Consider the following 108,003-nt stretch of genomic DNA (forward strand, 5'->3'; position numbering starts at 1 on the left):
TGTTAATGGATGTGATGGCTCTTGGCAGTAAAAGTACACTTGGTGTTAGAAATGAGGAGAATTTATGTTTGGGTAATGTCCCATTAATCTCCATCCACTCGATGGAGACGTTTGAGGGGTTTCTTGTCTGATCTTTCAAACAACTATGAACATGTTGATAAGTCACCACATCCATAGTTGGATTAACGCTGTGATTCATGTCCATGACTCCAAAAAGCTGCTCTTTGCCTGTATGTTCACTGCTCTGATGTACTTGTGAATGGATGGATCCTTTCAAACAAAAACATTTTAAAGGAATCCCAGTGAAACGTTTCCAAAGACAGGACAGGACTGAGAAAAGTACTGTGACCTGTTCCCTGTTCACCAGCTAAGACTGTTCAGTTTTCAGAAACCCAAGCGTGGAGTGGCATGTTAAAGTTCATTAACAGTGCAGTTACATGAGGACTGAACGTGCATAGCTCCAGCCCAGTCTCCTGTTCGTCAGTGCCATCATCTTCAGAGTCTCTACTGTATTGTAAAGCTTCCCTTTCACTACTGCTTTTCCTCCGTCGCCCCTGTTGCTCATCTTCACCTGCTCCACCATGCATCGTCACCTCTTTTGCACACTGCCTGTTGCTTTGGATGGTTGACCTCAGGTCTTTGAACTCATCTACTTCCACCGTCTCTGCTCCTTGTGTGTACACCTTCCTACCAGTCTTTGATTTCTTCTTTCTCCAGTGCATACCTCCACCTCTCCAGAGTTTCTTCTACCTGCTCCCTACTCTTACTTCAGATCACAATGTCGTCTGCAAACATCAGAGTCCATGGACACTCCTGCCTGACCTCATCTAACAGACCATGTGTGTATCCATAGCAAACAAGAAGGCGCTGGGAGCAGATCCTTGATACGATCCCACCTCTGCCTTGAGCTCATCTGTCACTCCTGCTGCACACCTCACCACTGGCTCACTGTCCTATATATAGTTCCTGCACCAGCCTCATGTACCTTGCAGTCGTGCAGGACCACAGTTCCCCTCCTGTCACCATCACATCCTTTCTCCACAAAGAGACAGCGTAACTCCTTCAGACCTTCTCCACAGCTCTCTGTTGGTACGCTTGCTTTTCTCTCAGCATGAAGCCATACTGCTGCTCACTGTCACGTTGCTTCTTAAGCAAGTCTTTCCCGTTGTCGTCAACTTCATCCCCCTGTATTTACAACTGCTCTGTGCATCACCCTCGTTCTTGATACCTGTACCACTGCACTTCACCACAGCCATTTCAATCCTTTTTGCAAAATCCACCATAACCTGTCATTAAGCATTCCTCTCCTTAACACTGGTGTACAGGGATGTAGGATCCCCACACACCAGTATTGTCTCCCACCTTTCTCTCACTTTTGAGCTGTAGCAGAGCTGGTTGTAAATTTGCTGGTCTTCATTACTGAAAGTGGGGGAAAGTTCGGTAACATCAGAATACATATTAAATGCCAGCCCGTGTGATAGCTGCTTGATCCACTGTACAAAAAGAGTCTCCTGCTCTCTTGTGCTGGTCTCAGAGCATGAAGAACCCATTTACAGCTATGATGGGGTCTGTTCCGGGATCACCGAGTGTCCAAACAAATGCACTGTGTTTCTTGTCTCTGAACACCCCAAGTACCTAAAGCATGAAGGACAAGTGCTTACCAACGTCTACAGTGCTGCTACAGACGAGCCCCTGCTCAAAAGGAACGGTTACTTATGAACAGACCTGTTGAAATGATTGAACTGCAGGCTTTAATCACTTTCATTTCAAGGGTTTAAACAAAAATATATCTTCATCTGTTTAGGAATTTTATTTTGACACATTTCTTTTCAGAACATAATTTTAAATAAGAGTATTGTTTTTGACATTTGGATCTATCCTTTGCCTAAAGTCCATAACCGATGAACATCCCTTGAATTAAAGCTGAAAGTTTCCACTTCAGTCACATCCACAGAGGCTACACAACAAAATGTGTCATTGTCCAATAACTTACCAGATAATTGTTCGATATATCTGCTGTGAACATGCTGCACGGTGAATGATGGGAACTCAGCGTGACACCACGACCACGCTGTTTCACAAAAACTCAAATGCTTGACAATAGAAGGTCCTACCAAGGATTCCCCTCACCGAACAGCTTGTTGATCTGATGAAATCCCTGGGAGGAGTTCATTCAGGTACGAGGCCTGAAAATGGTGAAAAATGTTGCCAAAATTACAGTCTAAACTCCAAATGGCTGACTTCCTGTTAGGTTTAGGTTATGACTCCAAGAGACCTTAAGATAATACATTAGGCTACCAAATTTCAGTCACAGATGAAACAGTGCAGGAGCTGCTTGTTTGAAATGTTGTATTCTGTAAATGTTGTACTTTGTGCTGTGGAGCCAGTTTGCAATATTCCATGACCAACTGCACCACCTGCTCCCACTGGGTGGTGCTCTATTGCTGATAATGGGTACATCAATCTGTTCAGGGCGGGACTTTCATCGTGCCTGTGAAGTTTGGTAGATACTGGACTAGATTTGAGTTATAGCAGTTTTACTTCATTGCAAAACATCAACACTCACCATGCTGCTGGGGTCGCGCCGTTTGTGAAACGCTCACAGTTTTCAATCGAACCTAAGACCAAATCCTCAAAGCTTTCCTGGATAAATCTGAGGTTGCTGGGGTGAAGTGGCTTGAAACTGTACTCCAAAGTGTAAAACATGACATTTCCTGTTCCCACTAGGTGGCGCTGTAACCACTGTTAATTTTAACAACTGAAACGTGTTCAGGGCAGAGCCTTGTCACCTGTAAGAAGGTTGGTCCAGAATGAAGATTCTGGACCTTCAATGAATTTAATGCTTTTGTTTTTCTCTTGCAGCTCAGAACACAGAGGCTGAAAGGATGTATAAACCCACAACATTGTCAACAAGCTTGCTCAAAACATGTAACAGTTTTCCAATACAGATTTCACAAAAAAGGTCTTTCCAGAGCCACTGGGCCCGACAACCATACAAGAAAATGGCACATGAAGTCTGGGATCAAACTGGATTAAAGCAGGCTGAAACATTTTAAAAACAAACAAAAATAATCAATAACCAAAGGGTAAAGTCAGACCTCCTGGCAGCAATCTACGCTTGTCATAAACAAATCGGAATTTTTTGGGGAATGATGACTTTTGTAGTGAAAAGGCTGCTTTATTACGGACGATACTGTGCTGAGGGGCCTCAAGTGTAGACCCTCCTCCACAGTTATCAGTGTAATTGTCAACAAGAATCTTTACAGATTCAAAGTTGACCCTTTCGCAGACATCATGTGTGTGTGATGCCTTTTGCTTTCAAAACAACTTTACCTTTTCTGGTCATGTAGCCATAACTCTTAGGTCCAGCTGCAACAAACTCTAATGAAATCATCCTGATCCAACTCGTTTGTTAGATCGCCTAAATATCGACCTAATTCTAGTTCAGATTGATTTTGCTTTGTGAGATAAACAACACTGTCAGTATCGTAGTAAATAGCCCTTTCCTGCAGCTGATCCAAGTAACTGTAGAGTTTCATACGCCCATATCAAGCAGTGAAGTCGCAATGAAGATGTTATCTGTGGAGTTTGGGAGTGGAGTGCAGAGGTCACATAACACCATTGAATAAGAGCCACATCATCGCTGACAAAAGAGAAATAGCTCACTTTGTATTTTGGAGAGAACATGAGGTTAAAGAATTCCTCGGGGTCACTCACCAGTTTGCTCTGCGTGAGATTATTTCTCTGACCGAATTCTCCCCAAAAGGAGTTTAAACACAGTTTGGCCAGTTGTCTTTTAGCAGGGTTTAGTTTTATGTTTTCAGGGTCTAAAGTGATGCCTTGCTTAGCCTGGTAGGCTTTAATGTGAAGCTGTTAGCCTCCTCAGTTACAGCATCTGATGGGTAGCCTGAAGCCTCTTGTTTTTTTACGCAGGAAATGATGTACATAGTCTGTGAATATTGTGTTACTCTGTTTCTCAAAGTGCCATACCTCGGTGATTCGACTTATTTGATAGCCCTTTTCTAATGCCAGGTTAAATTTAGGGGTGGTCCACACCCCTCTGAGAGCTCTCTCCTCGTTGCTATGGTTACACGCCCCCTGTTGGTTGTTCATTTCAGCACAAGTGAGACAGAGAGTAAAGAGACTCTTACCTGATTTTGTTTTATATGGTAAAACGGGAAAATAGAGCCCTCTGGGTGGGTAAACAACCGCTTTGATAAACCCAAAGCAGTTTTTAGGGTCCTGAAAATCTCAAAAGATTATTTGAGGATGACCTAAGGGGTAACGACAGGTGCTATTTACAAATGGATACAGCGAGGTGACATCCACATACCTGACTTTCTCACCAGGCCCAGCACTACAACGCAGCTGTGCTGGGCTTGTACGGCCTCCAAAGGCGAGGGTTCAAAGGCTCTGGTGGATCGTAACGTCTGAGAAAGCTGATTACACTCTCATCACTACGTTTTAACTCTGTCCACTCGTGCTCCCAGATTATAACAAGACACACATTATGCTCAGCTCTCAATCTAGCGAGCCTGTCTTGAGTGGCGCTGTTTATGTGTGCAAGAGACGCACCTAACAGGGGATTAACATCGGCCTGATTCGAAAAACACTTAACACAGCCGTGGAAGTAGCAGCCCAAAAATCCCCCACACGTATGTTTTACCCTTAATGTGACCATACCCATCCACATAATAACAACAGAGCTGTTTTTCTCCTTGATTGAGTCCATGTCTGATAAAAACACCTTGTGTGTACCAGAGATATTCGAGCCATTGAATTGAGGATGAGGAAAATGATTTGACCTGATTACGGTAACTTACAGGGCATGGTAATGATAAGATTTCGCTGGCATGAAGTTTGTTAAATAAGTTTTCAGGCACGCGCTTGCAAGCGTGCTGCGGCTGAAAGGATCTACTCCTGTCTCTTCAATAAACCCGTTTCTGAACAATGTGCAACCCCGAGCTAGAATTTCAGAATTTCAACATCGTTTTGAAACAGCCAAAACAGCCACCCTTCGGAGGAAGCTCATTTCTCCGAAATCTCATTTCTGCCACTTGTATCTGCGATCTCGTTCTTTCGGTCACTACCCACAGCTCGTGGCCATAGGTGAGGGTAGGGACGTAGATCGACCGGTAAATTGAGAGCTTCGCTTTTACACTCAGCTCCCTCTTCACCACGACGGACCGGTGCAGCGTCCGCATTACTGCAGCTGCAGCCCAAATCCGTCTGTTGATCTCTGGCTCCCTTCTCCCATCACTCGCGAACAAGACCCCGAGATACTTGAACTCCTCCACTTGGGGCAGGAACTCATCCCCGACCCGGAGTGGGCACTCCACCCTTTTCCGGCTGAGAACCATGGCCTCAGATTTGGAGGTGCTGATCCTCATTCCCGCTGCTTCACACTCGGCCGCGAACCGTTCCAGTGCGAGCTGGAGGCCCTCACCCGATGAAGCCAACAGAACCACATCATCTGCAAAAATCAGAGATGAGATTCTGAGGCCACCAAAGCGAAAGCCCTCCGCCACTTGGCTGCACCTAGAAATCCTGTCCATAAAAATTATGAACAGAACCGGAGACAAAGGGCAGCCCTGGCGAAGCCCATCACCCACCGGGAACGAGTCCGACTTATTGCCGGGAATGCGAACCAAGCTCTTGCAACGGTTGTATAGGGATCGAATGGCCCGTAGCAATGGGCCAGACACCCCGTACTCCCGCAACACCTCCCACAGGACACCCCGAGGGACACGGTCGAATGCCTACAAAAGCACAAGTTTAACTAAGCACTTTTACTCTGGTTTAACACATTTTCACACACACAAGCACGGACCCCGAGACGCAAGCGCACGAGCGCACACAGACACACAGGTGCAGGCGCACTGACCCACCACCAGATGGCGTTTTTTAAGCATGAAAAGTACAAACTTTTTTTAATGGCTTAAAAATAAAATAATGCTATTAGATATAAAACCTTTTTAAATTAATCAAGTAGTTCTTTTTTTGGGGGGGGGGGGAGCAATGAGCTATGAACTAGCATATTTTGGATGAATATCATATTTTTGTTACTTACGTCCTAGGGTCACAAATCATTTTATTGGGGCCACAAATCACTCTGTTTGACATAAGGGGCCTAATATCCCTCCTTTGGTCGGTAGTTGGATGGGACCGGTCCCTCCTTGGGGTCCTTGGGGATCAGGACCGTCCGACCTTCGGTTAGCCATTCCGGGTGTCTCTCGTCAACTAGCAGCTGGTTCATTTGTGCTGCCAGACGCTCGTGGAGTGCAGTCAGCTTCTTCAGCTAGTAGGTGCGAACCATGTCGGGGCCTGGTGCTGTCCAACGCTTCATACTAGAGACACAAACAAGATGGTGCAGTGGACACATGTGTGACTGCTGTGATTAAAGCATCTTTCTTTCAGCTTAACGAGTGAACCGTCAGCTCGTTCAAACACACGTTAAAGTCCGTTTGGCTCGACACCACCGAACAGAGGCAGCAATATAACATAGCTCACATTAACAGTGCAGTGAATCCTGCTGGTGCCGTCATATTCAGGACTGCAAACCGAGCAGCATCACTGACTTTCAGCTTGTTGTGTTTGTGGATATATGACTGACTTTAATTATCCATAAATCATTACATTCTCTGTAAGATTAAGCTCAGCTATTGAACAGCGTATATTTTAAAGTAAAGGCTTTAAAACCAAGTTAGTACAAACGTCACTAATGTCACATAACTTTCCCGACATGTGGCCAACAGTAATGTTTTAATGTTCCTCATTATTAAACATTTACACATAAATAAGTGACATCATATTTAGTACTTACTTTTCACAGTTTAGTCTTCGGCCGCTCCGCTTCTGCCGTCTGCGGAAAAATTATCCACACCGACTGCCGTGCTATGAATTGTGGGATATGTTGGGCCACGAAGTCTACACCGCCACAGCCTTAAAATTCAGGGAAATGAAGGACGCATTTGAGGGCCGTATTTCGAGCAGCCTTTGAATTGGGACAGCCTTCGGCGCGCAACTGTGACGTAATCGGCCTTAAAATGCAGCCTTTAAGGCTGGAGACCCTGAATTGGGATACAGCCCACGTTTTATATATTTCGGGAAATCGACGGCGCATTTGCAGTACGCATTTTGTTTGAAGTACACTTTGAATTGGCACAGCCGTCGTCGCGTGGCGGTGACGTAATCGCACTCAAAATGCGTACTTGAAGCGTGCGGTCTCTCAATTGGGACACAGCCTCCGTCTGAGGGCTCAGTTTGTGAGGAGATACAATTCCTACTGCGGCCCTGAGAGAGAGAAAAAACCTGTTCATCACAGAGTTATTAGTAACTGAGCACAGCTTTAAGGTAAAACAATATATCTTTGTGGTTGACGGTGGATTAGCTCAATGAAATACTTTTAATCAAATTTCAATTGAATTTATTTAAAATTACATTTTGCTTGGAAACAGATCAGAGCATTTTTCATTTAATTATTATTAACAGTGTCTTAAAAACATTTGCAAAGTCAGAGCGATTTTAATTCTTCACATTGTAATTATGTAACTATATATTCTATAATAAAACACTTGAGAATGAGAGAATTTGATTGGACGTTAGTGGTAAATCTTTTTTTTTTTCCTCCTCGAACTTTATTTGAAATTATAAAGTGAACAGCCAGTCATTCCAGTTCAGTTTGTACAGTAAACATAGAGGGCAAATAAGAGTAACAATATAGAGTACAAAGAAATAAGAAGGATAAATAAATAAAGGAGAGGGAAAAACATAACAACTTTGTACTTGAAAGTTGTATCCGTGACAGCTCATTCGTTAAACATTTCTGAATGAAGTTAATTTAAGAGAGTTTAAGTAATATTCAATTTCAATCAAAAACAAATTAAATGAAGGGGTTGAGTTTATTGGCACATATTTTTTTTCCTTTAGTTTCAAAATAAGTGGTAATGTTCTTCCCCTCAATTTTGATTTCGTATGTTGTTTTGCACATAATTTTCAAGCTCTCTCGTTAGTGGTAAATCTGGACAGCTTTGACAAAACGTCACATCCTGAGCTGCACCAGCAGGTTAACAAGCAAAATGATGAAATCATGGAAAACAGAATAATGAAAATGAGCCACAAAATAATTTTTTTCAAATTACTCAACGTAACTTAAACAATGACACTATTAACGAGCATTAAGGTATATTAATTATTTCTTTCAGAAATGATGTAATTATTTGATTGTCTGCCAACACTCTGTTTTCCACGTTGTCTTTCTTATTTGAATCCTTTTCCCCTCTCTGTATCTTTCCATCTCTTTGCGGTAATATTGTGTCTCTGCGCTCACGTTCGTCCCTCTGTCCCATCACAGACGTTATCAACGTCCGCATAAACTCCCTGACTTATATGAGTCTGACCCATGTCCCACATTCAGCCTCCGCATAACCCTCCGCGTCTGCTTTGTGCGCTGATTGGACGCCAGGACTCGCTCGGGAACGCGCTTGCGTGAACTCGCCGTGCTAGTGTTTCCAGGAGACTCTCCTATGTGCACGCGCACGTTTCCCACACGCATCCCCGCTGCCCAAACTGCATTTAAGGCGAATCCCATGAAGCGCGCATCCGTTAGAAATTTGCATGGGGCGTACCCGCCAGTGGAATGCGCGCACCCGCTGTCCATCTCGTAACTGCTGTCCAGCCTAATTGGCGGACACTGCTGAGTAAATGGGAATACCGGGAGCGCGTCTTTGAGCTGCAGTTGGAAAGTGGAGCAGAGTGCGCACTCCTTTTCCTCAGGAGCAAAACTGCGTTGCTTTCTCACTCATAACAAGTTGATGTTTAGGCGGAGCTGAATGTTCTCGTTTATGGCAGGTCGGATTCTTTATCACATATTTTAATTTGACGATCCTGCTTTTCCAGTTGATGCGGAGGATAAAAGCAGAGTTTCTGCACATGTAGCGCAGAAAGACGGATTCTCCAGAGGCTTCCGTAAGAGTAACAGCCATGTATGCAGGACGCAAGAGGAGAAAACCCGTTCAGCGAGTGTAAGTTTCTCTCGTTTCATCTTTGAAGGTTTCCCTCCGTCTATTCTAACATCCACGTGACATTTATTGTGTTTCGTAATTAAGATTTGTTTCTTTGTCGTCCTAAATTCATGGAAACAAATCGGTGTTTGCTGACGATGCTGAATCAGGTCGGTGGATGTTCAGTGCGGATTATCGCAGGCCTGCAGCTGTGGCCTCATTCTTTAACATGATTTCTGTCTGTTAATGATAACGCCACACTTGTGTGAATTATTGTACATGAATTATTTTATTGTCCCAACGTTTTCCAGGCCTCGAGGCTTACGGGACGACTGCTCGGCTATTTTCTGTCAAACGCCCTTCAAACAACCAGCTGGGCCGTTTTCCCCCTTTCGTTTCCTTTTGCAGGGATATTGAAGATATCTTCGGTTTTTATGTTGTTGCTTCAGTAAAACTCGGCTTCATTTCATTTCAAATCTTTTTATAAAAAGGCCTTTGGTAAGAGGCCCTAATCTGTTTTTAATCGCATTAACGCGACTCAAACACTCACGAACCTTTCAGTACAAAAAAATAAAAATAATAAAAAATATATAATAATAATAATAATAATAATAATCTTTTAAAATAGATTCCAAGCGGTCAGTGGCGTCACGGTCACACTCCAGCTTTAAACGCTCAGTCTCTAAACTGTGGGAAACGGCACCGAGATGATCTGCATCCTCCGCAGGCCTTTGTTCTGCTCGGATGTGATCCGACTCTGGGAAAGCTGCGGGAGAATTATTTAAAAATTAGTCATCATATCTAAAATCGTTACATCTGCATTCAGTTCTCCGCTAATGCGCTGCTATAAAACCATTTCCCCCCTTCCGCATTTCTCAGCTTTTAGCGTGTTTATCGAATAAATGTTAATATCAGACAAACCGGACTTGTTGTCAGGGTTAAACAGGCTGAATGTTTATCTGACTGCAGAATCCAGTTAATACAAAATGCAATTGTTAGGTGATGATTTCATGAATTAAAGGAAAGTAGCGAACCAAACCAACCGGCCCTGTGTGGAAAATGTAATCGTTCCCTGAACCAAGTGTTTGTGATAAGTGGCAATGACCGTTTCACTTTGCTGTGGAGGAACTGTGGCCCAGTCCTCTTTGCAGAAGCAAATGAGAACACTGAGCACTTCTAGGTTACTGTGGTTTCGCTGGTCAGGCCTAAGAACTGAAATGACTTTGACTCCCATGAATGTGAGAGAACTCAAGCTCAGAAACGGATCAGTGGTGCAGCATAATTCTTGAAAACGGCCTCAGTGTCAGTAAAGTTCCTAAACACAGCCTATAATTCTCCTCTTGCTGACACGTACTGTCACTGAGATGAGCATTCGGTTACATTTGTGTTGAAACAGGGACAGACTTCCTGACTCCCCGAGCTTGTTTAACTCTGAGAACATGACGCGTGATGATTCCACGCAAACACATTTCCCGACTGAGCAACGCTGAATGTTTATCTGACTCAAGTGACTCAGAAAATATCAAATCAGAGAATGAATTTGAGTGAAAATAACAACGTGGTGCAGCACTGAACGGAGACGGGGAGAGGAAAAAGACAAGCCTGCATATCAAGCTACTATCGCTGATGTGCAGGATAAACAGATCTCCATCCATCCATGTGTTGTGACGTTAGGAGAGGTCGTTGTAGTCGTATTATACTCGCATCGTTGCCATGCTAGTGTGGAAAAAACCAAAAACATGTGAAACTTCAGCTTTGATTTGGAATTGAAGTAAAGAAACGTTCAGTGTTTTAAATGTAGGCCGACAGGGAGGCCCACCCAGCACTGAAGTTCAGAGCATGTGATTGGCTGCTCTTTTTAAAAAAAAAAAAAAAAAAAAAACCACACACACACACACACACACACACACACAAGACCATCCACATTATCAGTTACTGGATTTTTTAACATTAGAACAATAAAGTCACGTATTACCATGTTCCTTTATGACAGTACAGTATAGAAAGAAGGCATGTAGGATAAAGTACTCTTTACTTTGAGCTCTGTGATGTCTCACATTAGGATCTGTCAGCTTTCTTTCTTTGCATCTGGTTAATCATCCAGTTTGTACTGAAGTCTGAAAGCACCAGTTACAGCCGCAAATAAACACGTCTGTAACGCAAAGTTATTGAAGGGCTCGTTTTATTGCAATGGATGAGTTTACTGACTGACGCGCAGAAGAAAGAGTTCTTTATGGAGCCTAGATGGTGTGAATGATGAGACCAAAGACTGCAATGTCTTGTACCAAAAATATATTAAATAGGGGAAAGGGGAAATGGAAGAAAAATAAAACACACAACAAATGCCCACAATTAAGTAATAAATCAAAGCTGTGATTTCTGTGCAAGAGTCCTTTTCATTTCATTTATTTCACACTTGGTACAACAGATCAAACAAACCAACACACTTTCTATCAATAAAGCACTACAACCATGTGTGAAAAGGAGCAGGAAGAAGAAAATATTCTTATTAAACCCCGCCCCCTATCTACAATCCAACTTCTATCCGGTTGTTCAGTGATGACGCGACGAATCCTACTTCCGGGTCTAAAGTAGTCTGCGTTTAATATGGCTTTTGTGTTGTTAACATGTTTAATGTTTTGTATTTTCTTCTATTTGATCTCAAAAAGCTCCTAAAACAGTCAGTGATCACTGTTGATCTCCCTCGGCTTTTATTACCGCCAATCATTTATTTAAGCTCAGTTTTTAAAACCTTAGGATGTAACTACAGCCCAGCCCATGCAGCAGTATATGAATGACTAACCTCGTATTGTGGATGGATTATCTCAGTTGTTCTCCTGGCTGAAGTTTGGTCCTTTTACAGCATCCTGCCATGCGATTACATTTGTTCCTGACCACCGAGAACACTCACGTTAACTTTTATCGAGTGGAAAAAAGTTAGCTTGTTTATGTTATGCTAACATAGCTGTGTCGCTAGCGGTCACGTAGCACATCATTATATACCAGCTAGCCCAACTTCAGTAACCCTACAAACATCACTGCTGTTTAGTTTTCTGTCTTCATTTATGCTGGAAGTGATAGCAGAGCTGTATGTTTGAATTTGTTTCCAAAACCCGGCAGTCAGGACATGCTATATTGTATTTAGATAGCAGGGAGTTAGCTCGCTAGCTTCTAACTTCTAACTCCGTTTAATGTAATAAATTCCGTTTTCATGGATGCCTGGATGTTAAACTCAATTGTTACACCTGGTAGAGCAGAACGCTGATCATTTTATTAAAGATGAAAGACTTTAGACAGTTTTTCAACTCTCAGTAATGCCATAGTGATCGTTTGATATATGGACCTGCAGCGGAGTTTAGGCTCAGACACGGCTAGTGACGTCAGACTGAACAACCGGATTACAAGTGGACACCAAAAATCAGGGAACAAAGTAATATTAACATTTCTCTCCGGTCCTAACACAAACCAAACTACAAATTTACAATGAGAATATACACCACTCCACATAGTAACAAGGAGAAAAATAAAATAAAAATTATAAAAGGATCCTTTTTCAATGAACTCCAATTTCATTCGCATTCTTCATATTGAGTTATCGTTTTAAGCATGTAACACTTTTTAAAACAATGTAAACTTATACAATTCTTTAAATTATAATGGAGTTCCACAGTCGTATACCCCTAACCGTTGCACTCATTAATCTTTGTGTTGTCCTAGCTAACTGATGCTTAAAATAAAATTTCCTTCTACTATCTTCTCCCCCTGAACACATTAAAAATACTCTTTGTAACTTAAAGGGCAAAATATTATTTTTAAAGTTCACTTTTAAGGTATTCCTCCTTAGGGTCCATCTTCATACAATGGGGAAATATGTCCGTAATCCAAAGACGGCAAAGTGGGGGGAAAAACAAAACAAAAACAAAACAAAGAATGGTCCTACCGGCTCGCCACTTCAATATGAAGAAGATCAATTCAAAGGGGGACAAAAAACCTGACCTGTATGTAACACTGATGAAGCGCTAATGAATTAATACAGGCTAGGGATTGAGTGAAATATTATGGTTATCATTAATCAGAAGATTTAGGAATGCTACTGGAGCTGATGGGCAGTAATTAATAAACACACACAACACAAAAATGTTTTTGCAGGTACCATGTATTTAACCAAACCCCAAAGAAAAATAACAAAAGAAAAACTTAAATAATCACTCCTGCTGCAGCTATCCAATTAATCAAAACCCAGTGAGGGTGCACAAAGACAACTAAGCAGATTCTTCTGGCTTATACCAAGCAATACACATTTTCAAAAAACGGTTCCCCCATAAACACCACATGTTAATATCAAATCCACTGATCCACACTGAAGTCCATGAGTTTTATCTGAATGTCCATGAGAGATGTCCAAGCGCTATTGTCCAGAAATGAGGGGAATGGTGTGTATGATTGCAGAAATCAGTGCATTTGGAAAATGGGGACAGAGCGTTGTCTTTGATAGCTTCCTACCCAACCAGTGGAAGCTTCAATTGCAGAATGAGTCCTGCTCCTAGCCCTTCATTGGCTCGCCATCCTCTTTCATACCCCAAAGGTTCACCTGGCCTGCATTAAATAAACAAGGCCAATAAGAAGTCACAGCCAATTAAGCTAAATACATTAAGTTATTCTTGTTCCTGTGCACACAATTTATAAATAAATAATTGGTTAAATATAATATAACCAATAAGGATTTAACTGAAACATTTCAACTGCTACATACATACTATATAGCTCCACAACATTCGTTATTCAACAACTATCGGTCAAATCAAAATCAAATTGTTTGGACCGGCAGCAGCCAATTAGCGTCAGCTGGTAGCAATACAAACAGTCAATTAAAAGTTCAAACTCACCAATTCCGTTCTGTTCAGTGCACAACAACATTATGGCTCTGGCTCACAGTAATCAGCATCTAAGTTGCATAAGTTAGTTTGTGTTAAAAAAAAAAAATGCATTAAAACGGGAAAAGCAAATGTTTGCCAATACACACCTGCAACAGCTCTGTCACCTGGCTTGCCTCCACGCATCTGACGGGAGGAAGCCGGGACAGGCTTACTATGACCTACATGCCATCCGATTGGCTGAGCAAAGTCATGTGGTTGGAGTTATTTATTTGTGATGCGTTCAATGGCAGGAAATTAGTGCAGGAAATTACTCTGGGTTACACGTAGGTCAGAAAAATGTCCATTAGCACATCAAGTTCGATTCAGTTTACCGGTAAACAAATATATTTTTCTGCAAGTCTATGTAACGATGCAAATCATGAATCATCATCATCCACCAATGTACAACAGTTAAATTATTAATCATCTTGGCTACGTAGCTTAATCTATACATTCCAGTAGCGTTCGCTACAAAAATACAAAAACAATAAAGAAACTGTCTGACAGCATAGCCGAATTCAAGGCAACACAACAATAATCATTCAATCACACTTTGTTTTAAAGTAAGCCAATTAAAATGCTTAAGTAAATAAAAGTGTTCAAAAACAGCGGTTTTTGAACCGGAGTTCTGCTCGCGATGGGAACGCCGCCGAACAAAGTCATTTTTTAATCGCGAAAACGATCGACTGGTTACTGACAACCAAAAGGTTGTTTTTGGTAGATATTAAGGACACTTACCGCTGAGGTGAAATGAGTTTATAGATGAATTGAGAGGAGAAAACGCTTTGTTTTCCAACGCCGTTCTAAACGCCACGAGCTTACAGCCACAGCAGGAGTCGAACCCGGAAGTATCCCTCCACAGCCGGTTTTCAGAGTTGCCGCGACGTGGAAGGAGCCAATCAGGAGAGGGACCTCAAATCAGCTGACGTGGGTCATGTGACAGGGAGTAGATGATATGGGTTACACGTCGCTTGGAAGAAACGATTCAAATCTGATTGAACTGAAAGCTTGTTGGTTTCAGTCACAGCCAGATAGATTAAGATGGGTGTTGTTAAAGGATTACTTCACACAACAAATCCCAGTGTTTGCTTACTGTGCAGGCTGGAAAACCATAGACCGTTCATAAAAGAACAACCTGCGCAGGCTAGGAGTGCATTAGGCCACCATCTTGGCTTTTTGAAATGTGACAGGAGACTGAGAAGCCAAGGTACACAATTCACTTATATAGTAATGATTGAAGGTAGACCTACCTTCAATCACACCCTACTTTATCTTTCCGCTGTACAATATTATTTGCACGCTGTCGTCAGTAAAGCTCCAACACACCAAAAACACATCACTTGTCGTGCATCATTTTGAAGGTGACGGCTTCAAGGTCACGTCTGTCACTCGTTTGGAAGCAGAGAAAAGTGGGTCTCAGGCTGCCTGCTTCGCACCACAGGCACTTATTTCACCCATCGTCACTTGAAGTCACAGAATGTGATTCACTTTGCTTAGTTTAGAGTTTAACCAAGTGATTGAGACAATAAACTGTCTTACTGCACTGTAAACATATGCAGGGTTTTTATGTCTTTATTATCTGTATTAAGCACATTTTACATCTGCTGTCAGAAAGAGTTTCCCGAGGTCTTGTTGGAGTGGTCGCTCTCTGCTGATTATTGGAATGAAAGTCGATTTTTAAGGGACTTCTTTACTTGACCACACTTTTGAGACCCAGAGCAATGTCTGTCTTTGATACACAGCGAGTCTACACGTAAAAATAATACAGAAGACAGGCTGCATACACGAAGAACCAGATCTAATCTACCTACAGCAATACCAATGGTTCTTGTTTGCTTTCTAATCAGGGTGAAGCAACCACCAACTGCGGGATCCAAGTCCAATCCATCTAAACGACATAGAGACAGGCTAAACGGGGAGCTGGAGCGGCTGGCCAGTCTGCTGCCGTTTCCTGAAGAGGTCACTGCCAGTCTGGATAAACTGTCCATCCTCCGCCTAAGTGTCAGCTACCTACGAGCCAAGAGTTTCTTCTCTGGTAAAGTTACCTTCTGATCGCAGCAATGGCATTAAGCAGTAGACATTCATTTTGTAAGTCACAAACTCTTCTCCCAGAAAGTGAAAGGTTTTTGGTATTTCTCTATAAAACATATGATTCCTAAATGGTTAGCGTAGCTCAGCGCAGTGATTGAAAGCAGGACAAATGCCAAAGCCAACACTTGCCTTATATTTGGACCTTTGGATATCGACTTCCAGTGTAAAAAGAGGTTCCCTGATGCTATTACCAGAAACTGTCTGGGCCCTAAAACCACTGAAGCTGGTGGCTGTGGGAGAGACTACTGCAAGAAACTGATGGGTAGAATTTCACATTCTCTCCTCTGTGGATTTCTTCCCATGAAAATGAGTCCAGCTGCTGCTGTGTAAAGCTATGCAACATTCATGGACTAGTTCTCATAAGGCATTAAGGTAAAACTGGCTCCACACCTGGTGGATGACAGGTGCTGTGTAAAAACAGCCGTGAAAAGACACATACACTAAATAACAACAATGTACAGCTCTGCACAGATGGGCCGTGAGATGTTCATCCATTCACAGATGGATATAGTATTAATCCTGTGCTGGAATAAAGACAGAACCATAGTATGCACTGCACAATGACAATAATGCGTATAATAGTCTGCACATTTGTAAACAGGTGAATATTTTGCAAAGTGCAGAATGAGCTGATGGAAATCTGTATGCATGGTAAAATCCTCTGATAAAAAAGTAACAGATGAACTGGACTGATCAAAAATACAGTTGTTGTTTCACAGCTATAAAAAAAGTTAGAAAAATGTGAAATGTCACTGGTGGATTTCTTGTAGTTAGACCTTTACTCAGCAACTGATGGTGAAAGGTTTGCAGAACAGCTTTGCACTTTGTTTGTTTGTTTGTTTGTTTTGGTGAAAATCCCTGGAGCTGGTTCTGATTAGGTCCTTGGACCTTGTTCCACTTCACTACATCACCACAACACCAAGGAAATAAGGCCAACTTCTGTGGAAACGGATAGTGTAGAATATTATTGAAATTGTAAAGAGGAGGGGGAATAAATATTAATATTTAAAAAAATCAAAAATAGCATCTATTTAAGTTAGAACAGTAATATCCTCTTTGAAGGGTCTTTCACTCAGAACCAGTAGAGTTGAGAGAAGACTGCTGTTTCTATCTGTACTCATGTCTTTTTGGTACTACAAACTGCGACTGGAGTTTGAACCAGGACCCTCTTGCTGTCTTAACCACTGCTTCCCTGTGAACCAATCCGGTTGTTGATGACATATGAACTCTGCTTCTGGGTCCAAACTACTCTGTGTTTATTAATTACCACTGTTCATTTTAAAGCTCAGTTTTTAAACCCCTCCGATGTAACTACAGCCCATGCAGCAGTATATGAATGACTAACCTCGTATTGTGGATGGATTATCTCAGTTGTTCTCCTGACTGGAGTTTGGTCCGTTTACAGCATCCTGCCATGCGATTACATTTGTCTCTAACCACCAGAATCCCTCACGTTAACTTTTATCGAGTGGAAAAAGGTTAGCGTTCATCCTCTAGCTTCACTGTGTTTATGCTATGCTAACGTAGCTGTGTTGCTAGCACATCGTTATATAGCAGCTAGCCCAACTTCAGTAACCCTACAAATGTCACTGCTGTTTAGTTTTCTGTCTTCATTTATGCTGGAAGTGATAGCAGAGCTGTACGTTTGAGTATTTACAGAAATCTCTCAGTCAGAACATGCTATATCATGTTTAGGTGGAAGCTAGCGAGCTAACTTCCTGCTAACTTCATCTCTGTTAAATGTAATAAATCCTGTTTTCATGGATGTCTGGATGTTAAACTTCATTGTTACACCTGGTAAAGCAGCAATGCTGATGATTTTATTACAGATGAAAGAATTGACAGTTTGTGACTCTCAGTGATGTTGCCGTGCTCGTTTGACTTTGGGACCTGAAGCGGAGTTTGGACCTGAAAACGGCTAATGACTTCAGACTTAAAGACCAGATAGAAACAAACTGGAATTTGTTTTTATGTGTCGTTATTGTGAACAGAAAGCAGCAGCTGTTTTTAAATGTCCTCAGTTATTTTCAGCCATGATGATTGTGTCACAACAGTCAAGCTACTCTTTTGGTGTTGCCCAACAGCTCGCAGATCATCTCAGAGCACCACAAGAACAAGAACCCACTGCCTTCTTCTGATGACTTCATCACAGCGACAGGTTCTCATTATTTCATTAAGACCTGTGTCTGTGTGACTTCACATATATGGGGATTAAGAACTGTGTTTGGTATGTGTTGCATAAAAAACATTGTTATTTTAGGTGGCGATCTTTCGAGGCGAATGCTGCAATGCAGTGGCTCCCAAAACATGAATAATTGAGAGAAACCCTGGAGTTTAAAGAATTTATGAAATGGAGGCAGAGCAGTGTTTGTTTAAGGCAGCATCGTTCTGAAATGGCTGTTTGGTAGAGACACACAGGTTACAGCTGTGGTGATTAGAGCATGTTTAAAGTGTTTGCACAAATGCTTTGCTTAGTTTTGCCACGTGGCTGTACGCTAAGAAAAGAAAGCAAAGTGCTTTTCTTACGTATTTCCTTAATTATGTTCAGGAGCTACATTTAGCAACATACAGAAGCATTTGGTATCTCCTCAAGCTGTCACAGTGAATTATTGATCGTGGATTGCCGTAGCATTAGGTCAAAGTGTAGCCTATAGACAAAACCTCTTGTCTAACTGCATTAGCCTACTTCCTGGACAGTCTCTAAGTAATTAACAAGCTCAGGGCTCTTACATAAAGGAAGCAGCTCCAGTGCTCCAGGCTGCCTCTGCAGTCAGCTGTAATTTGCTGTATGTAAACAGCACAAATTCACTTGTCAGAAGCTTCCGAGGCTGGATGACCTGGACAGCATGGAGCTAGCAGCACTCTGGGAATGCTGCCACTTCTTCAGCACTCTGCCCCGCTTGGATGTTAAGAGGAACTCTTAAACACTAAGAGAGCTATGACTTCATTAAGTATTGTTTTTTTCAACATCAATAAGGTGTCTTTAAAAATCTCCTGAGAGCGGGCATTGAATGCATCACAGGAGCTGAACAAAGCTCTGACAGAGCCCATTTAATCTGGCTGACAGCATTATCCGAGCCAGCTGCCATCTTTGTTATTGTCAGCAGCTACAATGGGCTCATTCAGTCTGAGGAGAGGTGAGTTAACGCTGCAAACACGTGGATCCCCCCGCCCCCCGTATCCTCAGCTATAAAATACACATTCACAGCTGCTGTCTGGCATTTGGATCCAAGCACTGTTAGAGATGCTGAATCAGCAGATGACCTGCTCGACCACCTGAGCTGCAGGTTCAGCCGTTAGTCTGAGCTAACGTTTGAAAAAGTTCAGATCACATGTTTCTAGCAGTCCTGTCACAGATGACGTGCAGTGTAGACGCAGTGATAAGATGAGATAAGACTTTAGTGATCCCAAACGGGGAATTTTTTGCGTCACCTCAGCTCAGGTACAGAAGGAAATCCAAAAATCCAAAAAGGACAACCAATGAAAAAAGTAAGATAACACACTATATACAACAGTAGCATACACAGTATGTGATTATGGATATGGTTGGAAATATGCAAGACACAAACTATATAGCTTAACATAACTATTGTACCACTACTATTCCTATGTATAGACATGTACACACACACACATGTACACACTAAATATACATATGTATTCATATACAGACATATTACCTGCACATGTCCGTACACATGGAAGCATTATGCATGAAGTGGTGACCGTGGATGTTCACAGTGTCCAGTGAGTCATGACATCGTGATTGAGGAGTTATGGAGTCTAACTGCTGTTGGGATGAATGATCTGCCAAAGCGCTCCTTCCTGCAGCGAGGGTGTTTCAGTCTCTGACTAAAGGAGCTGCTCAGCCCACTCACAGACTCATGCAGTGGGTGATGTGGGTTGTTCATGATGGATGTCAGCTTTACTAACATCCAACAACAGCTTTACTAAAATGCATGATATGCCTTTTAGTATTACAGTCATAAACGTGACTGGAAGTTTGGGCAGTGGAGCAAATTCACTTTGCCACTTTTTATTTCGATTTTCTAGGTTTCTGTGATATAGAAAAGAACAAGCATAAACGTTTCACAAGTTTCAAAGACTGTCAAATAAATCCCATGTATGCCAGGAGTCACTGTTAGTCGATCCTTCTACTTTAAAACTCCTGCAGTTGACTGGATGTGAGCTTCTGGGACAAATCCTGATTGATGGGGATCCATTTCTGCCTTATCAGAGCTCCAAGCTAATCCCAGAATGTGGAAAATGATGTCAATTCTATAACTATTGTCCTTAAATGGCTAGAGCACACATTTAGCCATGCTCTACATATAGTACAGCACAGTAGGTGTGACCATAGCAGCTGTTTTATTCATTTATCCATTTGTTTTTTTGGATAAATTGTTAGATCAGCTGTGCTACCATAGTGAAGATATCCCCTTGGAGGCAACTGCTACTGTGTTTACAACAAACAAAGGGTTGATAAGATTGTAGATGACAGAACTGAGCCAATAAAGACGCCTCTGGGTTTCTTAGAAACGTCTGTGCCTACAGCCGGACGCTCTGTCCTTTTTCCTCTTCCTGTCCCCTTTAACTGACCCAGTGTCCTGGAAAGCTTCCCGCAGTTTTTTTAAAGACAGGAAGCCAACCTGATTTCACTCCAGTGTTGCTGAGTCGTCCCATCCATGTTTGGACCTGTAGGTAACCACAGACATGGTTATTGTTGTCATCATTAACATTAATAATCCTATTGTTGTATCCATAGCTGGGTATTTGTTGTTCAGATAAGCTGCGGCTCTTGGAACACGCTATTGTCATTTTAATTTTAGTGGATTATATGTGTAAATGAACAAATACGAATAATGTTCATAAAGAGAGCAAAACATTATTAAAGAGCTGTTTCTGGCAGATGCAGTAAAGGGAAGCAGGAATGAAAATTGTCATGATGATAAGGCCACAGAAGTTCAGGGTCTTCCTGTGGATTCCTCTGATATTGTATTAAAAATGAACCATGAGGAGAAAAACACATAAACCTGGCACACAGCTGCAAATATCTGCAGTTTGTCCCACTTTTGTAGCCCAGAACTGCTGCTCTGGGATTTGTTATGTAAGCTGTGTGACCATTCCCAAAGTCTTGTGACAGGTCATGATGCCTGTTTCACTGTGCACTGCTTCCCCCTCCTTCCTGTAGGTCATCTCTCTGACCACAAATGAAAGGTAGAGCTGTGGGGTCAGCACCCTCTGCCAGCCTCATCCTCTGTCCTTCTCCTACTTGGCTTAACCCCATCCCCCAGCCCTGCTAATGCCAGGAAGGCGGCACAGCGTGCGTGTTTTCTCTAATATGTGTGCTGGTGTGTACAGCATGTGTTAGTAGATGTGGGAGTGGGGCAGCTGCATTGACTGTTCATTTTTGCATTGACTCTTTCTGTGCTGTGTTAATGCTGTCAATGCAAAGCAAAGGATCGTTTGGTTGTTTGCACAGAGAGGAAGGCTGTGAGGTTGTGGTTGTATTGTAATTACTGCATGCCCATTTATACAAGGAGAAGGTTCACTGACATTACACATTAATATCAGAGCAGAAAATTGTGCATTATTTAAAATGTCAAACTCATGTGAACTTTATTGTTATGATAACTTGTAACCTTATTTGTGTAGCACTTTATAAAGTGCATGTTATTGTAAATTATAGCCAAAAATGTGATAAAATATTAATATGTATGCGTACTAATCAAAATGAACGACAGCTTCAGGGATGTCGTTTCAAAGGTTTGGTGCTGCAAACTCAGAAACGTGGATTTGAAGTAAAGCAGTGGAGTAGTCAGTAGTCTCTAATGGGATAACTAGAGAAGCTGGAAGCTCAGAACATGAGCTATGTAAGAAGGATTTGGGCTCTGTAGGGCTTTATGTGTGATTCATGAAAATATTTAAATCAGTTAAAAATTTCACGAGAAGCAAGAATAGAGAAGATGTGAGTTTTTACTGGTTTTCGTTAGCAGCCAAACTCCTGAGCTGTGGCAGGTTAGTGGGGCTGTGTCATGTACAGTGGGGCAAAAAAGTATTTAGTCAGCCACCGATTGTGCAAGTTCCCCCACTTAAAATGATGACAGAGGTCAGTAATTTGCACCAGAGGTACACTTCAACTGTGAGAGACAGAATGTGAAAAAAAAATCCATGAATCCACATGGTAGGATTTGTAAAGAATTTATTCGTAAATCAGGGTGGAAAATAAGTATTTGGTCACCTCAAACAAGGAAAATCTCTGGCTCTCACAGACCTGTAACGTCTTCTGTAAGAAGCTTTTCTGTCCCCCACTCGTTACCTGTATGAATGGCACCTGTTTGAACTCATCATCTGTATAAAAGACACCTGTCCACAGCCTCAAACAGTCAGACTCCAAACTCCGCCATGGCCAAGACCAAAGAGCTTTCGAAGGACACCAGGAAAAGTATTGTAGACCTGCACCAGACTGGGAAGAGTGAATCTACAATAGGCAAGCAGCTTGGTGTGAAAAAATCAACTGTGGGAGCAATCATCAGAAAATGGAAGACATACAAGACCACTGATAATCTCCCTCCATCTGGGGCTCCACGCAAGATCTCATCCCGTGGGGTCAAAATGATCATGAGAACGGTGAGCAAAGATCCCAGAACCACACGGGGGGACCTGGTGAATGACCTGCAGAGAGCTGGGACCAAAGTAACAAAGGTCACCATCAGTAACACACTACAACGGCAGGGAATCAAATCCCGCAGTGCCAGACGTGTTCCGCTGCTGAAGCCAGTGCATGTCCAGGCCCGTCTGAAGTTTGCCAGAGAGCACATGGATGATACAGCAGAGGATTGGGAGAATGTCATGTGGTCAGATGAAACCAAAGTAGAACTTTTTGGTATAAACTCAACTCGTCGTGTTTGGAGGAAGAAGAATACTGAGTTGCATCCCAAGAACACCATACCTACTGTGAAGCATGGGGGTGGAAACATCATGCTATGGGGCTGTTTTTCTGCCAAGGGGACAGGACGACTGATCCGTGTTAAGGACAGAATGAATGGGGCCATGTATCGTGAGATTTTGAGCCAAAACCTCCTTCCATCAGTGAGAACTTTGAAGATGAAACGAGGCTGGGTCTTCCAACATGACAATGATCCAAAACACACCGCCCGGGCAACAAAGGAGTGGCTCCGTAAGAAGCATTTGAAAGTCCTGGAGTGGCCTAGCCAGTCTCCAGACCTCAACCCCATAGAAAATCTGTGGCGGGAGTTGAAAGTCCGTGTTGCTCGGCGACAGCCCCAAAACATCACTGCTCTCGAGAAGATCTGCATGGAGGAATGGGCCAAAATACCAGCTACTGTGTGTGCAAACCTGGTAAAGACCTATAGTAAACGTTTGACCTCTGTTATTGCCAACAAAGGTTATGTTACAAAGTATTGAGTTGTATTTTTGTTATTGACCAAATACTTATTTTCCACCCTGATTTACCAATAAATTCTTTACAAATCCTACCATGTGGATTCATGGATTTTTTTTCACATTCTGTCTCTCACAGTTGAAGTGTACCTCTGGTGCAAATTACTGACCTCTGTCATCATTTTAGGAGGGGGAACTTGCACAATCGGTGGCTGACTAAATACTTTTTTGCCCCACTGTAAACAGTGAAGTCCAGTGGAAACCTGTTTGATGTTTATGGATTAGCCTGTGTAAAAGTTGTGACAGGGCTTTTCAGCAGGCGTCATGTAGTGAAGGCAGGGAATTCATTCAATCAATTTCAACTCTGTAGATTTTTATTTATTATATATAAAAAAAATTCCCCCTCGCCCCTGCGGGCGGTTTATCCTTCAAGCTCGGGTCCTCTACCAGAGGCCTGGGAGCTTGAGGGTCCTGCAGTATCTTAGCTGTTCCCAGGACTGCGCTCTTCTGGACAGAGATCTCCGATGTTATTCCCGGGATCTGCTGGAGCCACTCGCCTAGCTTGGGAGTCACCGCACCTAGTGCTCCGATTACCACGGGGACCACCGTCACCTTCACCCTCCACATCCTCTCGAGCTCTTCTCTGAGCCCTTGGTATTTCTCCAGCTTCTCGTGTTCCATCAGTTTATCAGCTAATGCTAGCATGCACACCAGCTGGGTGAGGGGTCAGCGTTGTTAAAAGGGGTCAGCTATACTGACCTCTTGAAATTCTTCATAAAGGGCCATCTACTGTTCATGTGTTCAGCTGCGAGCTTGTCTGCTGTCACTGAAACTGTTACAAATGTGTCCAACTTAAGAGTCATTTTTATATCCGTTTCTTACAGCAGTAAGTCATCAAGACGTTTCACATTAGTTTTCCTCAGATCTTCCACAACCAAGTTAGGGTGCGCACACAGTAGAATGTACAACCCCAGCACATCCACACTTACCATGACAGCGGCTGTATGTAGAGTTAGTCGTCAGTAGTTGCTCCTCCTGTATGTAATGTGCACTTCAGCTAATTTTAATAATTGGATTAGAAAATGATTGAACTCAAATGTGTTTTCTTTGTCTTGGGTAGACTCTGACATACTCGTTCCTTGTTTCTCAGTTGTGCGTCTAAGTCTCCTATTTCTATTTTTATTTTGGTTTGAGTCTTTTTTTTATTAATTAAAAAAGAAAATGTTTAAGAAGAGTGAGACCAACCCTTTCAGCAGTCTGTACATAAGCTGAAGGCGCTGTCATATGTGCAGACATTTGAAGGAACGCTCATGAACCTTTAGTTTGCAGCTTCTCGTCTGCGTTTTGTACACAAACACATTACAATAAAAACTGCCTGCAGAGCCGGCAGAGAGAGCGCCAAGTATGAGGGAGTGCCTGATTTTCAGGGTCAGTGCTTGTTTGTCAGGTTTAATCTATCAGTTACTGGGCCAGATACATTTGGCCAGTGCTGACATGGGGCCCACTGATGGGATCAAGCACGCTGCTTCCACCACAGTAGTTTAGCAGCAGCAGTGTTCATACAGAGCTCCTTTCTATCATCCAAAACACTCCCAAATTAACAAATAATTTCTTCGTGAAATAAAGTACATCAAAGTTTAACGCTCCAAAGTCATTTCATATGAACTTCAAGCAGCAAGTCCTGGTGATGTTCCCACAGCTTCCCACGTTCAAGTAGCCAAATTGAAGCGTCAGGTAAGATAACCAGGTGTGCTTTGAAGAAGGGCTTCTGTGAAAAGAGTCGAGTGTAGCTGCATCTGTAGGGTGAAAACTGTGGTCACAGTGGCAGGTTAATCGGAGTCAATGGGAGTAAAACGTTGTAGATAAATTGCTCATTTGAAAACAGGTGAGGTTAATAAAGTGGTGGACATGATCAAATGTGTGTGTTTCTAATAAATATGTTGTAAGTTCATAAGAAAAGAGAGAAAGGGGGCGTGGTGAAAAGCTGTAGTTGACCTGACAACCTTCAACTTCCCACTAAGCCAGTGGTTCCCAAATTGGGGGGCACGCCATTGCAGGGGGTGTGGTATAAATTTTTTTTAAAAAATGCTTAGACGCTGCTGGCATAATGGACAAACGCAAAAAACACAGAGCAGGGGATGAAGCATCGGCAAATATTCTTCCACACCAACTTCTTTCTAAGCCAAAGACTAGAAAAGATGATGAAGTTTAGCATTCTCATTCCCAACGTGTAATACTGATGATTTGTCATGTGTGTCTCATATTAACACGAAAGGTACCCTTCAGTGTCCTGATGATATGCTTTGGATTCTCAGTTGAATCCAATAGAATTCAGCTAGTGGCGGTAACACGCTCCAGCATGTACTCCAGCCCTCACCTTAACCGTGTTTCATGATCAGAACATAAAACACATTTACATGTATAGATTCATTCCAAATGGCTCTCGTGTCTCCGAGTGCCTGACGGACGATTTGTCACGGCGTCGGGATGTGACGTGTTGCCTTTGGCTTCACCTGCACAACGATGAGGAGGAATTTGTCGTCTTTCTTCTCTGTTTTAAAGTAAAAACAGTATATTTTAGTTCAAAAGCTCTGAACCTGAGGAAACTGCTTATTGCATAGAAACTGCATACAATGCTTTGTTAGTGTGTTTCCTGCTTTTAATGTGGAGAAAATAACAGCAGTGCTGTGCAAGCATCACAAGACTGAAGCATGTGTGTTTCTCTCTGCAGTTGCCCTCAACAATCGAAATGGAGGGAAGGATGGTCACAATAAAACAGGAGGAACAAATACCAAGATGCCCGAGGGTGAGCTTCTGCTGCAGGTCAGTTATAAGATAAGATAAGATAAGATAAGATAAGATAAGATAACCTTTATTAGTCCCACACGTGGGAAATTTGTTTTGTCACAGCAGGAAGTGGACAGTGCAAAAGTTATGACGCAAAAATTAGAATACAATAAGAATAAATACAGTACACAGCTGTACAGAATAGAATAAAATAATATACTATATACAGTAGAATAAAATAGAATAAAAATATACAATAAGATAAAAATAGAATACGAATGCTATATACAACTGAGTAAAAATACAACGATGCCAGAAAGGATTATTGCACTTAGTATTATTGCATATGTATGGATGTGTGTGCTTGATCAGTTAAAGTCTTTATTATGGAGTCTGACAGCAGTGGGGAGGAAAGACCTGCGAAATCTCTCCGTCCCACACCGTGGGTGCCGCAGTCTCCCACTGAAGGAGCTGCTCAGTGCTGTCACAGTCTGCTGCATGGGGTCGGAGACGTTGTCCAACAGGGAACCACCAAAAGCACCATGACTACAACAGAGCAGCCCTTTATCATCACTGACCGTGTGCAACAAAACTGTGACGCCTTTGTCTATATTATTATTTATTAATTAGTCAAACATGTTGTCTTTAGTATTAGTTTGCTGTTAGGATTCAGTTCCAGGGATTCCCAGCTGGGAGCATCATGCAGGCTCTGGGACTCAGCTCTCGATGAGACTGTCTTTGACATTTTACTCTGTTCACGTGACTCATTGTTTCATTTTTGTACATTTGAGAACTGCATTAAAACGGCTGTGTTGCTCGTCTCAGTGTTGTTCAAATATGTTTGACTCCATCTGTGCAGGAATAATACGATTTAGCTTCTTTATACTTAAAAATACCTGAAGTTTTAAAACCACACTTGTATAAATGTTTGTGTGGCAGACATGTGTAAAAAAATGACAGTGACCTCTTTATGACAAAATCACAAAGTGTGTGAGGGATGATTCACTGCCATCCTCACATCGGTTCACACTGGTGCAACTAAACATCGCCTGAGCTGCTCAGCTGCAGCCAGCGAGCTGATGAGTAAAGGAGCAGTAATTTGCACTTTTGTGTCTTTGGGTCATGAGTGAAAACAGCGCTACTGTCATTCTCATAGCCACGAACAGCAGGAGGCTCAGTGTCTGTTGGAGCTACTTCAACGACGTTACTGCTCAAGTCTTCATCAAGTCAGTGTTTATATTTGGATTTCATCCATAAGCCAGCGCGTAGCATAAGAACTCGTTCCTCAGGAACGCATTGGGACTTGACAAATCGTCGGGATGTTACGCCTCAGGAGTGAGAACGGGCTGTAAATGCCTGGAGTGTTCCCAGGACTCACATCCACCAGGTTACTGGTTTGGTTAATCCACGGCCTCTTTATGGACCAGTTTGTGCAAATGTACTGTAAATATCACAGACTTCAGCTCTAATCAAATACAAATTAGGTGACCTGGAGAGTGTGACAGGATAATCTGATAGAAATGCTGTTATGGGATATTTTCTGGAATTTCAGGTAGAAATTATTGATCAAAAATCCAGTTTGACTTCTAACAGAAAGATAAGAGCTCTGTGCCGTCTGTGCTGCGTGTGTGAAGAAAGCTTGCTGGCTGCCGGAGCTTTTCGGGATCGGCTGCAGTCTTTGATTTTCCAGCCCACTTCCTTCCAATGTGCATCACACTGGCATTCCAGGAGAGCTGAGGAAACGGGCTCCTTTCTCCAACATTCAGACTTCTTTCACATGATAACTGTACGTTTCCCCAAACTGTTCGAAGTGAGAAATGAAAGGTCATTTGTAGATGAGTCAGGAGGCGGTGCTCCACAGAGAACTTGCTCCTCATGCTCCTGATCCTCAGAATAAGCGAGGAGATGAACAATGATGGTTTGTCTCCAAAGAATAGGCTTCTCATCTCCTCCACACATCACTCACTCACTTGGACACTAGAAGGGGGAATTATGTTAAAATGCTCTTCATAGACTACAGCTCTGCATTTAACACCATAATTCCCTCCACACTCACCACCAAGCTGGAGCATCTGGGACTCAGCTCATCTATGTGTCAGTGGATCTCCAACTTCCTAACTGGCAGACCACAGGCAGTAAGGATGGGCGGACATGTCTCAGCCTCCACCACTCTCAGCACTGGAGCCCCCCAGGGGTGTTTTCTGAGCCCCCTGCTGTACTCTTTGTACACATATGACTGTGTGGCCACTACCAGCTCCACCACCATCAAGTTTGCTGACGACACCGTCGTGGTGGGCCTGATCTCTGATAACAACGAGACGGCCTACCTGAAGGAGATTAGGAATCTGGAGAACTGGTGCCAGAGGAACAACCTCCTTCTAAACGTCAGTAAGACAAAGGAGCTGATAGTGGACTTCAGCACTAAGCAGGAGAGGAACTACCAGACCCCCGTCATCAACGAGTGCCCAGTGGAGAGAGTGGACAGCTTCAAATACCTCGGAGTTCACATCACGCAGGACCTGTCATGGTCCTGTCACATCAACACCGTGGTGAAAAAGGCCCGACAGCGTCTCTACCACCTCAGACGCTTGAGAGACTTCCAACTGCCCTCCAAGGTGCTCAGGAACTTTTACTCCTGCACCATAGAGAGCATCCTGGCGGGAAACATCTTAACCTGGTTCGCGAACAGCACCATGCAGGACAGACGAGCTCTACAGAGGGTTGTGCGGTCAGCTGAGCGCACCATCCGCTCCGAGCTCCCTGACCTGCACTCAATCTACAGCAGGCGGTGCTGGACCAAGGCCAGGAAGATGGTGAAGGACCTCAGCCATCCCAACAACAGACTGTTCTCTCTGTTGAGGTCAGGAAAGCGATTCCGCTCCCTGAAGACCAACACAGAGAGACTGAGGAGGAGCTTCTTCCCGCAGGCGATACGGTCTCTCAATCACACCACCACACAGTACTGACCCACACATATGGTTCTTACACACACACTGGACTTTCTGGACTTTGGTTTTGCACAACACTGGTCACTATATTCTTCATTTCCGGTTAATACTTGTACAGCTGCTGTTATTGTGTATATATTTATTTATATTTAGATTTCTTCATACATTCTTATATAGTTCTATATTGTGTATTGTGTATTTTGTTGTACAGTTATTTTATTTTCAACTTTAATTTATATATTTTATTCCTTCCTAGTTAAATTTACCCTTTTTAATTTTTCATATTTATTTCCTATCTTATTCATAGCCTTTTCCTTTTTTTGTTTTCTTTAGGTCACGAGCAGTTGTCCAAGCATTTCACTACATATCGTACTGTGTATGACTGTGTACGTGACAAATAAAATTTGAATTTGAATTTGAATTTGATTTCATAAAAGGAGTTCTTGTATGAAGCCTCTTCCTTTGCTGTTCTTCACATCAGATGGTAGTGAATTATAGAGGAGCCAGTCAATTATTCAAACAGAGAATGCAGGAAATATGGCAGAATTTAGTAATTGTGCTACTTTTCCCTTTTAGGCAATGTTAATAATGAACACAGTGAAGGTTCACACAACAGCTACGACATCACAGGACACAGGCTGCCTGCTTTTAGTCTGGAAACCAAGACGTACACAGATGATGCCTGAAGTAAACCCTGACAGCTCGGAGGTTAATGATACCATGAGGTGCTAACTGGTTTGATTCTGGATGATTCAGGAAGAGTTCAGACATGTTTGTGTCGCCCAGTTTCAGTGGCTGTTCATGCTCCCTGAAGGAAACAGGTCATGGGAGGGCATCAGCGCTGTGCTATCAGAGAGGAGTGTGTGCGTGTGTGTGTGCGTGTGTGTGTATCTTTGTGGGGACCAAAAAAATCCTGGTTTCCTGATGTGGTCTAAGAAGTCACCAACATAAAGTAAGAAATGTTGCGGTACGTTGGACCGAACCATCACAGTCCTGATGCAGAGAGGCGAATATGAACTGTAGAAAAAGTTCTTGTGTGAGTGGGAGACTGAGGCATGTTGTATAAAGTACTTTGACTGCTCGAGTAGAAAAGCACTATCTAGCATTTTACAGGCAGTCTTGTGTTGGCTATTCTTGTTGTTTCAAGAAATAACAACTAGAATAACGATACTGATCTTTTCATTTAAACTTTTAGCAGAAATCGAAGTGATATTCAAAAAGGAATTTAAAATGCAATTTTATGCAGGTTTCACAAACTCTTTGGTTCTGAAAGAAAGAAGTGCAATATCAGCAGAAAATAATATTTATATTCAACAACGTTAGAAAAAATGGACCCTTTTATTCTTAAAGCTGAACATAAACCGACTTCTTATAACGACGAACTCCTCCTGAAACGTTGGAGGTTTTAGCTCTTTATACAGCAAAGTCACAGGAGGATAAATATAATCATCAGGCGTTTGTTAAAACAACCCCGTCCCTCACCACGTGTGAACCCTCAAACTGAATGGTAAGATAACGACACTCATTTTCACTTTTTCACAAAACTCAAACATCACTACTTCCACGTCTAATTGTCTGTAATGGAGGCGGAGTGAACTGGATCCCACTCTGTGTCCAGCGGGTGCTCGCAGCGGGGGCGGGGCAGGTTTTCTCGGGAATCCCTACCTTGGTACAACACCTGGTTTGGCAGGACGTAGCGCGGCTCCAAATGCTTTCAGTGTGAACTCCAGACTGCTGACAGGTCTCGCACACAACAGCCGCTCTGTCACGTGACGCATACTGCTCCGACGTGCTGAGGTCACTACCTGGGTTACGCCATGTTGCAAGTTTTCTGAGGCTCTTTTGTGATATTTAATGGATCGGATTATATATTTTTTCTCCCCGATATCCGATCCAGTAATTTAGGTCAGGATCGGACCGATGCTGTATATTGGATTCTGTCTATCCCTAGAAAAAAGTCATGACCTCAACCCAGAACACCTTTGGGATACCGCGAGCCAAAAACTGGAGCTCTCACTGTTGTAGCTGCAAACATCATATTAAAAACGATCAATTAACAAAAGCATATCTTAGGTTTGAATGTTTGTGAATGCAGACAAGCTAATACTGTACTTTTTTCAATACAGCGTACATTCACTGTAATCGTCAAGACTGTTGTCACGCTCAGTCATTGCTCCTCATGCAGGACAGTTTCTTTGGAGGTCTGCACAGCCAGAGAGCCAGCACCAGTCCTCACAGAGGGCCCCCCCAAACCACAACCTCAGATCCACGTTTATTCCACCTCCCACTGTCTGACTAAAATGTTGTTAGATGGAAATGAACGAAAAGGGAAAAATAGAACATATTGTTGTACCTGTTGTTCGTCAATGTATATCCTCTAGTTAAAGTCACATCATTATGATCATGTTGGCTGATGACAGTCAGATGCTGCAGCACACGGATGAAAGCACAGTAATGAACCGTGTCACTGTCTGTGCATCTGCTTTAACAGGCTCTCAATGGATTCATCCTGGTTATCACTGCCAGTGGGACCATCTTCTACTCCTCTCACACCATTCAGGACTATCTGGGCTTCCATCAGGTATCAGTCTGTTTTTCACTCTAATTACATCCATTGATTGTCATTCCTCACTACTGAGAACCAGAAGCCAGAGTAGCTTAGCATTTAGGGAGGTGACAGGTTCTAAATGGGTGTCATTGTGACATGGTGGCATTAAGTAGGTCCTGGGTTCTAACGATTTATTCAATATTTTATATTGTATTGAAATACAAAAGTAGTAATTTTACAGGTGTTAGAGGCTCTGCTTCATCAGCTGATAAATGCGTTGCTTGCGTGCAACAACTGGCGGCAGCAACACGGGGGTCTGCGTCGATCCATTAGTATAGTCCCTGCATGCTAGGGTCACAGGCAGCTGCAGAAAGACCTATTTATAGCTTGGCCTTTTGTAGAAACCAGCGGCCACAACAGCATCCTGCAGTACACAGCACGTCTCTGCACCACTGCTCGCACAGTGTTACGTCCAGCTTTTAAGCACTATGTACAGGTGGAGCTTGCACCATTATTATATCTAATAGTAGAACTTCTGTGACAACAAAAATGTAATAAAAATGCATCTGTGGCATATAATCAGGGTTCTATATTATAGAAAACAAGGAACTCTGTTTAAAAGAAGTGCTGTGGGACTTCTGGTTGAGCTTTGATGGAGTGGGACGCGAGTCTGGGAGCTCCCGCCGATTTCGATTAAGTTGTTATTCATTCGCGCTTTTCGGCCATATTTCCAGTCCTGTTTTGGTTTGTGGATTGTTTTGTTGAGAAGTTTTACTCGGGCCTGCATAAAATGGCAGCAAAAAATGTTAAAACCCGCAGTACTATTCAAACACAACTGAGGCCTAGTTTGCAAACCGCAACCACACCCTCGAGTGAGCCGTCGTCTCCTGCAAAGCCCCCCTCGTGCCAAGCTAATCCTGGTATTGAAGCTCTCAAGGTCGAGTTGCTGGCTGAGGAAAGATATCGCCGACATCTTTAAAAAGGAACTTCAGGACACTCTGGGTGATGCTTTGTCTACCATTAAGTTCGACCTGCAGGCTGTGAAGACGCAGCTGGCGATCGATAAAGCTGCCAATGACGCTACCATGTCTGAGCTAAAAGGTACGGTGAAGGAGATGGAGCACGCACTTACTGTCTGCTCTGATGATATAGCTGAGATGAGAAACACTATCAAGGGCCTCACAGCTCATGTAGCCAAGCTGGAAAATACGTGTGAAGACTTGGAGTCCAGGTCGCGGCGCAACAGTGTTAGGATAGTGGGAGTACCGCAGGGCCCTGACACATGCACCACTGCTGCCGTAGCCTCCCTGCTAAAAGAAGCATTTGATCTGGGAAAGGAGCCGCTTTTGGATCGTTCGCACAGGACTCTCCAGCCCGCACCTAAGCCCGCCGTCCACGAGCCATTGTATGCAGGTTTCATTACCACACTGACTGTGTTGACATTTTACGACGTGCTAGAGAACGCCGACAGATTAAAGTTGGAGACCATCTCAGTCTTCCCCGACTACACCGCCAGGGTGGCACGGGCTCGGTCAGGCAGCAACTCCGTGGCATTGAAGGTGTTCGGTATGGCCTGCTTCATCCAGCGCAACTACGCATCACATATAAGGGTGTCGAGAAGGACTTTGTTTCAGCAGAGGAGGCCAGTGATTATGTCAAAACTTTGATCTCTGGGTGAGCCTCGATAGCCCCTCAGTTTGATGCTGTAATGCTGCTAAGGGTTCACGCTCTCCTTAGGTTTAACGCCACCTGTGCATTGTTTTCTTAGGCCGTTGTGCTAGTTATTGTACTGTTGGTGTGCTGGTTCCTTTTATTTTCTTTGTTAATTAATGAAACTGAATCGTGTAATATATACTTGAACTTCGGACCAGTCCGGCACAATCTTTTCCAAGCTGTGTATTTGTGTTCAGGGTTGGGTTGGGGGGGGGGGGGGGGGGGGGGGGGGGGGTTGGGGGGGGGGTGGCTGTCCCATTTCGGCTCTTCATGGCCACTGGCATTTTGGTTTGGTCTTTTTCTTCTTCCTTTTTATGAATGGTTAATGGCAATATAGACCCCAGCATTGCTGGGTCAGGCATGCCTCTTAGGTTCATTAGTTGGAATATCAGAGGTATGGGTAGCCCTGTTAAGAGATTTAAGGTTTTTACTCACTTGATACGTCTAAATTCTGACATAGCATTTTTACAGGAGACTCATCTTCGCATTAAGGATGATTATAGGTTATATTGCCCTTGGGTAGGTCAGGTCTTTCACCCAATTTTTAATTCGAAGGCTAGAGGAGTGGCCATTCTCATTAATCATCATCATCATCATCATTTATTTATTTATATAGCACTTTAAAAACACACCTGGTAGACCAAAGTGCTGTACAATACTAATATGCACATAGTAATAGACATAGCAATAAAGTTAAAAAACAATAAAAAAAATGAAAAAAAAATAAAAAAATAAAAAAATATATATTGTGTGCCGGGTGGCGGCCAGGAGCGGAGGCCCTGGCGGACTGACCCCCAGCTGCCAAGACTGGCAATAGGGACATGGAATGTCACCTCTCTGGTGGAGAAGGAGCCTGAGTTAGTGCGTGAGGTTGAGAGGTACCGGCTAGATATAGTCGGGCTCACCTCTACACATGGCTTGGGCTCTGGAACCAGTCTCCTGGAGAGGGGCTGGACTCTGTCTCAGTCTGGAGTTGTCCCTGGTGAGAGGCGGCGGGCTGGGGTGGGTATCCTAATATCCCCTCGGCTTGCTGCCGGTACGTTGGGGTTTTTCCCGGTGGACGAGAGGGTTTGTTCCCTGCGCCTTAGGGTCGGGGAACGGGTCCTGACTGTTATCTGCGCTTATGCGCCGAGTGGCAGTTCAGAGTACCCAGCCTTCTTAGAGTCCCTGGGGGGGTGCTGGAGGGTGCTCCACCTGGAGACTCTGTTGTCCTGCTGGGAGACTTCAATGCTCACGTGGGTAACGACAGCGAGACCTGGAGGGGCGTGATTGGGAGGAACGGCCTCCCTGATCTGAACCCGAGCGGTGTCTTGTTATTGGACTTCTGTGCATATCACAGTTTGGCCATAACGAACACCCTGTTCGAACATAAGAGTGTCCATAAGTGCACGTGGCACCAGGACGCTCTAGGCCGTAGGTCGATGATCGATTTTGTAATCGTATCAGCAGACCTGCGACCATATGTTCTGGACACTCAGGTAAAGAGAGGGGCTGAGCTGTCAACTGATCACCACCTGGTGGTGAGTTGGATCAGGTGGCGGGGGAGGACGCTGGACAGACCTGGTGCACCTAAACGCTAGGGGTGCAACGATATTCGTATCGATATTGAACCGTTCGATACAGTGCTTTCGGTTCGGTACGCATATGTATCGAACAATACAACATTTGGAATTTATTTTATCAATTTTCCTTCTGACGATGCTGTCTGTGTTGAGCGCTCAGTGAATCTGTGTTCGACTACTCCGCCTAGGCTGCACTGTCGAGCGCAGATCCACTGAGCGCTCCACACAGACAGCATAGTCAGGAGGAAGAGCACAGGGCAAGCTAGCGAGACAGAAGTTAACCTCTCAGCAACATGGACCTCCCCCACTCTCATTCAGATCTGGCGTTTGGAATTATTTTGGTTTTCATGTGACGTATGACCCTGAAGGTAAGCGAGTCATGGACTAAAGTAAAACAGTATGTTGGATGTGCCATGCAATGCTCGATTACATTGGTGTGAACTAGTGTGTTAGCGCAGTTAGCTCGTTAACGTGTTGGCCGTCTAGCCCCATGCACGGAGCGATCGGCGGTAGCTCGTTAACGGAGATTTGCCGTGTTGTGGCGTTAAGGTCATTTCAACGAGATTAACCTGAAAGCACTAGTGGGAACACAACGAATATGACTGCACATTTACGCCGACATCATCCTAGTGCAAAGACAAAAACAACAAGCATGCTACTAACTTTAGCCGAGTCATTTAGACAGCTGTTAGCACATGATTCTCCTTATGCTGCTGAGAATATAGCCCAGAAGAAGCGGATAGTATAGCTTTTATTTTGGAAAGAGACATTTCTCTGTAATAAACTCTCTTTTCCAAAGATGAGTGATTCCTCAATCAGATACAGGGCTTGCAATATCGCTAGCCCGACGTCCCGGAGCTAGCGATTTTTTCAGTCGGGCTACCAAAATCTATCTCTTCCCTGCCCGTCGGGCTATTGTAGGAAAAATATATGTCAATGCTTTTGCATTCTTTCAGAAATGTAGCTGGGTAATTATGTCATTGGCATCGGTGAGCCACTGTCAATATGTGACATATTGAAGTCGCGTTTGAATTTGCGCTTGTTTTTTTGCTTTCACTTTGCAATCGTGCGAACTGTGTATAGAGAGCAACAGCACTGATCTGTGAGTGATGATAATTTGTGCACCAATTCCTCTGACATCGTCTTATTAATCGTTAGCTTACTATGCAAACATGACAAGTGAAATCTCCCGCAACAAGCTTAAACATGTGAGAGGTTGATCGCGCAGAGAATCGCTGAGCTTATGTGAGTGAGTGTGTAAAAGCAGCAGGAGAAGTTATGACAAATCAGACTATAAGGCAAAAAGAAAGTGCAGCTTTATGGTTTCATGGACAAAATAATTTCTGTGGCTGCAATATGACGAGCTAAATAACCAGGGCTGCACATAAGTGGTCCGCAGGTGCGCATTCGCTGTCAAAATAAAAAACACGCACAAGAGTTAGGGTTAAATTTAAAAACTGTACTTTTGAGTTAAAATATATGTTTATAATTTTAATAAATGACAAATTAAAAAGGCATTTTTTTGTATCGAAAAAATATCGAACCGTGACACCAAAGTATCGAACCGAACCGAACCGTGAATTTTGTGTATCGTTGCACCCCTACTAAACGCGTAGTGAGGGTGTGCTGGGAACGTCTAGCAGAGGCCCCAGTCCGCGAGATCTTCAACGCACACCTCCGGCAGAGCTTCAACAGCATTCCGAGGGAGACTGGGGACATTGAGTCCGAATGGACCATGTTCAGAGTCTCCATTGCCGAAGCTGCTGCATTGAGCTGCGGCCGCAAGGTGGTGGGTGCCTGCCGTGGTGGACACCAGAGGTGAAGGGAGCCACCAGGCTGAAGAAGGAGTCCTATCGGGCTTGGTTAGCCTGTGGGACTCCGGAGGCAGCCGACAGGTATCGACAGGCCAAGCGGAATGCGGCTCGGGCAGTGGCTGAAGCAAAAACTCGGGTGTGGGAGGAGTTCGGAGAGGCCATGGAAAAAGACTTTCGGACTGCCTCGAAGAGATTCTGGCAAACCGTCAGACGTCTCAGGAGGGGAAAGCGGTGCTCTACCTGCACTGTGTATAGTGCTGGCGGAGCGCTGCTGACGTCGACTGAGAAAATTGTCAGGCGGTGGAAGGAATACTTCGAGGACCTCCTTAATCCCACTGACACGTCTTCCGAGGAGGAAGCAGAGTCTGGGGATGAGGGGAATGACCCGCCAATTTCCGGGGGCGAGGTCACTGAGGCAGTTAAACAACTCCTTGGTGGCAGAGCCCCTGGTGTTGATGAGGTCCGCCCCGAGTTCCTGAAGGCTCTGGACGTTGTAGGGCTGTCCTGGTTGACACGCCTCTGCAATGTTGCGTGGAGATCAGGGGCAGTACCTGTGGACTGGCAGACCGGGGTGGTGGTCCCCATCTTTAAGAAAGGGGACCGGAGGGTGTGTTCCAACTACAGGGGGATCACACTCCTCAGCCTCCCTGGAAAAGTCTATGCCAGGGTGCTGGAAAGGAGAGTTCGTCCGTTAGTCGAACCTCGGATACAGGAGGAACAATGCGGTTTTCGTCCTGGTCGCGGAACACTGGACCAGCTCTTTATCCTCTCCAGGATACTTGAGGGTGCATGGGAGTTTGCCCAACCAGTCTACATGTGTTTTGTGGACTTGGAGAAGGCATTCGACCGTGTCCCTCGGGGTGTCCTGTGGGAGGTGTTGCGGGAATATGGGGTGTCTGGCCCATTGCTACGGGCCATTCGATCCCTATACAACCGTTGCAAGAGCTTGGTTCGCATTGCCGGCAATAAGTCGGACTCGTTCCCGGTGGGTAATGGGCTTCGCCAGGGCTGCCCTTTGTCTCCGGTTCTGTTCATAATTTTTATGTACAGGATTTCTAGGCGCAGCCAAGTGGCGGAGGGCTTTCGCTTTGGTGGCCTCAGAATCTCATCTCTGATTTTTGCAGATGATGTGGTTCTGTTGGCTTCATCGGGTGAAGGCCTCCAGCTCGCACTGGAACGGTTCGCAGCCGAGTGTGAAGCAGCGGGAATGAGGATCAGCACCTCCAAATCTGAGGCCATGGTTCTCAGCCGGAAAAGGGTGGAGTGCCCACTCCGGGTCGGGGATGAGTTCCTGCCCCAAGTGGAGGAGTTCACTTGGGGAGAAGTGATGGGAGAAGGGAGCCGGAGATCGACAGACGGATTGGGGCTGCAGCTGCAGTAATGCGGACGCTGCACCGGTCCGTCGTGGTGAAGAGGGAGCTGAGTATAAAAGCGAAGCTCTCAATTTACCGGTCGATCTACGTCCCTACCCTCACCTATGGCCACGAGCTGTGGGTAGTGACCGAAAGAACGAGATCGCGGATACAAGCGGCAGAAATGAGCTTCCTCCGAAGGGTGGCTGGCCTCTCCCTTAGAGATAGGGTGAGAAGTTCGGCCATCCGGGAGGGGCTCAGAGTAGAGCAGCTGCTGCTCCACATCGAAAGGAGCCAGCTGAGGTGGTTCGGGCATCTGACAAGGATGCCCCCTGGGCGCCTCCTGGGTGAGGTGTTCCAGGCATGTCCCACCGGGAGGAGGCCCCGGGGCAGACCCAGGACACGCTGGAGAGATTATATCTCTCGGCTGGCCTGGGAACGCCTTGGTATTCCCCCGGACAAGCTGGAGGAGGTGGCTGGGGAGAGGGAGGTCTGGGCCTCTTTGCTTAGGCTGCTGCCCCCGCGACCCGGCCCCGGACAAAGCGGATGAAGATGGATGGATGGATGGATGGAAAATAAAATAAAAATGTCAGTTACCCACAGAGTTAAAAGCCAGGGAATAAAAATAGGTTTTTAATAAAGACTTAAAAACTGGCACTGATGCAGCCTGTCTAATATGGAGAGGAAGGTTATTCCAAAGCATCGGCGCGGCAACAGAGAACGCTCGGTCTCCTCTAAGTTTCAGCCGTGACTTTGGGACCGAAAGCAGCAACTGCTCAGCTGACCGAAGGGAACGAGTGGGGACGTGGGGCTTCAACAAATCAGACAAATAAACAGGTGCCAGACCATTTAGAGATTTAAAAGCCAATAAAAGGACTTTAAAACGGATCCTGAATTCAATTTGGAAGCCAGTGTAAAGAGGCCAAAATCAGAGTGATGTGATCAAATTTTCTTCTACCAGTTAAAAATCGTGCCGCAGCATTTTGCACTAATTGCAGGCGTGACAAAGTGCCCTGCCCAACCCTTGTTAAAAGAGAATTACAATAATCTAAACGTGAGGTAATAAAGGCATGAATAACGCTTTCCAAGTCACGCTTGGAAAGAAAGGGCTTAACCTTTGATAAACGTCTGAGGTGATAAAATGCTGATTTTACCACCCCGTTTACATGGTCATCAAAGGTGAGTGCAGAATCAATTTTAACTCCGAGATTTGTGATCGAACTCTTTAGTTGGGAAGTCAAAGCTGCAAGATCAACATCCAGAGTATGAGAAGAACGATTTGGGCCAAATAAAATTGCTTCTGTCTTCCGATCATTAAAATTTAAAAAGTTGTTTGCCATCCATGCTTTGACATCAGTAAGGCAGTCAAGCAGAGGTCCAGTTGGGAGACTATCAGAATGACTAAGAGGTAAGTAGAGCTGGCAGTCATCTGCGTATAGATGGAATGGCACTTTATGCTTTCGGAAAATCGCGCCAAGGGGCAAGAGGTACAATGAAAACAATAACGGCCCAAGAATAGATCCCTGTGGAACACCCCAAAGCAGAGGGGCCACAGAGGATGAAGCCGACCCCAACTTAACACAAAATGTCCTATTTAAAAGATAGGACTTTAACCACAAAAGTGCCGAACCAGTAATTCCCACACCGTGCTGTAAGCGGGAGATCAGCAAATCGTGATCCACAGTGTCAAATGCAGCTGTCATGTCCAACAAGACCAGCACTGCATATTTACCACGGTCTGTCGCTATCAGGATGTCATTCATAACTTTTACGAGGGCTGTCTCCGTGCTGTGGAATGGCTTAAAGCCGGACTGAAAGATTTCTGACAATTTAGAGTCATTCAAGTAGTCCATCAACTGAGTATAAACAATCCTTTCCAGAATCTTACTAAGAAAGGGAAGCTTAGAGATCGGTCTAAAATTTGATATGACTGAACTATCTAAGCCTGGTTTCTTAAGTAAAGGATGTATGACTGCTTAAATTCCCTAGGTACTTGACCAGACAAAAGACTAGTATTAATAATGTTCAGAATGTGTGGTCCGATGATAGGAAATACCTTTTTAAGAAAACAGGGAGGAACAACGTCATTTGGAGAGCCACACGGTTTAGCATTCAACACAAGTTTCTCTAAATCAGATAAAACAATTGGTAGAAAAGCAGAGAACAGACTTGAGCAAGAACCATGCATGGCTGGGTCAGCAATAGGTAGAGTCGGAGGTCTCAAACTAGCAACCTTTTCCACAAAATAATTAAGAAACTTATTGCACATAACCGCAGAAGAGTGCAAAAGAATATAGCCTTCCGGATTAAGTACAGAATTTATAGTGTTATATAGAACACGAGGGTTATGCGAGCTGGCAGCAATAAGTTGAGAAAAATAGGAGTGCTTGGCAGCCTTTACTGCTCTCTGATAGACTTTCCAGCTAGTCTTAAGAGCTTCCATAGAGACGCACAGCCTATCTTTTTTCCACCGTCTTTCACATCTTCTACATTCTTTTCTAGCGGCTCTGGTAAAATCAGTTAGCCAAGGACTAGCCTTTGGCTTGCATTGTCTGAATATAAAAGGAGCGACAGCGTCGAGGACAGATTTACAAGCAGAATCCAAACAAGAAACTAATCCATCTGAGATGGACAACTCAGGAGGATAAGAAATAAATTGGTCAAACAATATGGAAAACCGCTCGGCAGTATCTGAGCCAAAAGCACGATAACATCGAGCAGGTACAGCACGCTTAAGAACAGGATTAAAAAGAACAATATCACATAAAATAGGCATATGGTCAGAGAACACCGCATCCTCGATAAGTACGTTTTGGACAGATAAACCATGTGATAAAACCAAGTCCAGTGTGTGACCACGTTCTTGAGTGGCACCTTTAACAGACTGAATAAAGTTAAAAGAGTTCACTAAGTCCAGAAAGTCCTTAGCCAGGGGCTTCCCCGGGCAGCAGACGTGTATATTAAAATCACCAAGTAAAAGGATCTGGTCATACCGTGATGCACAGTCAGCAAGAAACTCTGAGAACTCGGATAAAAACTCCTTGTTATATTTTGGGGGCCGATAAACAATCGCACACAACAGCGAAGACGAGTGGCCCAGTTCGCACAAACAGAGTTCTGGTGTGGCGTGTCGATGGGGATAGCTGCTTAAAGTCAAGATGTGCCTTAAAAACAACAGCTAGCCCTCCTCCGCGACCAGAAACTCTCGGAACACTAAAAAAGGCACAACCAGCCGGCAGTAATTCAGAAAAGGCACTTAACTCACCGGGTGGAATCCAAGTTTCAGTCAAGCAAAGAAAATCCAGTGCATGGGAAGCGAAAAATTCCTTCAAAATGAATGTCTTATTTGCCACCGATCTGGCGTTAATTAATCCCAACCTGAGAGGAATTGGCTCGGGAGCTTCCGAGGCAGCAACAACCAGATCCACAGGTCGGAGGTTTGTTTGGTCCACTCCACGCCAACGCAGATGTCGGAGAGGAGAGGGTTTTGCAGAACCCTTCTCGAGAGATCCCACAACAGGAACCAAGCAGGAGTCCACCGGGTCCAAAGCACGCAACGGCACCAAGAGTAGCGGGCAGGATCGACAAATTGAGCGAAGCTCATGAGGAAAACAAGAGATCCTGAGTCTCAGTTTGACAAGGCGACCTCCACGGTTACCTCGTCTCCTGCGTCGCTTCCGCACATCCAGTGGCAATGGTAAGGAGCGCCAGTGAGGTGGTGTTACTTCCAAATCGGGAGGCAGAAAGCCTTGGTTGTCATTTCCAAACCGAGCTAAAGCTTGGGTAGATGAGCCTATTTCCAATAATGTCTGGCGATCATAAAACAATGCAGGGCTGACATGTTGCACAAAATTGACTAAAAACAATAAAATAAAACAAATAGAAGAGAGCGATAGACGGCATGCCAAACACACAGGCGCCATCTTTTAGCACGTGACACATCTCTCACTCACATTAATAATATATCGCTGATAGGAACGGCAGATACATCATTGTTGCTGGTACCCTAATGCAGAAAAAGGTTTTGTTGGTATGTGCCCTGAATTTTGATGGTGCTGAATTCGCTAATAGATTGCTGAGTAACATCCCCTTTCTGAATACTCATTTGCTGATCCTTGGTGGAGACCTGAATTGTGTTTTTGATCCAACCTTGGATCGATCTAGTCCTCGTAATTTGACTCAATCATCTATGTCTAAAACATTCTCAGATTTTATGAAACAGAATGATCTTGTTGATCCATGGAGATTTCGCACCCTTCATTCAAAGAATTTTCATTTTTCTCTCAGGTCCACCAGTCTTATTCCAGGATTGATTATTTTTTCATCGACAGAACTCTTAATTCATGTGTCAATTCTTCTGACTATTCTGGTATTGTAATATCTGATCTTTCACCTCTGCTATTGGATGTTCAGCTTTCTACCTATAAACGTAGTCCTCCACTTTGGAGGTTTAACTCTGAATTTATTTCAAGCTCTATTGAGGAGTTCTTGTCCTTCAATCAGGATGATTCAGTTTCATATTCTCTGCTATGGGAGACTCTTAAATGCTACCTGAGAGGTCAAATTATTTCTTACTCTGTTCGTGCTAATAAAAAGATTAATGCCAGGCTTAAAGAACTTATAGCTGCAATTAGTAACCTTGATCACTGAACCCTTCTCCAGAATTACTGAAGCAGCTCCTTGATTTGCAAGCAGAGTTTGATCTTATGTCAACCAAAGAGGCTGAGCACTTGTTACTACGCAGTCATGGCTCATATTATGAATACGGTGACAAGGCTAGTCGCTTGTTGGCACATCAGCTACGACGTCAGGCCTCCTCACAAGTGATGCCCAGTATTAAAAACTCTTATGACAATATCACTACAGATCCCTTGGAAATTAATTCTACCTTTAAAACATTTTACTCTTCGTTGTACAGGTCCGAATTTCCCACAGATAAAGCTAAAATGAATGAATGTGCTTCTGAAGAGCAGAATGGCTTCATAAAGAGACGGCAACTGTTTTTTAATACCCGTACACTCTTTAATGTTATTTACTCAAAGCATCTATCTGAATTTCCCGAACTTGTGATTTCTTTAGATGCTGAAAAGGCTTTCGATAGGGTGGAGTGGGAGTACTTGTTTGCAGTTTTAGAGAAATTTGGTTTTGGCGATAAATTTATTTCCTGGATTCGGCTTCTTTATTCGTCCCCTAAAGCCAGTGTTCATACTGATGATGTTTACTCTGATTATTTTGCGCTGGGTCGTGGTTGTCGTCAAGGTTGCCCTTTGTCTCCCTTACTCTTTGCCGTTGCCATCGAGCCTCTGTCTATTACATTGAGATCTTCTTCTGTATTCAGGGGTATCATCCGTAATGGAATTACACATAAAGTATCATTGTATGCAGATGATTTGTTATTATATATGACTGACCCCACACGCTCCATCCCTGCTGTTTTAGGTATTCTGGAGAACTTCAGCTTGTTTTCAGGTTATAAATTAGATTTAGGGAAAAGTGAGTGTTTTCCTGTTAATACGGCAGCACGTCAACTTCAACAGTCCAATCTACCCTTTCGTCTCAGTCCATCTGGGTTTAAGTACTTAGGGATTAACGTGATTCGTTCTCTATCTGGCCTTAAATCAGCAAATTTGTCTCCTCTTATACAAGGATCACATCTGATATTCAAAGACAGGGTAATCTCCCCCTTTCCTTTAATCGGTAAGATTAATGCTGTTAAAACCAACATCTTACCAAAATTTTTATTTCAGTCGATTCAATTATTTGTGCTGAAACATTTTTTTGTTTCACTGGACAAGATTATTGGTTCTTTCATTTGGGGAGGGAAGCCACCCAGGGTTTCTAAAACTTCACTGCAGAGATGCAGATTTAGTGGAGGACTTGCATTACCTCATTTTCTAGCCCACTACTGGGCCTAAACTTTGCTACTGGCTAAAATCTTCTGGTTCGTCGTGGTGTAAGTTGGAGCTATCATCATGTAAGGGCTCTTCTTTACCAGCTTTGCTCTTTACCCGTAAGACCCTCTCTGTACACTGATAATCAGGTGGTTCTTAACACACTCAAGATCTGGTTTCAGTTTAGACGGCACTTTAATTTTGTAATGCCGTCTTCCTCGGCTCGTCTAAGCAACAACCATTTGTTTCCCCCTTCACTCTTGGACTCGACATTCTCAGTGTGGTGTGACAAGAGTATAAAACAGTTCAAACATTTATATGTGGATGGTGTCTTGGATAGTTTTGCCAACTTGTCTTCTCGTTACGATCTCCGTATCACCCATTTGTTTCGCTATTTTCAAATTCGACATTTTGTTGCCAAGTGTTTCCCAAATTTCCCCTCTTTACCTCCAGAACAGCAGTGGGAAACCACGTTATCATTTATTCCTCATCACAGAGGAACCATTTCGAAACTCTATGATACTATCCTGTCTTTTAGTAACCACTCTAATGTTAAGCTTAAGTGTCCATGGGAAGGAGAACTAGGAATTCAAATACATGAGGAGTCCTGGGAACAGGCTATAGCGAGGGTACGATCTTCCACCTCCTGCGCTCGTCTTGGACTTATTCAATTTAAGGTCATACACAGGGTGCATTTCTCTGAGTCTAGACTTTCTGAATTGTATCCAGAAGTGGAAAATAAATGTGATAAACAGAGATGGGCAGTAACGCGTTACAAGTAACGCGTTACTGTAATCTGATTACTTTTTTCAAGTAACGAGTAAAGTAAGGGATTACTATTGCAAAAACGGTAATTAGATTACCGTTACTTTCCCGTAGGAACGCTGCGTTACTGCGTTACTAAAACCGTGACTTTTTGCGAGAATGTCTCACGACAGTGACGTAAGCGAGTGTGACGTTAGTGACAACAGCTGTGTGCAGATCAACAATGGATCATATATCGAGTGCAGAGAGAGTATGAGCGTGCAGCGTTTAAAGCGTGGAAGTACTGACCTTACTTTGAGTTTGATTCCATAAAAAGGGACAAAAACATTATTGTCCGCTGTGCGTGGGAAGAAAACTTTTTTTTACAGAAAAAACCCCTAAACTTCTGAGCAAGCACCGAGTAGCTACGACGTAATGGGAAACTCACAGAGAAACTCGCGGATTCTTCCACTGACCGTGGCACACCTGCACCAGGGTAAACCTCCGCCTACCCCACTCCTGCTTTACAGGTGAAAATAGAGCAACAGGACCGCTGAGTCTTTGACTTTATTTATTTTCTGCTGTGTTTTACTTGCATCTATTTGAAAGACTGAGTGTAAACACACAAAATATTTTATTTTATGTGCTGGAATGTGCAGAAAATAGGTTTAAATGTTAAACTAATTTCTTCCAGTCAGAGAATGTTGCAGATAATTTAATGTTTGCTTGATGCCTAAAGTTAAAAGATTAAAACTAATAAAACAAGTTAAAAAATAGACTTTTCCATTTGATTACATTTTGTATGATGGATTATGCAGAAAAAGTAGAATTGGGCTGAAAGATCTATTTATCACCTATTCAGGTTGTAAATCGTGTTTTTAAAAAGTAACTAAGTAACTAAGTAATTAATTACTTTTGAAAATAAGTAATCAGTAAACTAACGGGATTACTTTTTTGGGAAGTAATCAGTAATTAGTTACTGATTACTTTTTTCAAGTAACTTGACCAACACTGGTGATAAATGCCACGGCTCTCCTTGTCACCTTAGCCACATGCTTTTTCTGTGTCCTGAGCTACAAGGTTCCTGGACTGGGTATTTTGCTATTATGTCAGCTGTTCTTGGGGTAACTCTTCATCCTTGTCCTCTGATTGCTGTATTCAGGATTCCTGATCGCTCACGTACACTTGATTCCACACAAAAGGATATTATAGCCTTCACATCCCATTAGCGAGACGTCTAATATTGTTGCATTGGAAGTCTGTTAAGTATCCTACCTACTGTTTCCCAGTGCCTTAAAGATGTTGTGTTTTTTTTTAAACTTGAAAAAATTAAATATACGTTGAGAGGTTGCAAAAAGTGCCAACCCTTTATTTCTTATTTTACTAGTCTAGAGGTAGTGCCTGTCTAAATGTACTTCTGTTACTGTTGCATTGTTTTAGAATGCGTTTTTGTTTAGTTGTTTTTTATATATATATATGTATAGTAGGGGTGCAACGATATTCGTATCGATATTGAACCGTTCGATACAGTGCTTTCGGTTCGGTACGCATATGTATCGAACAATACAACATTTGTAATTTATTTGATCAACTTTCCTTCCGACGATGCTGTCTGTGTTGAGCGCTCAGTGAATCTGCGTTCGACTACTCCGCCTAGGCTGCACTGTCGAGCGCAGATCCACTGAGCACTCAACACAGACAGCATAGTCAGAAGGAAGAGCGCAGGGCAAGCTAGCAAGACACATGGACCTCCCCCACCCTCATTCAGATCTGGCGTTTGGAATTATTTTGGTTTTCATGTGACGTATGACCCTGAAGGTAAGCGAGTCATGGACTAAAGTAAAACAGTATGTTGGATGTGCCATGCAATGCTCAATTACATGGGTGGGAACTAGTGTGTTAGCGCAGTTAGCTCGTTAACGTGTTAGCCGCCTAGCCCCATGCACGGGGCGATCGGCGGTAGCTCGTTAACGGAGATTTGCCGTGTTGTGGCGTTAAGGTCATTTCAACGAGATTAACCTGAAAGCACTAGTGGGAACACAACGAATATGACTGCACATTTACGCCGACATCATCCTAGTGCAAAGACCAAAACAACAAGCATGCTACTAATTTTAGCCGAGTCATTTAGACAGCTGTTAGCACATGATTCTCCTTATGCTGCTGAGAATATAGCCCAGAAGAAGCGGATAGTATAGCTTTTATTTTGGAAAGAGACATTTCTCTGTAATAAACTCTCTTTTCCAAAGATGAGTGATTCCTCAATCAGATACAGGGCTCGCAATATCGCTAGCCCGACGTCCTGGAGCTAGCGATTTTTTTCAGTCGGGCTACCAAAATCTATCTCTTCCCTGCCCGTCGGGCTATTGTAGGAAAAATATATGTCAATGCTTTTGCATTCTTTCAGAAATGTAGCTGGGTAATTATTAGGGCTGAACGATATATCGCATTTGCGATAATATCGCGACATGATCAAGTGCAATTTTCTAACCGCAAAGGCTGCGATTATACTCTGGACATGTCCAAATTCATGGGCTGCATCCTCCTGAGGCCGCATTTGTAGACCGATTACGTCACAGCGACGTGCCGAAGGCTGTCCAAATTACTACCATATCCCAGAATTCATAGCGCGGCCCAGCCAAACTCCAGTTTCCAGCAATGGCGGCCGCTACTAAGTTTTAAAATTACTCATACTAATCTTTCTGGGTCACAAAATAAACTTTTAACATATTTTCAGGCGAGAAAGTAGTTGTGTAAACATCAAATATCTGCTCGGTTTATCAAGATATCCCATATTTGCAAAAGTGCTTCGACGTTTTCAGAGGCGTCTGCTACCCACCAGCTCGACAGCTAGCCGGGAGCTCGAGGGTTACTGATGCGGCCGAGAACGGCACAACTCCCGGCACATCATTTTCAGATCACCGCGGAGTTTCGCTGCTCGGGTTAAACGTAATATATAAGTCACTTAGACAACCTACAAATGTTATTGTTGGGCTTTTTTCAGTGTTTTGTTTGTTCGTGAGTAAATCGGTTTGGCTGAGATTAAAGTTATTAGATTAGATAAAATAAAACTTTATTAATCCCCCGGGTGGGTTCCTCCTTGGTTTTCACACAGCTGACTAAACGTCAAACAGAAAACTTATTAAACAGAAATATGAGACAGTCGAGAATTTACACCAGTGTCTGGTTATATTTTAGATAGCAAGAAGCAGACGGCCGAGTTTATTAAACTCCACCGAGACAGCGGTGACGCTAATCAGAACTAGACCGTCCAATTTCACGCCTTTAAAATTTAAAGGCGTGTTTGTGTGTGTGTTTATACAATTGCTATTATGTTTGCACTTTATGTGTAATGTTACTGACTGCAGAGATCAGTAAGATGTGTGTATTTTTTATTTATTAGTTTTATTTATTTAATATTATTTTTTAATTGAATGACTGTCTAGTAGTTCACAGATGTCGAAAAACTGAGTGTGGTAAAGCCACTGATTTATTTTATTTATATTTCTGCAATCTGCACATTGTACTGACTTTCATTTTAATGTTTACACCAGGGTTCCTTGTCAGCACTTTATGCTCAGATGTTTGTAAGCTAAAAATAAACTATTGTGTATGTTCAAATATACTGTTGTGATTGAAGAAGTTAAATAAAAATGTCAGTCATCAATTCATGCATCACCTCATGTCATCATAACAGAGGTCTGTCTTCCAGGAAAGAACAGTTTAAAATTAATGTAATATAGTATTGGCCATACTATATGATGTATTGCTTGTCTTTGTTTAATAATACAGAAGACAAAGACCTTAAAAAATAATCGCATATCGCATCGCAATCGCAATATTGGGGCAAAAAATCGCAATTAGATTATTTTCCATAATCGTTCAGCCCTAGTAATTATGTCATTGGCATCGGTGAGCCACTGTCAATATGTGACATATTGAAGTCGCGTTTGAATTTGCGCTCGTTTTTTTGCTTTCACTTTGCAATCGTGCGAACTGTGTATAGAGAGCGACAGCACTGATTGGTGAGTGATGATAATTTGCGCACCAATTCCTCTGACATCGTCTTATTAATCGTTAGCTTACTATGCAAACATGACAAGTGAAATCTCCCGCAGCTTAAACATGTGAGAGGTTGATCGCGCAGAGAATCGCTGAGCATTGTGTGAGTCCGTGTGTAAAAGCATTTCAGTTCTGCTGAGCCAAATAAGACAGGTCAGAGTGAAGAAGTGACAGCCAAATAAAAGCTTACCACAAAACGGAGAAGTTATGACAAATCAGACTATAAGGCAAAAAGAAAGTGCAGCTTTATGGTTTCATGGACAAAAGAATTTCTGTGGCTGCAATATGATGAGCTAAATAACCAGGGCTGCACATAAGTGGTCCGCAGGTGCGCATTCGCTGTCAAAATAAAAAACACGCACAAGGGTTAGGGTTAAATTTAAAAACTGTACTTTTGAGTTAAAATATATATTTATAATTTTAATAAATGACAAATTAAAAAGGCATGAACATTTTTTTGTATCGAAAAAATATCGAACCGTGACACCAAAGTATCGAACCGAACCGAACCGTGAATTTTGTATCGTTGCACCCCTAATGTATATATAAGTATATTTACTTAGGAAAATGAAGAAAGGTCAATTGTATTTCGGTAACTGCAAGTACTGTTTTCTTATTTCAATAAAAATATTTGCAAAAAATAAAAATAAAAGAAGTGCTGTGTCGACCGCACACAGAGTGTAAGCAGGTTTGTTTTATTCTTTAACTTCTCTTAGACTAAAGTTGAAACCATTACATCACCTAATGTGTGCTTTTAGTTTACTGGTAGCATTAAGTGTGTTACTCAGTGAAGATGCTAGTCTCCATGTAACTACTATGACGAGGCACAACAGATGTTTACAACAGCAGCAGCATAGATTCACATTCAGATCACTTCACATAGTCAGACTCACACAACCTACAGTCTTTACACACTACCAACACCGTTGCACGTCAACAGATCAACAAACAATGAGGTTGAGGAAAATAAAGAATTAGAATCAGGTTACGTTTTTAAAAAGCTTATAAATGTCTCTTTTTCTCTCTCAGACTGATGTCATGCACCAGAGTGTGTATGAACTGGTCCACACGGAGGACCAGCAGGAGCTCAGAAGAAACCTGGACTGGGCTTTGAATCCTCCTGATCCAACATCCCCCAAAGGTGATCTCACCCCACACGTGCTGTCATTCCTGTATGACAGCTCAGCACACACACTCCTTTACTACAGAGCCCTTTACCCTCAAAGGCTTTTCCCAGTTTCTCAACCTCGTTTTTCTTTTTTACTCTGTCTTTGCTTGGTAAAGTTTTAACTTACCTTTGCAACTGTGAGAGTTATTTCAACGGCATTGTGTTTGTTACAATGTTGGACCCAAAACTTGCAGATTTCCCCAGATTCTGCAAATCTTTCAATACCCATATGAAAAAGATATATATAAATCTTATAAAGTTTGTATCTGTCTTGTGTGAAACTTGTATGAAAAGCATATAAGTGTGAAAACAGATATAAGATCCCTTGAAAAATTATATAATGAAACTTGTATGTTTTGGATACTTACTAAAACAATGTATGAAAGTAATGCGAAAGTGGCCACTTTCATGAGTAAATCATGTAAGCCTTATATGATTTACTCATGAAAGTGGCCACTTTCATGAGTAATCACATATAAGTTTTTACTATTTCTTTTCCGTATGGGTATTATCTTTGCCATCATCTAACTGAATATTATTTGTGAACTTCTTAAAGACTCAAATATGAAAGTCTTTGTTTTTGACCTTCCACTTCTGTCCACATGAACACAACCATGAACATTTGGATGTCAGTATCAGATGGTTTAAGCTGTAAGAACAGCCTCGGGTCAGATCACATGACCCTGTGATCTTCACTGTGGCTTATGAGGTGAAGTGTGTTTGGGTTTTAAAATGCTTATGTGTTACGTGTTAGCACTGTGTTTAAGACCTGTGGCCCTGACACAACCGACGGACTCCGAGAAACCGTTTGCACTCTCTTCTTTAAATCATTTGCAAATCTCAGGAACACATTTCTGAAAACATCAAATCTTTAAACCAGGACAGTTTGCTACATTATAACAACTCATGTTGAATTTGATGTGTCTCAAAAAGTTGAGGCAGGAAAAAGCAAAGCTGGAGGAACATTTAAATGAACCTGTTGAATGAACAGGTTGTATCTTATGGAGGTAGAGTTTCTCAGAAGATGAGCGGACGTTCTCCAGTATAAAGTTTGAGTATCTCATCATCCCGAGTACCTACTGTCATTTTAAAAATCTCTGTGCCCAAGGGACCCGGTTGAAAATCAATATCTAATGCCCATTCAGACCTTCAAGAATCACTGCATTACAAACACACCAACACATGGAAGTATGGCTCTGCCCACAGTTTTCTTTGTGGTTTTTATAGAGATGGAATTTGACAGTAGCTCATCTGTGGTCTGCTACAACCCGGAGCAACTGCCCCCGGAGAACTCGTCCTTCCTGGAGAGAAGCTTTGTGTGTCGCTTTCGCTGCCTCTTGGACAACTCTTCTGGTTTCCTGGTACGTGACATTTTCTATTTTTACCAGAGCTAACACATCAACACGCTGGACTTGACGTTCCCGTTCTCTGCACGTAGACATCTATCGTAGGAGTGTATCTGTGTATTCTTATAAACCTGGTGGGTTAAAGACATGAACAGGTATTTATGTAGTACTTTTCAGCTCTAACTGAACCCTCAAAGCCCTTTCTACTCACAGTCTGGATCACTAATATTCAAACTGATAGGCGAGCAGTTTCCTGAGCTTCATTTTCCCAGAAAAGAATCCAAACTTTTATCAGAGTCGTCTGCTACCTGTTTCCATGTCCCCATGCCCGCTAACGCCCACCTTCACTGAGGTTTTCCCTCAAAGATCCATCTTTACAGTTACCTGTAGTACTCACAGGTTATAAAAACAGTACATCTACTAATACAAATACAAAGTCACATCCATTACCAGAAGGATAACTGCTTATTTTGCTTACTTCCAGGCTTTGAATATCCAGGGAAGGCTCAAGTTCTTGCATGGGCAGAACCAGTGGCAAGAAAATGGAGGGAAAGCTGCGCCGCTGCTTGCATTATTCGCTATTGCAACTCCTCTTCAGCCTCCATCCATTCTAGAGATCAGAACCAAGAACATGATCTTTAGAACCAAACACAAGCTGGACTTCACCCCCATGGCCTGTGACGCAAAGTAAAAATACATTTCAGTACTTTGTATTCGACTGAGACACCTCACGTCTGTTTGTTTGTTTGTTTGTTTGTTTGTTTGTTTGTTTGTTTGTTTGTTTGTTTGTTTGTTTGTTTGTTTGTTTGTTTGTTTGTTTGTTTGTTAGGGTTAGGAGGTACAGTTCGGTTTGAGATTTGTGTTAGCCACATGCTAAAGTGGAGCATTTTCATTGGATGTTAGATTTCAGGTGCCATCGCTCATTTTCTGTTGAATGATTTTCAAAGTGAGACAAAGAAATCTAGCTGACAAACCGCAGACTAGTTATGCTGAACCTCCTAAGACCTGAACTCTTCCACGGCAGCATTTTTCATTTCTCTTTGATATCTGGGCTGATTGGGACCTGATGAATGTAAAAATAAAGAATTACCAGATTTTTTTTAATCTAATTTTTGTTTCTAAGAAAAATGAGAGCCACGTATGAGGATATTTGTTTCAATAGAACAGTAGCAGTATAATGTCCTCGTGAGTGGCTATCAGGCCCTTGTAGACCACAATTGAGTATTTTGGTCCAAATAACCCAAAATGTGACGTCCACATATGTGGACGCAGGTCGGAGGTTAAGTTAAGTTGTGTTGTACCTGTTTTGATCATATGTATCCTCCTTCATGAGATCCATGGGTGTGTCAGATGGGTGGGAGTTGTTTTATTTTTTAGAAAAATGGAGAAAACTAAAACAACATCACACTGGTAGAAGTTTCACAGGGTGACTATACTAAAATATAATACTATAGTTTTTTGTTTTTGCTTTCTTTACAGTGACATGTGGAATGAACTGTAAACAGCTGCCCGAGGTAACTCTGGTCGTTTTTTGTACAGGGGGAAGATAGTGCTGGGGTACACGGAGGCTGAGCTGCGGGCGAGGGGCTCTGGCTATCAGTTCATCCACGCCGCAGATATGTTGTACTGTGCAGAGAACCATGTCCGAAGTAAGTAACCAAAAACCAGCTGTCAACCAAAACAGTCTAGTTCATTCAAAGATGGGGCTGAACACTTGTGCCCTGTGCAGTGCCTGAAAATCCCTCATTTCCATTCTCTGCGAGGCGTTCTTCTGATTTGTTGCCTCGTGTAAACACAAGTTTTGATCAGCAGGTGGGTGGAGCTTCTGTGGTCATAACCAGAGCTGTGTGACTGCGAGGATAATATCAGGAATTACACATCAGGAATTAAATCCATGTAGACATTGAGGGTTCTCGAGAGGGGCCGTGCTAACACCTGCTGCTCTCTGGCAGCAGCACCATGCTCTCCCTTGTTTTAAATGCACTTTAGAGCAACATGCAGCAACACTACACATGAGCGGGAGGAGGGAGGTATGGGGTCTTCACACACCCCCGTTCTCTGCTAGCCATTGGGGCGGGGGGGCTTTCTCCCTTTCCTATCCCTCACTCATGTCTGTCCCGTCTGTAACATCTGAAAATAAAATATAATAAATAATAAAAACAAAGGTCGATCAAATGGACCAATACGGCAATGCCACGATGATCCATTTGGCAAAGTAAATCCATTGGGTATCCTTGTTGGTCTTCAGACAACAATTCTGACGGCTAAAGAACCAAATGGGACAGGAAAAAAAAAAAGGAATTACACAACAGTAGGAAAGAACAAGTTGTATGAAATTGTGTAAAACAGACTGAAGCCTGAGCTCTCAGCATGTGTCTGTGTGTTACCCTCATGATGTGAAAAGCTGTGGTGTGTTTGTTCTTTGCAGGCATGTTGTTATTACCATGCCTGCACTACTGCTGCGGCTGATTTAGCCCATTTAGCAGGTTACATGAGCTGTTATATGTCTGCTTTAATACTGAAGAGAATTACCAGCTTGACAAACCTGACCGTGACTTCACTCCTTCACCTGCCCAAATTCCATTTTACCACAACCCAGCAGCCTGCCGAGCTCTGTTTCCTGTATGTGGTAAAACAAATTACAAAAGCCTTTAAAACTACAAAAATTATTATTTATTTACTTTCAGACATTTCATAAATTAATTAAAAAGGTCTTAATGTGTGCTACTATTGCAATTACTGCTGTATACGATTACAAAACTGGATAAAGAATAGTTAAAAAAACCCATAACATTCAACACGTACAGATCCAAAGTCTTCCTCCTCCTAGCGTTATTCCCGCTCTGCAGGGTCCGCTTTTCTGCAGTTTTTGTCACTTATACCATACCACATACCATCACAGTCGCGCTCCTTGCATCTTCTCCGTGATCGATGCGATGCCCAGCCGCTTTCGGAAGTCGGTGTTCATGACATGGTCCCATAGTTTCAGGCCCAGGCACCATCGCAGTATCCGCATTTCCATTGTGTGAAGGGCCTGTTCGTGCTTTACGGTGGACGGCCAACACGCTGATCCATAAAGTAGATCTTTGACTTGAGGTGGTCAGGTATTCGTCGGTCGCACAGGACACCAGTGACTTGGCACCACTTCATCCAGGCCGCATTAATCCTGGCTCGTACGTCTGGCAGGATGTTGCCGTCATTGCTGATCATCGATCTGAGGTACCAGAAGTGAGATACTTTTGCCAGGTCTTCCCCATCGATGCTGATGGTGCCGTCGGTTTGGGGGTCGGCTTCTTTTTTTTTTTTTTAAATGACATCAGAAACAGCAGTATGCGACATTACGTGATGGCAGAGCTTCAGTTCATCCTTTGTCATTTTTTTTTTTTTTTTTTTTTTTTTTTTTTTTTAATAAATAGGACAGGGGGAATGAATGAGAGAAAGAGGGGGAGAGAAAGAAAGAAAACCAAAGGGGAGAAGAGACGGTGAGAAGGGGGGGGAAAAGAGAGAAAAAAAAAAAGAACTCCTGGGTCACCTGTATGGAGAAAAAAAAAACAAACAAAAAAAACAAACAGAGGAGACAGCAAACAACAAAGAGCAACATAATAATAGAGAAAACAAAGCACCATCACAATAAACTAGCTAGTCATAGATATCAATATTTACTAAATAATAAACGATATTGTGCAGCACGCAAGATAGACAGCGCACAGTGTGCTTTGAGGCAGCAGCCAAGAAAGCTTTAGTCCGCGTCTGTGAATACCCATGTGTGCATACCTGTGTGGATCAGCATGCTTGCATTCCAAAGGTTTCTCCATGTAATGATCTGCTAGGGAGTGTGGGGGGGCCACAGCCCCGTCCTCCAGGGTGTGAAGCGGGTATGGAGGAGATCAAAACTCCAGACATCCAGAGGCCCCCAGAATACAAGAGACCATGGAAGACCAACAGAGGGGCAGCCGCGCCACTGTCCCAGTAAGAGCTGAGGAGAGTCCCAGATGAGGGCTCACTCAGCAGCCGCGGAGCAGAAGCCAGGGGGAGTTGCAGTGACGCGCCCGTGAGCTCCGCCGGCCCCCAGCTGTGCCTGAGTGACCGAGCCCCAGGCCGAGAGGCCGGGGGCACCCCACCTCCAAAGGGGCCCCAAAGGGGGTCGGCTTCTAAGTACTTAGTCTTCTTGGTGTTCAACCTCAGCCCGTACTCACTCTGGCGTGTCTTCCATTGCTGCGTTTGGCGTTGCAGCTCCATTCGGGATTCATCTGCGAGGAAGACATCAATGGCATAGAGGAGTGTCCAAGGGCAGGGTGCCTGGAGGTCAGCGGTCACAGTGTCCATGCAGAGGATGAAGAGAAGCGGGGACAACGCGGAGCCTTGGTGCACGCCCACGGTGATGCTGAAAGGTGGCGATGTTCCCACTGGGCTTCTGACTGTGCTGGTCACGTTTCTGTACACGAGCTTGATCAAATCGACGTAGGCCTCAGGGACCCCGTGTGATCACAGAGAGTGCCAGATCAGGTCATGAGGGACTCTGTCAAAAGCCTTCTCCAGGTTGAGGAAGGCCATATGGATGGTCTTGGTCTTCTCCCGGTGCTTCTCCTGCTGCTCCTGCCGCATCCTTTGACGAAGCCACACTGGTTGGGCGTTACTGTGACAATTTCTCGCAGCCGGGCATCGATGATCCACTTGAATACAGATCCAAAGTCTGACTTCCTAAAATGATTCTAGGATCAGGTCAGCAGCACACCACAGTGGGCTGAGCAGGCGATCCATATACTGCATGTTTTCCCCTCTACCCCTCCTCCGCTGTCTGCTCCACTGCACTGTCATAAAATAATAAATGCTAAAAATAAATAAATAACTTAATTTTTAACTAAATTCTAAAATATTATCAGATGTCACTAAATGAATAATGTACTAAACTGTGAAATATAGAAACCCTACCAGTAACTTGCAAAGCCAAGCTGCACACGTGTTGTGTAGCTTTGTTCTCTCTAGAGGGAAATCACAAAAGCCAGCAGCTAAAAAAGCTCTCAGCAGTTGTGACACACACAACAATTCAAATTAAACCTCTCATTTTTAAGTCTACCTGGAGTCTAGAGAAGCAGCTCAAGGACAACATGAATCGTTTTTGTTAGCAGCCTGGTCCCTGCCAGTTACTTTGGAAGCACTGAGTAATAAACGTGAAGTGGGAGTTGAACTAGACCAATTATGAAAATGTTCTGCACTAGAAGGACAACGACTTTTAATATAGTTTGCAATATTTATGAATTAAAGTAAAAGACTGAATGACTTATTATATTAAATTTAACGTGCTGGTGAAAAGCAATCCCAGAATTCATTACGGCAGCCCGATGCTGGCAGGGAATGATCTCCTTAGCAGAAAAGCTAATCTCACAGATCTCAGGCAAGGTTGGGGTGGAGCAAATTTTGAGAGATCCAATTAGTAACAGAAGCTAGACAGTCATTAATGTTGGTAGGAGTATTGAGTTTGGAGTCTTCCCAGAGAGGTGGCGTCTGATACCAACCTGACATATAGACACAGACATACAAGCACACACAGATACAAACATCCGTTCCCACCCTCACGCTCTCATATGCACTTACTCCACACTCAACCAACGTGGAGACTAGGGATGGGTATCGTTTAGGTTTTATCCGATACCAGTGCCAAATCGGTACTTTTGAAACGGTGCCGGTGCTCAAACGGTGCTCAAACCGGTGCTTAAAGAATGGAGAACACAAAATTGGTCCAAAAACCTCTCGTTCACCTGTTTTTTGTAAAAAGATGCAGCTATGGGGCATATATGGCATCACTCTTGGCTGGAAGCAGTGCTTAAACAATGGAAAAAACACAAACTTTGTCCAAAAACCTCTCATGTTTAACTGTTTTCCACTTTTTCTTTGGTCATTTTAGCCTTTTTGGCCAGGGTGAAGGGAGTATCTGCCATCAAACAAGAAGACAGCAGCATGTAGCTATGATGATGTTTGCTAGTTCACCTTACGTGCATTAATGTAATAACGTGGTTAGCCTACTCAACGTAAATTACACACGAACAACATTAAGCTACTCACGCAGAGAAGAACGGCTGCTGCTGCATCATCATCCTCATCATTTCTGCTACACTGGCAGGGCTGGGGGCCAGGACTCTCCTCTTCGGGTTCTTGGGGGATGTTGCTAACTCCGGATCCGATAACTGGCAACCCACGCACAGTAGATGTGCTCGGTGTGAGGTCTCGCAGCAAGCTATCAAATACGGCGCATTTCTGGGCTTTTAAAAAAAACGCTATGCGTCGCCAGGTGTTTCATCGGATTCGAGGTGTATCACGGTATCAGCTTAAAGCACTTGTTGCTGCTGAGTTTGCATCTTTTGCTGTGAAGTACAGCCAGACTTTTGACCGCTTCGCCTTGGGCATTTTTAATCTGTAGCTCTGCTCTAAAAGAACGTACGTACCTGGGCCCGCCTACTATCCTCGGAAACGTAAAATGATTGGCTAGAAGTGTATCACAGCTCAGGAAAAAAAAAGCACTGAAATAAAGCACCGAAATGTGCGCTGCTTTTCGGTCTGGTTACTACCGTTTATGTCAGAACACCGGTACCCATCCCTAGTGGAGACAGACATAAAGAGACGCTGTACACACGATCACACTCCCCAAGCGTACTCTACGAACCGGGTCTAGGTACCCTTGCCCCTGGAGGGGGGAACTGCACCCAGACCCAGGTGGTGTTACCCTTTTCCCTGCGGTGGGGAGAGGCAGACCGCCCCGACTCCGCAGCAGCAGGGAGGCCCCACACTCCAGACCGCAGTCGGACGGCCAACTCCTCCTCCTAGCCCCCCTGCTCCAGCAGGCTGCAGAGAACGGGGGTGAGAGAAGACTCCAAACCTCCCTCCGCCCGTTCATTGTAGTGTTGATGCATGTGTGTTCTAAGGTGCGTTTAAGAGTCCAGGATTTTAGACTTGATTGAAACACAGCTCTCGACTCAGCAGGCTGTGAAAAACACTAAACCAAAGCAGGTGGCTCAACATTCACACCCAAAAAGGTTTTGCTACTGAACAACCTGAGTATATGTAGGAAATCCTGTGCTGAGGACGTTTGGTCTGGTCAAAGAGTTCAGACAGCTTTTGTAAGTAATCCTGTGGGATTAGTAAACAGATTGAACAAAGCTGCAGAGCTGCCTGAAGAGAGGATCAGGCAAAGCATCAGAGATGAGAGCAGCACCACCACGTGCACTTCAGTGGACAGATGGGCACGTGGTCAGAAGTGACGAAGCCTGACCATGATTAACGGTCTTTGACCATAACCCACTAGTAAAGGTGAAATGAGTCAGTCCACTGCCACCCTGTCCAGCCTGGCAGGACACAGATGCTGTGGATAATTTGTGACAACTTTCGATGGAAACTCATTTCAAAGTGTTATGCAGATTTAGACTGTCATAGTGGACAGAGGTTATCTCTGAGTAACAGTTGTTTGTGTTCAATGTTTAAAGTGATGAAGACTGGAGAGAGTGGTCTGACTGTGTTCAGACTCCTGACTAAGGAAAACCAGTGGAAGTGGGTCCAGGCCAATGCCCGGCTGGTGTATAAGAATGGGAAACCAGATTACATCATCGCCACCCAGAGGCCTCTTTTGTAAGTACCTGTCTGTGTACAAATCTCATTTGGTCATTTATCTCGAGTAATACACTGAATCAAACCATTAAGATATCCATCCTCCTTCCCTTCAATGCCATACGTTTGTATTTCTTAGTTGTTTAAAAGAACTGCACAGAGAAGTCCTGACAATGATGTCTTCTGTGTTTATAGGGATGAAGAAGGAGGAGAACATTTGCGTAAGCGCTCTATGCATCTACCCTTTACGTATGCTACAGGAGAAGCCCTGCTCTATCAGTCCAATCATCCCATCGCAGGCTTTAGAGATGGCAGCTGTGTAAAAAATTTTAGCAAGTCAAAGAAGAATCGGACTGATAAGCTGCTGACGGATGGCCTGGACCCGGGCTCCCTTCTTGGGGCACTCATGAGTCAGGATGAGTCAGTGTATGTTTGCCAGCCAGCTGTGGAGCCCAAGCTGTCATTTCACAGCAGCTTCTTTGCAGAGCACGTTAGTTTCTCTGAAAGTGAACCCTCCAACCTGCACAGAAGCTGGAATGAACCTGCTAATAGTGTCGTAGGTCCAGGCATCACAGAACCAGGTACCAGCTTTGACCCACTGCTGGCTACTTTGGACTCGCTCTCTTTGGAGGGCCAAGGGATGGATGCAGAAGAGAGGAGTTACTCAAACAGCGAGCTGTTTGGAGCTCTGGAAGGGCTGGGCCTGAGTGCTGAGGACCTGGAGTTGCTGCTGCTAGATGAGCGTATGATCAGAGTTGAGATGGACCCTGAACACGTGCCCACTTTGGATGATCTGCTGACAAATGATGAGATTCTCTCTTACATCTATGACTCGATAGAAGGAAGGACTGATTCCACTGTACATGGAGGACAGGTACCTCCTAGCACTACCGCAGCAACCTCCACACCAGTGTCATTATCAGAAAATAATCTTGATACAAGTGTGCAAATGCAGTTTTGTCCCTCCAAGCCTCCAATAATGGAGCACACTCCCATTGTCCAGCTATCCCAGCAGATGCAACAGCATCTCAACATGCGAACCACTAAAGTACCACCTAACTGGGGCCAGCAGAGTGACCATTTCCCCCACAGGATAGTAAATGGAGAGCTGCTGGGGCAAAATCAGTCTATTGCCAATGGACAATGGACAGCCCAAGACATTCTAGTCCCAGCAGAGATCGAGTTGGAGCAACTGACCACACAGCAGACTACTTTCAATGACAAGGCCTCAGACTTGAATAGCAAGCTTCACCAACACTACCTTCAGCAGGAGCAGCAACCAAGGACCCAGAAGCAGCTCTCACTACAGTGCCATGCCAAACAGACGGCAGCAAACCTTGACGGACGATGTGGTCCGTCGAGCCCAGAGCATTCAGCAGAAAAAATGCCATGGCAGAACTACAGCTTCAGCGAAAGCCTGGGCAGCAGTTTCTGCATTGACAACAGCCAAAACGCTCTTACAAACACCTCACTGGAGTCTTGCAGGGAGCCCACTATGGACAGTGTGGATTACACAGTCAGTGGAGGTGGTTTGCTTGAGAGAAGTGCAGAGCAGCGGGGCGCTGAGAGCACAGTTGCATCTTTTCGTGGAATGAACCACAAAAGCCACCCAGAGCAGATCCCAGGCCCCTTGTTCGAGGTCATCTCCAGTCTGTCGCAGTGCCCTCCCTGCACTAGCCCCCTGGAGCAGATTCTAAGAGTGGGTAAGCCCTGCTGCCAGCTCGACCACTTTGGCTTGGTGACCTCTGAGATCCTTGACGACCCCAATCACAGCAAGGTGAGGTTGCTGAACATTGTCATACTTTGAAATCATTACTAGCTGCACAGCTTGGAGGTTCCTTCCTGAGCCGGGCATACAGACTGTGTACCCAGGTTTTAACTTTTTAGTAGCTTTTACATTTAAATCTGTTATTAATTGGTAGAACCTGGGACCATTTCGTGGCCTTTCCGTTTTTTAATTCCACGCCATTTCCACTGTGTTTAATGGAGTATAGCCAAATTTTCAAACATGTATTTTTTTCCCATTTTATTTTAAAATTTCAGTCTGAGTTTTTTAAATGAGCTTAAATGGCTGAATAAAAGGCATACATCCACTATCGAACCTCGTGGCCGATTTGTGCCCCATTGAAACCCATTATAAACGCTATTTTTCACTGTACAATTATTACCATTAACGTCGTGGCGATGGCTTAACTTTCACTTTCATTCTGGACTCAGGGCCTTAGAATTGTAATTTTTTTATTTGGCCACCGGGTGGCGCCCTTGTTCCACATGTGACGCCTGCTGGAACATACACACCTTCTCCAGCGGCCTGCTCGAGACAGATACCCGGAAAAGGCAGACTAATTTCCCGCGTGCCGCAGCAGCTTGGCCCGCTGCTTGTTCCGGACCATTTTCTGCCCTTAGGATCGTTTGAGGGTGCATTAATTTTTTTTAATCAACAGGAAATGACGTATTTGTTTTCACGTGGTAGCGGAAGTGTGTGCTGCAGACACGGGAACCGAACCATATGCTCCGGCGCTGCGCGAAACACACCCGCGGCAGAGGCACTCCTCCCCGGGGGAGCAGGAGCAGCAGCGCCGCCTGGGGACATTTTCGGCTTCTGGAAAAAAATTAAAAACGGATCGAAATTAATGTTCGTGCCAATCTTTTGTCCATCTAAAGGCCTAATTATAATAACAATAAAATATTACTTCAAATGTTTTTTTTGGAAAATATTTTATGTTTTATGTTTTATGTTTTTGGGGCAAAAAAAGCAGTGCGCTCATGTGACGAAACCGGGATATAAAGGGTTAAAATCCGCGAAATGTAATTAAAACTTGACATGAATATTTCAAGGAGAAGTAGGTCTAAAAGATTGGCTAATTTAAAGTGGAATAAAATATTAATATATAAATTTTTTATAGCACTTTTTGGGCGTGGTCGATAGTGTGCATTTTATGAAATGCGCTCCTGGAAAAAAAATAAAAGGCGATCGAAATGACTCTTGGTGCCAATCTTTAGTCCATCTAAAGGCCTAATTATAATAACAATAAAATATTACTTCAAATGTTTTTTTTGGAAAATATTTTATGTTTTATGTTTTATGTTTTTGGGGCAAAAAAAGCAGTGCACTCATGTGACGAAACCGGGATATAAAGGGTTAAAATCGGCGAAATGTAATTAAAACTTGACATGAATATTTCAAGGAGAAGTAGGTCTAAAAGATTGGCTAATTTAAAGTGGAATAAAATATTAATATATAAATTTTTTATAGCACTTTTTGGGCGTGGTCGATAGTGTGCATTTTATGAAATGCGCTCCTGGAAAAAAAATAAAAGGCGATCGAAATGACTGTTGGTGCCAATCTTTAGTCCATCTAAAGGCCTAATTATAATAACAAACAAATATTACTTCAAATGTTTTTTTTGGAAAATATTTAGTTTTTTTGTTTTTTGGGGCTAAAAAAACAGGGCGCTCATGTAATAAAACTGGGATTTAAAGGGTTAAAACAATGAAAATATAATTAAAACTTGACATGGATATTTTAAGCAGAAGTAGTTTTAAAAGATTGACTAATTTAAAGTAGAAAAAAATATTGATATATAACATTTTAGAGCACTTTTTTTGGCGGGACCATTTTTGGTCCCGAGGGTCACGAAAGGATGGATTTTTAAAAATGTGCTCCTGCACAAAAAATAATAATGGATCAAAATGAATGTTGGTGCCAATCTTTGGCCTATCCAAAGGCCTAATTATAATAACAATCAAATATTACTTCAAATGTATTTTATGGAAAATATTAATTTTTTAATTTTTTTTTTCTGTTAAAAACAGGGCGCTCATGTACCTAAACTGGGATTTAAAGGGTTAAAACAATGAAAATATAATTAAAAGTTGATATGGATATTTTAAGCAGAAGTAGTTTTAAAAGACTGACTAATTTAAAGTAGAAAAAAATATTGATATATAACATTTTTAGAGCACTTTTGGGGCGGGACCATTTTTGGTCCCGAGGTTCACGAAAGGATGGGATTTTGAGGTTCTACCAAGGTTAAGGAAATCATCTTTTATCTGTCTGTATTCTATGTATTTAGACATGAAGGTGCATCAGTTACTCAGTAATTTGATTAAAAGAGGAGGAACGGTGGTTGATGGGTCTGTCTCAAGTGAGACAGTTCTACTACAACGGCAAAAGCAAGACGCAAGTCCTCACAGCTCTTTGTGTTGCTCGTGCACGAGGGAGAGAACTGTGACGAGCGTCGTTCCTGACAGGCGCTCTCAGCCAGCTCCCCCGCAGCACTGCTCTTTATTGAGGTTACGTGAATATGCATAAGTTCATTAACATATGACGTCTTACACAAGCATACATGTGAACAAAGAGTACCTTGTCTGTGTGTACGTGTAGCCGTGTGTGTGTGTGTGTGTGTGTGTGTGTGTGTGTGTGTGTGTGTGTGTGTGTGTGTGTGTGTGTGTGTGTGTGGGGTCAAAATGTGACCCTGTGAAGACTCCTCAGACCTGCTGTGCCAGGAGTCCAGCGGTCCACCTAAACAAAAGGCACTTAAGATAAGATAAGATAAGATAAGATAGAACTTTATTAATCCCTCGGGTGGGTTCCTCTGGGAAATTCGACTTCCAAAAAAGCACAGCACCGACAGAAGTTACAGAGTTGTACACACACACATATATATAAATACAGAGACAATATAAATAAAATATACAAAGGGGATAAATAGAATAAATAGGAATAAAAATAAAAATACAAGTGAATTGCACATTTCAAGTATTGAGTCTATTGCACCGTTGACTATTTACAAAAGTATTGCACAAAAGGTATTGCACAGTGAGGTGAAGAGGCACTACAGCTCAGTTGTTCCCCCCTCCTTTGTCCTCCTGTTTCCCCTCCCTCTCCCCTCCAGAGAGGAGTTAAACAGTCTGATGGCGTGTGGGACAAAGGAGTTTTTAAGTCTGTTAGTTCTTGTCTTGGGGAGAAGCAACCTGTCACTGAACAGACTCTTCTGATTGTTTATGGCCGTGTGCAGAGGATGCCTGGCATTGTCCATAATGTCCATCAGTTTCTTTAATGTCCTTTTCTCTGCCACTGTCACCAGAGTGTCCAGCTTCATGCCGACCACAGAGCTAGCCCTCCTGATCAGTTTCTCCAGCCTGGATGATCCCTCTTTGCTGTGCTGCTCCCCCAGCACACCACAGCATAGAAAAGTACTCCAGCAACCACTGACTGGTAAAACATCCTCAGGAGCTTCCTGCAGATGTTAAAAGACCTCAGCCTCCTGAGGAAGTACAGTCGGCTTTGGGCTTTTTTATACAGGTGCTCTGTGTTGCATGACCAGTCCAGTTTATTGTCCACCCACAGCCCGAGGTACTTGTACTTGTTGACCACCTCCACCTCCTCCCCCTCTATCTGAACCGGCAGTGGACCTGCTCTAGACCTCCCGAAGTCCACAACCAGTTCCTTAGTCTTTGAGGTGTTGAGTTGCAGGTGGTTTGTGTGACTCCATGCGACAAAGTTCCTCACCAGACTTCTGTACTCCTCTTCCTGATCATCCCAGATACACCCCATGATGGCTGTGTCGTCTGCAAACTTCTGAATATGGCATAATTCAGAGTTGTAGCAGAAGTCAGAGGTGTACAGGGTGAAGAGAAGAGGGGACAGCACAGTTCCCTGTGGTGCTCCTGTGCTGCTGACCACTGTGTCAGACGTAAAGAGATAAGAGTAGGTGTCCTCCTGTAGTATAAATCAGTAAGAGCAGGTACGACCTCTCTCACGACTTTAAGATGTGTGTTTATGCCAGAGTGCTCTGGGAGGCTCACAGTCTTTGCAGACTGCTAAGGATCAGACCTCCTATCATTATGCAATCGATTATAAAACTCTATATATGAGTAAATATTTCTAAGCATAAATGACAATCAACAATATAAACCTAACAGTGGTTAGCACTGTTGTCGCACAGCAAGAAGGTCCTGAGTACAATTCCACCATCAGGCCGGCATCCTTCTGTGTGGAGTTTGCATGTTCTCCCCGTGTTTGCATGGGTTTTCCACGGGTACCCCGACTTCCTCCCACTGTCCAAAGACAAGCAGTTTGTGGGGATAGGTTAATTGATCAATCTAAGTTGCCCATAGGTGTGAATGCAGGAGTGAACGTGAGCGTGAGTGGCTGTCTGTCTCTGTGTGTTGGCCCTGCGACAGACTGGCGACCTGTCCAGGGTGTACCCCGCCTCTCGCCCTATGACAGCTGGGATAGGCTCTAGCGCCCCCCGCGACTGTGAAAAGGATAAGTGGAAGCTGATGGATGGAATTTCATATTATAGTAAAAAATGTCACTCAGAATTCAGGAAGTAGTTGAGACAGCCTCGGGATGGTAGGGAAGAATGAGAGAGAGGGGTGGCTGAAGCAAACGTCACTGCACACGTGGGTGAAAAACACTGAGGTGGTGTTGGGTAGCTATGGTGCAAACGTGAACAAGCAATGTGAAAGGATAGGTGCCAGTGTTTTTGTCTACAGCATACAAATGGCTGAGTGGAAAAAAGGGAACGAGTATTTTAAGCAACTGGTGAATGAAGAAAATGACAAGCAGACTTATTGTCATGCATAAGTGTGCAAGGAATGAAATGTCATTGCAGTTACTCAATGTAAGATGAAAAAATATTTAAAATAAATCAAATATGTTAAAATATGTATAGCAGCAAAATATATTATCACGTGCAATGGTAAAAGTGAGCTGTGGAAAGCTGTGGACACGTACACAAACATGGTATTTTCATGTTGAGCAGTCTGATGACCTGGTGAAAAAGCTGCAGAGCCTCTATCCACAGGCCAGCAAGGAGAACAGTCCATCGTGAGGGTGTGACGAGTCACACATGATAGTTTTGGCTTGAGACAAGTAGCCCTGACTGTCATAGTGTGTGTGATGAGGACTCAGAGGCAGGAGGAGGTTTATCTAAAGGCAAGCGCTTTACTGAGCGGATACGTACCAGCATAAAGCAAAATACAAAACGAAACCAAAAACAAATGCAAACTTTCAACTCACGAGGAGTGAGAAACAGGACGTGGACTAACACTCTAACAAAGGACAAGAGGACAATATACAGTCTACACAGGACGGCGATTAGGAGAAGCTAGGGAAAAGGTAGGTTTACAAGATGGTAGTAAGACCTGCTATGATCTATGTTTGGAAACAGCGGCATTGACAAGAAGACGAGGAAGAAAAGGGGAAAACTACTGAGGGTTTGTGTAAGTTCTCAGTCATGCAGGTCGTGGTAGTCTGGAATTTTAACAAACTAAGGAAACTGGACTTCTTTAGGTTTGTGAAGACATTTCAGGTCTCATCCAAGAAGAAGCTTCTTGGATGAGACCTTATAAAAACAGCTGGTGGAGAGTCCCAGTTATTTATCTGAGGTATTTACTGAGGTTGTGAAGGTGCTTCTGAGGGTTGTTGATCCACTGTTGATCAGGTGTGTCATCACATGAGCCAAGGTGTGGAAAAAGACAGGAAAAAAGGCAGAAGAACTTTGGATGGAGTAGTTCATCCCAAGCACAAAACTCAAACACAGCCTAAGCAGCATAGTGTATGCTGTGCAGTGCTGTGAGCAGTGCTTGGACCTCTGCACAGGAGAAACCAAACAGCTGCTCCACAAAAACTTGGCACATTATAGAAGAGCCACCTCAACAGGATAGATGTACACGTCTGTACAGATGCCATTAAAGAACAATGGTCCCTCTTTCAAGGATGCCAGGGTCCACAATATGGACTGAGGACACAGATGGTTTAGAGGGGAGTAGAGTAAATGGTAAATGTACTGACTCTTATGTAGAGGGACTCCATCTCCATTCACTGTGAGCAACCAGGCACAACGCCCCCTATCAAATACTCTAAAGATCACTTCCAGCTGGGACTCTCCACCATTTGTTTTTATATCTGAAGAAGTCCATCGGATGAGAGCTGAAATGTCTTCACAAACAAAATAAGTCCAGTTGCCTTCTTTTTCAAGCTCTCAAGAAAACCACAGAGTAGAAACGTGAATGTAGTGTGACAGACGAGACGGTAGGAACGGACTGCAATGGAGTCATGCTCCGCTGTGGCTACCCCTGAAGGGGGAAGCCTGAAGCCCCTCCCTGAGCCTGGTTCTGTTGTTTTCCCTTCCCACTGTTGCCAAAGTGCTTGCTCAATAAAATTGAATTGAATTAAAGAAGAAGGTTGTAGGGACTTTACCCTATAACTGATATTTTTCTGATATTCAGAACATGCTCCATAATATTGGACCATCTTCCTCAATAAGGTTTTTGCCTTATTTATTTGTTTGTGTTTCTGCTTTTAAGATTATTTTAAGATTATGAATCATAATCTTTGTTTTATACAAACACCCACTATGAGCCAAATGGCAATCCTGTTTAATGTTAATGATATTTTATGTCCTTTGCAGATGGAAAATGTCTGCGTGCTAAACAGTACTTACCCAGGAGGTTGTGCCCTGCCTAACAGGAATGGATCTGTGCCTCCTACTATCCAGGTACCCAGCCCTGAGACGTTGCCTACACTTCCAGACCCACCAGCCACCGGCTTCTACCTCTGACCATCTGACCAGGGACAGTCATGTAGCAGGACACTGTGAATGGCCAGAAACATCCAGTGACTGGACCAGCCTTATACATCTACACACTACAACAAACAAAGCTGGAGAAACGTAGGCCGACATCTGTGTTGTCTGTTTTTGTCTTTTCATTTTGACTTTGTAATGTTGTGTCAGGGGAGGGGATCACCGAGTTATATTTTAAGTCATATTATCATATGAGTCCTTTGTTTACACTAATGCAGTTAAGAGCGCTTAGCTTGTTTTAAGTAAATATGAATCATTGGAGGCTGGGTTTTAGAAATCTGCATTCAGATACACTGTAAAACCAACGTGTTCTCGTCCCAGGACATCAGATTCTGCCGTGCTGTCTTAGTATTGGTACTTTAATGCACCAGCATGGCTTCATTAGACACTGAGAACCAAGAAATCTGTTTTCAAGAGGAATTTACAAGTTAGCCAGCCAGTCTGTGGTTTATGTCCTCTTCAGGAGTCTGTGGTTTGCACTTTCATTACACTCAGTGATTCTTTGCCTATTCGTTTCATACAGATTATTCAGACTGAATCTACAGTTATATGGACCAAGAATTTGGCCACATCTCCTAATCTTAGAATTCAGGTGTTTTCAGCCCCATTTCCAGGGGTGTATAAAATAAAGCACCTAGCCATGCAGTCTGTCTTTACAACCATTTATGAAAGAATGGGTCATTATAAGGAGACACTGATTTTTTGCATGGCACTGTAATAGGATGCTACTACTGCAGCAAGTCGGTTAGTGCAATTTCTTCCCTCCTTCCTACATATATTTTATAATCAATTTTAAGGAGTGTTATTATTATTATTAAGTGGAAGCTTTTAGCAGCCGGAGTAGGTCAGCCACTAATGTGCCGTTACAGTGCTAAGGCATACAGTGTGTAAAAGTCACTGATTTGCTTACTCAGTAACTCCGGCATTAATGTAAGCACAAAAACTGTGGCATGTGTTTCCATGGCTCCTGTAGGTTTACTGTGTAGGTGCTCCAGTACTAGGGTATCCATGTAGAGTCTGTTATGTAAAAAAGGTCTGATCCATCCATCTATCCATCCATTTTCTGCCCATCTCTGCCCAGACCACCCTCCTCCAGCACCTCAATTCAATTTTATTCATACATCCTCAAATCACAACAAGATTCAAGTCAGTGCACTTTATACTAATCCCCAACAATCATATGACCCCCTACAAGCAAGCGCTTTGGCAACAGTGGGAAGGAAAAACTCCCTTTTAACAGGAAGAAACCTCCGGCAGAATCAGGCTCAGGGAGGGGCGGGGCCATCTGCTGTGGTCGGTTAGGGTGAGACACCAAGGTGTTTCCAAGAAATGTAATTTCTCCAGAGCATCGTGGATCTTCCCAGGGCCTCCTTCCAATGGGGCATGCACTGAACATCTTGAGCATCCTGGTCAGATGCCTTAAGAGGGCAGTGGCTCTATTCCTGCTTTTTCCTGAATGGCAGAGTTCCTCACTCTATCTCCAAGGCTGAGCCTAGGCTCCCTTCAGAGAAAGCTCATTTCTATGTTGTATCTGTGACCTCATTCTTACGGACATGAGGTCACAGAGCTTGTGACTTAGGTGAACGTAAGGGCGTAGCTACAATTCAACAGCTTTGCTTTTACACTCAGCTTTCCCCTTACCATGACAGACCAGTACAGCATCTGCATCACTGTAGATGCTTCTCGAACCTGTCGATCCAATCTCTTGGTCCACTCCCCCCTAAATCATGAACAAGACCCCAAGATCTGTAACTGCTCTACCAAGGGTAGTAACTCGTTCCCATCCCAGAGAGCCCTTTTCAGTCTGAGGACCATGGTCTTGAATTTTGAAACACCATTTCTTATCCCAGTGTGAGTTGGAGAATCTCAAGATCCTGTGACCACCACACCAGACCTCTTGGCTGCTCCTAGAAATTTTGTCCATGGAAATTGTGGACGAAATCGTGACAAACGACAGCAGTCCCTTTGTTCAACAGTCACAAAGAACGAGTCTGACTTATAGCCAACAATGTGAACTGGGCTCTGGTAATGGTTGTACTGGTTAGGCCACAGCAATGGGCCTGATACCATATACTCCCAAAGCATCTCCAACAGAACACACGGTTGAATGCCTTCTTCAAGTTCCCAGAACTCATGTAGACTGTTTGGGAACTCCCATGCATCCTCAAACATCCTTGAGAAAATAAAGAGCTGATCCATGATCAGGATGAAAACCACCTCATGAATCTAAGGTTCCACTAACAGGCAGACGAAGTACCCAGGCTGAGGCTGAGAAGCATGAGCATCCTAAAGTTGGACCACACTTTGTGGACCCAGTCCTTGAAGAGGGGAACCACCACCACCCCAGTCTCCCAGTCCAGAGGCACTGTCTCTGACTGCAACACAATGTTGCAGAGGTGTGTCAGCTATGACAGCACCACAGCAGAGCCTGAGCCTTGACAAACTACCTCAGTGACCTTACTCCCAGTCCTCTTATACTACAAGAAGCCATGTCAGTGGGATTGAGGAGATTCTTTGATGTGTTAGTTCAACTGTCCTCTGTTGAGGTCAGCATCCCCACTATAGTCCCATCCCCATTATATACAGTGTGGACGGAAACTGCTTTCCCCTGACAGTTTGCCAGGCCAACCGAAAGGCTTCTTCCATGGCCTCTCTTCTCCCATACTGAGTTTTTGCCTTGGCTACTGTCAGAGCTGCACTCTGGTTAGCCTGCTGGTACAGCTGTTCCATGTACTCAAAACCAGTTTCAGTAACCAGGGATCAGACCCCCACATCCTTCCTCTTCTGTCTAACCTATGATTGCTGTGTTGTAGAATGCACAATCAGACAGGTTTTACATCATCTGTTTGAATGTAGGAAAAGCTAGAGGAGCTCTGGAAACCTTTATATCTCTGATAAATGCAGTTCTTTTCTGGTGATATGTTTATTGTTTCGTGTGATCTTTCCTAATATGACTGGTTTGCTTTGCTTTGTATCTGAATGCACCATACAAACACGTGATTACAGGTGTTGGTACAGTTAAGTTTTGCTCATGCTACAGGAATGTAATTGTTAAGTGTTTATTGATTTCTTTGTTGAATGATTTTCAACAATGAGATTAATCCATATACATTTGAAAAAAAGTATAGAACATGAGAATTATTTCTAGAACTATCCTGCACTTTATTTCTTAAACCCACCTGATGCACACTGGTAGTGAAGGACACTGGGGGGTGAAAACCCTGATTTATGGGGTTCTTCCCATTTCTGACACGGTCTTATTTTGCGATACACTTCAAATGATGAGTCCTCACAAGCACAAACATGTCATGTTAGTGTAATCATTTTTATTTTTCTCCACTTGAATTGTTTGTCTCTTGTTGATTATTTTGACATTGAATTGAACCTCTCAAAGATTCGTTTTTTTATATGTGGTCACTGTTACAAGTTTACCTGACTCATTTGGAAGAAACCCCTTGTGTATTTCTCTATATATCAATGTCCTATGGGAAGTTCCTGATTGTTTGGACGTCCATATGTAAGATATTGTCTCTACCTAGGCTGCACTTACCCCTTCCTCCCTGCTCTCACCTGCTCCATAACATCTACTATACTATACTATATACAAATGGAAAACTCACGATTTTAAGGGCAGAGCCTGATATCTTCATCTTGATATCATCTTGTTGTCAAACCAACCTAAAATGTGAAATATAGTCATTTAATGACACACGGGTGACAAATTAAAGGAAAAATTGACACCTGTAATGTGGGGATTATCGGGCATAAGGGAAGCCTCACATGTACAACCTGTTGCTCTTAAACCCTTTTTCAATCCTAAGTGAATCAGACACTGCTGTCATTGGATAGTCCAGACAGACGGCTTCACTGTGCATGAAATCAGACAGAATTTACACATGGATGAATATAAATGGATTAGTGTGTTTCAGAAATTTGCCATCCTGCTAATAGTAGTCTATATGTGAAGTGTACATGTGTGGTGTGGTTGTTACGGTTATATTCAAGTCAATTCATGAACAATTACATTGAAATGTGCATTTGCTATAATTAGCACCAAATTGTGAACAAATTTCAGTAAGAGATCTTCTGTAAACAGAGCCACGTCATAATCTGCTCACAGACTTTGTTGTTGCGTTAGACTGTTTGGACTGTGGAAGTTATATCAGTATTCAACCATGCTTTTGGGGTATTTACATATAACATAGTGAAGACACAAGGAGTCAGCTGGGGCCCCGGAGAAAACAGCAAACATAAAATAAGAGTGAATAAAGCTAAACTACTGGCAAAAAGATTATGGATACAAATGCTCTTTTATTCACCGGGTAGGCAAAAACTGTAACTCATCAGTAAAGCTGCTTTTGTGTATGTGTGTATGTGACAATCTCTACATGCAACAATAGAAATACGTGGTCTGTAGTAGAAATAGAAAATAAAAAAACATCAGAGAAATAGGATGGACTGCTTCCATCAAGCCATAGTCCACCAGATGAATACAAAGTAGCTCTGAGTGATTCAATTCAATTTTATTTATATAGCGCCAAATCACAACAAAAGTCGCCTCAAGATACAGATAAATACAGAGAAAAACCCAACAATCATATGACCCCCTATGAGCAAGCACTTTGGCGACAGTGGGAAGGAAAAACTCCCTTTTAACAGGAAGAAACCTCCGGCAGAACCAGGCTCAGGGAGGGGCGGCCATCTGCTGCGACCGGTTGGGGTGAGAGAAGGAAGACAGGATAAAGACATGCTGTGGAAGAGAGACAGAGGTTAATAACAGATATGATTCAATGCAGAGAGGTCTGTTAATACATAGTGAGTGAGAAAGGTGACTGGAAAGGAAAAACTCAATGCATCATGGGAATCCCCGGCAGCCTACGTCTATTGCAGCATAACTAAGGGAGGATTCAAACTGAAGGCTCTCCCTCCCATTCTACTTTTAAATACTCTAGGAACAACAAGTAGGCCTGCAGTGTGAGAGCGAAGTGCTCTAATAGGGTGATATGGTACTACAAGGTCATTGAGATAAGATGGGGCCTGATTATTTAAGACCTTGTATTAGGGGTGCAACGATACACAAAATTCATGGTTCGGTTCGGTTCAATACTTTGGTGTCACGGTTCGATATTTTTTCGATACAAAAAAAAAATGTTCATGCCTTTTTAATTTGTCATTTATTAAATTTTCACGGCACATTCTGCACCACATCTCTGTGCGTTCATCATTTGTTTGAAGCCAGCTCACCTCCTGCAAACACTTTTCCGAGAATACGCGCTTCTTTTGTGGTTTGGAGGAACATCACAGTAATTGCTTAAAGGAGCTTCTTCGACATCTTTAAGAGTTCTAAACAAATGTCTGTCCTCCTCCTGAAAATCTTATGTACACAAACACGCGTTGCAACTTCTTATCTTGTGCGCGTTTTTTGTTTTGACAGCGAATGCGCACCTGCGGACCACTTATGTGCAGCCCTGGTTATTTAGCTTGTCATGTTGCAGCCACAGAAACTCTTTTGTCCATGAAACCATAAAGCTGCACTTTCTTTTTGCCTTATAGTCTGATTTGTCACAACTTTTCCGTTTTGTGGTAAGCTTTTCTTTGGCTGTCACTTCTTCACCCTGACCTGTCTTATTTGGCTCAGCAGAACTAAAATATATATCTGTCTGTGAAGGTTCTCAGTCATCCAGGTCATCGTAGTCAAATATAAATCCTGCTGCTTTTACACAGGCACTCACATAAGCTCAGTGATTCTCTGCGCGATCAACCTCTCACATGTTTAAGCTTGCTGCGGGAGATTTCACTTGTCATGTTTGCATAGTAAGCTAACGATTGATAAGACGATGTCAGAGGAATTGGTGCACAAATTATCATCACTCACAGATCAGTGCTGTCGCTCTCTATACACAGTTCGCACGATTGCAAAGTGAAAGCAAAAAAACAAGCGCAAATTCAAATGCGACTTCAATATGTCACATATTGACAGTGGCTCACAGATGCCAATGACATAATTACCCAGCTACATTTCCGAAAGAATGCAAAAGCATTGACATATATTTTTCCTTCCTACAATAGCCCGACGGGCAGGGCAGAGATAGATTTTGGTAGCCCGACTGGAAAAATCGCTAGCCCCGGGACGTCGGGCTAGCGATATTGCGAGCCCTGTATCTGATTGAGGAATCCCTCATCTTTGGAAAAGAGAGTTTATTACAGAGAAATGGCTCTTTCCAAAATAAAAGCTATACTATCCGCTTCTTCTGGGTTATATTCTCAGCAGCATATTAAACATATCAGGTCCCCATAAGGAGAATAATGTGCTAACGGCTGTCTAAATGACTCGGGTAAAGTTTGTAGCATGCGTGCTTGTTGTTTTTGTCTGCTTCCACTTGTCTTTGCACTAGGATGCTGTCGGAGTAAATGTGCAGTCATATTCGTTGTGTTCCCACTAGTGCTGTCAGCGTTAATCTGAAATGACGTTAACGCCACAACACGGCAAATCTCCGTTAACGAGCTACCGCGGATCGCCCCGTGCGTGGGGCTGGACGGCAACACGTTAACGAGCTAACTGCGCTAACACACTAGCTCCCACCAATGTAATTGAGTATTGCGTGGCACATCCAACATACTGTTTTACTTCAGTCCATGACGCGCTTACCTTCAGGGTCATTCGTCACATGAAAACCAAGATAGTTCCAAACGCCAGATCTGAATGAGGGTGGGGGAGGTTCAATTTGCCATGTTGCAACGAGAGCTTAACTTCTGTCTGCTAGCTTGCCCTGCGCTCAGTGAATCTGCGCTCGACTACTCCGCCTAGGCTGCACTGTCGAGCGCAGATCCACTGAGCGCTCAACACAGACAGCATCGTCAGAAGGAAAGTTGATAAAATAAATTTAAAAATTTTGTGTTGTTCGATACATATGCGTACCGAACCGAAAGCACTCGATGCGAGTATCGTTGCACCCCTACCTTGTATGTGAGGAGCAGGATTTTGAATTCTGGATTTAATAGGAAGCCAATGAAGGGAAGCCACTTTTGAAGTGATCACTTTTATGTTTTATATCCTAATGAATGTGCTCTCGTCCTGCATGGCAGCGCCCTAATTCATTGAATGGCTCAATCATTATTTAAAGCCTACTGTGTTTTAATGAAGGTGGTATTCTTCCAGCAATTTTTAGAATTCATCCCTTCAAGTAGCACCAGATAGGCCAAAACGGCATATATAGATTTTCCTTTAATTTGTCACTTATTGATATTTTCCCCACAGTGTTTACCTTTGAAATGGTAGAAAATGATGAAACATGAGGTCTGTCATTTCAGGTCTACACAGTTAAAAAAAAGAAAGAAAACCAAATAAAGTTAAAGATAGATCTTTAGTGGGCAGACACACTTCTGAATGTTTCGTGTACAGCATAAAATTACTCAGAAATGAAGATGAGTCAGATTATTTCATCAAGAGAAGATGCTGAAAAGAGATTTCCATTGTTCAAATAATGTTATTATTGATAGAGCTGCTGTTATTTTGACATGTTTGCGATGTGAAACACGTGGACGTTACATGTGACTCATTTCTTTATCTTTCTTTTTCCCACAGCAAAAGTGTCTGCTCTATTTAATATGATTGATGTGACTTAGTGTGAAAAGATGTGTATTTAAAGTCAAACAAACAGGTATGTACATAGTTTTATGTCAAGTCACTTGTTTCACTATTTTTGAGACACCCAACAACCCCTTTGCTGGTTTTTGTGTTATTTTCTATTGTAAATAGTACTTTCATCACAATGCACTCTGTGACATCCTGAAAATGGTGCCATATTACTGAACTTTTATTCTGTCTTTACCTAACCACGGTAATGTTACCAAGACATGACGTGCTGTAGATTATTTGGCCTGTGCCCTTTGTTTCAGAAGCATTTTTTCCTTTAAAATAAGGTTTTCTGCAAACACACAAACATCTTACAGACATGGAACTATGACCACTCATACATTTCTGTCTTTCAGCCCTCTAGTTTTGTATTCACATGAACAGTAGGGATGTCTAACGTCTGTCAATGAATTCTTATTGTGGACCCCTGACATTTAAAGGTGCTATACGTAGCATTTGAACAATAAATAAACCTGTACCACATTTAATTTGTGAAGCCTGTGTAATTACAGAGAACAAAGTAGCCAGGATTTGACCAAGGTGCTCCACAAGTGGCAATGTCACGGTTCGGCATGGCAAACCGTGGGAGGCGTGGGGAAGGAGGACCCAGGCGCGGCGCTCTATGTACAAACAGTGCGTTTATTTACAGTGTATGGTACAAAACAACAATAAATCCCCGTGCTTTCCCTGACTCCCGTGTCGTGTCTTTCCGTGAATAGTCCGTGTCTCAGTGCTCTCCGCTCTCGTGTCTCAGCACTCCTCGTGCTGGCTGCTGTCTGGCGCTCCACACTTCTCCTGGGGACACAATAGACACAGCCGTCAGGACACATATAACCGCGGGCATACACACACTAACTCAGTTCAACTGGATGACTAACGTGGAGTTTCATGGAATGATCCCGCGTCGGTGGGAGCTCCAAGACTCTCTTAAGTAGCTCCCCCGACGAGGCCTGATCAGCAGCAGGTGTGTGGCTTCGGGTGTGGTCAGTCCGCCAGCAGGGCCACACCCACCAGGCCTGAAGGCGCCCGCAGAAACACATACACACACACAAGCAGGGATAACGAGGGACAGCAATACAAAATATATATTATAATATTAGTCCATAACTGCTCAGGGATCCTGGGTCGCTCAGACCCAGGACCCTGACAGGCAACCTCTTTGTAAGAAAAATAAAGCCATGGCTCAAAGGCCCAAATCTGTAGTTCTCCAAGTGCAATGAAATGAAATCTGGTCTTTAAGTCTGACGTCATTAGCCGTGTCCGGTCCCAAACTCCACTGCAGGTCCATAAGTCACTCGGTCATTGCAGCATCAATGAGAGTTACAAACTGTCTAAATTCTTTCTACCACGTTGCTGCTCTACCAGGTGTAACAATTAAGTTTAAAATCCAGGCATCCATGAAAACCGAATTTATGAAATTTAACGGAGTTAGATGTTAGCAGGAAGTTAGCTCGCTAGCTTCTATCTAAATATAACACAGTGCTCAGTGTGCTTTTCATGGGAAATCAATGTCCTGACTGAGAGATTTCCGAAACAAATTAAGATGTAGAGCTGAAAAACTGGAAACTAAACAGCAGTGACGTTTGTAGGGTTACTGAAGTTGGGCTAGCTGCTATATAATGATGTGCCAAGTGATCGCTAGCTACACAGCTATGTTAGCATAACATAAACAGTGAAGCTGGAGGATGAACGCTAACTTTTTTTCCACTTGATAAAAGTTAATGTGAGGGTTCCTGATGGTTAGAGACAAATGCAATCGCATGGCAGGATGCTGTAAACGGACCAAACTTCAGTCAGGAGAACAACTGAGATAATCCATCCACAATACGAGGTTAGTCATTAATATACTGCTGCATGGGCTGGGCTGTAGTTACACCAGAAGGGTTTAAAAACGAAGCTTTGAAATGAACAGCGGTAATAAAAACTCAGAGGCCGACTGATCACTGACTGTTTTTAGGGGCTTGTGGAGATTCAGTAGAAAAAGATACAAAGTATTAAAACATGTTAAATACACAAAAGTCTTATTAAAGCAAAGCCGTTCCTTCCTTTAAAGGACCTTGAAAAGCTTATCCACTTATCACATCCAGATTGGACTACTGTAACTGCCTCTACTCGGGCCTCCAACACTCTTCTCTTTGCCGGCTTCAGCTAATTCAAAATGCAGCTGCGCATCTTTTAACAGGTACGAGAATCTATGAACACATAACTCCAACTTTAGCCAATCTACATTGGCTCCCTGTTAAATATTGCATAGATTTTAAAATTCTTTTGTTCACTTTTAAAATTCTGAATAATTTAGCGCCCAGCTATCTCTCTGAACTACTCCACTTATACAATCCCAACAGAGCACTTAGATCGTCCAATCACAGGCTCCTTGCACAACCCTGGTCTCGAATGAAGTCGAGCGGTGACCGGGCCTTTGCAACCGTGGCACCCAGACTCTGGAATAACCTCCCTGTTCATGTTCGTACTGCCGAGTCGATCCAGTCTTTTAAATCACGTCTTACAACTTATCTTTTTACTTTGGTTTTTGATTCTAACTAGTTGGCTGTTCTAGCTTGTTGTGTTGTTACCTATTGTTTGTCCTGTTTTATTGTTTGTTTTAATTGTCTCGTGTTTTTACTGACTGTGAAGCACTATGGTCAACACTGTTGTTTTAATATGTGCTATATAAATACATTTTGATTTGATTTTTTTGATTTATTAAACATTAAACGCAGAGTAGTTCGGGCCTGGAAGCAGGATTCGTCACATCATCACTTCAAGACCGGATTGAAATGAAAGAACACCAGGGTGGTGTGTGCTTACAGGACATAATGTTCAGTGTGAGACGGCAGCATCGTGCCGGTCCCTCTGCGGCCCTCCTCTCAGTGCTCAGTGTGCTTTTCAATTCAATTCAATTTCTGTTAGGTTAGCTGGATTACACAGATGGATTACGTGGCAGAAACACACACGGACGCAGAATAGTTGGTGATGCAAGTTTTATATATACACAAGCAAGGGGGAATATTTACAAGGGAAAGGGGCTATATACAGTGATAAATAAAAATGTGCCAGCAGGAAAACACCGAGGCGATGAGATGGAGCCGAAGCATACAGGTAGGTAGCAGACGCACCGGAGCTACCTGACAACAGGGAACAAAACAGGGTTTATGGCATACCGTTGATAGCCGAACGTTAAACACAAGTGGACGGAGAGAGTTGGAGAGCTTACTTGACCACCCAAACCACAGCCGCTGCGGTGATCGCCGCCTGATGGTACGTAGCACTCCGTCGCGGATCCAGAATAGCCAACACAAAATCCTAGGTAGGCGGGCAGGCGATGGAACAGGCTAAGACAAAGAAAAGTAGGCGAAACGTGGATCCTTTAAAACATACAGCTCCACAGCGTAAAATCAACAGATGCAGCCTGTGCTAACTCGTTACCACTTGTGACAGCGATAATACTCCGACACCAGACGTCCGTGACTCTGCTTCCTAAAAGCGCTCACTGATGACGTCCGATGTGTCGCAGGTGTGTTGGAATGCCATCAAGCCCCGCCTCGCCTACCTATAACCAAAAGGAAAACAAAACCCAAACAACAACAGTACACCTACCCACCACCTCCTAACAAATTTCAATTTTTATTTATATAGCGCCAAATCACAACAAAAGTCGCCTCAAGGCGCTTCATAGATACAGAGAAAAACCCAACAATCATATGACCCCCTATGAGCAAGCACTTTGGCGACAGTGGGAAGGAAAAACTCCCTTTTAACAGGAAGAAACCTCCGGCAGAACCAGGCTCAGGGAGGGGCGGGGCCATCTGCTGTGATTGGTTGGGGTGAGAGAAGGAAGACAGGATAAAGACATGCTGTGGAAGAGAGACAGAGGTTAATAACAGATATGATTCAATGCAGAGAGGTCTGTTAATACATAGTGAGTGAGAAAGGTGACTGGAAAGGAAAAACTCAGTGCATCATGGGAATCCCCCGGCAGCCTACGTCTATTGCAGCATAACTAAGGGAGGATTCAGGGTCACCTGGTCCAGCCCTAACTATATGCTTTAGCAAAAAGGAAAGTTTGAAGCCTAATCTTAAAAGTAGAGATAGTGTCTGTCTCCTGAATCCAAACTGGAAGCTGGTTCCACAGAAGAGGGGCCTGAAAACTGAAGGCTCTGCCTCCCATTCTACTTTTAAATACTCTAGGAACAACAAGTAGGCCTGCAGAGCAAGAGCGAAGTGCTCTAATAGGGTGATATGGTACTACAAGGTCATTAAGATCAGATGGGGCCTGATTATTTAAGACCTTGTATGTGAGGAGCAGGATTTTCATGGCAAATCGAACACAAGACTAAATGGTACCATTATATGTATGTTTTCATTCTGAATGTGGAAATGTTGGTCTTTTTGATTTTTTTCTACTATAAATACATTTTATTTCTCTACAGGTAACACTGGCCATCCTAATTTCGCATACTTAAAAGAAGTGCATTTAAAAAAATAATCAGAGCATAGGAACATTGTATGAACATCTTATTTAAAAAACCATCTTACTTACGCCTCAAACAAACAACGTCATTGAAAAGTTTATGAAATTATTATGAATGACAGCTAATCGAGTTTGGAGCTGGAACTTAACCGCTGTATTTGCAAACATATTTCTCTATTTTTAAAATGAAATTATATACTTTATTAATCTCCTGTAGGGAAATTCCTCTCTGCATGTAACCCATTCACTCAGTGAGGCAGTGGACAGCCGCCAGTCCAGCGCCCGGGGAGCAGTGCATATGCACAGTACCTTGCTCAGGGGTACATCAGAGTGGCCGTTTGAACCTCCACTCTTCCAATCATGGGGCGAATGCTCTACCTACTGAGCCATCTCCTCCCCCGATTTAGTTAAGTAATTGTTGGGCCTTAAAGACATTAGACCCCACTGTCAGTGCGCCCCAGGGCAGCTGTGGCTACAATGTAGCTTGCCATCACCAGTGTGTGAATGGGTGAATGACTGAATGTAGTGTGAAGCGCTTTGGGGTCCTTAGGGACTAGAAAAGCGCTATACAAATGCAGGCCATTTACCACTGACTCAGAGACCAATCACTGTGAACAAAGCAAGACCACACAGCGCTCTTTGTCGTTTACTTGCTGCAAGGGGAGTCCGGTCAGGGTCTTAGAGTTGTAAGCTCTTCACCTGATCTCAGCCAACTCCGAGTTCCAGCCTCCCCTCACAGTCCTTTTATTGACAACCATAGTTACACAAACATCTCATTAATCATGTGACAGCTAAGGCACTCAGTGATTAGCTGTGATTATGTTTGAGCTTTTCATAACAGCAGCTCCTTCAACTCCAAAGCTAACAGCATAGCATGTCGTCAGAGATGACTCATCGAGGCTTTGTAATATCAACACCTAGATGTAGATGATCAGGCTGCTAAGTTAAGCAGACACTCTTCTTTCCAAGTGTCTGTGAAGGTTCTCAGTCATCCAGGTCATCGTAGTCAAAGGAGCTTGCAAAGAAAAGCGTCTGGACTTCTTTAAGTTGCTTGAAGACGTTTCACCTCTCATCCGAGAAGCTTCTTCAGTTCTAAGGTCAAATGGTGGAGAGTCCCAGATATAAACCTAGTGGGAGTGACCCCCCACAGAGGGACAAAAGGACCCCCTGATGATCCTCTAATCGCCTGAGCCAAGGTGTGAAACTGGGTGTGGATCCCAATCAGCCAGAGTTTTGGGTGAGTTCATTGTGAAACCTGGCCCCACCTTATCATGCGAATTCCTGAGGTCAGATGGCCCAGGATGTGAGTGGGCGTTAAGGCGTCTGGGGAGGGATCTCAAAACTGGATTATAGATGGCAGAGAGTTGGTGTCGTAAACCCCGCCTCTGTTCAAAGATGGTCGCTCACAGTGGACATAGATGGCTTCTTTCACTCCTCTTTCAAACCATCTGTCCTCTCTGTCCAAAATGTGAACATTGGCATCCTCGAAAGAGTGACCTTTGACCTTTAGATGCAGATGGACTGCTGAGTCTTGTCCTGTGGAGGTGGCTCTTCTGTGTTGTGCCATGCGCTTGTGAAGTGGCTGTTTGGTCTCTCCAATGTAGAGGTCTGAGCATTCCTCGCTGCACTGTACAGCAAACACCACATTGTTAAGTTTGTGTTTTGGTGTTTTGTCTTTCGGGTGAACCAGTTTTTGTCTGAGCATGTTGCTGGGTCTGAAATACACTGGGATGTCATGCTTGGAGAAAACCCTCCTGAGTTTCTCTGATACGCCGGCTACATAGGGGATGACAATGTTGTTGCGTCTGTCCTTCTTATCCTCCCTCGCTGGTGTCTGGTCTTCTTTTCTGTGCCTCTTTGCTGACTTTAAGAACGCCCATTTAGGATAGCCGCACGTTATGAGTGCTTCCTTTACATGTGTGTGTTCCTTCTTTTTCCCTTCAGGCTTAGAGGGAACATGTTCTGCCCGGTGGTGTAGGGTCCTGATTACTCCAAGGTTGTGTTCCAGAGGGTGATGGGAGTCAAAGAGGAGGTACTGGTCCGTGTGTGTGGGCTTCCGGTAAACTTTGATGTTGAGGTTGCCGTTCTCTTCAATGTGCACAGCGCAGTCCAGGAAAGGCAAACAGTTGTCCTTTGTGTCTTCCCTGGTGAACTTGATGTTTTTATCCACAGCGTTAATGTGCGCAGTGAAGGATTCCACTTCTTGTGTCTTGATTTTGACCCAGGTGTCGTCCACATATCTGTACCAGTGGCTGGGTACTCTTACTTTGAAAGAGACAAGAGCCTTCCTTTCCACTTCCTCCATGTAAAGGTTGGCTACAATAGGGCTTTGGAGCGTGATGTCACGGGGGTGGGCGTGGAAAGGATTTTGGCCCGATCCGCCATTTTGGGGGTCTAAGTAAGGAGCGAAAGCATAGCCATGGTTCGTACTTGCTGTGCGGTCGGCTGCAATGTTCGATCTTACGACCGGCACGGGAATAAGTTTGGATTGTCTTTTTATGCTTTCCCAACCTGGAAGCAACATGAAGGAGCTCATGTATCGGATATTACCAAACGAAGGCGTCTAGCCTGGATAGCAGCCGTGAGACGAGCTGATATCAAGTTCTGTTACGTCTCCAGATATCAGTTGGTGTGCTCAAGACATTTTCATTCCGGTAAGTTCTAAATATGTTCACATCACACTTTATAGCTGAATAATATCATCGTTGGTGGTCTCAGAAGTTATAGAAATTGCGATCAAACATAGAATGGAGTGACTTGATTGGTTGATGTAAAGACAATAAATGAAATGAGACAGGAAGGACACAAATTGGCGTTAATAATTTACCCGATTATCAATGTGTTAACTTGCATGTACTTTACAATTATGGGCATATAATATGATAACGATATTTTAGCAGTTAAATGATAAATGTGTAACATTAATTATGGTGGGGGGTGGAAAATGGCTATTTCACTCGGTGCACTCCAGCTGACTTATTTTGACGACGTACTCAGAGTTTGGCGGCTTGAAAATAGCCAAATCTTGCACCCAGCCATTTGTAAATTGGATGTGCGCCTCCAAGTGACTTGTAATTACGAAACTGGTTCGCTGTGTAAGCGCTTACTCCACAAACAAGATACGTGAAGATATCGGGGTAGGACAGTGGCGGGAGGTCGTCTGGGTCTTTATTCCACCGCCGTATTTCAAATGGGTCCAGATTTGCGATGCACTCTATTTTTTTTCAAGTACCGCTGCTTCGCCTCTGGACGCAATCGGTCTCTATACCGTCCGTTTTCTTTTGAGCTGCTTTTAAGCATGTTTCTTGTCGTCGTCGTTCCAACACAGTGTGTTTGTTTTGATTCGTAGACCCCGAAAATGGAGCTGCGCTCCCACAATGCATTGCGGCGTGACGTCAACTCCAAAGCCCTATAGGTGACACGGGGGAGCCCATGGCACAGCCATGCTTTTGTCTGTAAAAGCCTTCATTGTATTTGAAATATGTAGTGGTGAGGCAGAGGTCTAACAGTGTGCAGATCTGATCGGGTGTGAAGTTGGTCCTGTCCTCCAAGGAGCTGTCTTCTTGTAGTCGTTTTCTGACAGTCTCCACGGCCTCCGTGGTGGGTATGCAAGTGAAGAGAGAGACTACATCAAAGGACACCATGGTTTCATCTGGATCCAGGATAAGTTTCTGGACCTTGTCGGTGAAGTCGGTGGAGTTCTTGATGTGGTGTGGGGTGTTCCCCACGAGAGGAGCAAGGATGGTAGCAAGGTGTTTAGCAATGTTATAAGTGGCTGAGTTTATGCTGCTGACTATGGGTCTGAGTGGGACAGCTTCCTTGTGGATTTTAGGAAGTCCATAGATGCAGGGTATGGCATCCGCTGGGTAAAGGCGGTGATATGTAAGGCGGTCAATAATTTTGTCCTTTTCAAAGTCTTGAAGGCAAGCTATAACTTTCTTTTTGTAGCTCCTTGTGGGGTCTCGCTTTAAGGCTTCGTAGGTATTGTTGTCACTGAGGAGAGTAGTGATCTTTCCAAACCCCTTAGACTACGATGGCCTGGAGGACTGAGAACCTTTTGTGAAGGTCACTTGAAATCTAATAATTCATTTTTCATGGATTGAAGGAATCTGAGGCCATGGTCATCAGCCGGAAAAGGGTGGAGTGCCCACTCCGGGTCGGTGACGAGTTTCTGCCCCAAGTGGAGGAGTTCAAGTATCTCGGGTCTTGTTCATGAGTGACGGGAGAAGGGAGCGGGAGATCGACAGACGGATTGGTGCTGTGGCCGCAGTGATGCGGACGCTGTACCTGTCTGTTGTGGTGAAGAGAGAGACGAGTGTACAAGCAAAGCTCTCAATTTACCCATCTACCCTCACCTATGGTCACGAGCTGTGGGTAGTGACCGAAAGAACGAAAGGCTGGCCTCTCCCTTAGTATCTCTAAGGGAGAGGCCAGCCACCCTTCGGAGGAAGCTCATTTCCGCCGCTTGTATCCGCGATCTCGTTCTTTCGGTCACTACCCACAGCTCGTGACCATAGGTGAGGGTAGATGGGTAAATTGAGAGCTTTGCTTGTACACTCGTCTCTCTCTTCACCACAACAGACAGGTACAGCGTCTGCATCACTGCGGCCACAGCACCAATCCGTCTGTCGATCTCCCGCTCCCTTCTCCCGTCACTCATGAACAAGACCCGAGATACTTGAACTCCTCCACTTGGGGCAGAAACTCGTCACCGACCCGGAGTGGGCACTCCACCCTTTTCCGGCTGATGACCATGGCCTCAGATTCCTTCAATCCATGAAAAATGAATTATTAGATTTCAAGTGACCTTCACAAAAGGTTCTCAGTCCTCCAGGCCATCGTAGTCTAAGGGGTTTGGAAAGATCACTACTCTCCTCAGTGACAACAATACAATAGGGTGAGAAGTTCGGCCATCCGGGAGGGGCTCAGAGTAGAGCCGCTGCTGCTCCACATCGAAAGGAGCCAGCTGAGGTGGTTCGGGCATCTGACAAGGATGCCCCCTGGGCGCCTCCTGGGTGAGGTGTTCCAGGCATGTCCCACCGGGAGGAGGCCCCGGGGAAGACCCAGGACACGCTGGAGAGATTATATCTCTCGGCTGGCCTGGGAATGCCTTGGTGTTCCCCCGGATAAGCTGGAGGAGGTGGCTGGGGAGAGGGAGGTCTGGGCTTCTCTGCTTGGACTGCTGCCCCCGCGACCCGGCCCCGGATAATGCAGAAGAAGCTGGATGGATGGATGGATGGATGGATGGATGGATGGATGGATGGATGGATGGATTTAAGAATACATTTTTGTCCCCACCACTGCCACAAAAATAAACCAGGAAAATCAGTAAAGACAAGAATATGTACACCTTTTGTAGATCTTCCATGAATTCACACGTATGAGTATCTGAAATCATTTACACACTGAAATGCCTCTATACACATTTTTCAATATACAAATGCAGAATCAGTTCAAAGTTGGAAAACACCATTTTAACCATTATTACTGCTACAGTGGAGATCCAAACTGATGACATCAGAATTATGAAATAACATGGAGCAAACAAGGAAAAAGCTCATTGTGCATGTTATGTTCTTCACTGTGATCTTAGTGCTCTGACAGCGTTGGACAATCTCTGGTGGAGGGTTAGTCGATTGTCCTTTATGTGGAGATACGTGTCATTTCTTGGATGAATGATGCAGTAGATACAACTCTAGTTCAAATAAAGTTAGTCTGCTGTGTAAAATGGAAATAACAGAATGTGATGGTCTGCAGATCTCATAAACTCGTGTTTTATACACAATAGAACACAGAAAGCATACAAAATGTTTAAACCTTTAATAAACACAAGGTCATTTTGAATTTGATGGAAACAGAATGTCTCAAAAAATGTCCTTTGCTGCTTAGCATCTCTCCTCTTAACTACAGTTCGTACAGGTTTGCGAGCTGAGGAGACCAGTTGTTGGATTCATTTTGAGACTGGAATGTTGTTTATTCTTAAAAAAAAAAAAAATGTTCTTCCATTGCCCATTGACTCCCATGCTCCCTGCTCCCAAGGAAGGACCAGTGCCACAGCAGGATTTGCAGTTTCAACAGCAAAATAGTTTAATTTGCTGTTGAAACTAGAAACTAGAAAACATCAGGGTGAGCACAGCCAATTCTACATCAGAAATAACTAACTTAGCTACCACAAAGAAGCCAGAGAAGTAGCCACACATACTCAGAAACCCACGGAGTTGTTGATATTTCCTCGGCACAGGACAATCCAAAATGTCCTGAACAACTCCAACATCATTGTGAAGTTTGCGGACGACACTACAGTGGTGGGTCTTATCACCAATGGTGATGAGACAGCTTACAGGGAGGAGGTCAGCGCCCTGACCCACTGGTGTCAAGACAACCATCTCACCCTCAACGTCGCAAAGACAAAGGAGTTGATAGTGGACTTCCGGAGGTGCAGAGAAGTACACACCCCCATCACCATCAACGGCGCTGTTGTGGAGAGAGTGAGCAGCTTCCGGTTCCTTGGTGTACACCTGGCTGAGGATCTTACGTGGTCAGTACCAGAGGTGGGACCAAGTCATTGTTTTGCAAGTCTCAAGTAAGTCTCAAGTCTTTATCCTCAAGTCTCAAGTCAAGTCTCAAGTAATGTCAGGCAAGTCAGAGTCGAGTCTCAAGTCACTGGTGTAAAAGTCCGAGTAAAGTCACAAGTCTGAAACTTTGAATTTCAAGTCCTTTCGAGTCATTCAAAAAAACGAAAAAAAGCATGTTGCAGTTATGCTAAATGTAAATATTAGACCATGTAATTTTAAAATCTGTGTTTTTCTCAACACATGACAAAATAGTGAACTTAGAAAATATACACAAATTGTGAAATTGCACCTCTATAAAATGCAGCTCAATTAAACCTAGCTCCAAGAATAATTTTCACCGACAGTTCTGAGATAAGCTGCATGTTATTCTTGGATGCGGTTGTAGGACCAGCTTTGAAATCGCATGACAAAAATATCATACACATTAAAAAAAACTGTATCACCAACGTAGCCTGGACAACATTTGCTAGTTAGATGAAGTCAGCTATCTCATTGTAGCATATTTATATGCATATTTATAATCATACGGTTCTTGGAGTGAGTGCATACACTCATGAAGTTTAGTAACTTCCGGTCACTGCAACAAGCCCAGGTACAGTTTACCGACGGATGGGTGCAGGACCTTGAAATGCACCGTGTAGAACGAAAGACCATCGTACGTATCATAAGTTTACCAGTCTCACAAATCGTCTTCATAAATACACATTCCTTAACCGTTTATTAATAGGACCTTTGAGCTCAACGGTAATTAATTAGTAGTGGAAATAATTTCTGGTACCCATCACAGAAATGTAGCAGTGACAATAATACTGTATGCTGTAATCGTACTGGGCAATTAGTGATACAAAAAACCTGTTTTATCCTGTGAATAAAAGTATATGTTTTTGTCAATGTACCATAATAACAGAAGCGAAACGCAATATTGTGTCAGGACAATTCACTATTTATGCACAATAAATAAAGGAGCATAGCGCGACAATTTCTGTTCAGCGCCAGACTTGCTTGTAACCTATATCACTAATTATGTTATGAAAATGACGTATTAACTACTAAAAAACACTGACCTTTGTGTAAATGCTTGGAGCAGACTAACCTGTGAGCTGGAGTGTTCTGGGACGTTATATTTGGTCTTTGAATGGCTGCAATCCAGTCGCCTCTTTGTCACTTCGGAAACATGGCTGAACAATTTCTCTTCAACGACTTAATCCGATAACAACCGATCTCTTTACCCGTCGGCTTCCCGTGGCTGTCATGCGACCGGCTATTGCAGTTAATAACACAACAGCTTCTTGACATTTTTGTGTTTCTTTTTATCGCTGTATAACTGATTTCAATTGAAAGCCTGCGTGCGCTAGTACCTCTTGCCACGAGTTCCCAGAATCCTTTGCGGTTCTACCCGTGAATGACGTCACATTTTCAATCTCTATATAATATGCATGTTAAATTTTATATTTGGGGTAAAATATCAAGTCTTTTCAAGTAAACCGGTTCAAGTCCAATTCAAGTCCCAAGTCTTAGAACATTTTTTCAAGTCAAGTCTAAAGTCATAAAATTAATGACTCGAGTCCAAGTCATGTGACTCGAGTCCACACCTCTGGTCAGTACACACAAACAAAACAGTGAAGAAGGCGCAGCAGCGCCTCTTCTTTCTCAGGAGACTGAAAAGATTCGGCATGAGCCCCCGCATCCTCAGGACCTTCTATCACTGTGCCATTGAGAGCATCCTCACTGGATGCATCACCACCTGGTATGGCAACAGCACCGCCTACAACTGCAAAGCTCTCCAGCGAGTAGTGCGGTGCTCTGAACGGATAATTGGAGGTGAGCTTCCCTCCCTCCAAGACATCTACAGGAAGCGCTGCCTGAGGAAAGCGGGGAGGATCATCAAGGACTCCAGTCACCCCAGCCATAAACTGTTCAGACTACTTTCTGCAGCATCCGGTCCCGTACCAGCAGACTGAGAGACAGCTTTTTCCACCAGGCCATCAGACTGCTGAACACGTCATAGACACCTCAGCTTCACTACTGGAACTTTAACATTATGCACTCCATACTGTACAGTAATGCCACTGTTTTGCACATGTCTCAACTCTGTATATTTTTATATATTTTATTGTTTACTCTATTTAATTTGTAAAATATGTAGACACACACACACACACACACACACACACACACACACGCAGAAAAACATATTTAGTATACACATCCAGAAATGCATATACTATTATATATTGTACATATATTTATTAGTTTCAGATGTAGCCATTCTTATATTTTGCTTGTTTACATTATTGTATTTTGCACAACTCTGTTGCTTGTGAAGCTCGCACACAAGAATTTCACTCACATGTGCTGTACCAATGTACCTGCACATGTGATGTGACAATAAAAGTGATTTGATTTGATTTGATTTGATTTTGAACCGTGGCCAACAAAGGGACCACAGAATGGCCAGTGCCACAGCAGGATTTGCAGTTTCAAAAGCTGAATAGTTTATTTTCATTTTGGGTAGAAAACATCTGAGTGGGCGCAGCCAAAACAGCTCTATTCTCCTAATTTAAGTCCCAATTTAAAGCTGTCCCATTCAGTCTCCAACCAATGGTCAGCTTCCATCTGCAAAAAACGGCAGGAGAAATGAAGACCATCCCCTCAGGCTGTGGAGGAACTAATACAACACACAACATTATGACCTGGGTCATATCTGTTAGTGTTAGCAACAAACACATAGCAACCTCTTACCTGAGGACTTGCCTTGTGTGTCACACTTGTGTACTTTCTCTCCTCTCATGAGACCTCCAGATCACTTAGCATTAAATTGTAGTTTTAAAAGGAAAACAGGAAGCTGCAAACGCAAAGTGTCCAAAGACTGTTTCTAATACCCAGAATGCGTTAACATCTGTAACATCTGTCTTAATCAGAAAACAGTAATGCCCCCATCCAAAATTCAGATCAACATATCTAATGTGGGATGTTGTCATATACCATAGTGCTGCTACATCAGTGCTTCCAGCGACTGCACCTCTGACAGCTTTGTGGAAATCAGTGCAAATGACTAATCGCTCTATCCCCGAGGTCGCCAACAACCCAGATCTTATCATCATTAACAACCATTAACCAAGCTTCCACATTTATTTCAACATGATGTTTTTGATACTTTTCGACATTAAATCCAAGAGTTTCACATGGAAAATTCTCAAATCCTGGAATACTTGTAATTAAAGTCATTATTACTGTTCTAACTGAAGATAACTCCTATTAAATGACATTTTTCTGTCACAGTCTGTGGGTCTGATGCCACTGTGGAGCCAGCTGATCAGGGTCTGAGGTGTTGGAAGTCACCCATTCATTTCTTTTATTTTCAGATTGTTAATGAGTACATGGATGTGTGTGTATGCACAGGCACACATATGTATAAATGTAGATATATACATCAAGATAATGTTTGTTACTAGAGATTTTCCATTATTCTTTTTTATGCCTTTTGACTTCATCCCATTACCCAGCTGTCTGTCCTGTCTTCTTCTTTGTTTGTCTTTATCTTATAACATGTTTCCTTTGTCTAAATAAATACAATAAATGACAGTGCATTTTTTCACATTATAACATAATTTACAACACTCCTTTATGTTCAAAGAGTAGTTTGAGCTAATGATGCAACGAATCTGCAAAATCTGAAAAACTCAAATATAATATAATAAAGACTGAAATTTGCATAATATAGCGCATTAAACCTTTATTTGAATAAAGTACTCAAGTAAATGGATTCATTACATTCTGCCTGGTGTTGGCAAAGCATTGTGGCACCATTTCAAAGGTTACTTGGAAATCAGACTTATGTCAGTTGTTTGTGGTCTCCTTCCTGAAAACACTCCACAGATTCTCTTAAGGTGGACGGTCAGAACATTGACTGCAGCCAGGTGCTGCAAGTCCTACTGGGAAAGGAAATCATCTCCAAAAGCTTGTCAGCAGATGGAAGCATGAAGTTCTCTAAAATATCCTGGACACACACACACACACACACACACACACACACACACACACACACACACACACCAGCATATGTCATGTCACCCTAAATCATCACAGGGTCTTGAAACGACACCGTGGACTTCAAACTCCTGCAGTTATCTACCTCTCTGCTCACTCACACTCACCCACAGGCTTTCACATGTTCATACAGACCTACCAACAACCAGAGATGTCACTGAACACAATATGCTGTAGTTGCTTATTTGGAAAAGGCTGAGGTCGGTCAGGGCCCCTCTGGGGAAATCAAGTGTAACCACAACGCATGCCACAGGACTATTAAACAACAGCCTAGCTGTTACACACGGTTTTGTCCACTAGATGGTGCTATCTCACAGTGAGAGTTCCCAGCAGCTGGGACTGTTAATGTGATGTGTTTGAGGATGAGAGGCAGAGATTGGCAGGAACATAAGAATTGATGGTGGACGAGGCAAAGTGGTTAAAGATCTGTGCACGATCATGAAGTGTATGCCTTCCTCATGCTTTACACTGAATATTATCCCCAGAAGCCTTACAGTACATGTTTGTTACACGTATGTTCATTAGTTCTATATATGTATGGGGGAAACACCTGACAGAGAGGGGACCCACAGGCTCTGTAATGCTGTGGTTGAGCTCGACCTGCACATACCTGTTCCCATACAAATCTTTATAAATAATTCCAAATCTATCAGCATGTTACACAGTGCTCTCCGTCTCCACTGTCTGAAATGTAATGAAATTTAGCCCAAATATATAATTTTGTTCATGGAAGAATTGTAGACATATATCAGAAATATACATACTGCTGTTGATTTCATCACTTAGAAAGAAACGTGTTTGTAAGTTTCAATGGAAGTGACCATTCAAACAGAAGACAGGGTGTGAAATATAACTGATGAAGATGGAGGGTGAGGCAGACGATGCGTGCAGCAAGAGTCTGACACATGCAGCAGAGACACATACGGTGTCTTTATGCTGGAAAGTTGCTTCTCCTGTCAGTGACAGCCAGGCACAATGCAACGATGTGTCGTTGGTAAACACGCGATTGCCTGGATAAATGCTCAGACTGGCCATTAAGGCTAGAAATGGTCCACAGTGGTCACCGCTGGCTCATTGCTGCTTTTACTGCTGTGGCTCTGGAGGTCCAGCGGGTGGCCCATTACTTCGACCCCTCGCTCTGCGTGTTTGTGAACAGTGCACGCCTCCTCCTGCGTGCTCCATGTATATAATGTAAAATGCAGCATATATGTTTAGAACTACTGCATCACCATCGCACTGCTATTTGGAAAATAGTGAAAATGTGATTTTTGATTTATAGATCACGCCGTGTTAATTTCAATCATTTGAACGCGCAGACGAACCCGTTAATAAAGGTCAATGAACTGAACTGGAGAGACAGAGGGAGGGAGGGAGGGGACGTACGGGGAGAGGGAGGGAGGCAGAGAGACCCTGGCGGACAGAAGCAGAGAGGGAGGTTGGACCGGGAACAATAGAGAGAAACGAAGCCTACCCTGAACACCAAACAAACCGAGAGGGCGACAAAAAGAAAGCAAACCACATCGGGTGATGGAGGGAGAGCGAGCTAAGCGAAGGACATGTGAGGAATAAAGACGCGAGGATCTTTCCCGAGCGGTGGGCTTTATTCCCGTCTTTCTTTGTCACTGGATAGTAAAACGGATTCCGGTATGAACCCAGCAGAAGCGGCCGAGGAGGCGCCCAGCGACCCCGACACTGATGCCTTCTACAAAACAGGTAGGAATCGGAGCTGATCTCTCCAAATCTAAGACAAAAGCATCACACCCGAGATCAATTTGAGCCAGAGCCGCCCGAGCAAGCGCACGAAAGCAAGAGAGCGAGAGCAGAAATGTGCAGAAAATCAGCTGGAAGCTGCACTAGCAGATGGGAGGCAGCTGCAAACATTCTGCTTCAAATAAGCAGAAACGTTGCGCTGTTTGAGGCTTTTACGCGGATCTACAGTGTCGTGTTGATTTCCGTGCGTGTGTTAGCTGATGCTGTGGGTCTACAAAAGAAGGAAGAATCATGGTGGGATCACATCAGATCAGCAGCTGAAAGGCTCAGGAAAAATGTCCAGCTTGTGGGAGAAGACTGTGTGTTTGTGCTGATACATGGACAGAAGGCACAAGATGACTGAGTCCAAATAACTGGTCTGCAAGCACATGCTGTCATCATGGAGACAGCTCATTACGGGGTCATTACATTATACTTCCAAAGCGTTTTAAGATCATTACAAAAGCAGACAGCAGATCATTTCTGGTATCTTTTATGACGCTAAAGGCTGAAGCAGATATTAGCAGAGCGCCATGGCCACCTCTGATTATTACATAGTGGATCCTGATCCTGATCTCTGCTCAGCTTTGACAAGATCTCCAACACCACTGGCTGAACTGCAGCTCCAAGCCCTCCACCATGTTTTACAGTTAGTTGTTAGACACTTGCTGTTGTACGCCGAACACGCTGGATTTAAACCTTCATGAGATCTGCTGCCGTGGCAGTCTTTTCTTCTTGTTTCTTTTCCTAAAGAATGACTTGTTGACGGAGGCTGCGTTTGTTACCTGTTAAAGTTCAGGTGCTGGTTGCTGGGTTTGGGCCATTAACTCAGCTTTCATCACTCTGAATTTCTTGGCTAGCTTTGCATGAACTCAGTTTTATACCAAACAAATCACAACAAGGCGCTTAGCATGCTGTTTGTGGAGAATCTCACAAAGAGCTGAACTTCTGTTAGCAGTATGATGCAGTTGTTTCCATCCTGGATGCAGATTGCATTTACTATAGTGCTCCTGTCCTTTAATGCAATAGAAATCCAACCAATGCTCATGTCTGCTCCTGAAAAGCTGTATCGCTCCACAGTTTTCCTTCTCCTGCACCTGGACTAAATTCAGCTGATTGTTTTAGAAGTGCACAGGAAGGAAACAACCATTATTGTTTCCTTTTTTATCTGCCTGGTGTGCAGTTTGTGCTTGTCAAACTGGGTTATCTTTGGAATATTTTATAGATTCAATTAAAGAAATGGGAATCAATTATGGGATTTTTGTGAGCGACTGTCCGAAGAAAACGTTTGAAAGACATCCATAAAGCCCGGACAATAATTGCTCCAGACCACTTTATAAAATGAAAGTCTTGGAAGTAAACTGAGGGCTGGCTGAGACTTTTGCACAGTACTGTGTGGCTTCAGGTGTGTGACACAGTTTCCCACACTGGGATGTGACACATGCTGGGGTGCACTCAATGAACACCAGTTTTGGTACCAAGAGAACAAGTCATGTAAAGATGCCAGCTGTGCGGCAACACTGGCCTTATTTACAGAGACAACACGTATGTCAGAGCGCTCGTTTACAGTTCAGCATGCCAACGAAACTCCTGGCTGACCCCCTCCATACATCACTGGATATTAGATTTTCTCACCATCTGCCCTCAGACTGTCAGGCTGAGCAAGTACATATCCTCCATCCTCCCTCTGAGCACCGGAGCCCCCAGAGGCATAGTGCTGTGCCGCTTTCTGTATTATCCATAGTCATCATAGCCACGGAGGACACCGCTGTACAGCACGACATGTCATTTCTCACATGGCGACACAAGAGGCTGATGTAAAAATCTAAAAGCACTAAAACAGTTTATTGTGTAATTTAGGAGTTTGGGACTCTGGATGCTTGAACGCTGACAAACTGAGTAGCTGCTGTTTCTGATGCCCTGGTGTTTTGTCAGTGTTGGATTCAAATCCCTGTTTCTATAATACAGCATGTTGTGTTGTGAAGTGTAAACGGTCACAGGCAGAGCCAGAACAACCTTCTTCTTCGTGATGTTGAGGCTCTCTCGCTGATCCTTATTGGCTCGTTTCTGGAATAGTTTGGGAAAAATTAAAAAATTGGTTTCTCAGTTTAACTTCTCAACAAAGTTAAAACTGCTTAGATACTCATTTAGCTTTTACTATTTAAACATCAGAGCGTAGTCATCCTTTCTTTTGTGAGCAATAAAAAACAAGTATTTGGGCTAAACTGCATCTCTGTGTCTGAACAGTTGTGAAGATCCTTGTCCTGTAGGTGTTAGACTGTTAGACTGACAAGGACGAAATCAGAGATGGCGCTGTTCCACTTCATTTCTAAATCCAGTTCCACTTCTTATTCTACCAGTAAACTGCTCGTACATCATGTTTCTGTCTCTAAAAAACAAGAAATTATCCTTTAAACCTGGCGCGTGTCTAAAATGTCCTTTGCATCCATGATGGCTTCGTGTTGGGGGCTGGATTCAGTCTGCTGTCAGACATGTGAGCCTCACGGTGATTCTACAGCTTTTCTTTGTTTAGTTTATTGAATGAGGGAACAGTATGAAACAAACCCTCAATAAATTCTGTTTTTATGTATCAAGACTTAATAAAATCACCTGACACGACCAGTTCTTACAACAAGTGACATATTACATCCTGCTGTTATTGAACAAAAATGGAAACAAAAATAAAAGTTTACTAAGAGGGTGTGCAACAGCTGCCCATCAGTCAGGGAGGGCTCGTGCGGTCGCTTCCAAACCACTCCACAGTGAGAATGATTATCCACCAGTGGGAAAGTTCAACACAGTTTCCAGTCATATTACAAACAGTGTAAGTGCTTGTGTTGTTATAAAGATTAGAAGTGCGGCTGCACTGATGTGATGTGAGGCTTTGCTGCATCTGCACTCGTCCATCCGTTCCCGACAGTGTAACGGTTACACGCACACCTCAGGGTTGCAGGGCGGCTGGAGCCTGTCGTACGCAGGCTGAGCTGCAGGGCGCACAGCTTGTCACAGGGATAACTGCAACAGCACAAACACGACTGCTTTGTTTGCAAACATTAATACTGACGTCAGATTACACATTCATCTGCTCTCACGTTAACATCATTCAGTTAAAGACCAAATATAAGGTCTGATATTACCACCGAAGCACCATTGGGTATTTCTGTTTCTATACATTGTATAATAATAATTGTAATATAATTGTACTATTATGTGTCACGAACCACACAGGAAATATAATTATGGAGATAATTAGTCCAGTTAGCAACTCTTCCTATTTAGAGATCATCAAAATTATTAGCAAAATGTGAAAAGTGGCTCATTTCTGTTACTTATTGACAGTTTTATTATTTTTCCTTTGGGACGGAAACAAAACAGAGAGGAGAAAATGGAGCATGTCATAGTAGCAACCTAGGCTGAACTCATATCTCTACACATCACTGTACACGCTGCTAATAACAAAATAATGTACTTTAATAAAATACTCATGACTGTTTTGACCGTTCACAGGTTTTAAATGTGATTTTTAACTTTAGTCTTTTCTTGTATCTGGTTGGAAAAAGCATTTCGCTGCCGGTTGTACTGTGTGTGTCTGTGTTTGTGACAAAGATGAGTTCTCAAGGAATGAAGCCATTTTTCCATGAAGCATGTGTACTAGTACATATGAAGCTAAATACATCCTCTAAGAGAACATTGTCCCGGAGTCTTTGTAGTTTTGTAAATGACCAAAGCAGGTGAGAGCGCCTGACGTCCGCCCACGCCGTCTCTACCTGTGCCGGGTCGTAGCTAATAGTTTTCCCGTGCAGTGTAATAAGGAGGCAGATTAGGTGATTCTGTCCATCATTTGTAATGATCTGATGATTGCTGTGTCTCCTACGTGCCAATCACTCTGACTCTCTTTGGGGTCTCACAGGTTTTAATCTTGTGTGAGGTTGAGCCTTTCCCAAATGTAGTTTCTTATCGTTCCATCTAGTCGTATACTCTGGAGAGCATCAGCAGGCCACGTGTCTCATTTAGGCAGAATAATAATAAACTGTGAAATTAGGCAAAGCTAACCCACTGTGTGTTAAATGTGACCCCAGGTCTGCCTCCTGCCCAAAGGAACCGAGACATCATCTCCTCCCTGTAAACAATGACAGAGTTCCTGCTTATTTCTGTTTACTCACTTGAAGTTTATTTCAGTTCAGTTTTTGGGTGATTAGGATACCCGGCCATCGTATTGATTTAGATTCACTTCACTGGTCTGATAACCTTGTAGGGTGTAAAGTTAATGGGCAGAACTGGGATTCTGGAGCTCTTCTTTCCTCATAATGAGGCAATAATAATAATCGGTCCTTTGTTTTGTTTCTATCCTATCGATGGGAGGTCTGATGGACGTAACAAGTGTTTAATGCTGTCTTCATAATGTTTCAGAATAATCTTTGAAGGTTTATTCGACTTCCTGTGGTTCATGGATTAAATAAAGCATCTCTAATCTTACTTGTTGGTCTGCGTTGGGATCTTGATCAGATTTCTAGGTTTGTTTTGCAAATCTCAGTTTCAAAATCCAGTATTTGTTTTAAATTTCTCTTTTTTTTCGTGACTTTGCTTAATGTTTTCACCAGCTTGTCATATTTTGCTCTCCTCACCTTCCTGTGTAGGCTCTTTTCTCTTAGTGGCTTTGTCTGTATCCCACACAAGACTTGGACATATTGTCCATTTCACTCTCCCTAATGCCACCTTTGATTTCCTTTATAGCTAATTTGTTGTTTCGGATACTAATATTAGGCCTCCTTTATTTATGTTATTCGGATGAATCGTTACATAAACGAGCGGCCCTTTACTCTGAGTGAACTCAGTTAAGTAACAAGTGGAGTTTTTTTCTAAAGCATGCCTCCAAAATGAAACATGCTCGTCAATGAAGGACCAAGATTGTCTGTCACTTTCTGACAGCTGTGACGAGCCTATGCAAGCTGTCGACAGTCCTACTTTTCCTGCCTCATGTTTCCTTAAACACGTCAAAGTTAAGAGAAGAGGAAGTCAAAGTGGCCGTTCGAGGTCTTCTCTGTTTGCGCAGTCGTCGGTGGCTCCTTGACCTGGACCCCACGTCTTTGCATGCTTCCTGCGCACCGGTGCATATTTTTCCACAGCATTTGGAAACAGATCCTCCTTTAATGCTCTCTCTATACCAGAGTGTTCTCTGCTGTCTTCTACAGTTTGGGATTTGCAGTCGTGACTGAAGTTGCCCACGTGAATCTTCTCCTTATTCCAAGCTGCTTTCAGAACCATGTGTTTGGCTGTAAGCTCTTGAAGGTTAACACTGTTCTTGGGGGAGCACTGGGTCATGGTTTGTTTACTGGGGACAAACCATGAGGTATTTTATTTTTAGGTCAGGGTCCTGTGGTAGCTGGAGCTCAGTGCTCAAGAAAGTCTCAATGAACTGTAGCACCAAGTTTCCCACCTCCCCTCCTCTGCTCCAAAAATACACGTGCTGTTTCTTCTTGACTATATCAGTAAGGTTGTGTTGCTTGGCCCTCTTCAGCCCCTCTACCTGTTCCATGTGGGTCTCAGCTTCTTCTGCTTTGCTTCATTGCTGATTATTTGTCCTGTGTGTTTAATTTTCTATTTAACTCTTCATTGTCTCATGGTTATTTCCACCATGCCATACTTCTACTACCGTTCCATGCCGCTTCTAGCTCGGTCCACTGTTGTGTTGTGGTGCTTTTCTATTCATTGGCTTTTACAGAGAAAAATGTTATATATGAAAATAGCTTGAAAATAGTTTTTGTGAGACTTAAACTTTGTATCTGGACAAAAAGAAAAGAATATTATGAAGAATTAAGAATCTTTAACACTCTAAGGCACAGCCGTACAGTACAGTGGAATGTTATGCTAATCAGCAGTTTATAAATAGGATGCTCAATTATCAGACGGAAACAGGAAGTAACACAGATGCATTCATACCTACACACATGCAATCAGAGAGCAGTGTCTGAGTGTTTATCAGATATCTGACGCCAGCTGTCTCTCAATAGCTGCTACTGTTGCTATGCTACCAGAATAATAGCAACTTTGTATGTATTTATTAACATAACAGCAGAACTTGTGACGTCATTCTGCTCTTTGTTTTACAAACACATGAAGCACATGAAGACCAGCTTCTGTAGCTACGTTGTTAAAAGCAGCAGCACAACATTCTTGCTGAATGACAGTTTTTATGTCAAGTCTGCTTCTTCATGCTGACACACTCTACCTATTCACACCAGACCCATTCCCACTATGCTCCTCATATTCCAGAAGCGAGGAGTCGAGCGAGCACTTGTATGCATGAGAAGGTAATTAGAGTTAATTTTCTCAGCTAATCTGTCTGTAGCCATGGAGACGTTTAGAAACGATAAAGGGTGGCAGCTGCTCCAAACAAAGTTCACTTGGAAATTTCAGTAAGATCACAGATAGCATAATGTAGCAGCGGTTAGCTTTGTCACCTCACAGCCACACGGTTCCCTCAGCTCTTCCAGTGTGATTCTGCCAGTTTACTGGTCTGCTCCTTGAGAGCATCTCAGTAAATTATTCATTTTAGCACAATTGCTCGGCACCAAGATGGTTCCTTTCAGTGTTGAGCTGGAAGTGTACACACAGAATTGTGTGTAATGCCAGGAAACGGGAAGTTTCTTTGTTTTAATAGACACACTTCACAGTTTGTGCGTCATGATCATTTCCACTTGTTGCAAGCAGCCTTTACCTAACAGTGATATCATCAGTGATAACTGTGGAGCCGCCACCAAGGCATAATAAACCACGCCAAGAAAATTATAGACACTACAAACTGTTTAACATTATAGATGGGCATAACTGATGCTGTCTATTTCAGGCTTTTATGCTGTGGTATTATTACTAGCAACTACCTTAATAATATCAGACCACTAATCAGCTCGTTTATTTTTTAAAATACTCTTTTTTGGCATTTTGCCTTTATTGGACAACAAATTGTCCGTGGGTCAGACTCAAACCTGCCACCCTGCTGGCCATGTGGCACGTGGGCGCCTGCTCACCCAGTGAGCTAAAGCTGATAGTTAAAGGGCTAACGTTAAGGTGTAACATCGTAATAGTTATAATAGATGTTTTTGATCCGTAACAAATTTAAGAATGAAAAGACACTGTGTGTGTGTGTGTGTGTGTGTGTGTGTGTGTGTGTGTGTGTGTGTGTGTGTGTGTGTGTGTGTGTGTGTGTGTGTGTGTGATACAGATGCATTACATGGGTGAATGAAGCTTCGAGCCAGGTGAACCTTGACTATAAGCACTTTGAGAGGGGTCAGAGTTTATGCTCAGTGTTTGACAGCCTGATGTCAGGGCTGCTGTTTAAATCAGTTCTGACTTTACTGAGTTTTTTCTTCCGTTCATTTTCCATCTTCTTCTGATAGTAGTACTTGTCCTGATCTATGGAAAGGACAAATAAGGACAAAATTAGCCATTGCTCTGTTGTTTCTTGTTCACCCTTCTTAAATATCTTCAGTGTCGAAGAGCAGAACGATTATGGAAGATCACACGTTTGGTTGTCCATTGAAAATATTGTAAAGGACTCATCCATTCCTACAGTGAGAAAGAGAAAGAGGCTAGATCTTCTTATCTTAACAATCTTGAGAAGAATAATCCCAGCGTGTTATTTGGCACCATTAACAGCAAAGTATCTCATGCACCTCAGCACACTCTGGTCATCCTCTCATCAACTTATGATGAGTGTACCTCGCAATTGCCAGAACATGACGGGCTTGAGATCCAAAATCTCCTTAACTTACAACACTGATGCTCTTTACAAGAAAGGTCAGAGCAGACTCATCAGGAAGGCCAGCTCTGGGATGCCCCGTCGACCCACTGCAGGTGGAAGAAGACAGAAGAACAAACATAGCATCAGTCATGGACGATGTCTCCCAGCCCACACATGAAGCTCCTTCAGTGACACACTGCTGCATCCTCGGTGCACAAAGGAGCAAGGATGCTCTTTGCTCTTTTTAATAAATGTTTCTTATGCTGTAATTGTCCCCTGCACAGTCTCTTATTTTATTGTTTTTAATTTTCTAGTCTTTACTTTTGGGTGAATCTGCATGCTCCATCTGCCTGTCACTGCTGGAACACCTGAATGTCCCCAGTGAGGGACAATAAAGGATAATTCTATTCTATTCTATTCTATTCTATTCTATTCTATTCTATTCTATTCTATTCTATTCTAACTTCCTCTCCTTTAGAAGATTTCCCTAAGTGGCAGGAGTCGTTTACTTTATTCCCTCATCATCCTCAGTACAGATATTCTGCTTCCTGTCTTTGGAGTGTTACGGGTACAACCACACCCAACATCCAAGGATTCAGTTCAATTCAATGTTATTTATACATTGAATCACAACAACAGTCGCCTCAAGGTGCTTTTATATTGTAAGGTAGACCCTACAATAATAGATACAGAGAAAAACCCCACAATCATATGACCCCCTATGAGCAGCACTTTGGTGACAGTGGGAAGGAAAAACTCCCTTTTAACAGGAAGAAACCTCCAGCAGAACCAGGCTCAGGGAGGGGCGGGGCCATCTGCTGTGATTGGTTGGGGTGAGAGAAGGAAGACGGGACAAAAGCCTTGTCTAGGATGAGCTTGTGTGTCCAGCACATCCCACAGCTGCTCAACTGGATTAAGATCAGGGGAATTTCACTGCCAGGTCACACCTTCAACCATTCCTGAACTATTTTTGCTTTGTGGCAGGGAACATTATCCTGTTGGTATCCATCAGGGAATACCATTCCCATGAAATGTCACATCCAAATTGATGGTAGAGCATTGCCCAAAACATTACACTGCTCGACAGCTTGTCTCTGTGCTAGGTATTCTGCAGCTACACTCCAGGCACACACCCTTGCATCCACGTGATGTAAAGAAAGCGTGATTCATCAGACAGGCCACCTTATTCCACCCCTTCTTGAGCCAGTTTGGATACCTGTGTCTAATGGAGGATCTTACAGCGGTGAACAGGGCTCAGCGTGGGCAGCCTGACTAGTCTGCGTCTATGCAGCCCCATACACAGCAAAATTTGATGCACCATGTATTTGGACACCTTTCTATCATAACCAGCTTTTTGGCAGTTTGAGCCACAGTAGCTCATCATTTGGCTCACTGCAAGCATCTCAAAGACATGAAATCTAGTTCCACTGATTGTTAATGACTGACTCATTGCACTGTGGGAACCCTGAGTAGACCCCTGACTTCCTTTTTCACCATAATGCAAGCCTTCCCTTGAGCTTGTGCTGAACTGTAACAATAGCACTGACATATTGACCTTTGTTGTGTTTTCCTTATTGATCTTATGCCAACAATTTATTTTCTTTGAGATTTATAGCAAGTGGAGTGTCCTGTTTCTTTAAGTGAGACCTCAGTCCTGAGTCATGGTGAGGAAACCTGGGAGGAGGAGCTACATATCTATTATTGAAGAGTGTGTGTGTGTCAGGGTGGGGGTGGGGTGTATGCCACTTTCATTGGGAACAATAAGACGCTCCTGAGGAGAGAGTTAGGGATTCCCTCCTTCCTCCATCTCTCATTGTCTTCCACTCGCACACCCAGTGTCAAGTACAGTGGCAGATGGGTGTGAAAATGAAGTGTGTGTGTGTGTGTGTGTGTGTGTGTGTGTGTGTGTGTGTGTGTGTGTGTGTGTGTGTGTGTGTGTGTGTTGGACAGACAGTCAGAAACAGAGAGAGGGGAAGGAGATGCAGCTTAACTGGATTAGCTCTTATTACTCACCAGGGGACAAGCAAAGCAAAGGGTGAGAGGAAGAAGGGGAGACAGGGAGAGAAAGAGGGAGAGAGGGGGTGTTAAATAGATAAATACAAAGAAAGGATTTCCTCTCCTCCCCCTTCTCCTTTTGTCTCCTCCCTCCTTTAAAAGCTTTCTAGTCTTTGGACAGCTGCAGCCATATGGTGTGTGCATGTGTGTAAGTGTTAGTGTAATGAGCATCCGTTTGGACTGTAATCAATCACAGAGACATTTTATAGACATGTATGTGAGTGTGTGAGTGTGTGTGTGTGAGTGTGTGTGTGAGTGTGTGTGTGTGTGAGTGTGTGTGTGTGTGAGTGTGTGTGTGAGTGTGTGTGTGTGTGAGTGAGTGTGTGAGTGTGTGTGTATGTGAGTGTGTGTGTATGTGAGTGTGTGTGTGAGTGTGTGTGTGTGTGAGTGTGTGTGTGTGTGTGTGAGTGTGTTACAAGCTGATTAGTAGTGCCAGCTAATAGATTGTGTGAGCAGGTATTTGCCTTTGTCAGTGTGTGTGTGAGTGTGTGAGTGTGAGAATGTGAGTGTGTGAGTGTGTGTGTGAGTGTCAGAGAAAGGAAGCTGTTATCATGACTGACAGACTAGAACAGAGCTGCTAAAAGCCACTGACAGGCTGTTAACATCGTTTCTATAATATCAGTATAGAAAATAGAAAGTTCTATAGCCTACAGACAGACGGCCTAAATCCAGAATGTATTTGACTGTAGAAAGCTGCTATAAGTTGGGGGTCTTTTTTTCTTTTTTCATGCATTTAAACATTGGCATTCTTCAGAGAGTCGGATTTGTCCAGTGCAGAGCAGAGATTTGTCCTGTGGCTCTTCTAAGTTGTACCATACATTTGTGGAGTGGCTGTTTGGTTTCTCCTCTACAGAGGTCACAGAAGCACTCATCCTATGTTGTTTAATGTGTGTTTGGGAGTTTAGTCTATGGGATGTCAGAGGTCGATGTACTTGGATGTCATGCTTGGAGAAAATTCTTAGTTTCTCTGATAAACCTGCGACATAAAGTTGACAGTGTTATTCAGTTTGTCATTCTGTTTTCTCCTTGTTCAGTTCAATTCAATTGTATTTATATAGCCAATTTACATCAACAGTCACGTCATGGTGCTTTATATTGTGAGGTACAGAGCTACAATAATAAAGAGAACCCCCAACAATCAGGCCACTCCCTCTGAACAAGCACTTTGGCGACAGTGGGAAGGAAAAACGTCTTTTTAACAGGAAGAAACCTCCAGCAGAGCCAGGCTTATAATCAATAGTTATATTCTTGACTTAATAAGCTGAAAACTTAAAAACATGTAAAGCAGGAAAAAATAATCAGATTACTATGATAAAACTAATAATAGCAAAAGATTCTCTCAGCTGAATAAAGATTTGTTACATTTGAAACAAAAATAAGAAACATTATTTCTGCGTTGGTTCCATTTGTAGCTTTTCTGTTCTGCTTCTGTCACTGGGAATAAAACGGTCCGTCAGTCTCTGCAGTATCTTGTTAACTGCACATGACCTGATTTCAGTGGTCAGTGTTCATCTGTTGTGTTTTGTCATTTTTGTGCTCTTTCTAGTGTCCAACATTTCTTTCATTCTGTGTGTTTAAAATTTTTTAAACGCAAAGTTGGTAATTTTTTAATTTGAATGAATATTTGAGTTTTGAGCTATTTAAAAGCAAAAAAGGAAAAAATAAAGTGACGTTGCTGTCATCTGGTTAGATGGAAGAAAGATGCCAAGCGGCTTTACTTTACCAAGTGGATCATCATGGCCTTGCCATATTGGTCCATTTGATTGACCTTTATTATAATTATGTATTTATTTGATTTGATTTTCGGTTGTTACAGCCGGGACAGACATGACTGGGGGATAGGACAGGGAGGAAGAATGAAAGAAAGAGAGGGAGAGAGAGAAAAACATACAAAGCATATATAATGCTTTGTATGTTGTTCAGTATATTTCTATGCAAAACAAGAGGAATTTCTATACAGAGCAGTATATTCACAGTTTAAACCAGATATTTACACTTTAGGGAGAAAACATAAAAACATTTTTTACTATTAAACATCAATTTAGAGTAAACTTGTTTTGTTTTGGTTAAATAAATATTGAAATATCTTTTGAATTAGTTAAACGTCAGAATAAAGAGAGACAGAGCTTCTATTTTATATACCAGTAGGCAGTAGGGTAAAGTGTCTTGCCCAAGGACACAACGACCAGGACAGAGAGCCCAGGGATCGAACCGGCGACCTTCCGGTTACAGATGCGATTCCCAACCCCCTGAGCCACGGTCGCCCCAAAAGTGCCTCTGTGCCGTCTTTCAGTCCAGCTTTGTCCAGCCACTGGTAGGATTTCTGGATATCAGCCACCTCCTCTATCTGCCGGTGGTACATACCATGCAGGGGCCTGTCCTTCCTTGATGGTTCCTCGTCTCCCTCCTCTTTCTTGGGTTTCTGCTGCCTGAGGTATTCACTGAGCACTCAGTCAGTTGGGGCCATCTTCGTGATGTATTCTTGGATGTTCGTTGTCTCATCCTGGACTGTGGTGCTGACACTCACCAGTCCCCGGCCCCCTTCCTTCCGCTTAGCGTACAGCCTCAGGGTGCTGGACTTGGGGTGAAACCCTCCATGCATGGTCAGGAGCTTTCTTGTCTTTATGTCAGTGGCTTCTATCTCCTCCTTTGGCCAGCCTATTACCCCAGCAGGGTACCTGATCACGGGCAGGGCGTAGGTGTTGATGGCCCGGATCTTGTTCTTACCATTCAGCTGACTCCTCAGGACTTGCCTGACCCTCTGCAGGTACTTGGTGGTTGCAGCTTTTCTAGCGGCCTCTTCATGGTTCCCATTCGCCTGCGGGATCCCCAAGTACTTGTAACTGTCCTCTATGTCTGCAATGTTGCCTTCTGGTAGTTCAATCCCCTCAGTTCTGACTACCTTCCCTCTCTTTGTTACCATCCGACTACACTTCTCCAGTCCGAATGACATTCCAATGTCATTGCTGTATAGCCTGGTAGTGTGGATCAGTGAATCGATGTCTCGTTCACTCTTGGCATACAGCTTGATGTCATCCATGTACAGGAGGTGGCTGACAACTGCTCCGTTCCGTAGTCGGTATCCGTAGCCAGTCTTGTCAATTATCTCACTGAGGGGGTTCAGGCCTATGCAGAACAGCAGTGGGGACAGAGCATCTCCTTGGTAGATCCCGCACTTGATGGTGACTTGTGCTATGGGCTTGGAGTTGGCCTCTAGTGTTGTACGCCACATCCCCATTGAGTTCCTGATGAAGGCTCTCAGGGTCCTGTTGATCTTATATAGTTCTAGGCATTCCAGTATCCAGCTGTGGGGCATTGAGTCATAGGCCTTCTTGTAATCAATCCAGGCAGTGCACAGGTTGGTCAGTCTGGTCTTGCAGTCTCGGCTGATTGTTCTGTCTACCAGTAGCTGGTGTTTTGCGCCTCTGGTATTCTTGCCAATTCCTTTCTGTGTCCCGCTCATGTATTGACCCATGTGCCTGTTCATCTTAGCCGATATGATGCCTGACAGGAGCTTCCATGTAGTACTGAGGCAGGTTATTGGTCGGTAGTTGGATGGGACCGGTCCCTTCTGGGGGTCTTTGGGGATCAGGACCGTCTGACCTTCGGTTAGCCATTCCGGGTGTCTCTCGTTAACTAGCAGCTGGTTCATTTGTGCTGCCAGACGCTCGTGGAGTGCAGTCAGCTTCTTCAGCCAGTAGTCATGAACCATGTCGGGCCCTGGTGCTGTCCAACTCTTCATACTGGAGACCCTTTCTTGGATATCTGCCACTGTAATGGTTACTGGACCCTGTTCAGGGAGGTCGCTGTGGTCTGCCCTCAGATCCACTAGCCACTGAGCATTGCCGTTATGGGTTGCGTCCTTCTCCCATATGCTCTTTAACAAATATGTTTTTATATTTATCAACCTAAAAAAAATAAACATTTAGTCTGATTTGATGTTACAATTAAAAAAGTGTTTTTATCTGAAGAGTTTGTAAATATCTGGTTTCAATTGTATATTTCAAATCAAATCAAATCAAATCACTTTTATTGTCACATCACATGTGCAGGTACATTGGTACAGCACATGTGAGTGAAATTCTTGTGTGCGAGCTTCACAAGCAACAGAGTTGTGCAAAATACAATAATGTAAACAAGCAAAATACAAGAATGGCTACATCTGAAACTAATAAATATATGTACAATATATAATAGTATATGCATTACTGGATGTGTATACTAAATATTTTTCTGTGTGTGTGTGTGTGTGTGTGTGTGTGTGTGTGTGTGTGTACACATATTTTACAAATTAAATAGAGTAAACAATAAATAAAATATATAAAAATATACAGAGTTGAATATGTGCAAAACAGTGGCATTTATATACAGTGTGGAGTGCATAATGTTAAAGTTCCAGTAGTGAAGCTGAGGTGTCTATGAAGTGTTCAGCAGTCTGATGGCCTGGTGGAAGAAGCTGTCTCTCAGTCTGCTGGTACGGGACCGGATGCTGCAGAACCTCCTTCCTGATGGAAGCAGTCTGAACAGTTTATGGCTGGGGTGACTGGAGTCCTTGATGATCCTCCCCGCTTTCCTCAGGCAGCGCTTCCTGTAGATGTCTTGGAGGGAGGGAAGCTCACCTCCAATTATCCGTTCAGAGCACCGCACTACTCGCTGGAGAGCTTTGCAGTTGTAAGCGGTGCTGTTGCCATACCAGGTGGTGATGCATCCAGTGAGGATGCTCTCAGTGGCACAGCGATAGAAGGTCCTGAGGATGCGGATATTTGATGATTGTCAGCACAAAGAGGGAGAGAGAGGAACAGAAAGGAAGAGAGAGAGAGGAACAGAGACAATTCTGATGGCTAAAGATCCAAACGGGACAGGCAAAAGAAAAAATATTTGTATCATAGTTATTGTTCCTCAAGCTGTGCAACGAGTCCCTGTGGCACTTTGATCATTTGGTGATGTTCTAATAGGAGGAATCATTAATAAACATTGAAATAATGGCTCTTAAACCACATAGAAGCAGACATAAAGACGTACATTACATTCACAATATAATTTGTGGGGAGAGAGTTGAGAATAAAAAGGACAAGGGAAAACTGACCCTTCACAGAACAAGGACAAACACATGACACCTAAGACAGGAACGTTGCCAAACTTCTGATTAAAGGTGTGTCCATATAGGAGGTCATTTGAACCCACGCAGTGATCACAGATCAAAGAAAGTTAATTACATTTGGCAACTTCAAGCACTGATGAGAAAACTTACCTCAGGTAACCTGAAGTGGTTCAGATTGACACTTTTTTCAGTTTGGAGAGGAGCAACTGAAGTAACTCCCAATGAGAGCGCAGGATGCCATTTAATTAACACACGACACAGTTTTATATTCATTACGCAGACAACAGAACCTGGGATGTCTGCATATACAGGAAAGAAAAGAAGAAAAAATGCTTCAGCTCTTCTGATTGTTGTTCCTTTTGTTGTTATAAGAAGCAGTTTAAGGAAAGGCACTTTTTGCCCAGTTGCTGGTTCGAGTGTAAATGCATGTGCGTGTAGATATGAACAATTTAGTGCGACGGGTTGAACAGAAGGGTTGTCTCAACAGCTTAGACTTGTTGATGGCTCGGGTTTGAAACGATTTACTGGTCCCTCTGTGTCCAAACGTCTCTTATCCTGTAATCCACAGTAGTAAAACTTCACTGACAGCTCTTAGTTTAAAAGAAACAACTGTGTTTGGGCTTTGTGTGTGAGTTCAAATAAAAATCAAGTCTTTGTTGTTGGTACAGCTGAAAACTGGCAAACAGAAGTAAAATGTTGCTACTTAAAAAACAGATTTGTCCAAAATAGTAATAATAATAATATATCAGTTTTGTGTTTCTTATCTAATGGTGGCAAAATGTGGGTGATACATACATATACACACTACAACATACTGTGCATGAATGCATCTGTGAGGACAGAGCCAGAGGCGTAAAACTGCTGATGTTAACTTATTGCTCCTGTTACAAGTCGAGTGTGGACGGCTGACTGAGGAGATCATAAATAAAATAAAAATACATTTGACGTGCCAGTGCCCTGAAATTCCACAGAAAGTTCTTGCATGTTTGACAAATCCAGGGAACTTAGAGGGAAATCCTGGAATGCCTGTTTCCACTCCATCATAATGCTGTTTTTATGAAGCAGGACATCAGCTCCCAGG

At 43.3% G+C, this 108,003-nt stretch overlaps 2 protein-coding genes and 1 long non-coding RNA gene across 6 annotated transcripts in view; 2 read left to right on the forward strand and 1 right to left on the reverse strand.

Moving 5' to 3' along the window:
- Positions 1-8,643: 8,643 nt before the first annotated feature.
- On the forward strand, positions 8,644-75,871 carry LOC101487738 (aryl hydrocarbon receptor). Of its 4 annotated transcripts, none has more exons than XM_004571563.4 (11): positions 8,644-9,023; positions 15,766-15,953; positions 26,145-26,236; positions 31,640-31,729; positions 49,864-49,975; positions 51,230-51,363; positions 51,833-52,035; positions 52,888-52,997; positions 58,827-58,968; positions 59,143-60,724; positions 67,458-75,871. In XM_004571563.4, the coding sequence occupies exons 1-11, from the start codon at positions 8,983-8,985 to the stop codon at positions 67,518-67,520; spliced, it is 2,757 nt and encodes a 918-aa protein (XP_004571620.1). In that variant the 5' UTR covers positions 8,644-8,982; the 3' UTR covers positions 67,521-75,871. The 4 variants fall into 4 exon arrangements, with proteins under 4 accessions (XP_004571620.1, XP_004571619.3, XP_076731520.1 ...); XM_004571562.4 differs by having other exon boundaries at positions 8,645-9,023; positions 67,371-75,871; XM_076875405.1 differs by lacking the exon at positions 8,644-9,023 and having other exon boundaries at positions 15,938-16,006; positions 67,371-75,871.
- On the reverse strand, positions 12,180-14,804 carry LOC112436155 (uncharacterized). The gene is made up of 3 exons (XR_013093682.1): positions 14,657-14,804; positions 13,889-13,947; positions 12,180-13,598 (listed from the first exon to the last, which is right to left on the reverse strand). It is a non-coding gene; the product is annotated as an uncharacterized LOC112436155 (long non-coding RNA).
- Positions 75,872-91,694: 15,823 nt separating the features above from the next.
- kalrna (kalirin RhoGEF kinase a) overlaps positions 91,695-108,003 on the forward strand; it is a 147,866-nt gene continuing 131,557 nt past the window's right edge. The window contains exon 1 of the mRNA XM_076875398.1: positions 91,695-91,989. Within this exon, the coding sequence (XP_076731513.1) occupies positions 91,923-91,989 (67 nt within the window). The 5' untranslated portion in view covers positions 91,695-91,922. The remainder of the gene's footprint in view (positions 91,990-108,003) is intronic.

The sequence above is a fragment of the Maylandia zebra genome, linkage group LG16 (genome assembly GCF_041146795.1).
Source record: "Maylandia zebra isolate NMK-2024a linkage group LG16, Mzebra_GT3a, whole genome shotgun sequence".
NCBI lineage: Eukaryota > Metazoa > Chordata > Actinopteri > Cichliformes > Cichlidae > Maylandia > Maylandia zebra.

Excerpts from the sequence above, each read along its gene's own strand:
- LOC101487738 (XM_004571562.4), top strand. The coding sequence starts at position 8,983 with ATGTATGCAGGACGCAAGAGGAGAAAACCCGTTCAGCGAGT. Across the intron at positions 51,364-51,832 it reads ACAACTCTTCTGGTTTCCTG|GCTTTGAATATCCAGGGAAG; the intron begins GTACGTGACATT and ends GCTTACTTCCAG. Across the intron at positions 52,036-52,887 it reads CCCATGGCCTGTGACGCAAA|GGGGAAGATAGTGCTGGGGT; the intron begins GTAAAAATACAT and ends TTTTTTGTACAG.